Below are 144,179 nucleotides of genomic sequence, written 5' to 3'. Positions count from 1 at the left end.
TATACACTTGCATTTGTCACAAAATGTTAAATGGTAAGATATTGCCAAACATGATTATTGTTTTTCAAAATTTGCTTTTATATTTTATTGGAGATTGTAGATAATGTTACTTACAATGTTAGTATTTTTATACCCTGGCATCTCACTTATTGTTAAACTTTTATGATTTATACTATTCTTGTTACTATAAACAGTGCTTCAATAACTAGGAATTTCTTTATATTAAAGAAAAATAGGGCTTCCCTGGTGGCACAGTGGTTGAGAGTCCGCCTGCCAATGCAAGGGACATGGTTTTGTACCCTGGTCTGGGAAGATCCCACATGCCACGGAGCGGCTGGTCCCGTGAGCCATGGCTGATGAGCCTGTGCATCCGGAGCCTGTGCTCCACAACAGGAGAGGCCACAACAGTGAGAGGACCGCGTACCGCAAAAAAAATAAAATAAAAAGATAAAAAAAATATATCTATCTCAGAAAACTAAGGGATGCTTTATCATCACACATATTCTAAGTGTGAAATTGTATAATTTAATAATATTTATATAAATAGTACATTTTATCTTTTCCTGTAAAAAATTGTTCTCTTATCTTACTTCATATAATTAAAAAAATAAAGCAAAAAAATTAAGTGAAAATGTTTTCAGAGGACAACCCAGATTTGAGTATCTCCCATGAAAATGTATAAATCCTTAAAATTAGCATGCTTTGGTATTACATACTTGTAGGAAAAATTATTTCAAAGCAAGTAAGCACTTCTTAAGAAAGAGATTACAATATATATCTGTAACAATATATGATCATTTTTTTTGTCCAGTTACAAAGCTTTAGGAGAAATTGTTCAATACAAAAATAATTCAGTTCAGTGCCATTTCTCTGGTTGATTCCAAAATTATACATAGAACTAGATATTGCCATATTCATATTCTTTCCCCCTTTTTGTCATAGATTTTTGCTCTGACTTACTATGAAAAAAGCCTTGTCAAGACATTCAGTTTGGCATCTCAATGAAGTCCTTGACTCATTAGGGTGACTCCTTAGGTCCTCCACCAGAAAATATAATCAAACACATCATTCCTCCACCGAGAATTCCAGAGCATCAGTGGACTGTAAAATAGGCAGTCTCTTTTGTCTTCACTCTGCACAGACTTCAGTAAGGCATCCAGGTGGCTGTTTCTGAGTCAGAGAAGCACTCAGAAGTCTTTCCTGCTGGGTTACTATAACACATGATAGAAATTTACTACTTCGGATGTTACTTTTACTGATTTAAAATTGTTTAACTGATGAGAAAACATAAATTCCACAGCCCAGGCATTTTAATTGAAGTGATCTATGTTATATGCTAGGTTAATAACATTGATCACTTCTAATTTCCAGTCTACATTTTTTGATCAAATTCATTGTAAAAGTGCTATATTTTAATGAGATAATCAATGTCAAACATAATTCCTGTAACTCACTTTATAGAAAATATATACATATATTCTAACAAATGTTTACTCATTTAGTATTCATCATTATGGTGGCTATTTAAAAATAAATGTGGTATATTTCAGTTGGTTTTCTGTATTTATCAGTTTTATTACATTTTAAGATAAATTTTGAATCAACCACATTTTTTAATGTACTTCTGACCATAAAGCTCTTGGCTCCACATAGTTCAATCTCATAAGTTCAAATATTTATTTGTATAAAAACAAATCCATTATCTCTTAAAGTATACATAGTTCTACCCCCCTTACTTTTTATTATATGATTATATTAAGGCAACAAAAGCATTTACCATAATGTACATAAATAGGGAATTGAGCTTGAGAAATATGACCAATACATCAAATTTGGAGTCTTCCAGTGACCACCAATTATTTTTGTTAAATGGGATTTAATGGTTTGGGGATACTTGACATTTGTATATTAGAAACTAAAGTTTAAGAGATAAACATTTTAACAATTGAGATGTACTACATTAACCCATAAGTGGTTTACCAAATTCTTCACTAGAGTTGATAATATTTACTTTGGATCTCTGTCTGGCCTATGTTCTTTTATGACCCAACCCTTTGGGCAAATATATAAGTTAATTATTTTGGATGATTTTATAAAAATCTATGTGGATCATGTGTATGTGTATATGCATATGTATCAGTATGCAAATATACACACACAAGATGTGGAGTGTGAAAGAGATGTATTTTAATGAGGGAAAATTCCAAGGGAACATAACAAAGTAACAACCTATGACTAGAAAAGCTTTTAGTTTATAAATGACAAAGGAACTTTATAAATTCACTTTAAGAAGCTCCTTACTCTTAGACATTAGATGAATCTTTACTAAAACAGATGACTTGTGGTAAAAGAACAACGTTCAGTCTTTCATATCACTATTACCAATTAAACAGTGCAAATGTTAAGATAAATTTCTAAAATTAACATTTCTCAATTGGACAATCTAGTGTTCAGTGCAGCATACTTAACTTGATGTACTTTCCTAAAAGTTCAAGGTCGTGACCTAAAGTTTTAGCTTTTTTTTTCCCTTTTAACAAGTTACTCTTTGATTAAAGTTTAGGCAGATTTAGTTCAAATTCAATAAAAAAACAAATAATTTGTATTCTTTTTCAATAAAAATACTGAGTCCTACCTCTAAAAAATGAGTCAAAGATAACAATATATAAGCTCCTTGGCAAAACAGTTATTCTAAAACAAGTATTTTAGAAACAAATATTTCATGTTTCCAGGCATTTTTATTTGACTTGTCATAACTTGCTTATGGAGGAAGTGAACTTTGTAAGAAGCAGGGACGTTTTGTACATGGTTCTGGACAGAAATATTTTGTACAGATAAATTATTTGGAAGATTATTTCCATAGGAAGAGTGTTAAATTTCTGTCAAGTGTTTCTGGTTTCTCAGTGAAAAACTAAAGTTGTCAATGAGAGTAAAGGAAAGAAAAATTTGGAAGATTTTAGAGAGAAATATATGTCATGAAATAAAATAAAAAGCAACTTACTGGGCCATAGTAACAGGGTTCCTAGGTAGTTTTGTGTGTGCAGTTGAGTTTTGTGGATTTTAAATGACAAATTTCGGGACTTCCCTGATGGTCCAGTGGTTAAGACTCTGAGATCCCAATGCAGGGGCACAGGTTCTTTCCCTGCTTGGGGAACTAAGGCCCACATGCAGCATGGTGCAGCAAAAAAAAAAAAAAAAAAGCAAATGTCAGTTTAGTTTTCTTCAGTTCTCCAGCAATTTCATAATGTGTAATTCAGATGGGGCAAACATGGGTAGCTGACTTCAACTAGAAAATGAGTGTTTATTCAGACCCATATGACAATGGAGAGAGAGAAAAAACAGGTGGCTGAGGATATTTTGGATTGAAGTTCCTTAATTCCAGGTTTAGCTCAAATGCTTGACACACAGTGAGCCAACTAATGATTTTCTTAAAGGTGAGATTCAACAATGAAGCCCCCATCCCCTCCCCAAGCCACCATACAAAGTCAGTCTGGGAACCTTGTTGACCAAAGAAAGCTGACTAGATTGAGCAAGGGAGAGTATCAACTTGACTGATTCTTACTCATGTCTCTAAAGGGAATGGTTAGGTAAGATTCTTAGAGAACTTTGGAGGCTGCTTTTGGTAATAGTTTCACATAGATATTCATAAATTTGACGTGTACAGGTGTTGGTCTGAAATTGTAAACAAGTGAGATGCTGGAATAGGCGATGTTCTTATCTTTGAAAGGCATGAGCCTATGTACAGCTTGGGACACCTGAATTTGAAAAAAAAAAAAAAAAACTAGTAGTAAAATAGCTTGAGCTTAGACATTTTTTGTTAGGTACACATCATTATATGGCAAAAAAACAAACAAACAAGAAAACAATCATTCTTATATGTTATCACATACACTTTTTTTTTTTTCCGTGCTGCAGGGCTTGTGGGATCTTAGTTCCCTGACCAAGGATTGAGCACAGACCCTTGGTAGTGTGAATGCAGAGTCCTAACCACTGGAACGACAGGAATTCCTCAGTAATCACACACCTTTTAAAGTGTGCTTGTTCTCCTTTTTCCCATTATGCATAATCATACTTGCTTTCTATACTGGTGTCAAAATAGTTAAAGGCGATATTGTTTTATTGGGAAGGTTGTGTAAGTGCTTAGGATCAATTTACAGAAATCAGAAATGATTAAATGAAGACTAGGAAAAGCCATTCTCTAGAAGGCATCATAATTGTGTGGTGACCTAGGTAGTTGCCCAAACTTTATCTTAAGGACCATTTAATACTTAAGATCAGTTATGGCAATTCTATGAGAGTGAAAATACATTGCCTGAAAACTTCTTTTCATGTTTTAAATGGTTTATATTAATTTTAACCAACAGAGCCATACAATTTAATATGACATCATTTTAGAAGATTTGTGTAAAAATGATTCAGTGTTTCAATACCATAGCTAAGAGAAAGTATAGTCAAACATGAAAATAACATCCTAAATCTAAGTATATAATTGAGGTGATATGGCAAGTGATGTTTCAAACCCAATTTTACTAACAATAAGTTAATGGGCCTAATCAACCTAGATATTTAGACTTTAAAAATATTCTAATTCTGACAATATAGAATTTAATTCATACTGTTTTTTTAAACATAGGCCAATAATTTAACAGCTGACATGGGGTAAAAACTGCTAACCATATATTTATAGTAAATGTGTTGCTACCCTGAGATTACAAAAGTCACCTACTTTGTCATATGACCTTACATGAAGTTATTTTTTAATAAAAAATAATATTTTCTTTTTATTTTGAATCCTATCAATAAACAGGAGTGCTTTTATTAGTTACATTGAATATCTATGTAGTTAGTAGTTTCAACTATGTGGTTTTTCAACTTCTCTTATGTATAATTTTGAAAGTTAAGCTACATGAATAGTGAACATAGGCTCTGAGTTTTTCTTCCTCATATCTGTATTCTCAATCCTTAGGCAAATACCTAGAATATAATACAGACTCAATAAATAACCATTGAAGGAATGAATAATAAAATGAAGTAATCAATCAATGAAAAGGCTTGCTAAGTTATGGGATGGACACAATAGTAATATACTCCCTCTGCCTACTTTAACAATCTCATTTCCTACTAATCTGAGATATTCATCCCTTATACCAGACACATAATTATACTTACATTACTTACATCAAACTCCTGAATGAGTTATGCCTTAGTGACTACCTAGTATATATACAACCTGAGCCAATCATTTTTAACACCTCTGTCGTCTATATGAAAAATTTAATTTTAATACAAATCATGTAATAATTATGAACAATCACTATTCTCTTGCTATATCCTTTGTTTCAAACAATTAGAATTTTAAAAATAAATGTTAATGAATAGATTTTGCTCAATTCAGCAAAATCTTTATCACACTTTGTGTTCTTTTTCAGGATTCTAGTTTGTAAACATAATTAAAATCTTTAAATGCTCAAGTAGAATTAAAGTAACTTGAGTTCAGTTTCTTTATTTTCACATAATTAGCTATCATTATTTATTTTGAATCAACGGTTTAAACCAGGGTATATGTAACACACAGGGTTTGAAAACACTAACTGCACCAAAAACTGGCTTAAACAATCCTGATGCTTAATGAGCCAATACTTGAAATTCATGTGTTGAAAGCCAACTGTTTACTGAGAATTATTCAAATTAACTTCCACATTCAGGCAGACCTCCTTGTATTGTGCTCCTCTTTTTTCACATATTGAAGATATTGCATTTTTTATAAATGGAAGGTTTGTGGCAACCCTGCCTTGATCAAGCCTATTGGCAGCATTTTTTCAACAGCATTTGCTCACTTTGAGTCTCTGTGTCACATTTTGGTAATTCTTACCATATTTTAAACTTTTTCATTACTATTATATTGGTTATGGTGATCTGTGATCAGTGATATTTAATGTTACTATTGTCATTATTTGGGGGCACCACAGACCATACCTCTATAACATGGTGATCTTAATAGATGAATGTGTGTATTCTAACTATTCCACCTCCTGGCCATTCCCTAGTCTCGCTCCCTCTCCTAGGGCTTCCCTATTCCCCGAGACACAACAACCCTGAAATTAGGCCAATTAATAACAGTACAAAGACCTCTAATTGTTCAAGGAAGGAATGTCAAAAGCTGAGAGGTTGAAAGCTAAGCCTCTGAGAACAAACAGTTAGCCACATTGTAAATGCAAAGGAAACATTCTTGAAGGAAGTTAAGAGTGTCACTCCAGTGAATGCACAAATGATAAGAAAATGAATAGCCTTATTGCTGAAATGGAGAAAGTTTTAGGGTTCTGGATAGAGCATCAAACCAGCCACAACATTCTCTTAAGCTAAAGCCTAACCCAGAGGAAGGCTCTAACTCTTTTCAATTCTATGAAGGCTGAGAGAAGTGAAGAAGCTGCAGAAGAAGTTAGCAGATGTTGTTTCATGAGGTTTAAGGAAAGAAGTAATCTCTGCAACATCACAGTGCAAGATGAAGCAGCAAGTGCTGATGTAGAAGCTGCAGCAAGTTATCCAGAAGATCTAGCTAAGATAAATAATGAAGGTAGTAACACAAACAACTGATTTTCAATGTAGATGAAACAATCTTAAATTAGAAGATGTCATCTAGGACATTCATAGCTAGAAAGGAGAAATCAATGCCTGGTTTTAAAGCTTCAAAGGACAGGATGGTTCTTTTGTTAGGGGCTAATGAAGCAGTGACTTTAAGTTGAAGCCAGTGCCCATTTATCTTCTGAAAATCCCAGGACCTTAAGAATTATGAAAACCTACTTTGCCTGTGCTCTATAAATGAAAAAACAAAGCTTGGGTGACAGCACACCTGTTGACAGCATGGTTTACTGATTATTCAAAGCCTACTATGGAGAGCTACTGTTTAGAAAAAAAAAAAAGATTTCTTTTAAAATGCTACTGCTTAGAAAAATATACATATATTTTAAAATGTTAACTGCTCATTTGGCAATATACTGGTCACCCAAGAGCTCTGATGGAGATGCATAACAAGATTCAGGTTGTTTTCATGCCTGCTAACATAAAATCCACTCTGCAGGGGTTTCCCTGGTGGCACAGTGGTTGAGAGTCCGCCTGCCGATGCAGGGGACACGGGTTCGTGTCCCAGCCTGGGAAGATCCCACGTGCTGTGAAGCGGCTAAGCCTGTGAGCCATGGCCGCTGAGCCTGCGTGTCTGGAGCCTGTGCTCTGCAACGGGAGAGTCCACAACAGTGAAAGGTTCGCATACTGCAAAAATAAATAAATAAATAAACAAATAAATAAATAAAATCCACTCTGCAGCCTATGAATCAAAAAGTAATTTCAACTTTCAAGTCTTATTATTTAAGGAATATATTTTGTAAGGCTATAGCTGTCATAGAGAGTGATCCTTCTGATGGATCTGGGCAAAGTCACTTGAAAACTTTCCAGAAAGGATTCATCATTCTAGATCCCATTAAGAACATTCTTGATTCTTGAGAAGAGGTCAACATATCAACATTAACAGGAGTTTGGAAGTTGATTACAATCCTCCTGGAAGACTTTGAGGGGTTCAAGACTTCAGTGGAGAAAGTAACAGCAGATGAGGTGGAAATAGCAAAATAACTGGAATTAGAAGTCAAGCCTAAAGATTTGACTAAATTGCTGCAATCTCATGACAAAACTTGAATGGATGAGGAGTCACTTCTTACAGATGAGCAAATAAAGTAGTTTCTTGAGATGGAATCTATTCCTGGTGAAGATGCTGTGAAGATTGTTGCAATGACAACAAAGGATTGAGAATATTACATATACTTAGTTGATAAAGAAGCTGCAGGTTTTTAAGGGACTGACTCTAATTGCAAAAGAAATTCTACTGTGGATAAAATGCTAGGAAGCAGCATTACATTCAACAGAGAAAATGTTCATGAAAGAAAGAGTCAATCAATGTGACAAACTTCATTGCTGTCTATTTTAAGAAATTGCCGAAACCACCTCAACCTTCAGAAACCACCACCCTGATCAGTCAGCAGCCATCAACGTTAAAGGCAAGACTCTCCACTAGCAGAAAGATTACAGCTTGCTGAAGGCTCAGATAATGGTTAGCTATAAAGTATTATTTAATTACAGTGTGTAATTTTTTTGACATAATGCTAATGCACACTTACTAGACTACAGTATAGTATGAACATAACTTTTATATGCACTGGGAAAAAAAAAACTGTGTGACTCATTTTATTGTGATATTTGCTTTAGGTCTGTGGTCTGGATGTAAAATGAAATATCTCTGAGGTATGCCTGTAAAATAAAAATATCAATGTAAGTGTAAGGAATAAAATATGGTAATTTGAAGTTAATATGCATATTAAGAAAATTCAAAAGTAACTGCATCAACAGTTTGGAAATTGACTTAATAAGTTTATAACTGTTGTAAGATATAAAATTCCCTGACTCACATGGTCTGAATTTTTTTCAGTTATTTGTTATTTCTCCTACAGATTGCTACAGGATGACATAAATGTGAAAGAAAGAAGAAAGATTTGAAAAATATCCTTTCATTCTTTAACTCTAGGTTCTTCAGAAAGTATAAAACAAGTAGAAATTTACAAGCAAAAATAAAGTGTACTAAGCTTTGCTGACCTCATAGGAAGCAGTCGTGCTTTTCCAAGCCTCTACTTTCAAGATTCTAAGAAATCATGTCCAGTTTAATTGTGGGAAAGAGACAAAAGGCATTAAGGTTGAAAGTTGCATTAAAGGCAAGGGTCATTTAAAAATATCCAGATTAATGAGAAAATAATTCACCAATTCAATTACCTGAGAAAATGAAGTTGGGAGTTTCCAGAGTTATTAATGACAATAATGGAAAGGATAAAGGGAACAAAGGGTTTAATTGAGTGTATGTGAGAAGACAAAGCTAGCTTAAATGAAAGCAGAGGTCAGGAAGGGACTTCTCCAGAAACATAGAGAGTTTTGAAAGGAAGTATTGCAAGATAAATTCAACCCAGAATGGTAAAGTAACATCTCTTAAGAAAAAACAGTTCAAGGTTAATTCAAGGTTATGCATAATATATCATAAAATCCATTACAATAGTCCATAAAGCAGTACATTTTGTTTGTGATTTGTGAGTTAATAAACGGTAACAAGCTTCTCTTCACTAAATTTTATTGTCATTTATAAGTAACTATTTTACCCAGAGGACTAACTGTCTATAGGTGAGACCTATCCTTGTGAAGTAGATTTATTCCTGAAGTTAGAATTAACTGCCACAACAAGTTCAAACAAGCAAACAAACAAAAAAAAATTCATGAGCATTTTTGTTTAATGGGAAACAAACACTTATGTTTATATTTTCAAAGCCAATTCCATGAGAATATATTAACCAGACTTTAAAATTATAACCCATTTATTTCAGAATTAGTGCATGTTTAATGGGAAAAAATATTTAATTGTGCAATTAAAAATAATGTTAAAAAGAAAATCACATTTAATTCAACCACAGAGGCATGACATTCTAAATATTTTAATGCTTATCTTTCTGGTCTCTCCTCTAAGGAGATGATAGATAGATAGATGATAGATAGATAGATGACACTTAAAAGTACTATCATGTACTACACAGTATTTTATAACATATACTCTAATATGCATGTATAGTGTCATGCATGTACTGTTGATGTAAAACAAAGAGACTGCCAGATACTTCTCCAGGAAAGATGGGTTTATTTGGGGTCATCAGAGCCTTATCATTCAGGATCTGCAACCATAGTGAGCCACATGCAATTTTCTACATGGCAGGGGCAGGATAACACTTTTATAGGAGAAAGTGGAAGTTAGGAGGGCTGTAGTAAACAAGGAGCACATGGCTTTTCATTGGCTGATCCTTGCAAAGAAGAGACTTCCTTCTTCCTGCGGGGCTCTACTATCATTACAGGGCATGAGAGCTCCTCCTTCTAGTCTCCAGATGAAGGTTAATTGAGGCTTTTGTTTATTAAATATTTAACATTTTCCCCTTTTGATGGAGATCTTTCTCTGAAAGCATCACTGCTTAAGAGTCAACTTTTCTGGCTTCAGGGGCTTTTTGTCCTGGATGTAGTGTCTCATTAGGAGGTATAGTGCAAAAACTGGAAACCTATTGAAGTCATATGGGAGTAACAAGAGGTGTAGAGGGAGAGCTCTCAGGCACTTTTCATCTAACATCCATATGTTACCAAGATCACAGATACTGAAGATCATTGAAGCATTACATCACCATCTAAGTTTGGTGACAAACTGTGAACAGGTCTGGTCCAGATATCTTGGGAAAGCTGTCATCAGATGTCATCTGCTTCAGTTCCAGGAAATCTTTACTTTTAGGTCACCAGATGATGTGCAGGTCCAGTCAGGGTTTTGTACTTTCTTTATGTGTGTCATGAGAATACAAGAGTATATTCCCTGCAGTTTGGTGGCACAGTGGTTAATTAGTAGTACTTGATAGGAGCCTTTCCAGCAAGATTGAATAAACTTTTTCTGGAGGTGTATTTTCCAATAGATGAAATCTCCAGGTTGCAAAGTGTATGCTTAAGGTCTTCATTTCTTGAGGGCACGCTCTAAAAAGATAGCTGTACCAAGACACATTTGTTTTTAATAGAATCAATTAGGCCTCTGCAGTATTGGAGTATCACTCCTTGTATCAGTTGTGGGTAAAGAGAAGCAGAAGTCAAAAACATTGTGTATCCTGTGACTAGATCAAAGAAGGAGAGATTATAAATTCCAAAAGGGACAGATCTAAGATTTAGAAGGACCAAGGGCAATGTTTTTGGCTAAAGTATTTGGAGGACCTCTACAATTTTTGCCAATTGAGTCTTAATAATGTTATTAATATGTTCAAATAAGCCAGAGGCATGAGGGTGGGAAGCTCAGCGAAGGTGTGTAAAATTGGCCAAACAGCACAGACTTTTTGAAGTATGAGGCCAATAAAATGACTTTCTCCATCACTATGAAGTTCAACAGGAGTTCCCCAGGGAGGGATACTATTTTCCAAAAGGACTTTAGCCACAGAAGAGGCAGCAGCCTGTCTGCAAGGGAAGGCTTCAGTCCACAGTGAAAACATACAGATGATCACTAAACATATTTATATCCATTAGAGGAGGAAGTTGCATGATATCCATTTGCCAGACCTCAAATTGCCCATTAGGCTGTTTACAATATCCAAGAGCAGTATGAACAGGCTACCCTGGTTTGTAATTTAGACAAGTGGAAGAAGTAGGTAGCCACTTTTTGCACCTTTGATAATGTTTCCCCACCTATATTGATTCACGAAGGCTATCATTTTGTTAGTAGACCAATAGTTTAATGCATGTACCATGGTGAGGAGTGGGAATTTTAGAGCCTGTGGTAGAATTGGTTTGTTATTTGGTCCACACCAGAGCTTTCTCTTCTTATCAAATGAACAATTGTCGAATTTTCCATCTTGTCTTTCCCTTTCTGAGGCCAATCATTGGGCTTCTCTAGCTAGTTATACTAAATTATCATTTGGGAAAATATTCCTTTGGACCATAACAGAGGTTCGGCTTATGTTGGTCCCTTTAAAGGCAGAATTACTTGTAGAAATGTCAGCAAGATGATTACCCTTAGCTTCCAGAGAGTCAAGTCTAGAATGTACCAGAATGTTAATCACAGCTACTGTGGCAGATAAAAGTATTGCATTCAATAATTCCTGAATATAGGGGACATTTTAAATATTATTTCCGCTGGAAATCAGAAAGCTATGTTGCTTCCACAACATTGAAAAATCATGGGCTACTCTAAAATCATATCTACTATCAGTATAAACATTGGCAGTTTTGTCCTTAGCTAAAGTACTAATCCCAAGTAAGTGTGTAAAGTTCAGTCTGTTGGGCTGAAATATCCATAGGTAAAAGTGTTACCTCAATAATATCAAAAGGAGTTGCAAGGGCATACCCAGTGCAATATTTGCCATTATCACCTTTTAAATAAGAACCATCAGTGAACCATGAGAACTCAATGTTACCCAGAGGAATTTCCTGTAGATCATCATGAGGAGTCAGGAGGTGGTCCATCAGTATTAAGCAGTCATGACAGACTTTGTTGGTGACAGAAGGGAGAGGAGTAGTAGGGTTAAAGTTATTACAACATAAAAGGGTTACTCAAAGAGCAGTTAACAAAAGGACTTCATAGAAGGTAATGCAGTTGGCTGAGGAAAGTTCAGTGTGATTAAAATTCAGGAGAACTTCTAATACGTGAGATACAAAGATGTTTAAAGGGGTTCCCACAATGATTTTCTTGGTAGCCTAACAAAAAGTTCAGTGTTCATAATGGCTCTAAAGTAAGGGGGAATCCCCATGCCACAGGGTTCATTTGCTGCTTATAACACCCTATGGGTTGATGGTGGTTCCTGTATATTTTTGGGTGAGTACCCCAAGGACATTCCATTCATTTTTATATACAAAAGCAAAAAGTGAACCTGATCTTTGGGTTGTTTGAGGGCTGGTGGTTTCACCAAACTGCTTTAAGGCTTTAAAACTTCATCATCCAAATTTTCTCATAAAATTGGGTCAGAGTTATTGCTTTTTAGTAAAACATAAAAAAGATTTGGCCATAAAAGAAAAATCTGGAATCCAACTTTGTCAATAGCCAATTAGCCCAAGAAAACCTTGCAGTTGGCTCTTAGTTTTCAGTTTGGGGAAACATAGGACACCATGTTATCTATCTGGATCTAGGTAGCCCTTGTTCTGATGTCAGATGCCCTAGATATCAAACCTGGGTTGGGGCAAAGTGAATTTTTTTGTTGTTGTTGTTAAACTTATGTCTCTTTAATACTAAAAGCTTTAACAAATGGATAGTCTTCCTGTGAGGAGGCTTGATCCTGTGTGAAAGAGAGCAAAGAAGCAATTTATCTACATAATGCAACAAATTATAACACCAAGGGAACTTTATATCCCAGAGATCAACCTTTGGGATTTGGGAGAAATTATAAGGTCCACAAAAATTGTTTTTCTTCCCAAGGGAAGGCAATTGGTATTGGCCAACTTCATCAACTGGAATACCAAGAAACAAAATGCATAAATTAATTACAGTAAAGACTTTGTTTCAGAAAGGAATGGATGTTAGGAAACCATGAGGGTTAGGAGCAATAGAGTTTTGAAGGAAAACAGTGTTGTTTATTGCTCAGAGGTCCTGGGTAAACCTTTACCTTTGCCCCTTAGATTTTTCTCACTGGTAAAATAGAAGTGTTACAGGGACTAGTACAAGGGATAATGAGGCCTTGAGTCTTGTGATCTTCTATTATGGGCTTTATGCCTTGAAGGGCTTCTTTAGTTTTAAGGTACTGATTAATTCTGAGAGGAGGTTTTGAGTGATCTAGTTGAATCTTCATGGGAGGTGTGCTGTGAATTTTGTCAATATCAGTTGGAGATTTTGCCTGTAAGGAGGGTGGTAGCTGATTCAATAGGGACCAAAGATTAGTGTTTCCAGAATCTGCTCTAGTACAGTCAGAGATGGAACAAATAAACGATGTCAAAAGTTCATTTAATTCACCTGGTTCCTTACTTTGATGACTACTGTTTACATTCTAAAATTATTTCCACCTTTTGGTAGAAAGAAATTCAGACATAATACTTAAGAAATATCAGCCTGGTAAATGGGTAGGGATGGAGGAACTAAGAAAAAAGTATGTGTATCTCTAAGGGCCTAATCAAAATGGAATAGTTTCAGAGACAGGATCCTCTTAGGTTCGTTAGAGACCCATAGTATTTGAGTTCTGAAGGGGCTGTTTTATAGCAGTGGGATTGAGCATCAAGAGTGTGGCTCTGGTGTCAATTAGGACAGGAAAAGATTCATCACAAATCTGGAGAAATGTTTCTCCAAGCTGATTAAGAGGGAAGACTGGGAAGATCTCCTGTATCTCCTTGAAACCCATCATTGATAATTGGGAGGACATTGGAAAGGCTGGTTAGAGGGCTGAATTTGCCTATAGTACTTGAATTTGTAACAATCTATTTTCAATATCCTAGCTCTTTACAATAATAGCAGAAACTAGGTGGGTTTTGATTTTATTTAAGAGCCTTTGTTTGCTGGAGTTGAAGATCAAGGATTTTGGTGGTCTTCTTTGGAGGTAGAGAAATCTGGTTTGCCAGATTACCTAAATCTGGAGAAAACATAGTTTCCCATTCTATCTAAGTCCTTTTTACTAGAAGGGAAAGGTCTTGATTCTGTCCATTAATAAGCATAGAGGTCAAAGCCACCCAAGTGGCATGAACTTCTGAAGAAAGACTAGAATTTTCCTTAAAAACAACCTGAAGTTGATTGTAATATTTATGAACAGGGTCCTCAGATCTTTGTGTGCAAACTTGCATTTTGGTATAATCAACAGGGCTTGAAAAGTCTTAGGAATTGCCCTATGAAATTATCTACTGAGTGCCCAAGTCTGATAATATAAGGTAGTTAGCAGGCTGACATCCCAGTTGTAATTTCAGAGACCTTTCAGCATTTTCCCAATATTAAATTTCCATATTCTATGGAACTAATTAGATATTACAAAATTAGATACTTTGTAATTGAAATTAAAAGTTGTTTCTGTGAAATCAATTGATTACTAAGTATGATCCTTATTTGATCATGTTCTCATTTTTTTTGTTATGTACTTCCTATTTTCTTCATTATTTTAAAATTTGATAAATATATGTAAAAAATAAACTGTAGATTGACTATTTAGCTTTCTGGATCTATTTAATAGGCTCACATTGAGTCTGAAGTCTCAGGTTTTCTTGGTAACATACTACAAATTAGGATTTGAACATATTTAGTGATACATAAGAACAATTATTGATTAAAGAGTACCATGTTGCAGATAAAATCAAAATGTCAGCATTTATTCATCAGTCATTTAATTGTGGAATAATTTTCAGTGATGTAAGAGAAAAACAAGTAGATTTGTTTAAGTTTTATTAAAATAAGACAACTGGCAATAGTAAATTAATTCTTAAAAGCTATATATCCTATATTTATACTCCCACAAACTTGAGAGCATATTATTTATGTCTACTTTATTGTATATATTTTCTATACATTGCTGTAAGTGAGCAATGGATTAAGTCAGATTATGAATGAAAGATCAAGCAGATAAACCTCTTCAGTCCTCAGGTTTTATTCATTTCAGTTCTATAATAACTCCATCTGGTTGTCCAATAATCATAACAATTTATCCACAGAATGTGAATATTTTAATAGATTATTTGTAATAGTTATTTACTCTCAGTTCAGTATAATTTTAGAGACAGTTATCAAAGAACAACTGTCTGTGATGCAGAAAACTATGGGAATATAAAAATAAACCATACAAGTTGAACCAGTGTGATTCATTTTTTTGTTTTATGTAAATTTTGCTATGGAGGGTATTTAAATTTAAATAAACAAATCAGCTCTTTTCCTCTTTGAATTGTATTTATTATTTCCCAATTTCCTGAAAATGTCAAAAAAAAAGACAAATTCTCAGAGAAGCAGGTGTGTAAATAGAATATAACAAAAAGCTTTCATTGATTTGTTTTCTCTGAGAGAAATTCTAATTTCATTCACAAGATGCTGATTGAAAATGTAATTTTTTCCTTTAACATAAGATGTGTGCTTTTACTGTTTTCATATTTTTATAAGGGCAACAGATGATCATATTCTTTTAAACTTCCCCACAACCATCTGGCCAAGGATATTTAAAGAAGAAACAATTTTCATTTTTGTCAATTGCTAATGTCAATCATTTTTGAATAAATTAAGCATTCTGTTCTTAATAAGGAGGGTATGTTGATATTTTAAGCTATGGTATATGTGAATTTTTATAAGGATATCAAGAAATCATTTCTCATCGAGATGGGTATCATTTTACTGAAGGAAATGACCTTAATATAAAAAAAAGTCAAGATATGTTGCTGGCAGCTATTTTTATGCCATTTTAAAGTGTAATATTTTTGGTGGTAACAAATATATTGTAGAAATATTTAAATAGTTAATATTTTTATTTTTAATACTTAATATTTAGTATCGATATAATTGTTCTTTCAACATTATTGTGTCTTCATAGTATACAAAGATAATAGATTGTCCTTTCTGCCTTCAAAGGAGCTCATGTAGACAAGGAAAAGCTGTTTATTTGAGATTGGACTGAATAACTCAATGGCATAATAAAACTAGCTCCTACTCTGGTACTTCACACACTTGTTCTGGTGAAATCTTCCCCTATGGTTATGTCCTTTCTTCTTTGCAATCTAACATTTTGTCTAGTCTGTATCCCCAAGCCCCAATAGAAACTCTTTAATATTATTTAGAGTGTAGTTTTAAGCATTAAGTTATTTTTCACAATAATTTTATCACACATTTAAGGATATGATCTATTAGTTTTACCTTCTTCAGTATGACAACCAGTATTTTGTACAATATGATAACAACTTCTTAAAATCCTCATTTCATTGATATTCATATTCAGCCATGAAATAAATATTAGTCCATTAAAAATACCAATGTCCCTTAGTTGTTGACAAGAAAATTTTAAGATATATTTTCCATGTAAATATGCTTAAAAGAGATATTAGTTATTTTGCAGTTAATGACCTAGCTATAATCTAATTAAAATGTAAAAATATAGCCTGCCACTAAGAAATTTACTAATATTCAAATAGTAGTCACTAAAAGTATCTCATTTTCTTCACAGTATCTGTACATCGCCTTCTTATTGATCTTTTAGTGTATACTACATATACTTTTAAAAAAATATATTAGTCTGCTTATTGTAAGATATGGAAATTAAGGAAAAGAGTGAAACATTAAAAAAAGAAAAGTGATGAAACAATCTGACCACGTACAATTAAATTTATTCAGTAGGACACTGGGTTAAACTTTAAGTGAATAAGATTCTCAGATTTGGTTAAAAAAAACTCCAAAAACTATACATTGTCTACAAAATGCTCAAAGCACAATTAATAAGCAACCATACATGCAAAAATAAATGGAAATGATGAACTATTATACATCAACAAAAAAGCCAAAAAAGAAAGGTTTGTGACATTATTATCAGGGAAAGGAGAGATAAAGATAGGAAAAACAAAGCAAGAAAAGAAAACAGGAAAAGAACTGTACTTTTCTGCTGCTAAACACAACCCAAATGACAATAAAAGAGTAGCAAAACTTTAGTCTAGCATTAAATACCTTTTTAAAAAAAAAAGAACCAGTGAGATGTTTATTGTACAAAAAAAAAAAAAGCAAACCAAAAATTGTAGGCAGCTATCAGAAGTAAGCATATTGTACTGTATCACATGGTACAAAATAAAAAAAAAATTAAAGGTTTTCTATAAGCCCCCAACATTTAGTTACAAACTATGAAATCAGCCATAAGTGCAAACATATATCTATGAATAAATTGAACAGAAGGGGATAGAACTTACTAAAAATACTCTGAATATTTACTAGGTAATTATTCTTTAACTTACCCACACATATAATTTTAAAACCATCTAAAGAAAAATGATCCAAGAGAAAATCAATTGTGAAAAAAGTATAAAGTTCAATCCCTTCTTCATACCAAACAAAATATGTATTCCAATAGATTAAAAAGTTAAATATAAAAAAGAAGCTATCATCACACTTGAAGATACAAATATTAATCATCTCCTGGAGTGAGGAACAAGGAATAATAGCCATACAGCAAAACAATAGGTAAAAGTTCTGCATGAAAACATTTAAAATATATGTCTTTAACAGAATATGCAAACATAATCCCATCTACAATAAATTATAGAAAAAATAATCTCATAGAAAAATGCCATTTTTATAAATTGTATAAATTCTGTGAAGATAAATTTTTCTGTTTAAATTCAGTATCAACTTTTTAGAAAGGTAAATGTCTTTGCTATCTCTTGGAGGAATGAATTCATTTCTAGTTCACAATTTTTTTTTTTTTCAGTACACAGGCCTCTCACTGTTGTGGCCTCTCCCACGTTGTGGAGCACAGGCTCTAGACGTGCAGGCTCAGTGGCCATGGCTCACGGAGCTAGCCACTCTGTGGCATGTGGGATCTTCCTGGACCGGGACCCGAACCCATGTCCCCTGTATTGGCAGGCGGACTATCAAAAACTGCACCACCAGGGAAGCCCTCTAGTTTACTCTTAAGAACTACAATTCTTTGTGATTTAGCATTAATTGAGGGTATTCTTTGGAACTTCCACTAGGACAAGTCTTGAGCTTTGTCTCTTAATTGTTTTCCATAGGTTTTGGACACGAAGCAAAAATCACCAGAGATAGAGATGTCTGCAGGCCTTTTTTTTTCCATCCAGATACTCACTTTCTCTCTTTTGGTCTTCTAATAAATTCTGCAAACTCATCACTACATAACAAATTTTAAGCAAGGTCGTTGAACAGAATATTACTATTGCCATACTTCAAGAGAAAGATTCCATATTTGTTCCCTAAAATAAATAAAGAAAGAAAGAAAGAAAGAAAACTAGTAAAAAGCATCATCAATAAATATAAAAAGCTAAATAAAATTAGAAAAAAACAATTTGCAGCTTATGTGTAAAGCCAAAGTTAAAATATTTTAATAGTTATTTATGAGATATAAATTTTTAAGTAATAACTAGAATTATGACATAACATTATACCAGAGCATATAAGATTTTTAGAAATTTTATGTAATGTCTGAAAAATTTATATTAACATATTTCCATACAAATAACCCAAAGAAAGTTTAGTATTAGTTGTTTTGCTTGTTTGTTTGTTTCTTTTTTAATACTGCAGGTTCTTATTAGTCATCAATTTTATACACATCAGTGTATACATGTCAATCCTAATCACCCAATTCAGCACACCACCATCCCCACCAAACCGTGGTTTTCCCCCCTTGGTGTCCATACGTTTGTTCTCCACATCTGTGTCTCAACTTCTGTCCTGTAAACTGATTCATCTGTACCATTTTTCTAGGTTCCACATATATGCATTAATATACGATATTTGTTTTTCTCTTTCTGACTTATTTCACTCTGTATGACAGTCTATAGATCCATCCACATTTCAACAAATGGTTCAATTTCATTCGTTTTTATGGCTGAGTAATATTCCATTGTATATATATGCCACATCTTTTTTATCCATTCATCTGTCATTGAGCATTTAGGTTGCTTCCATAAACTGGCTATTGTAAATAGTGCTGCAATGAACATTGGGGTGTATGTGTCTTTTTGAATTATGGTTTTCTCTGGGTATATGCCCAGCAGTGGGATTGCTGGATCTTATGGTAATTCTATTTTTGTTTTTTTTAAGGAACCTCCATACTGTTCTCCATAGTGGCTGTATCAATTTACATTTCCACCAACAGTTCAAGAGGGTTCTTTTTCTCCACACCCTCTCCATCATTTGTTGTTTGTAGATTTTCTGATGATGCTCATTCTAACTGGTGTGAGATGATACCTCATAGTAGTTTTGACTTGCATTTCTCTAATAATTAATGATGTTGAGCAGCTTTCCATGTGCTTCTTGGCCATCTGTGTGTCTCCTTTGGGGAATGTCTATTTAGGTCTTCTGCCCATTTTTGGATTAAGTTGTTTGTTTCTTTAATATTTAGCTGCATGAGCTGTTTATATATTTTGGAGATTAATCATTTGTCTGTTGATTCATTTGCAAATATTTTCTCCAATTCTGAAGGTTGTCTTTTCATCTTGTTTATGGTTTCCTTTGCTGTGCAAAAGCTTTGAAGTTTCATTAGGTCCCATTTGTTTATTTTTGTTTTTATTTCCATTATTCTAGGAGGTGGATCTAAAAAGATCTTGCTGTGATTTATGTCAAAGAGTGTTCTTCCTATGTTTTCCTCTAAGAGTTTTATAGTGTCTTTTGTCATTTACAGACAGTTCTGGGTGTACTCTGATGCTTTTGCAAAAATGTTCCTATAAAAGGGTTTCATCTTCAAGGAATTCATGGAAAAGACTCTGAAAAGTACAGGTTTCTGGTAACTGACTATACAGATGTACTGAATAAGTAAGCATTTTCAGGACTCTAATGGAAAACTGATGAATTCAAAGAAGTGCTAACAAAATATCAAGATGAAAAAAAATTAATTACATGGGACTGAGTAAACTGATGAGGATGATTATAATTTTTGTGACTTTCTGTTTGAATTAAAAACAAAAAAAATCCCACAAGGACTCAGAAGCAAAAAATATACAAATCAATTTTCACTACAAAATAAAGGAGCTGTTACAGTGGAGGATTACTGGACTGAATGTCAATATTGTGACATAGAAAAAAATATCTATATCTATATCTCTATCTATCTATCTATCTATCATCTATCTATCTATCTATCTATCTATCTATATATATATATATACGTCATCTTGGGCAGGTTACTTGACTTCTTGTCTCATATGTAAAATGGGATAGAAGCAGTATTGTTGGGAAATTATGTAAGATAATATATGTAATGTAGAACACTTAGAATGGTATACATTTCAACCAAAGAATATATATGTGTTTGCTTTCTTCATGGTATTTTATTGTGTGTATGAAATATGATTAATTTAGCTAGTTTCCCATTGATAAATGTATAGCATTTTCAATTCCTCTGCCATTCCAATGTTGTTGTCAATATCCTTACATATTTAGTTTCTATTAGAAATCTATGACTATTCCCACTGCTACCCTTAAGTAAAATAAATCACCCTTAAATAAAATAAATCTCAAAAGTAAGTTAGCCATGTTGTTAGGACAGTGACCATCTTTAAGTAAGAAAGAAAGGTATAATTATATTTACTGACCAGAGTGGTAGGTGTGTTCACTTTGCTGATATACAATGAGCTATAAACTAATGATTTGTACATTTTTTTTGTATACATGTTGTAGTGGTGTGCTAAAGCTGGTTCACCCTAGTTCATGAGGGCCAATTGTTAAACAGGAATTTGTGAGTCAAGTATCAAACTGCTGGTGGATTAAAATTAACCATTAAGAGAGTATTTACATCATTAATTTAACAAAAATTACCAATGAGCAATTTTTCTTTTCCCAAAAAAAACCAACAAAAAACCCCAAAATTTTTAATATTTAAGAGATCTTACAAATTTCTAATTTTTAAAAAAATTATTGAGTATGAAGACTGGCCTACAAAAATATTTCTTTTCATAAATCATGGTAATGTGCTAATACCATATTAGAATTTTAAAATTGGTATAAAGCATATTTAGGGCTTACAAAATTATATTACTCTTTCTTTTTCTAGCCAGAGACTGAGGTGAAAAATATGAACTCATTTCTTGCAAGCTATTATAATTATATAATATTGCTGATCATTATGTAATAAACAATCTTAAATAATATTAATAAGCACATATTATCTGTTTTGCATTATGAATACTTTTGCACTATATTCCTAATTTTAGTTAAATTTTTATATAACAATTATTTTCAATGTTTCTACAATATTCCTCTTCTACACCATGATTCGCTTTTCTATAATATGTAAACATTTTTTTAACATCTTTATTGAGTAAAATGGTTTTACAATGGTGTGTTAGTTTCTGCTTTATAACAAAGTGAATCAGCTATACATATACATATATCCCCATATCTCCTCCCTCTTGCGTCTCCCTCCCTTTCCCACCCCTCTAGGTGGTCACAAAGCACAGAGCTGATTTCCCTGTGCTATTCAGGTTCTTCCCACTAGCTATCTATTTTACATTTGGTAGTACGTATATAAGTCCATGCCACTCTCTCACTACGTCCCAGCTTACCCTGCCACCTCTCTGTGTCCTCAAGTCCATTGTCTACGTCTGCATCTTCATTCCTGTCCTGTCACTAGGTTCTTCAGGACCAGTATTTTTTTCTTTTTGTTTTAGATTGCATATATATGTGTTAGCATACAGTATTTGTTTTTCTCTTTCTGACTTACTTGACTCTGTATGACAGACACTAGGTCCATCCACCTCACTGCAAATGACTCAGTTTCTTTTTATGGCTGAGTAATATTCCATTGTATATATGTGCCACATCTTCTTTATCCATTCATCTGTCAGTGGACACTTAGGTTGCTTCCATGTCCTGGCTATTTTAAATAGAGCAAAAATGAACATTGTGGTACATGAATCTTTTTGAATTATGGTTTTCTCAAGGTATATGCAAAGTAGTGGGATTGCTGGGTCGTATGTTAGTTCTATTTTTAGTTTTTAAGGAACCTCCATACTGTTCTTCACAGTGGCTGTACCAATTTACATTCCCACCAACACTGCAAGAGGATTCCCTCTTCTCCACAGCCTCTCCAGCATTTATTGTTTGTATATATTTCGATGATGGCCATTCTGACTGCTGTGAGGTTATACCTCATTGTAGTTTTGATTTACATCTCTCAAATGATTAGTGATGTTGAGCATTGTTTCACGTGTTTGTTGGCAACCTGTATATCTTCTTTTGAGAAATGTCTAGTTAGGTCTTCTGCACATTTTTGGATTGAGTTTTTTGTTTTTTATTGATATTGAGCTGTATGAGCTACTTGTGAATTTTGGAGATTAATCATTTGTCAGTTGCTTCATTTGCAAATATTTTCTCCCATTCTGAGCATTGTCCTTTTGTCTTATTTATAGTTTCGTTTGCTGTGCAAAATCTGTTACGTTTCATTAGGTCCCATTTGTTGATTTTTGTTTTATTTCCATTTCTCTAGGAGGTGGGTCAAAAAGGATATTGCTATGATTTGTGTCATAGAGTATTCTGCCTATGTTTTCCTCTAAGTGTTTTATAGTGTCTGGCCTTACATTTAGGTCTTTAAGCCATCTGAGTTTATTTTTGTGTATGGTGCTAGTGAGTGTTCTTGTTGTATTTTTTCACGTGTACCTGTTCAGGTTTCCCAGCAGCACTTACTGAAGAGGCTTTCTTTTCTCCATTATATATTGTTGTCTCCTTTATCAAAAATAAGGTGACCTTATGTGCGTGGGTTTATCTCTGGGATTTTTAATCTGTTCCATTGATCAATATTTCTGTTTTTGTGCCAGTACCATAGTGTCTTGATTACTGTAGCTTTGTAGTATAATCTGAAGGCATGAAGCCTGATTCCTCCAGTTCCGTTTTTCTTTATCAAGATTGCTTTGGCTATTCAGGGTCTTTTGTGTTTCCATACAAATTGTGAATTTTTTTTTGTTCTAGTTCTGTGAAAAATGCCATTGATATTTTGATAGAGATTGCATTGAATCTGTAGATTGCTTTGGGTAATATAGTCATTTTCACAATGTTGACTCTTCCAATCCAAGAGCATGCTATATATCTCTCCATCTGTTTGTGTCATCTTTAATTTCTTTCAGCAGTGTGTTATAGCTTTCTGCATACAGGTCTTTTGTCTCCTTAGGTAGGTTTATTCCTAGGTATTTTATTCTTTTTGTTTCAATGGTAAATGTGAGTGTTTCCTTAATATCTATTTCAGAATTTTCATCATTAGTGTATAGGAATGCCAGAGATTTCTGTGCATTAATTATGTATCCTGCTACTTTACCAAATTCATTGATTAGCTCTAGTAGTTTTCTGGGAGCATCTTTAGGATTCTCTATGTATAGTATCATGTCATCTGCAAACAGTGACAGCTTTACTTCTTCTTTTCCTATTTGTATTGCTTTTATTTCTTTTTTCTTCTCTGATTGCTGTGGCTAAAACTTCCAAAACTATGTTGAATAATAGTGGTGAGAGTGGACAAACTTGTCTTATTCCTGATCTTAGTGGAAATGGTTTCAGGTTTTCACCATTGAGAACCAGGTTGGCAGTGTGTTTGTCATATACGGACTTTATTATATTGAGGTAAGTTCCCTCTATGCCTACTCTCTGGAGGTTTTTTTTTTATCACAAATTGGTGTTGAATTTTGTCAAAAGCTTTTTCTGCATCTATTGAGAAGATCATATGGTTTTTATCTTTCAGTTTGTTAATATGATGTATCACATTGATTGGCTTGCATATATTGAAGAATCCTTGCATCCCTCAGATAAATCCCACTTGATCATGGTGTATGATCCTTTTAATGTGCTTTTGGATTCTGTTTGCTAGTATTTTGCTGAGGATTTTGCATCTGTGTTCATCAATGATAATGGCCTGTAGTTTTCTTTTCGTTGTGACATCTCTGTCTGGTTTTGGTTTCAGGGTGATGGTGGCCTCATAGAATTATTTTGGTTGTGTTCCTCTCTGCTATACTTTGGAAGAGTTTGAGAAGGATTGGTGTTAGCTCTTCTCTAAATGTTTGATAGAATTCACCTGTGAAGCCATCTGATCTAGGGCTTTTGTTTTTTGGAAGATTTTTAATCACAGTCTAAATTTCAGTGCTTGTGATTGGTCTGTTTATATTTTCTATTGCTTCCTGATTCAGTCTCAGAAGATTGTGCTTTTCTAAGAATTTGTCCATTTCTTCTAATTTGTCCATTTTATTGGCATATAGTTGCTTGTAGTAATCTCTCATGATTCTTTGTATTTCTGCATTGTCAGTTGTTATTTCTCCTTTTTCATTTCTAATTCTATTGATTTGAGTCTTCTCCGTTTTTTTTCTTGTTGAGTCTGACTAATGGTTTAGCATTTTTTTTTTATTTTCTCAAAGAACCAGATTTTAGTTTTATTAATCTTTGCTATTGTTTTCTTCATTTCTTTTTCATTTATTTCTGATTTGACCTTTATGATTTCTTTCCTTCTGCTAATTTTTTTTTGTTGTTGTTGTTCTCTCTCTAATTGCTTTAGGTGTAAGTTTAGGTTGTTTATTTGTTTCTTGAGGTAGGAGTGTATTGCTATAAACTTCCCTCTTAGAACTGCTTTTATTGCATCCCATGGGTTTTTGGGTTGCTGTGTTTTCATTGTCATTAATTTCTAGGTGTTTTTTGATTTCCTCTTTGATTTCTTCTGTGTTCTTTTGGTTATTAAGTAGTGTATTGTTTAGCCTCCATGTGTTTGTGTTTTTTACATATATTTCCCTGTAATTGATATATAGTCTCATAGCATTGTGGTCAGAATATATATAATTTCAATTTTCTTAAATTTACCCGGGTTTGATTTGTGACCAAAGATAGATCTATCCTGGAGAATGTTTCATGAGCACTTGAGAGTAAAGTGTATTCTGTTGTTTTTGTATGGAATGTCCTATAAATATAAATTAGTTCCATCTTGTTTAATATGTCATTTAAAGCTTGTGTTTCTTTATTTAGTTTCATTTTGGATGATCTGTCCACTGGTGAAAGTGCAGTTTTAAAGTCCCCTACTATGATTGTGTTACTGTCGATTTCCCCTTTTATGGCTGTTAATATTTCCCTTATGTATTGAGGTACTCTTATGTTGGGTGCATAAATATTTACAATTGTTATATCTTCTTCTTGGATTGATCCCTTGATCATTATGTGGTGTCCTTCTTTGTCTCTTGTAATAGACTTTATTTTAAAGTCTATTTTTTCTGATATGAGAATTGCTTTTCTAGCTTTCTTTTGATTTCCCTTTGCATGGAATAACTTTTTCCATCCCCTCACTTTCATTCTGTATGTGTCCCTAGGTCTGAAGTGGGTCTCTTTTAGACAGCTTATATATGGGTCTTGTTTTTGTATCCATTCAGCCAGTCTATGTCTTTGGTTGGAGCATTTGATCCATTTATTTTTTTGGTAATTATCGATATGTATGCTTCTGTTACCATTTACTAATTATTTTGGGTTTGTTTCTGTAGGTCTTTTCCTTCTCTTGTGTTTCCTGCCCAGAGAATTTCCTTTAGCATTTGTTGTAAATCTGATTTGATGGTGCTGAATTCTCTTAGCTTTTGCTTGTCTGTAAAGTTTTAATTTCTCCATTGAATCTGAATGAGATCCTTGCTGGATAGAGAAATCTTGGTTGTAGATTTTTTCCTTTCATCACTTTAAATATGTCCTGCCACTCCTTTCTGGCTTGCAGTTTCTGCTGAAATATCAGCTGTTAACCTTATGGGGTTCACTTGTATGTTATTTGTTGTTTTTAATAATTTTGCTTTATATTTATTATTTGATAGTTTGATTAATATGTGTCTTGATGTGTTTGTCCTTGTATTTAACCTGTATGAGACTCTCTGTGCTTCCTGGACTTGTTTAACTATTTCCTTTCCCATATTAGGGATGTTTTCAACTACAATCTCTTCGAATGTTTTCTCAGTCCCTTTCTTTTTCTCTTATGCTTCTGGGACCCCTATAATTCGAAAGTTGGTGCATTTAATATTTTGCCAGAAGTCTCTGAGACTGTCCTCAATTCTTCTCTTTCTTTTTTTCTTTATTCTGCTCTGAAGTAGTTATTTCCACTATTTTATCTTTTAGGTCATGTATCTGTTCTTCTGCCTCAATTATTCTGCTATTGATTCCTTCTAGAAAAGTTTTAATTTCATTTGTTGTGTTGTTCATCATTGTTTGCTCTTTAGTTCTTCTAGCTCCTTGTTAAACGTTTCTTGTATTTTCTCCATTCTATTTCCAGGATTTTGGATCATCTTTACTATCACAACTCTGAATTATTTTTCAGGTAGACTGCCTCTGTCTTCTTCATTTGTTTAGTCTGATGGGTTTTTACCTTCCTCCTTCATCTGCTGTGTTTTTGTCTGTCTTCTCATTTTGCTTAACTTACTGTGTTCGGCATCTCTTTTTCGCAGCCTTCATGTTCATATTTCCCATTGTTTTCATAGTGCCTGCACCCAGTGGCTAAGTTTGGTTCAGTGGGTTGTGTAGGCTTCCTGGTGGAAGGGATTAGTGCCAGTGTTCTGGTGGTTGAGGCTGGATCTTGTCTTTCTGGTGAGCAGTACCACATCTGGTGATGTGTTTTGCGGTGTCTGTAACCTTATTATGATTTTAGACAGCCTCTCTGCTAATGGATGGGGTTGTGTTTCTGTCTTGCTAGTTTTTTGGCACAGGATATCCAGCATTGTAGCTTGCTGTTAGTTTAGTGGGGTTGCATCTTAGGGTTCAGATGTAGATCTCTAGGAGAGCTTTTGCTGTTTGATATTATGTGGACCCAGGAAGTCTCTGGTGGACCAATGTCCTGAACTTAGCTCTCCCACCTCAGAGGCACAGTCCTGACACCCAGCTAGACCACCTAGACCCTATCAGCCACATGGCTCAGAAGAAAAGGGGGAAAAAAAGAAAGAAGGAAACAAAGAAACAAATTAATTAATTAATTAAATTCAAAAGTTATTAAAATAAAAACTAAAATAATTATTAAAAATAAAAAAGTATAAATTAAAAATAAAAAAGTAAAAATAATTTTTAAAAGTAAAAAAAGAAAGAAAGAAGGCAACCAAAGCAGATAACTAGGACAAATGGTAAAAAGCATAGCTATACAGACAATATCACACAAAGAAGCATTCACATACACACTCACAAAGAGAAAAAGAAAAAAAAATACATATATATATATATATATATATATATATATATATATATATATATATATATATATAAAGGAGGAAGAGAGCAACCAAATCAATAAACAAATCTACCAATGATAATAAACTCTAAGTACTAAACTAATGTAAACATAAAACCAGAAACCAATTAGATGTAGAAAGCAAACCCCAAGTCTACAGTTGTTCCCAAAGTCCACCACCTCAATTTTTGGATGATTCATTGACTATTCAGTTACTTCAGAGATGCAGGGTACATCAATGGATTGTGTAGAATTAATCTGCTGCTCTTCTGGCTGCTGGGAGAAATTTCCCTTTCTCTTCTATGTTCACACATCTCTTGGGGTTCAGCTTCGTATTTGGCCCCACCTCTGTATGTAGGTCTCCTGAGGGTGATTCTTCTTTGCTCAGAGAGGACGGGGTTAAAGTAGCAGTTGATTAGGGGGCTCTGGCTCACTGAGACTAGGGGGAGGGAGGGGTATGGATGTGGGGCAAGACTGCAGTAGGAGAGGCCGGCATGACTTTGTAACAGTCTGAGGTGCACCGTGTGTTCTCCCAGGGAAGTTGTCCCTGGATCATGGGAACCTGACAGTGTCAGGCTGTACAGGCTCTGGGAGGGGAAGTATGGGTAGTGAACTGTGCTTGCACACAGGCTTCTTGGTGGCTGCAGCAGCATCCTTAGCATCTCATGCCCGTCTCTGGTGTCCATGCTGATAGCTGCAGCACACACCCTTCTCTGGAGCTCATTTAAGTGGTGCTCTGAATCCCCTCTCCTTGTGCACCCAGAAACAATGCTCTCTTGTCTCTTAGGCAGGTCCAGATATTTTCCTGGATTCCCTCCCGACTAGTTGTGACACACTAGCCCCTTTCAGGCTGTCTTCATGCAGCCAACCCCAGTCTTCTCCCTGGGATCTGACCTCCGAAGCCCAAGCCTCAGTTCCCAACCCCCACCCACCCCAGTGGGTGAGCAGACAAGCCTCTCGGGCTAGTGAGTGCTGGTCGGCCCTGATCCTCTATGTGGGAATCTTTCCACTTTGCCCTCTGGCACTCCTGTTGTTGTGCTCTCCTCCATGGCCCCAAAGCGTCCTCCTGCCAACCCCCATTTCCACCAGTGAAGGGGCTTTGTAGTGTGTGGAAACTTTTCCTCCTTCACAGCTCCCTCCCACTGGTGCAGGTCCCATCCCTATTATTTTGTCTCTGTTTTTTCTTTCTTTTTCTTTTGCCCTACTCAGGTATGTGGGGAGTTTCTTGCCTTTTGGGAAGTCTGAGGTGTTCTGCCAGTGTTCAGAAGGTGTTCTGTAGGAGTTGTTCCACATATAGATGTATTTCTGATGTACTTGTGTGGAGGAAGGTGATCTCCACGTCTTATTACTCTGCCATCTTAAAGGTCTCCCTAAACTTATTTTTTAATGTTGCATCACATTGTTAGTTCACATTCATTCCACGCTGGAAATGTAATCCTTGAATCTTCTTGTTACGTTTTAATACAATCTTCATCAACAGATTTAGAATTCAAGCATGGGTATGAGATTGAATCTTATCTTGAATGACAGTGAGTGAAAGATTGCATACTCCCATTTGCTTTAAGAATGTTGGTTAGCTGACACACCTGTTATGGTAATGGTAATTTGGTGTTGAATCAGAAGGGAGTTATCCAGGGGAAGAATTTCCATAACTATTGCATCTAATATCTGATGTAAGAAGTAATATTCTCCCAGAAACTGCATCCAAAATATTCTGTGAGTTCAGGAGTAAGAATAATATGGCAATCTATTTTTTAATCTATATACTCACCGTTTAGCTTCTACAAGTGTTTTGTCCACCCAGTACATTTTCTTGACATATTTTAGTGATATAAAATTGGAGAAATTCATAGAAATGCAGACCCTTCTAATCTCATCTGGTATAAATTATCTACATCCAAACACATACACACACACACTCACATTATTATAGATAGTCCATATGTCCATTTATGTATAGAAATAATTCTCCATAGACCTACTTAATATATTGAAGAATGTTTTAAGACTCTGCAAAGAATAAATGGTTATCTCATTGACAGTTTTCTTTGAAAGGGTATAACTGTACTACAGAGACATAATTATCTAGGGTCATCATTTTTTAAAACAACAATTAAGAAGAGTATAAACCAGGTTATTGAATTTACTTTTGTAGAAAGTGTTTGTAAGCTCCTTGGAATCTGGGAGTACGTGGACATATTCTCTCTTTTTAATTAGTTATGCAACAAAAATTTATATAAGATTAACATAAATATGGAAATAAGACTACATATTAAAAATATGTGTTTTGTAGTGATAAAACATGGGGAAATATAGCTATTTTTGTTGTTGGTTTTATTGGAAAAAGCAACTTTCATTTATTCAATATGTAAGAATGTATTGAGAGATTTTTTTCCCCTGTGGCTAGTACTCCATAGGTAGCAGCCTGTATACAGAACTCCATCACTGGTTTCAGATTGATCTCCCTGCAAAGAACACATATAAATCTTGAAAAAAAAAAAACATAAAACAAGTATTTGAAAACTTCAAATACACTTCAAAGGCAGTCAGGACTTAAGGGGTAAGGATCTTGGCAATAAGAGTAGTACATTCATCGAAGCCAAACTTCTCTGCATCTCTTTTTCCTTAGAGTATTTGCTGATTCACACTTAAGGGCAAAAAAATCTAACAGGAAAAACAACCCAGGATAATATTTTCTGCACTTTCACTGGACTTGAGAGGAACAAAACTGGAGTTTGAGTTTTCAAAGGTGTCAAAGATCCCAGAAACAATAATCCCAGGGGGGAAAAAGGGCACTGAAAAATGAACCCAACGTTCTTCAGTAAATTTTTCCTGAGGCATATGGCAAATAATATGTTTCACATAAATGGACTAATGTTTAAGAAAACAAACAAAATGCATTTGCTCATCAGATATAGCATCAAGTATAATTTCAGCCGTCAGACAATACTGAGTTCAAGTTCTGCAAGTAGGAAGGACCCAAGTAAACACTTCAGGCTTTAAATTGAGAGGTCTGATGTAATTAAAGATGCCCTATAAGTAAAGGAAAAGTTAGTAATAGCCTCAAGGTAATCTTCCCATACTTTTGTAGCTCCCTGCCAAAGAAATAAAATTATCTCTAAAGGAAAATGTCTTTATCCAAATCCCTTTACAACTTATCATACACAAAGTCTTACATTTAATAAAAAATAAATTACTAAATTTACCAGAATATTGAACCAAATGTTTAGAATCATAAAGAAATGACAATAGAAACAAATCTATTGTAAGTAATCCAGATTTTTGACAAAAACTAAAACAATGGCTAATATTTTAAGAAAATATATTTTTTAAAAATAATGAATTTTGCTAGAGAATCAGAATTTATAAGAACTAAATGGAAATGCTAGAAATAAAAATATACAGAAACAAAAGTTATAAACAGAATGAACACAATAAAGCAAATATTAATGAACTGGAAAACCAACAAACTAAAAACATAGAAGCCTATTCCTAATAAAATATTCTTCAATAATGAATGACATAGATAACACATAAATTAGAGTGAGTGAATTTGTCACCAGCAGATTCACATTACCAAAAAAATGCTTTACATCTTTTCTTTAAGCTAAAGAAATATGTAAACCTTAGGAAGAATGAAGAGCATCACAAATGATAAATATATGAGTAAGAATAAGACACAATTTTTACAGTTTATTTAAGGAACCATTGGTATGTATAGCACAAAATAACAAAATCCTATGAAACATAACACATAGAGTGAAATGAACAATATGGCATAAATAATAAGAAGGGTAAACGAGAGTGTACTTCTAATACTACTGCAAAGTTCTCATGTTATGCATGAACTTGTGTTAATTCATAAGCGTCTGTGATAATTTGAGAAATATGTTATAATCCTATCAGAACAATTAAAAATCTAAACATACATATACAGTTAAAAAATAAGAACATTAATGAGGGTAAAATAATTTTAAATAAACAAAAAATAAAACAGATTAATACAAAAATAGCAGGATAAAAAGAGACAAAAATAACACATGGGACAGTTTGAAAACAAATATTGAGGAGATGGAATTAAATCCACTATTACCAATAATTTTATTAAGTATGAATTGATTAATGTTTTTAAAAAGGCAGAATCTGTCACACTGGATTAAAAAAGCAAGGCCCAAACATCTGCTGTTTAAAACAGATATACTTTAATACACTTTAAAGTTATAGATCAGTTAAAAAATGAAGATGGTAAAAGATATTAAAAAAAAAAACCACTAATACAAAGAAACATGAACTGGTATATTCATATCAAAAAAGGAGACTTTTAAGAGACATTTCCTGAATGCCAGAACGCTAAGAACTTTTTATAGTAAAGAGTTTCAATTCATCAAGAAGATGTCAAAACTCTAAATGTATCTTCATTGTATAAAAGAGCTTCAAATTTGACAGAACTAAGGAAAGACATATTTGGAAAATATATTTAGAAATTTTAACACTCTTCTCTCTGTAACTGATAGAGGAATTAGACAGAAACTTGGTAAGTATTTAGAATATTTAGACAACATCTTCAACGTGTTTAATTTAATTGGAATTTATAAAATATTTCAATTAATGACAGTAGAATAAAAATTATTGTAACTGAACATGGAACAAAAGACGTGGATACTTCACAGAAGAAGATTTTGAGATGACTATGATCATATTAAAAGATTAAAAAAACCTTTAATCTTCAGGAAAATGAAAATAAAAATGACTACACACCCACTAGAATTATTAAAGTTAAAAATGTTCCAAGCAAGTATTTATGAACTTGTGGAACTTTTGAAAATCTCACGCCTTCTGTCAGGAATATAAAATGGTACAATTGTTTTGGAAAATTGTTAGTTTCTTATAAAATTAAACATACCTACACTATGGCCCAAGATGACAAACAGAACAAAACAAAATGACACATGGCCACAAATACTAGCTCAAAAACATTCATAGAAACTTTATTCACAGCAGCACTAAAATGAAAAAAAAACGTGTCTATCAAGACTAGGTATTCTTTCCCTATGTTATGTGTTTGTGTATGCAGTTGTCTCAATGCACCCCAAGTGATTACTCAAAATTAACAGAAAACGGACATCCATGTTTCCACTTGCTGTTTTATTTTTTTTCTGCTCATTTTCATTTTTTTTAAACATCTTTTTGGAGTATAATTGCTTTACAATGGTGTGTTATTTTCTGCTTTATAACAAAGTGAATAATGATACTAGATTTATAATATCCTCCTTTTTCAAGTACGGTGATGGAACCTGTAATCATTAGCCTTTGTTGACTTAAATTTGGAGTGTTAAATGATATATTGACAAAAAAAGGACATGAGTGAAGTTTTTGAGTAATGAAAATATTGTGTACCTTGATTTATATGGTGATATTTTGCAATGATTAAAACATTTGTCATATTAAAGCCATTGCAAATATATGTCTCTATTGCTTGTCTATAATAAATATTCCATATAGTTTTAAATTTTTAATAAAATATTAATATTTTTGTTTGATACTTTTTCCTTTCCAGAAAAGCACTCATTTTTCAGTACAGATTTATCCCTCCTAATTTATTTTAATATTTGCTTTTGTTCTCTATGATAAATTTTTATTTCACAAAAATTAATTTATTTGAGAGTTTATACTTACAGAGGAACTGTTTAAGAGAAATTACCTCCAATAAAATATTAAAATGTGATTGCAATTTTTATTTGACTGTATATCATTATGAATTATTTTGTTTGAAAATATTGTAAGAACTCAACTGAACTGACATAAACATTAAAAATTCTAAATAATTTTTTTATGAAAAGAAAGCAACTCCAGAGTTTATCAGAGTTGATAAGTCCAACAGCACAATGGTGTTGTTGATACCCTGATTCTTTAATCTTCTCCATCTTCCCTTCACTCTTTCCCCAGAAAGTTACCCACTTCTGAGAGTCACTCAGAGATATAATATCCACAAAAGGAAAGAGGCATTTTCCTATATGTTAATCTTTGTATAAGCAAAAAACTAATCAAAACAACCAGCAAGCAAAAACATTTCTCCAAAGCCTCTAAATAAACTTGGAAATTTCTATAACTACCTTAATGAGCAGAATCACGTGGAGAGGCTATGCACATGTCAGTCACTGACAAGAGAAATGTAATTAAGATGGTTGTACTGAATAGATTATATTTATGGGGATTTTACCTTCAGACTAAGGATAGTGTCTATGTTTGCTGAATCCTGTGCTTAGGGTAAAACCCTATCTGAATTCAGGGATTAGCCAAGAAGGCAAAAGGTGTAGATTGACAGAGGAATTGGAATGCAAATGTACCAGCTGAGAAGGTTATTAAAAAATACATCACAGTTTTTTTTTTCTTTTTTTTTGCCATAGAACTTCTTTTATTTATTTTTAATTTTTAAGCATGTCCATATGCATGTGTGTATTTATTTGTTTATGGAATGTAGGCTTCTTTATGAGAAAAGGAGTCAAGTGTCTTTTAGTCATTATTTCCCTCAAATTTCTAACACAGTGCTGGCATACAGAAGGTATTCATAAATAGTTGGTGAAAGCATAAATAACATGATGATTCACATGTTGGCAAACAAGAGCTACAAGATAAGGTTAAAGATCCTGATTAAGATAAGCCTTCAAGGAAGCAAAGATTCTTGCATTCAGGTGAAGGACAAACTCCTCTTAATCTCTACTAATAATGAACACCTTTCTAAATGATGTAATAAACAGTTTATCTTCAGTAATCTTTAAGCTCTTTGAAGATTTGGACCGCATTTATGTATTTTTTTTCTATGACTCCCAAACTCACATAGGACCTTGTTGATAGATGTACTTACTAAGAATTCTTTATGTATTCTGTATAAAATACCTTTGTCAGTTTTTGTTGCAGATATCTTCTTGCACACTGTGGCTTTACTTTTAACCTTTTTAATAGTGTTTTTGTTGAAGAGGAGTATCTAAGTTTATATAGTACAATTTCTTAACAAATTCCTTTATGCTCTAATTTTTGATCTTGTTGTAGATATCTTTTTTACCACAAATTCAAGGAGACATTCCCCTATATTTTTGATATATTTTTCTACATTTAAACCTTCATTTCCCTGGAACTGATTCCTGTGTTTAATGTGAACTATGAGTCAAGTTTCATTATTTTTCACATGGATAATTAATTGATACAGCATCATTTTTTGCAAAGTAGTACTTTGAGGATTTTTTGCATCTATATTCCAAAGAGATAGTGATAGATAGATAGATAGATGATAGATAAATTTTTTGTGTGTAATGTCTGGTTTTGGTGTCAGGGTAAACTTGTCTTAATAGAATGAGTTAAGAAATATCTCCTCCTCTTTTATTTACTGTAAGAGTTTGTGAAGAACTGCTGTACTTTTTCTTTAAATATCCACCAAATATTGGACTTTTTATTTGAGAAATTAAAAAAAATATTAATTCAATCTCTTCACTTGTTATGGATTTATTCAGACTTTATATGTTTTCTTGAATTAGAAATATGCCAATTCCTTCATTACCTAATGTATGGACATATAATTGTTCATAGTGTACCTTTATATTCCTTCTTTTTGTCTGCACTTTCAGAAGGGATTCCACCCATTTCATTCCTTATTTTTGACACATGGGTGTTATGTTGGTCTCTACCTATTGACGATGATGCTGTCAGCTAGAAATGACCGGGGCAGTCACCTGGGCCCATCCTACTTGTGGCAGCTCACCACAGATATTTCCCAAACCAGAGCCTTTTCTGTGTCCAGATCAGCCCTTTTAGTTATTATTATTATTGCATGATGTACCTCAGCAGCAACCATTAGGGAACCTTGAAAAAACAAGGTTTATTACTCACAGGTCCTGGAGGGTGAACAGCAAGCCCGAGGGACACATAGAGAAGTCCTCAGGTAGAGAGAGGGAGGGAGAGTAGACATGGTACTACCTCCATTGGGGTCAAGGGTCAGGCGCCTAGGGTTTTAAGACATAAGAACAGGAATTAGGGCATATGAAAGGAAAAGTGGGAGCAGTCAAGTGTTCACTTACTAAAGTTACCCAGGACATTCTAAAAAGAAAACTTCATGGTTGGGGTGGCCTGGTTTCTCATCTGTTGTCTTACTAGTAATTGTGTCATGCAACTGGTGATATGTTTGTTCTTTGAAATGGATGCCTTGGCAATCAGAAGCTTAATGTCAGGCACTTACACTAAAATGAATCATCTCTGTTTTTTTCTTGAGCAGTCTACATAAGGGTTTGTCAATTTTGTTGATCTTTCAAAGAACTAAGTTTTGGTTTTCTATTAACTATTTCACTTCTCAATTTTTTTTCATTCTGCTTTCTCTGGCTTTAGTTTGCTCTCTTTTTCTCTATTTTCTTAAGGTGGAAGGTGGAATTATTGATTTGAGATTTTTTTTTTTAATGTAGACATTTAGAGCTATACATTTTCCTCAGAGCACCACTTTTGCTATATCCTTTACGTTCTGGTGTGTTAGGTTTTGTTTTCATTCATCTCAAAGCATTTTTTAATTTCTCTTGTGATTTCCTCATTCACATATCTGTTATTTACCAGTGTGGTGTTTAGTTGCCACATGTGTTTTCGTGCTCTTCTTCCTTCATTCCTGTCTCTAATATGTTACTATTAAAGATTTGATATGGTACTACAGCAATAGAGGCTCTGTTTATTTTTCTTTATCATTTTTCTCTCACTTCCTCAGATTAAATACATTTTATTTATCTAATTTCAATATCTATCTAACTTTTAATCTAAGTTCACTGACTCTTCTCTGTCATTTCCATTCTGCTATTCAGTATTTTTTAATAGAAATATTGAATTTTTCAATTTTCTAATTTTCATATAACTCTATTTCATAGTTTCTATTTCTCTGTCAAAAACTTCTGTCTTCCCATAGTGTTTTTACTTTACCTGATGGATCATAGTTGCAACAGGTGCTCTGAAATATTTTCTGATAATTCCTTCATCAGCGTGATTTAGAGGTTTATATATATTAATTACCTTCTCTCTTGGCAATCACTTATATTTCCTTCAATTTATGTATGGTGATTTTTAATTACATGCTGGACATTTTAATATTGTGTTATTTAAGTCCTGAGTTTTGTTAAAATCACTATAGAGTGATGATATTTTTGCTTTAGCAATCAATCAACCCAACTATGTTCAGTCCAGAAGTCCTATCTCACTGTTTTTTTCCTAACATCAATTCTGTTTTCAATGCCTTTCTTATGCTGCTTTGGCTGTGTCCTGTCCCTGTGCCACTCAAATATGAGTCTGAAACTGTACAGTGATTTGTGCCTTCATCACTTCTGAAACCTTCGCTGGGCTGCTTTGGATTCTACATCTCTCCTACAGCAACCCCAGGGTGGGTTCTCTATATTTTGTTTTCCCTCCAAATCCGCCAGTTTTTGTTACTTTTTATAGCCTACATGCTTTTGTTACTTTTTATAGCCTACATGTAGCTTCTTTTTGTGTTTTGTTCAGACTTGTAGTTCTAATCAGCTGGGAAGATAGGGTGTACTGAACTTACTGCATCTTGCCTGACATCAGAAGAATTCTGTGTTTCCTTTTAATTGAATCTGAAATGGATATTATTACCAATTCTCCCTAGGAAAGAATTTCCATTCAGGTTTTTTTTCCCCTACAGTTCAAGGATATATGACTTTAAATGACAAAGTTTATGTCTAGCAGATTTTTTAAAGACTCTGTTTGAATATAGTAGGATATCATGTTTTCTAGTAGTACACAATATCAGAATGCTATATTAACCTTAGATTTAGACTTACTGATAGTTCTTAGGAGGGATCTTACAACCTATCATTCTTCTAAGATTTTAAAAACTGCAATTTTACATTGATGATATAAGTAACATAATTATGGGGTCAATTTAAAACTTAGATTTGAGAAAAAATTAGGGATTAAAAAAAGTTCTATAGTGGGTATTTTGAATTGGCAAATATTGCTCACCATTTAAAGAAATCAAAACTTCCAAGAGAATGGATAATACAAAATATCATATCGTATATAATGTACTGATGTTGCAACTCCCTCAGCTTGTAATGGGGGAGCAAACTTCTGGTCCCCATGGTTCCTCTAATCTGGTGAATTTCAGAATATTTTTTCCCACTTGAGTCAACATTTTATGAAGATTAAAGATGGCAGAAGCTGAGAAACTATAGACTAAAATGAAAACATTTATAATCAATCCAAAGAACCATCCTAGCCAATGATGAGACATATAAAGAATGTTGTGATCTGGCCATTATCAACAGTTAGTGTAACTGAGCAGTAGATTTCTATTTCATACAATACCCAAATACAAAGTTTTATACTTTATATCACCATACAAAAAGGAAGGTAAAAGAATAAGCCATAGACTGGGAAAAATTATTCACAACATATATATATATATATATATATATGTATATATATATATATATATATATATATATATATATATATATATATAACAATACTATTATGTCCAAATACATTTTTAAAAATTCTTACAAATCAATAACAAAATGTCAAATTCCACCCCTCCCCAAATGAAGAAATGGCATGAACCAGAAAACTCAAAATGGAAATATCCAAATGGCTAATAAGCACACGGAAAGATCATCAACATCATTAGTTATTTGGAAAATGCAGCCCAAAGTGAAAATCAGACACTAATACACATACAGCAAAGTGACTAAAATTAAAAAAAAAAAATTGATGAGGATGTGAAACAACTGGAACTATCAAATATTGCTGGTGGGAAGAAAAACTGCACATCAAATTTAGGTGTCTCCCTGGCAGTTTCAAATACACTTAAACCTACATCCATGACCTAGGAATTTCTATCCTAGATATTTGCCCAAGAGAAATGAAAACATATGTTTACACAAAAACACATAAAATAATGTTTATAGCAGCTTTATTTTTAACATCCCCAAACTAGCATGTCTTTATGTATACCCATTGAATATTGGGGAAATAATAAATTCAGGTGACATAATACTAAATAGCAACGAAATGAAACAAACTATGGATAATCACAACAAAGAAAAAATTCTTACCATATATTAAGGAAATTAAAGAAGAAATAAAACAGTATATGCTATATGATTCCATTTTTATAATGTTCAATTACTAGTAAATTTAATCTAAATTGATAGAAATAAGAAAAAAATCTACCAATATAATTTACTAAATCAATAGATTAAAAGGAAAAGAAATGATATTGTTACTGGAAAGCAGATTCTTGTCTCCTCACAGAAAGAATTCAGAAATGAGACACGGAAGTCAAGAAAGCAGAGCAAGGATTTATTAAGCAATAGTACACTCTCAGGAGAGACCTGGCAGGCTAAGGTGAGAAGCTACTCTGAGTTCCTTTATACAGTGAGTGAAAATGATTGGGCAGAATATTCATTGAGGAGAGAAGGGTTTGGGTTTCCTGCTTTTCATCACAGCTCCACATTCCTGAGGGGAGGAAAGATTTTTGTCCTTATTTTGGCCTTGATAGGAAGTGTCATGGCATTGGTGCATGATGGGTACTTCTTATTTGCAAGGCTTATTTTATTGTAATGAGGGCACATTTGGATGTTGAAGATTTCCACCTTTTCCTGCCTTTCTTTGTCTGCCTCTAGGACCCCACTGACCACAAGATGTATGGTATGTACGGCTTTATGTAAGCCTGGAGGTTCCTGCTTTTCTTTGTCTGCCCAAGGATCCCTGCATTCACAAGATGTATGGTTTCCTGTCACACAGCCTGTGTCCCACCCCCTTTCTCTGCTTATATTTAGCTATCTGCCTGCTCTAATATTCCCCCTTCAAGGAGTCTGGACCCTTAAAATCTTTTAAGGGTCAAAGGGTTGACAGTCCATCTTCTATAGCTGCTTCAACCTGAGCTGGAGAATTGTCCCTACCTGGGGGAGTCCAGATCCCCTTGCTATCTGAATGAGATAGGATTTCTGGGTTTGTTTACAGTGGGAGGGATGGGTAGCAGAAGTAGAAGGAGGTTGCTACCTTTCCCAGTGGATGTAGACAGTCCTCATCTTCAGGTGGGATAGGTTGAAATCCTTGTGGTACCATCATTTGAAGTTGGAGTTGTTGCATTCTAGAGGATACACATTTAACTAGGTAGTTAAAAATACAAGAACCAAAGAGAAAATTGAGAAATATATGGGCTATAGGACCTATAAATGGGAGAAGCCAAGTCTATCCTGGAAAACATCCACTAAGGGTCTTGGTCTGTTCCTGCTTCCCTTGGTTATACCTGTGGAGCCAGGCAGTCTGTTTGTAGGTAGATTTCCTTAACATTTATGTCTATTCTTCCTGAGATGTTAATGTACATGCAACATGTTTTATTTATGACAGTGCAGACCCCTTCTTGGTTTGCTAAGAGATAATCTAAGGCCCGACTCTTGTCAAAGGTTACACCTGCCAGGGGATCTAGGGATTTAGGGATTTTTGTGGAAGTGAGTGTTTCTCCAGGTTTTTTGTTTTGTTTTGTTTTGTTTGTTTTAATGTTCCATCTAGGGAAGAAATTAGATCCTTCAAGGTTGTCTCATGTTAGGCCAATCATCCCAAAGGGACAGCCACAACTAGGGTCCCCATAATTCCTGGCAGCACAAGATTGAAGGCCCTTTTCTGTCCCACATGGGTCACACTGAGGGCGATTATTTTGGCCAGAGCTGCAGTTCCCAAGGTGCAGTCCCCATAGTGACGTTTGTTGTCTGGATGTGAGAGAACAATGGCGTTGGTCATTGTGTGGTAGTTGTCAGAGGTCCCACATAGACATAATAATCCAGGCGGCACTCATAAAACAGTGTGATTAGTTTTGTCACACAGCTGGAGAAAAAAATCTCAGGAAGTGAGAGACAGTTGCAGAGGGGTCCCATATGTATACTGAATCTGGTCTCTGGTTAGGAGTATCCAGGAGGGCGTTTATATTCAGAGAGGGTCATGGTAAGGGAATATATGATATTATATTATAAGCAGCACAAGAAGTTCTGTTGGCATAAATTTTGTGAACTGTTATAACACACGTGTGTGTTGTTAGGGTACAGGATAAAGTGTAAATAGGCTGGTCCTCTACATCACACCAATTTATAGGCTTAAGGACATCTAGGGATAGGTTTAGGTTTCTGTTTGAAAAATTCTTGTGGGCTGAAAAGGGATCTATGTTTTCACTGTGGGTACCATTGTGACAAGGGGTGCATCCTAGGATTTGATTGCAGATTAGGGAGGTTTTGTGATATTTATAGCCCTTGAATAGTGAGGTGTGGTGTGGTAACAGAGTGGAGATGGCCTTTCCCATGTAAAAATTAAGTAAATTTTTTCCTAGAGTAATTAAAAGCAGATTGGTTAAAAGCTGAGAATACAGTGCGATTGTTGACCAGGTTAGCCTTGTGATTGTTGACCAAGTAATTGTTGTTACTTCTCCTGGGGTGGTGGGTTGCAAATGGTAAACCCAACAGAGAAAGAGAGATTTTCCCCTATAGCAAAATTCTTGGAGTTATGGACTATTATGTCATCTTTCCATGTTAAGTCTTGGGACCAAAGAGATTGGATAGATAAGACAAGAACAAGTAAGAGCAGGGGTAAGGTCCCTAGCATTATTTGGAAGGGAAAACAGAGGAAGAATAGAGGCCGTGGGACTTAGCTTTGTGTTTGTGAAGTTCCTTTGTCCTTCTTGAGCAAGAACTTCAGGTCTTGAAGTGGTTCACTCATCCACCTGGACTCTTCTGGCTACTCAAGGTCTTCTGTGTCCTATGAAGACTCAGGGGGAGGGGGAGGTTTACTTCTAGAAAGGTGCATCCAAGTATTGATTCCCTGTAGTTTTATTGCAGTAGGAGTGCTGAGAAGGACCTGGTAAGGTCCCTTCCACTTGGGCAAAAGTTGGTCAGAAGGGGAAAATTTTCTCTATGTTTTTGGGAGAACAAAGACTCCTGGTTGAACCTGAATAGGCCTGTTTCCTGGCTATGGGTCGGCAAAACCTGATTTCCATATTCTGAAATCACCTTTTGGACCTGTCCCAGATTAACTAGTACCTATTATACACTGATTTCACTATCCACCAAAATGTCAGAGAATATAAATGGCCGAACATAAGTCATTTCAGAAGGGCTGAACCTTAGCCCTATTTTAGGTGTTAACCTGATTCTCAGGAGGGCTATGGGTCAAAGCCCTCTTAACAAAGTTTAGCCAGAATTTTTTCTTTTAAAGTTTGATTTTGCCCTTTCCACCTTTCCGGATGGATTAAGGCCTCCAGGCAGCATAAAAGTGGAAGCAAATGCCTAGGACAGTAGATATCTTTTTGTGTAACCTAAGCCACAGAAGAGGGGCCATTATCTCTTTGTAAAGACCATGGATATGGAGGAATTATTTCCTTTAATAATGGTTTTGCTACCTCCTGAGCTCTCCTGGTCCTTGTTGGAAAGCCTTCCACCCATTTGGTGAAAGTGTCAATAAAAACCAGAAGGTATTTATATCCCTGAGAGGATAGCATATGGGTAAAGTCTACTTGCCAGTCTTCCCTGGGTAACTTCCTCTTCGCTGGATGGGCTGGAGGCGGGATGAGGGCCTCAGTTTTTCTGCTGTGTTATTATGGTAGCTTATATTACAGGTCTTTATGATCTCTGGATCGTCTGAGAAAAACCCATCCCAGAAAAAACTTTTTCCACCAGGCTATGAGAGATTACTACAAGCAACTCAATGCCAATAAAATGGACAACCTGGAAGAAATGGACAAATTTTACAAATGCACAACCTTCCGAGAATGAACCAGGAAGAAATAGAAAATATGAACAGACCAATCACAAGCACTGAAATTGAAACTATGATTAAAAATCTTCCATCAAACAAAAGCCCAGGACCAGATGGCTTCACAGGTGAATTCTATGAAACATTTAGAGAACAGCTAACACCTATCGTTCTCAAACTCTTCCAAAATATAAGAGAGGGAGGAACACTCCCAAACTCATTCTACAAGGTCACCATCACTCTGATACCAAAACCAGAGAAAGATGTCACAAAGAAAGAAAATTACAGGCCAATATCACTAATGAAAATTCTCAACACAATACTAGCAAACAGAATCCAACAGGAAATTAAAACGATCATATACTATGATCCAGTGGGGTTTATTCCAGGAATGCAAGGATTCTTTAATATACACAAATCAATCAACATGATACACCATATTAACAAACTGAAGGAGAAAAACCATGTGATCATCTCAATAGATGCAGAGAAAGCTTTTGACAAAATTCAACACCCATTTTTGATGAAAACACTCCAGAAAGTAGACATAGAGTGAACTTACCTCAACATAATAAAGGCCATATATGACTAACACAATGCCAACATCATCCTCAATGGTAAAAAACTGAAAACATTTCCACTAAGATCAGGAAGAAGACAGCCTTGCCCACTCTCACCACTATTATTCAACATAGATTTGGAAGTTTTAGCCACAGCAATCAGAGAACAAATATAAATACAATTAATACAAATTGGAAAAGAAGAAGTAAATCTGTCACTGTTTGCAGATGACATGGTACTCTACATAGAGAATCCTAAATAGGCTACCAGAAAATGACTAGATCTAATAAATGATTTTGGTAAAGTAGCAGGATACAAAATTAAGGCACAGAAATCTGTTGCATTCCTAACACTAATGATAAAAAATCTGAAAGTGAAATTTAGAAAACACTCCCATTTACCATTGCAACAACAAAAATAAAATAAAATATGTAGGAATGAACCTACCTAAGGAGACAAAAGACCTGTATGCAGAAAATTATAAGACACTGATGAAAGAAATTAAAATTGATACAAATAGCTGGAGAGATAGAACATGTTCTTGGATTGGAAGAATCAACATTGTGAAAATGACTACTACACAAAGCAATCTACAGATTCAATGCAATCCCTATCAAACTACCAATGGCATTTTTCACAGAAGCAGAAAAAATTTTCACAATTCGTATTGAAAACACAAAAGACCCCGAATAGTGAAAGCAATCAGGAGAAAGAATATCGGATCTGGAGGAATCAGGCTCCCTGACTTCAGACTATACTACAAAGCTACAGTAATCAAGACACTATGGTGTTGGCACAAAAACAGAAATATAGATCAATGGAACAGGATAGAAAACCCAGAGATAACCCACACACATATGGTCACCTTATCTTTAATAAAGGAGGCAAGAATATACAGTGGAGAAAAGACAGTCTGTTCAATAAGTGGTGCTGGGAAAACTGTACAGCTACGTGTAATAGAATGAAATTAGAACACTCCCTAACACCATACACAAAAATAAACTCAAAATGGATTAAAGAATTAAATGTATGGCCATACACCATCAAATACCTAGAGGAAAACATGGGCAGAACACTCTATGACATAAGTCACAGCAAGGTCCTTTTTTATCCACCTCCTAGAGAAATGGAAATAAAAACAAAAGTAAACCAATGGGACCGAATGAAACTTAAAAGCTTTTGCACAGCAAAGGAAACCATAAACAAGACGAAGAAACAACCCTCAGAATGGGAGAAATATTTGCAAATGAAGCAACTGACAAGAGATTAATCTCCAAAACATACATTAACCCATGCAGCTCAATATTAAATAAAACAACTCAACCCAAAAATGGGCAGAAGACCTTAATAGACATTTTTCCAAGGAAGATATACAGATTACCAACAAACACATGAAAGAATGCTGAACATCATTAATCATTAGAGAAATGCAAATCAAATCTACAATTAGATATTATCTCATACCAGTCAGAATGGCCATCATAAAAAATCTACAAAGAAGAAATGCTGGAGAGGGTTTGGAAAAAAGGAAACCCTCTGGCACTGTTGGTGGGAACGTACATTGATAGAGCCACTTTGGAGAACAGTATGGAGCTTCCTAAAAAACTAAAAATAGAACTACCATACAACCCAGAAATCCCACTACTGGGCATATACCCTGAAAAAAACATAATTCCTAAAGAGTCATGTACCAAAATGTTCATTGCAGCTCTATTTACAGTAACCAGGACATGGAAGCAACCTAAGTGTCCCATCAACAGATGAATGGATAAAGAAGATGTGGCAGATATATACAATGGACTATTAGTCAGTCATATAAAGGCATGAAACTTAGTTATTTGTAGTGAGGTGGATGGACCTAGAGTCTGTCATACAGAGTGAAGTAAGTCAGGAAGATAAAAACAAATACCACATGTTAACACATATATATGGAATCTAAAAATTAAGAAAAAAGAAAATGGTCAGAACCTAGGGGTAAGATGGGAAAAAAGCTGCAGACTTAGTAGAGAATGGACTTGAGGATTCGTTGAGGGGGAAGTGTAAGCTGGGACAGAGTGAGATAGTGGCATGGACATATATACACTACCAAACCTACAGTAGGTAGCTAGTGGGAAGCAGCTGCATAGCACAGGGAGATCAGCTCGATGCTTTATGACCACCTAGAGGTGTTGGATAGGGAGGGTGGGAGGGAGGGAGATGCAAGAAGGAAGAGATATGGGAACATATGTATATGTATAACTGATTCACTTTGTTATAAAGCAGAAACAGACACACCATTGTAAAGCAATTATGCTCTAATAAAGATGTTAAAAAATATAAGAAGAAGAAGAAAGAGAAAATACCTTTTTAGTGCTGTACTCTATCAACACCGTAAGCTCACATCACCTTACATAATGAGTCATCTGTCAGCATCTACATCAATATTGTCTTATATATACAAAACACGGTATCTGCTTCATGTATTCCTAAAACTAGACATCATAAATGAAAAGATAATATGAAAAGGAAACATAATTATTTACAGGTACTGCTATTCAGGCACTGATATTGAAGAAGCAGCAATACGACTGCTTTATGGTAGCCTAGTGTAATCGATATGATTGCTTCACAATAGCTTAGCCTATACACTAATGAATGAGTCATTATAAAATTTTATGGCATACAGTATTACTGTAATATTCATAATACAGTATTGGAAACTTAAAAATAACAAAACACCTACCTGTTGCGATGGGCTGATATGCAGTTTCTCTAGTTATGAGGGGGCGGGCATACTGTAATGTTATGGGATTCTTTGAAAGCAGAGTTATAAAACAGTAAGAAAAGTTACACATTATTAATTTTATGTTAAATATCACTCACTTTATGCCTATGTAAGGATAGAGTATCCACTTTAATACAACTCTTGCCTAAGATGTGCTACACAATCCAGTGATGATGATGATGATGATGCCAAAACATTTCATTCAGTTCTTGCTGTACATTTATTTGATTTTCACATGAAGACAGACACACATACACAACAGATAACATTATTAAGTGTGCAGCCTGATGGTGATTTACTGCTCATTAGGTGGAAGTGGATGATCCTAAAGGTCTTTATTCCGTTGTCTTCTGAGGAGGAAGGAGAGGAGGGGCTGGTGCTGCTGTCTCAGGGGTGGCAGAAGTGGAGGAAGAGAAGGTAGGAGAGGCAGGCACACTCAGTGTAATTTTACTGAAATGCAATCATAGTATCTGGCTTTTTTACCTTTATATTTCTGTGAACATGTTTCTATACAGTACCACCAATACTTGTTCCACTGTTTGCTTTGGTTTCAGTGCCCATATCATTGAAAGCCCCACGTCATAAAATAAATCAAAAGCAGTGTTGAATAACTGGAACCCTTCTGCCATATTGTCTGATGTCAGATTGTTTTCTGGCACTGCTTCTTCTGTGTCTTCCTCCTCAACATCTGGCGTTGACTTGCAAGCACTTTCCTCTGTCAAGTTATCTTCTGTTAATTCCTCTGGTGTGATAGCTAATAACTCTTGAATTTCTCCAAGATTCATGTCTTGAAACACTTCACCCTCTACCTTTTCTTTTTTCCATATCCGCAGTCTCTCTCATAATTTCCTTGATTGACTCTGTTCTAAATCCTGTGAAGTCATACACAACATCTGGACACAGTTTTCTCCAGCAGGAATTTATTTTGAGGGCTTGATGCCTTTCACAGCTTTTTCTATAACATTGATGACATCCTCAGTGGTGTAACCCTCCAAGACTTTCATGATGTTCTCTCTACCAGGGTTCTCTTCCATACCATTGGCAATCCTTTCTAAAGAGCACCTTGTGCAATGAGCTTTAAAGGTCTTTATGGCCCTCCTGATCCAGAGGCTGAATTAGAGACATCGTGTTTGGAGGCACGTAGACCACTTTGACAACTTTAGTGTTGAACTCCTGGGGTTCTGGGTGGCCAGGGGGCACTGTTCAATACCAAAAGGACTTTAAAAAGCAGTCCCTTATTGACAAGGTCCTTTCTGACTTCAAGGAGAAAGCATCAATGGAACCAATCCAGGAAAAGTTCTCATTGTTCCGGCCTTCTTGTTGTACAAACAGAAGACTGGTAGCTGCTGTTTATCTTTTCCTTTCAAGGCTCTGGGGTTAGCAGCTTTACAGATAAGATCAGTTCTGACGGTAAACCTGACTTCATTTGCACAAAACAGTAGAGTTGGCCTATATCTTCCTGCCTTAACTCCTCACTTCTCTTTCTTACTAATAAATATCCTTTGTGACATATTTTTTTTTCCAGAATAGGGCTCTTTTCTCTGCATTAAAAATCTGTTCAAGTAGACGTCCTTTCTCCTCGATGATATTCTTAGTGACATCTGGGAAATTTTCTTCTGTCCATTAGTCTTCAGAAGTTGCTTACCCTTAGGTCTTCTTGTCTATCAACAAGTAAGTCAATTAAATGTGTGGGCAATATTATTACAAAGTACATTGTGGTATGAAATAGGGAAAATCAAAAGATGAAGAGAATGCCAATGACATTGACAGAGATAAAAATTACATGAACAAACATGCTGAATTTGATTTTCAACATGTTACATGCTTTTAGAATTCTAAGTAGTAATAGAGATCAGTATCATTGTTTACTTTCAGCATGATGTACTAGAAAGTAATCTGGTATTGGATTAAGAACAGTTTAAATCCACGGTCTTCCATGAATTATCAAATTACCCATTTTTTTATGAGTACTATTTTCCTCTTCTCTACCTTGGGAATAATAATACCAGTTGCATGTGGTTGGGAAGATTTCATGACTCACTGTACACAAAGTGTCTGGCTTAGTGATGGTTTCACAGAAAGAGCACAATAAAACATTTGATGATGAGAGTGACGATGAAGATGGTGATGATAAAAAATGATGATTAAAACAATGGTGATAACAAAGATCAATACAAAATAGATAACAGGATTCTAAAGAGAATAGACTATTCCTCTAAGCTCAGGTGATTAGTTGATTTTTAGAATTAAAATTTAACCTCTATTACATATTTTACACATTATTACAATTTTTATGTTATTACAGTGACCCTTCGCTTCTGGTTCAGTCTTATTATGTTTGGAAAAGAAATCCTGTAGTTGGATTAAGGGCAATGATTTATAAGCCTGATCCTAATAGGCATCTTAAAAATCAAATTATATCATCTCTAAAGGAGTAATATATATGTAGGTTGGTGTGTGGCACAGTGAATTAGGTTTTGCTCTGGGAAAAATTGAATCCTTGGATGTGGTAGGGAGATGGAGTTATGACAGTTTCCTTTTCCATTAGATGGTGAAATCATCTGAGAAAAGTTAGATTTTGGAAACAGAATCCGCAGTTACACACAAGATTATTAAATAATTAAACCTGTTTATTCAAGTATTCTACTTTTGTCATTTGCCTGTTGATAGAGCCTTATCATTAAATACCTTATATATTTATAGTGTATAATCTACTTTTAAGTTTATATTGTTATCTTTCTTCTTTTTTAAAGGTCATAAGATAGCAGCATATATCCTGGATAAAACTACCAAATAGATATCTAAGTATGGGGTGTATGCCTTCATCCACATAGCTAACAAATGGGGGTGGCTTGATATCCTTGAAGACACAATTAACAGGCACAGATACTATTTTGTGGATTCTGCTTTACTAGTAGTCCTCTAAAAATCCATATGGCTTTATATCACTATCCATAACAATCAGGGCAGCTAACAGCAAGAGCTGTTAACTCTCTTGAAGACCAATTAGTAAAGCCTGCCCAAATGCTCCATATGATACCATGTTTGCCTCAAAATCTCGTATGAATAAGCTCTCATTTTGAATATAAAATCACCAAAAACAGACAGAAAGCCATTCTAGTTAAGAACAAATTGGCCCTATCTATTTTTCTCTGCATGCAACCAATTTGGCATCAAGAAATATACATCAAAATACAAAATTTTCATTATTATTTTTTTTTAATTTTCATGACCAAATGGAATGAAGAGTTGAGGATACTGTCCAGATAATTCATGGTAAAAGTCTGGTTATTGATCAAAGCTATGGTTTTAGAGATTAAATGATTCTAAACAAGCTAGGCATCACTTCACAAGGCAATTATTTTAAACTTTCTTCACTTTGGTTTTTAAGTCATACTGGGAATCTAAACGTGTTCCCCTATATGGTATATTTCAGTTAATTTTTTTGTAGTTTTGTTTTCATTTAGTTTAAGTATCTCTAGTATTTTGCTTTAAAGTTTTTTTTTTTTTTTTTTTTTTTTTTTTTTTTTTTTTTTTTTTTTACCTATATGCTCTGATGTCTGCTATTTTACCTTGGAGTTTATTAATTATAGAAGAAAGTTAATTTTAAACAAGTTATACATATTGCTTTTAATTCCTATAGAGAACTAAATAACTACATAACTACATTCGTGGTTACTGATTTTTACTCAAAATGGATTTCTATAAAACAGTATTGTGTTTGACCACTATAGGAAATTGATCTGTATTTCAATATGGATTTCTATAAAACAGTATTGTATTTGACCACTATAGGAAATTGATCTATATTTTTATGAAAATTAATAAAGGAAAGTTTTATTTAAATTATATTTTTACTGCTACTTTAATAATATTTCTAAGAAGGTATTAATAACTTTTCTCCTACTGCAAGTTAAATTAAAACAGTAATTATAGGTCACAGATTTCTTCTTTAAATTGAGTTTAAAAGGCAAAAACTGAAGCTATGTAATTTGTAATCTTTCCTTGTGTTTTGTGTGCTGATTATGCTAAGTGAGACTCCATTAAAGGTCAGACCTTGCTTTACATGCCTTTCCATTGTTCCCTCTGTTAATACTTTCAGTTTGTTTGTTTCTTAGAGTGTATGAACTGTTCTTTTTCTGGTTGTTAGATGCCAGCTGGTACTGTCAGGTACCATTGTTTCCCAGCTGTCTGACCCAGTATCCCATGGCTTCAAGCTGGCTGACAGTGTCCTTGAAGCATTTTATTTGGCCTCCTTAGACCATTTCCTCAATTAGTTTATCATAGGAATGTAGAATATTTTCTTGTCAAAAGCATTCCACTTTTTCATCATATAAGTTAATATACAATTTACATGGGTTTGTCTCCTAAAAATATTTGGGATGCATATTAGTCCTGTAGTTTCCAAAGTTTGTTTCTTTACTCTATTCAAAAAGTTAATTTTAATATATACCTAAAATTTAAATATAGAGAAAGAATAAATAATAAATGTGTTTTCAAAATACATTTATAATTCAAGATTCCCGTCTTTGCTCATACAAGCAAATATTTGTAGCTGGAATAATAATTATATTGAGCACAATAATTTTTATTCAGTTGAATTAAATACATAGTTTTAACGGATGCTATAGTTCAAAAAGTTATATAGGTCATATAAAATAAACACTCTGTTAGCTGTAAATGTCATAATAAAATTTTTCAATCATATGTAGTAAAATGGAAATTTTATGTTATAATTTAGTTGGCAAATTTCCATCCATTTAAACATCAATATTATTTCTGAAAATAAAGGTATAGTATATTCATATTTTTAACAAATGGTTCAAATACATTAAAAATCATCAATCAGTATATTTTTTTAAAAAGAGGTAGAAATTTCTGTCTCCAATATGAGGAAATATATGCTTCTCTATAAAATCATGTAACAATAGTGAGGTGCCCCAAGCACCACTTTTTAAAAGTTTTCCCTTTTGCCAGAGTTTCCTTTGAGCAATTATTACTTTTACATTCATTATTAAAATGTTCACTTTACCTTGAAGAGAAACATTGAGGGTGATTTTTTTTTAAATGTATAAATGAGAACTCAACAAGTATTAGTGAAATAAATGAAATCAATGCAATGGTCTTTCTATTATGTCAAAATATGTTTTTTTAATTCATTTATCTATTGACTCATTAAACACATTTTCCACTTTTTACTTGATTAAATGTCTTTTTTCATGTCTTTTAATACAAAGTATAAATGTAGAATACTCAGAGAGTAATAACTGTTGTTAAGGAATCATATTTTACATTTACCAGAATCATATTTGAGTTAATTTTAAGTATGCTTTTTTTCCAAAATGAAATGTAAATATAAAATATTTTTATTTAAGTGTTAATTTGAAAATATTAAATTATCCCTATGGATATGGGGCATATAAACATGTATGTATATAAAACTGTAAATATTGTAAGTTTCATTCAGCTATTACTTCCAGATTTTACTAGATAATTACAGATTCTTTTGCCTAAGGACTTTGTAAGAGGAAACATAGTGATTCTCAAATTAGTCGTCCTTCACTATGTTTTTCTTTTTACACTCCATATTCTTCCATCTTTCATACAGCCTGCAATAGAATATATTCCTTGGACTGCTTTTTGAATCTGATTTCATACTTATGGAATAAAATTTTTTGTCTGTGCAACTCTGTTCCCACTGTACTAATATATAGAGATCTATCCAACTCTGGAACATAAGTAATTTCATTCCTTTGTTATTTTTGTATGTTTGCCTGATATAAGTTCCATTCTATCCAGAATGATTTTTTCTTCTGTGCTTTGCCCAGATTACTCAGAATTCCATCTTTCTTCATTGACCTGTGTTCTATGGAGAAAGGGTGTACATGCCCCTCTGCTATTTTGTTAGAGAGAGAAGCTTCCATCTGTTCAGACCACTGAAATTAAGTTCCTTTCTGTGTTATGTTAGCAAATGTCATTTCTTGCCCCACTGACTATAACACCAGAGCTTTTTACACATTCTTAATTCGGAGTGACTAGACTTAGGACACATAGAACCATATATTAAATGGCAGCACTGAAGATTACAAGGGAAGTTGAATGTTCTCTAAATCTGACTTCAAATAACTTATTTATTGAAGTTAGATAATTAATAAAAATAAAAAAACATAAAACATAGTAAATAGTATGTGCATTAAACATGGCCCTAATATAATACATAAGCATATATTTCCCTCCATTCCCACTTAGAAATGGGTCTGAGACATTCCTTTGTCAGAAATATCTTGGAGTTCTGTGCAGCTAATGCTAGAATTTTATTGTGTATATGCTTACCAAACATTGATCTCCTTTCATTTTAAGTAATAATGCTGTTTTCTGGCTTCTTTTTTTAGGTGCATGACAATGCTGTTTATGTGATCATTTAAAATGTTAGTCAATTCAAGGAAGTTTTTCTTTCTATCACGTGCTTTCAGTCAAACTGTATAGAACTGAATAGACATTTTTCCAGAGAGGAAATGCAGATGGCCAAAAGACACATGAAAAGGTGTTCAACATGGCTAATCATCAGGGAAATGTAAATCAAACCCACATCTCACACCTGTCACAATGGCTATTATCAAAAAGAACACAAATAACGAATGTTGGCAAAGATGTGGAGAAAAGGGAACCTTTGTACACCGCTGGTGGGTATGTAAATTTGTGCAGCCACTGTGGAAAACAGTAGGGAGATTTCTAAAAAAACTCAAAATAGATCTATCATATGACTCAGCAATTCCAATCATTTGTATATATTCAAAAGAAACAAAAACTCTAATTCAAAAAGACACATACATCCCAATGTTCATAGCAGCATTATTTACAATTGCCAAGTTATGGAAACAATCTAAGTGTCCATCAACAGACGAATTGATAAAGAAGATGGTATATATATATATATATATATATATATATATATATATATATATATGCAATGGAAAAGTACTCAGCCATACAAAAGAATGACATTTTGTCATTTGCAGCAACATAGATGAACTTGGAGGGCATTATGCTAAGTGAATTAAGCTAGACAGAGAAAGACACATACTGTATGACATCACTTATGTGTGGAGTCTAAAACAAACAACAAACTAGTGAATATAACAAAAAGAAGAAAATTCACAGACATAGAGAACAAAGTAATGGTTACCAGTGTGAGAGAGGGACAATATTGGGGTGGGGGAGTGAGAGGTACAAACTATTGGGTGTAAGGTGGACTCAAGGATGTACTGTACAACACGGGGAATATGGCTAATATTTTGTAAAAACTGTAAATGGAAAGTAACCTTTAAAAATTGTATAAAAATAAAACTAAGTTAATTAATATATGGTTGGCAAAAAAAAGTGCTTTATGGATTTCCATATTCAAATATAGTCAGAAGAATGCCATGTGGTAGGTAAAGCCAGAATAACACTGCCCTTTCTCCCAGAGCTCAAAGGGCATTAGAGCCAAAACATGTCTCTTACAAAGATAGAATATGTGGCTGTTGTTAATTTCCCCCCAACATCCTAAGGGGTGAAGAAAAAAAAAGACTGAAATTTATTATTAGATGTAAAAAAGGAGAGAAATAAACATTGTCTCCCTTTTGATTAAATTAAGAAAATAAAATATAAAAGTGTTTTCATCTTCTAAAAGGTCTTTTAAAAAAACAAATCAGTTTGTCTTGATAACAGGATAATTTCAAGTCTCTGAGAACATCAAATACTGAGCCTCAGAAAGGAGAAAAATAAATGTGTACGTGCCCACACAAAGGAAAAACAGGACAGCTACCATGTACAATTCCCTTTGAACTAACATACAGATGTAAATGCTCCTTTCTTTGTCATCTTCCTTCAAAATATTTGTGTGCGTATGTTGTACAACACATTTAAATCTGCCTGTGTTTAAATATCGTTTCAGTGTCTCTTTCCATCCATCTTTTTGAAAAGGAATGTTTCCTTCTCATGACTGAAGTCCAAGAAGTTTCTTTCACAGTAGCAAAACTGTGTTCACCTCATGTCTCTTTCTAGTCCTCGGATCCTCAAAGTTGAGTTAAAGATACTCCTCAACATATCCCATCATTCTCATTCTGGTTTGCTTTGTTTCATTTTATTTTAAAATATGTATTGCTTTATTTTTTTTCACCTTAGCACTAATCCACATTTTCTTCCTTTCTTTCTCTATTTACCTCAATTTCCCCATTTGTAAAATAAATTAATGAGGCTTAGCAACTGACTGATACAGCTGATGTGAGGTACACTAGAGTATAGTGGACAGGATGTTGAGTTTTCTCTAATTTGATACATACATTTTCTGAGTGGTTATCTTGAAACATGATGTTACTAAAAGAAAAACAAGGTATTTTAAGTACAAATTCATTTGCAGGATAGTGGTTCAGAATTTATTAATTAATGTAGAATAGCTACAGGTGATTCTTATTGTTCCATGTGACAATCATTCCTATTGTACAAATTGCTATTTCTGATTAACATGGAGAAGTTTTATTAGAAGAAATGTGTTACCTTGCTATACTATAAATGTCCCAGTAGAACTTAAGGTCATAGCTGTTCCTTAGTCTTCATATGTGTAACTTCTGACACATGGTAGGAACCCAATAAATGTTTTTGAAATTAATAAATTAATGAATGCATAAAGATTAGGCATACTGTTAACTTCATTTATTTTATTTTCTAATTTAATATAGAAATTTATAAATTTCTAATTGAGTAACGAAATTTTCCTTAGATGTTTTATCAAATAACTTTTCAAATCATATAATAAGAGCTACAGGTATTACATTTTACTATGTGGACTAAAAAACTGTGTTTTTTTTATCACATTTTTTTATTTTTTTTTTTGCGGTACGCGGGCCACTCACTGCTGTGGCCTCTCCCATTGCGGAGCACAGGCTCCGGATGTGCAGGCTCAGCGGCCACGGCTCACAGGCCCAGCCACTCCGCGGCACGTGGGATCCTCCCGGACCGGGGCACGAACCCGTGTGCCCTGCATCGGCAGGCGGACTCTCAACCACTGCGCCACCAGGGAAGCCCTATCACATTCTTAATAAAAGTAAATAATAATATATTTTGAACTTGAAATGTGCCAATCTAGACAGTAAAGGTTTTAATACATTATTTAAATTAAACACAGTGAAATCAGTTGCATTATTGAGTACAACTGTAATAAGTGTTGCTCTAATTTATAGAGCTTAATTTGTCCAAGATCATACACTTTGAAGGAGTCTGGATCTGAACCTATACTTTAAAAAAAAATGATCTATAAGGACTGTACTTTTTATTATACACTTGGAAAATACTGAAACACAAACTCAAGTGTAGAATTACTGGCATTTTTTTATTATTTGAAGTTAGAAAAATTAGATAAATCTATGATCAATAATTTTAATAGATTTGTTGGTGTCATTTTACTCAGCAACATTATTTAAAACGATAGAAAGTAACACTATGATGTATAGTCTGTAATGTATAGAGATCACTTATGTGCACTCCACAAAATAGCGTTGGACAGAAGGATGAGAAGGAGATGGATGGATTGAGCAGAATAATTACTAAACTGAAGTGTAGGTGTAACTGGTGGCAATAGTGTTGCAGGATGGAAGCTTCAATCAATATAGTATAAATAATAATGACTGTAAAATTGTGACAAAAATAACAAGTATGCTGAGAAGCAAGCACAGCTGCAAGCTGATTCATGAATTTTTTTGATTATTACAATATTTATTTCTGAAAGTGTGAATCATTAATAAAATGGAGATTGAAATTTGACTCAGTTTAAATGTAAACCACTTGTAAAAAAATGTGGTACACTTGTATTATTCTCAGTGATTTTCCTATTTCTTAAAAATTTAATTTAAATACCATCAACAAAACATAGTATTGTTAAAATCTTACATTACAGTCTGATTTAGCAAACCTGTTATTTTTGAAAATTTGGAGTAAAAAGCAAGTAAGCCAATTGATTTTTTAATAATCTTAATAAAACTTTGTATTATATGTATATTTGTATATGCATATGTGTATAAATATATTTGTGTGTGTATATATATATATATATATGGTTAAATTGTTTCTAAAGCATTATTCTGACTTACAAAAATGGGAATTGCATATTATTTTAATTCCAAAATATTGCAAATTAATTTAGTTTTCATAGGAAAATAAAAGCTAAAGGACTAGATTAAAAAGATTATCAATATATTTTTGTCACAGTGAGATATATTTATAAAGCAATTAAGGATAATTCATATGTCTGATACTTGATAATCAGTATTTGGAATAACAATTTTGGTGGTAATTTAAAATTTTGTTCAGGTATTTATCAGCAGCTAAAAAATAAACTGAATGAGCTGTAAGAGAAAAAGTGGTAAAAACAGAGTTTAAAAGTAAGCAATATATAAGTGGGTCATAATAAACTATATCACTTCACAAGGGATGTATATTCATTGATAGAGATTGCTAAATCCCATAGGCTCTAAACAAGTTATTTACAAAGGGAATCATGTGAAATAAGTGAATACGTTTACCTCTTAGAAGTTTGCTCAACTATAAAATGAGCAGCAGATTCCAATTTCCTCCCCTGTCATCCTATGAAAAATGAGTTTTATTAGGGAAAGTGTTGTAAACCTTAACTTGCCATTTTAAAATTCATGTTTACTCAGCATCCTCAAAAGATAAAGTTTCTATGCTTCAAAATACTCATTTTAAAAATGATAATACATGAGTATAACTAGATCCATTCCTGACTTTGACAAACATTGACCGAATCTACAATTTCCCAAATAAAATAGAACCTTCATATTCTCTGAAAAGATTCAACAAAATATGCTTTCCTTTTTAAAATAAGTGATATGTAATAGTTTTATGGGATTTTTTTTTCTATCAAGAATTAAACACCCAAAACTATTATTGAAAGAGCTGTAATTTTAGCGGCCGAACTTCCCCAGCATATGATCAATTTGATATATGTAGATTTGAGGTAAAATTAGACCAATGCACACATATTTCTACAACATTGCCAAAGAGGTTTGGAAGTTGGAAATCAGAAGATTTTGTTAATAAAACATTTATTACTTTCCAAACTGACTTAGGGTGGCAATGCCTTGAAGGGCAGTCTGGAGCCATGGTTCTCAAACTTTTTGGTCTCGGGAACCCAAAATTTTGGTCTTAGGATTTTGTGGGTTACAACCAATGATGTGGTAAATATTTATTCAAAAGCGTGAGGATGGGTGGCAGGGACTGTGTGAACAAAACTTGATTTATAGCATTTGCTGACTTCTGTGGGGTTAATACTTCCACTATACTCAATTTCAAGCTACCTATAAAATGTCACTGATCATACAATTGAAAAGAGGTGTACACAGTTATCTCACAAAAGCCTGTGCAAGCCCATTCAAACACATCGCTAGTTATATCTATGGAAGTTTACCACAATAGAAATTAAAACAGATATTTACTTTGTTATAAATTAAATCATTTTAAAAGAACAGTAATAAGTCCTTTATCTGTGCACACAAATAATATAGTCTTTATGAAAAACTAACTCTACTTCTAAGCAAATAAAATATTAGAGAGATAGTGAAATTGTTAGATTTTCTCACTGTTTTACATTTTCACAGATTTATTTAATGTGTGACTTAGAAAAAAAGTTGAATTCTCATATCTGATAATGTATACAATCTGCTGTAAAGTTGCACATTGTATAGCCAGTGAAAGACTGAGGCAAAAAAAAATGTCATCTTACTTTCTTTTATGAAAATAATTTGCTCTTGCAGATCTACAGAAAGGGTTTTGAGGATTCACTGGGATCTTGGATCACACTTTGAAGAACACTGCTACAGAGAAATAGGTAGGGCCCAGAAATAGTCTATGAAGAAATCATCTAAATAAAAGGACATCATGAGTGTAAGTTTTCTTCTCTGGAAAATAAAGAGAAGGAGCCATGGGATATGACAGTAAAGAAGTAGTGAAAATGTCATAAAACTGACTCTGCAGTCTGTGGTCTTCTGAACAAGGGCCAGGGATCATGGGAAGCCAAAACAAAACAAGCTTCTGAAATGAAGGAATTTAAAATATATATAGAAATTTAAATGCAGAAACAACATCCCACTTTTCTGTGCCTCCCTTGTTTATAGGATGTTCACTAATTTTGCAGCAAGAAGTCACAACATTTTTAGTGCAGCCAGCTTTAATAAAGTGATGATGACAAAAGCTGTCATTAAAACATATTTTGAGTAAATCTAAAATTTTCCAAGTAAAGAAATAATAGCCACAATCAAGGGAGTTAGAGAGCTCATCTGCTTGACAATGCAGAGTAGAAAATAAATGGAGATGAAACCTGGGAAAACTGATTATTTCTTTTAAAAATGTTAAACCAGTGTACATAAGGCATCTCAACACAGAACCAGTATCTGGGTTGTTAATAGGTCTTTATGGTATTTAAGTACATTTTGACTGAGATTCTTGGATGATATCCATAAAAAGAGTCGTGGAAATGATTAAAATATTGATCTAGTCAATCAGATCAGTTATAACTGTAGTGATAGTTATGAGTACATGGCAAATAAAAAAGATGCTAACATAAAATGTCAGTATTTTTGATTAATTTTGGAGATACAAATCAAAGTTTCATTCTGGAAATTGCTATTTTCTTTATTATCTTATTATCTGTCCCCAAATTTTATTGTAAGGACACTCTGTCCCGATTTCAGAAAATATTGAAACATTTACTATATATAATGTTTCCTACTAATAATTTACAAAATAATAAAGCTTTATGGATTAATTATAAATTAATAGCAATATATAGCATAAAATAACATAATTACTAATGTGTTCTTAAAGAAAATTGACTATATAATTTTTCTGAAGGGGAAAAAGTCCTCAGAAGTCATTGCTAAGGTAAAGTATCTTATTTTTTTATTAATTTATTTTTATTTTTGGCTGTGTTGGGTCTTCGTTTCTGTGTGAGGGCTTTCTTTAGTTGCAGCAAGCAGGGGTCACTCTTCATTGCGGTGCTCAGGCCTCTCACTATTGCGGCCTCTCTCGTTGCGGAGCACAGGCTCCAGACATACAGGCTCAGTAGTTGTGCCTCACAGGCCTAGCTGCTCCACGGAATGTGGGATCTTCCCAGAACAGGGCTTGAACCTGTGTCCCCTGCATTGGCAGGCAGATTCTCAACCACTGTGCCATGAGGGAAGCCCATACATTATCTTTTGATACCATTCTATCTATGTTTGATTTGGGGAATTAAAATTATATTAAATACTCATATAAGCTTTTCTTATTATTAAGCAAAATAATACAAACTTTAGTGATTAGTAAAAAAAATCAAAACTAACCCAGAAATGGGAATCAGTACATGAGAATATTTTTATATTAAGGCTATATTCCATATACTTTAAAAGCCCAAAGACTGAAACTAAATAGATTACAGTATATTGTAAATTTAGTAAAAGAGCAAAATTAACTTCTAAAGATTAAATTATAATATATGACATTAAAAAATACATTGGATTTGATTAACAGCAGATTAAGTAGTGCAGCAGGAAAGAGTGTTTTGGAAAGTATCCAAAATGAAACATAGGGGAAAAAAAAGATTGGGAAAAGAAAAGAACAAAGTATCAGTGATTTAAGGAAACATCAAAATGTTATATATATATATATATATATATATATATATATATATATATATATATATATGAGTGAAGTCAGCAAAACAAAAGAGAGAAGTAGAAGAAATATTTGAAGAAACAACTGCAGTTTTGAAATTTTGATGAAAGAAATAAACCCACAAATCCAAGATTCTTATTGTATTGCAAACAGAACAAACTTGAAGAAAACTACATCATGACACATAATTGCAAATTTTTAAAAAACAGTGATAAAAGAAAATTTTCACATTAGCCAGAATTAGTAAAATATATTAGATACAGAAAAACAAAAATAAGAATAATGGTAGATTTCTCATTAGAACTAATTTAAGTCAGAACATAATGAAACATTTTAAAGTGTCAAAGTAGGGAGAAGGCAAGAAATGATGAAGATGAGAGTGGAGCTTAAGTAGAAAATTAAAGAAACCCACAGATAGTTCTTAGAGAAGAAAAGTAAAACTGACAAACCTCTAGCTAGAGTGATCAAGAATGATTAACATATACACACTACTATATATATAATAGATAACCAAAAAGGACTTACTGTATAACACAGAAAACTATACTCAATGTTTTGTAATAACCTATAAGGGAAAAGAATCAGAAAAAAATATATATATATATATATTATATATATATACATAACTGAATAAGTTTGCTCTACACCTGAAACAATTAATACAACATTGAAAATCAACTATATTTCAATTAAAAAAGAGTTTAAAAAAAGAAAGAGTGATACATAGATTACCAGCCATAGGAAAGAGAGATGGCTTTAAAACAGTCTGTGGATACTAAATAGATAATGAAAGTATTATGTTCAATTTTATGTCAATAAATTCAACAACTTAGATAAAATAAACAAATCCTCTGAAAGACTAAAACTACCAAAGCAAACTTAATAAGAAACAGATGATCTAAATAGAAATACACCTATTAAAGAAACATATTTTTTTGTTAAATTATTTGCACACAAAAAAATGTCAGAGCCAGATGGCTTCATGAGTAAACACAATCAAGTCCATAAAGATAGAATAATGCTAATTCTGCACAAACACTTCCAGAAATTTAAAGAGGAAAAAATGCTTCCACACTCATTTTACAAAACCAAAATTACCCTAATACCAAAATAAGACAATGGCATGACAAGAAAAGGATAAAAAGAAAAACATCATGAACATAAATATTTTTACAAAATTCTAGCCAGTTGAATCTAACAATATAAAAAAAGGATAATAGGGCTTCCTTGGTGGCACAGTGGTCAAGAGCCTGCCTGCTGATGCAGGGCACACAGGTTTGTGCCCCAGTCTGGGAAGATCCCACATGCCATGGAGCGGCTGGGCCCGTGAGCCATGTGCTGAGCCTGCACTTCCGGAGCTTGTGCTCTGCAACGGGAGAGGCCACAGCAGTGAGAGGCCTGCATACCACCAAAAAAAAAAAAAAGAAAAAGAAAAAAGGATAATAAGTTTTAACCAAGTGGAGTTCATCCCTATAATGCAAAATCAGTTTAACATTTGAAATCCAATTAATATAATTCATTACATAAACAGCCTGAAAACAAAAAACATGCTAATGACAAATGCAAAAATAGTTGACAAAATACTAAAAATGAAAGCAAATTAGTAATAGAACAGAATTCCTTTGCTTTCATGTGCATTTATATAAAATGAATAACTAACGAGATATTTAATGGTGAAAGACTCAATGCCTCTGTCTAATATTAGGTGCAAGGCAAGAATATCCCCTTTCACTGCTTCTATTTAACATTATCCCAGAGGGTCTAGCTAGTGCAATAGATCAAGGAAAATAAGCAAAAGTATCTAGATTAAAAAGGGAAAGTTAAAACTGTCTCTGTGGAGATAATTCATGTTGAGAATCCTACAAAATCCTCAAAGCAGTTATTAAAGCTAATACATTTGCATTTAACAAAGTTGCAATAAATTAGGACAATATAAAATGTAACTGTATTTTTATATGCTAGCAGTACAAAATCAGAAATTAAAATATTTAGGAAGTATTAAAATATGAAATACTTAGAGATAAAGCTGACCAAATACGTGCACTATCTATTCACTGAAACATGTAGACTATTGCTGACTATTGCTGAGACAAATTTTAAGAAGATCTAAATAAATGGAGATAGTGCATTCATTGATTAGACTTGATATTCTTCTCTGAAAAGTGGTCTATGTCTTTGACACAATCTCAGTCAAAATTGCAAAGGCTCTTTTATAGAAATTGACGTTGATTTAAATATCCATACAGAAATGCCAACACAATTGTGAAAACAACAAAATTAGATGATTTGCACTTTCTGATTTTAAGAAAAAGCAGTTTCAATAAGACTTTAAACAAGACAATGTGATATTTGTGTAAAGATTTGATTAATGGTCACTGAAGCACAATAAAGTTTTGAAATAGACCCACACATAGGTGGTCAATCCCTCCCAAGGTACAGCGTGGGATTGCAAATGAGAACTTCCAGTCAATTCTCCGTAAATCCCTATCCCACAAAATTCAGAACTAAATTAAATGGTTGTTTTAAAGTTCTAAGCTTTAGGGTAATTTGCTATGTAGTAAAAGATAACTGATCGGCTTTCCTGGTGGCACAGTGGTTGAGAGTCCGCCTGCCTATGCAGGGGACACAGGTTCATGCCCCGGTCCAGGAAGATCCCACATGCTGCAGAGTGGCTGGGCCCGTGAGCCACGGCCGCTGAACCTGCGCATCCAGAGCCTGTGCTCCACAACGGGAGAGGCCACAACAGTGAGAGGCCCATGTACAGCAAAAAAAAAAAAAAAAAGAAAAAAAAAGAAAAACCAAACAACAAAAACCAAAAACTGAAATACACTTTGTATTTAATAAATTCTTCTAGAATTATCCTAAGATTTAATCACCATCTTTTTTCCATTTTACTTTCCTCCCTCAAAAAGTGAGAATCTTTATAGCTCTATGATCTAACTTTCTGTCATCTATCTTGTCTATCATTTATCTTTTTTCTTTTTTTTCCTCTAAATAACTCATAGTACATGTATATACATATATATATATATATATATAATATGTATATATTTATCCGTGCACCACATTGCTATGGGACAACCCTTAAATTATCGGAAGCTCTTTCCTCTAAGCTCCTGCTTAGAAGGTCTACAACACAGTCCTCTAAATCTTCCAAAGGTATTTTTAAAAGGACCTGGAACTTATCTCCTTATTTGATCTTTATCTCATGATTGTTTACTTTAAGAATATTTTGCTTTCAAAACAATGAACACAGGAAAGAGTTTTACTCTGCAAGTAGGCAAACACTGGCTCCTCTATATCTCCTCTAAAGTCAGCTTAACCGTGTTCTTTACTCCATCTCTCACTTCCCATATGTTATATGCATCACACAGAGGATAACTGAAAATTTCAACATGATGCCTAGAAATAGCTTTAGCCAGATCCCTAAGTCCATTAGAAATGCTTTTCAACCTTCCATGTTACCAACAGTGAGAATTTTTAAATTGTTTCATCATTATGCAAAGGGAGCCATCATATTTTTAGCCTGCTATAGCAGTTTCCTCACTAATTTTCCAGCAAATACTAACAGGTTTTACACCATTTTCTAGACTTTTCTAAGAGTTTACTCATTGCTTTTCAAGATTCTACCAACTACCGTTTCCAAATGTTTTAGAATTTTTGTTATGCAGAACCACACTTATAATTTTTCTATCAGTCAACTTACACTATGTAAAAAGGACCCTAACACTAAGCAAGTTAAAACACAAATATTTATTATTTTCTCATGATTCATAGATTTTAGTAGTTCTTCGTGCCTGACCCAAGTCAACTGAGGCCAGATTGTCTAAGGTATCTCACTCATATGTCTGCGGGGGTTGGGAGCTGGCATATCTGAGAAGATCTCTCACATCCTCCTATCCCAGACTTGTTCACACTGGAGAATAAGGTTTCCATCTTCAAGAGAAGGCACGTCCCAGTGCAAAAGAGCACTTCGAGTACCAGTGTGTATCATATCTACTAGTTGCAAATTGCAAAATCAAATCAAAGTCTGATTTCACATTCAAGTATTGGAGAATCAGACTTCACCTTTAAAAGGCAAGAATGTCAAACTCATAGCACACAGGGACGTGGATACAGGGAGGCAGAAAAAATTGTTAATCATTACCAAATTAATCTAACAGGTAAATAGCTGGATCATGTTAAGTGAGGTCCTCTTTAGACCCTTATACACATAAAATGAGATCTTTTTGCTGAGGGGCTAATAAGTCAAATGTATTGGGCTTCTGTTAGAGTGTTTGCAAGACTATGTACTTCTTTGTAGAAGAACCTCCTTTGCTATGACGCTAGAAGCCATTTATGAACATGCCCACTGAACTACGTATGAAAAGATAAGTGTAAAATAAGTAGAACCAATTATGTTCTCTTGTTCAACAATTTGTGAGGAGTAAGACCTAGTTTAGATCAATGTCAGGTGGATGAATGAAGGTTTACAAATTCTTTCTATCTGTTCTTTTTTCCTTCACTTCTTGATTCTTTATTGATCAATACTTTCTAGTTCTTTGAAATACTCCAGTGTCCTTTCCATAAATTTACCCTCATGTTTATTTGCATGTTTTCATGATTGGAATAGTTTTCAATATCATTCTGAAGCTTATGGTTAAGACTTTTCATTTAAGGATGTGACTTAAAATTCAGGGGCAGATGTAACTGATTCCAAATCTTGTGATCTTAGCACTGAATCATGCTGCCTCATCACACTGTAATGAGACAACGGGAATTAAACTTACTCTTTTCTCCTTTGTGTTTCTCCTAGACTCTGCTCCTGAGGAGAGGAGATGAAGGCAGAATTACAGGAGACTGCTGTGGCACAGAAATTGACCACAATCTGTGATAAAGACATGATGGATCAGAATCAAGTTTGCTTTTACATAATCTTTGTTTTTAATCTTTACTTTCTAACAATATCCACTGTCATACACTCTCCTTTGACCCTCTCTTCTTCATCACGTTTATTAAACTTTGTTTTATTAGTATTCTCATGCTATAAAGTTACACAGCTTTTTTTTAAAAAAAGTTGGTACATTTTGTTAAAGTCAAAGTGGAAAATATAGTGAGGAAGGTTTTATAAATGAATAGACAGTTAAATTCAACAATCATAGTATCTGGAAATTTTACTGGGTATATTTTTAAGTATATATGACCCGTTTCCAAAGGTACAAAATATCTTGATATCTTTAGAAAATATTGAGGTAGCTAACCTGGGATGGGGCATAGTGTTGACTTGGCTTTACTAGACCATGAGTGTTTCACATAAAATAAAATATCTTTCTCAACCTGTTGATAGAATATTCAAAAGTCCTTATATGATTCCTCATTAAAAATAGGTATTTAATTAATATTTTCTTTCATTAAGAAGAAAGTAAAGTCCTGAACATAGTAAGACAGTAATTAGTTCCAGTAATAAAAGACTCCAGTTCAGAACACTCTCCTGCTTTGATCATATTTATGGTCTTTGTCATATAGATAATTCTTTCCAGCATGAAGATATTATTGAATACATTTCCCTGTCATGAGATGTTGAAAGCCAGTACTAGATTCATATCTGCAGTCTTAACAACAGATTCTAGCATTGAGATTTATATCTTTCATCAAGAATCATGTTTTAGGGGTATGGGATTAACATATACACACTACTATGTATAAGATAGATAGCCAACTAGGACACACTGTATAGTACAGGGAACTATACTCTATATTTTGTAATAACCTATAAGGGAAAGAATATATATATATATATATATATATAACTGAATCACTTTGCTGTACATGTGAAAATAACACAACATTGTAAATCAATCAACTGTACTTCAATAAAAAAAGAACCACCAAAAAGAACAAAATGAATCATCTTTTAACAACCTCTTCTAGGATTTTATCCATTTAGCATAATCAGTAATTCCATAAAGCCAATATTAATTTGAAAAGCCAAAAATGTTATTTTCTGCCCAATAGTCACTACATCAGTGGTTCAACAGCAAATATTTATTGAATACACATTCTGTGCTAGATAATTATGACAGCATTATCTAGGGTGAAAATTGTCCAAAATAGGGTGTTGTGCAAAATACACATTATTATCATCTTTCTCAAGACCATCATCATTATCATCAATATCATCTTATACTGTATTTCATAAATACTGAAAAATTATTCTCACTTTAAATTATCTTCTCTATATTTCCTACAAATTAAAATGAAGCTTTTTTTCATACACTAGACTCTTTACATTACTTGGAAGCCTATTTCTACTATAAATAAACAAGATATATACCATAAAGAATTAATATGAATAATGTAACCATATATAAGTGAACTCTAGTTCCCAAACATTGAAATATCTGGTAGAAAAGATGAGGAAATTGTTGGTACTTAAAAACGTATAAAGCAAATCTCCAGAGAGTGTGGTGAAGTTTATTATTTAATATTTATAAAACTACTTCAATATTTTCGTATAATCACATACAGTTTTATGACTACTACTGGAACCTATGGGCATTTCTATATCTACTTCCTGAGATTCCCTTTGAGGCAAGAATGAGTCCTCTGTTAAGCAATTTCATTCACTCAAACTTACGCAACTCCATTTCTCAGGATGATTGGTATACTGCCATGTGGCCTATTTAAAAATAATCACAATAGTACTTAGTAGGTTTAGAAATAATTTAAATGATTGCATTATTGGTATGTTACAATATAATGAGTTAGAAGTGCCTAGAAAATTCAGGATTTATATTAAAAGATTTTGATTAGTTTTCCTGGAATTGGGAGGGAAAAGTATATGCAAAGAAGTTTATTATACTGTTGAAACAAGACTGAATAAGTTTAAGATGCAAAGTTTGTAACATAATTCTTCAATAATATTACTAGAGTTTGGGAAATATTAAAAGTCCTACTTTACCAAATTACAAAGAAAAACTTTCTCAAATTGTTTTCTGTGTATTAATAAAATACTGTATGGGGAATTATTTTGAGCCAGTTTAGTAATCTAATGGATTCATTTTTATTTTGATATAAGTCTTTCATTTATCTGAAGCAAATAGATGGATTTGGGTATTGAGTATACCATAAAATGTTATAAGTCTAATATGTACTTTCCCTAAATACTTAAAAATGGATTTCTGATACTCCTAGATATAAATTCATTGTATAAATATTGTGTGCTTTTGTGAATCAGTAACTGTGCAAGACACTATATACCACCATGAAGGAGACATATAACAGACAATCATTATAAGTACTATGATGGAGGAAACAAGACAGGACAGAGAAACATAGAGAAGGGGTGTCTTTCCCAGGTGTAACATAAGAAGAGGGTGTCAGTGAAACCATTTAAAATTCACATTTAAAAAACAATAATTTTGAATATTCTTTATTTTGAAATAACGTTAACCTTACAGAAGGTAGCACAAAGTTACCACAGTTTCAAATATCTTTCACTCAATTTCCTCTAATGTTAAACTCTTGCATAACCATGGTTAATAAACAAAATGAGGAAATTAATATTGGAACAATACTATCAACTAAACTACATACTTTATTCAGATTTCCCCAGATTTTTTTTTTTTTTTTTTTTTTTTTTTTTTTTTTTGTGGTACGCAGACCTCTCACTGTTGTGGCCTCTCCCGTTGCAGAGCATAGGCTCTGGACGTGCAGGCTCAGTGGCCATGGCTCATGGGCCCAGCTGCACATGGCATGTGGGATCTTCCCAGACCGGAGCACAAACCCGTGTCCCCTGCATCGGCAGGCAGACTCTCAACCACTGTGCCACAAGGGAAGCCCTGCCCATTTTTTGATTGGGTTGTTTGTTTGTTTGTTTTTGATATTGCGCTGCATGAGCAGTTTGCATATTTTGGAGATTAATCCCTTATCTGTCACATCATTTGCAAATACTTTCTCCCATTCTGTGGGTTGTCTTTTCATTTGGTTTATGGTTTCCTTTGTTGTGTAAAACTTCTAAGTTTAATTAGGTCCCATTTGTTTAACAATTTAAATCTCAAGGAAGTAGAAAAAAATGAACAACTAATCCTAAAGTTAGCAGAAGGAAGGAGGTAAAAAAATGATAGCAGAAATAAGTAAAAGAGAAAATACAAAAGCAATAGAATATATCAATGAAACTGAGTTAATTTGTAAGAAAGATAAACAAAATTGACAAACTTTTAGCTAGACTTTGAAGAAAAAGAGTACTCAAATAAATAAAATTATAAACGACCAAGGACATTACAATTGTTTCTGCTTTCTTATGCTCTTGTTTTACATCTGCCCTTGTAGTGACCTCTGTTTATTCTTCAGCATCTCCCTAGCCTCAGCCTTTTTCCTGCTCCATCTTACTACCCCTGCCTCTGATCTTTAATAACTGACCTAGAACTGGATTAGAGTAGAAAGGTTGTTAGGAAAGTGAGTTGCCTGGAAAAATAGAGAATATATAAGATGGCATAAAACTTTATCCAAGATTCTTTCATTTTCTTTCCTCATAGAATCAGAGGCTGCATGAGTCTGACACTTAACTCCCCAAATCTAGGCACTAATTGCCATTAGAAAGAAGTGACCCCCTACATCTTGTGCAGAGAGGTCCACTTTGGTACTCCTTAGAAGCAGTTAGGATATTAAGTCTTTTGAACAATTAAGAAAATATTCTGGGGCATTTCCTTAATAAAAGAATATAATAAAATATACAATAAATCCTGAGTCCTTGCATGATTTTATTGCCTTCCAGGTAGCTTTCTAAATCACCCGGCTTCTTTCTTTCTGCAGCAATTTCTTGCTTAGCAAAGAAAACATCCTCAGCTGTTCTTGTGTAGAAAAAATTTAAAAAATCATGTATGCCAACATAGGGGTCATTGAAAATTTACTATTAAATAGAAATTTAAATACAGTAAGCATTCTTAAACACACTTTACTTCATCATCAACAAAACTCAATTATAAAGATTACTATACATAATGTAAGCTTAGGATAAAATGAATAAATATTGGTAGAGTGTTCACCAGACAGCTCTTCTATCAGAATCCAAATAAGCAATTATAAGTCTTAACTAAATATGTTTCTTTGATCTATGATAGAATAGTACCAACATCAAGAACCCAATATGAACAAGATATCAAATTTTTAATTAAAGACAGTACTCATCCCTGTTCTTGCTGACCCTGTCTCACTCATCTCACCCTAATTCCAGCCCTAACTCAAATATTTAAACCCTTTACAGATAAAACATAAATTATCATAATGCATTCCTCATTAAATTGTTCCTTTCAGATGTCATCATCTATTTAAATCCACCTGAACCCCAAAGGGTCAAAAATATTATGTATTATTATTTTGTTGTTGTTGTTCTTTTTATCACTTTCTCAATCTTGCCTATCCTTGCCTATCCTCCATCTGGCTTATTTGGAATTCTCAAAGTTTCTTCTATGGAAGTCAACTATGAAAGTAATATATACTTTGAGCAGTTAAACCTGTATTAAGCACCAAACCCCATCCTTATTCTATAAAGGTATCTCAATAAATAATTGTTTAATGAGAAAATGAGAATGCGAAATATTTTTTGGTGGGAACCCACAGTCCACCAATCTTTAGAAAAGTTCAACTCCCTAAGTATCTGTTTTCTTAATTGCTGGGAGATAATTTTCTATGGATATCTTGTGTTTATGTATGTTTTCCATGCAGTGACATTTTAATAATTCTTGTTCCAGGCTATATTTTCAAGGATACTTGCATAACATGCATCCTTGGAAAATAGATACAGCATCTCCCTCCAAAGCAGAAGAGAGTGCTGTTTGCTGACCAGGACAACATTCAAGCAGATTTGCTCATAGTCACTTTAAAGGATTAGGTTGTTATTCACTGCTAGCTCAGGGCTCCTCTACTGTGATGCAAATTCACATCCACTGAGTAACTCTGAATCACTCTGTAGGATTTGGCAGGTAAATAGACCAAAGCAAACATGACACATGTGCTGTTTGATTTCATTAGTGAAGTTCTTTTTCTCTGACCCATAAGTCTCATGTCTTCTGTCAACACCTATGAAACTGTAGCTGCTTAAGTCATTAGCTTGTTGACAGGGTAATATCACAGATCCTCAAGGTTTTTGACATCAATAAACACCTTGTGTAGTAAATCATAAAGAATATGAATTAAAAAGTTACTTCCTTTGATAATAGGAACACTGTAACATGAATATCTATTTTTAAAATTACTGGCATTTGGAGTTTCAGCTTGCATTTCATATTTCTTACACATTGTAAGTGAATCTCTCAGGACACTAAATTACTCAGAATAGGTAAAAATGAGCTCTGGTGAACAAACTGACCCTCAAATATCTCAATACATGCCCTCCATGGTGGTCCTACCAGGAAAGGTGAAGAGTATTTTCTGATTCAACACAAAACTAAAGACTATTACTGAGATATTGAGACATCTTTGCCCAGAAATAGTCATATGGATGAATTTTACAACATAAGAACGATATTTTTGTGTGTCAAGGAAGGTAAATATAGACTATGCTTTGTTGCACCCTCAGCTTAGTGCCATATTTTGAATGGGAAGAAGATATGTTTCTTGCCTTCAAAATTGTAATAGTATTAATGGGAATGAAAGAGTAAAAAAAAAGGCAATTATAATACAGAATAATAAGTTGTATAACAGCTGTACTCACTTTAATTGTGTTATCCAACTCTGTTTGCTTAGGGACATTTTCTTAAAAGAAGAGGTAGCTAAGATGAGATACACAGGATCAGCAGCTATTAGCTCAGAGAAGCAAAAGTGAGAGATGAACCTAAATTAATAACACATTTCATTGTTCTAGTATCTCTTGCAATTGGTCTGGAATACCTGGCCTTGACATTCACTATCTCCACCCTCTCATGGAAAAAGAAACACACATATCACACCGTACGCATCGCATTAAAAGTAGCTTTTATTTGTAAAATATGTGTAGGTGGAGACACATGGAAATCACAGAACGATTTGAGTATTTCAATTTAGTGTGCATAGTTTTGGTCCAGAACAACTCATTTGTCATTATTCTTAAGCTATTCATTCCCCAAGTCTGAAGAACAATTGACTTTCAGAATTCATGGCAGTATTTATTCATAACAAGCTTAACTGCTGCTAAACGCAGCATTTATAAAATCAGGTAGTACCTCTACTGATAGTGGTTGGGTCCTCTCTGGCACTGCCTGCTAATGTATAAAAGGGGCTGTCTCTGAGCATGGAACTTCCAACTTAGCCCTGGGACGGTTTATTTCTTGAGGTCTGAGACATACAAACACTGTCATTAAAGCCTTGCCATGTAGTTCGGGACTCGGTGACACTGGAACTTCTCTCTTTTTCTTCTTTGAGTGGTTTTTGAAACAGAGGAACTAAGGATAAACCGCAAGAAAAGGTATGAGAATAAATTAAAGTTAATAGCATTTAAAAAACCAAACAAGAGTCAAACATTGACCTGAACAAGAACCAATTTAAATATTAATGTGAAATCATTACCTCAAATTCCTTAAGTGACCTTATTTAAGTGTTAAATGCATTTGAAATGCAAAATCTATTTTCACAGGATAATTTAGAAGGCAGTCAGCAACTTTGTGTCAGTTTAAAGGAGAAAACTATATATCAATACAATTTTATAAAACAGAATTATGTTTAGAGGTAATTTTAAAATAATCTTTCAGCTGGACTCTCCTGGTTTCCATGGTGTCTACTGGGGCAAAGTGACATGCCAATTCAAAATTGACTAAATAAAGAAACGTTCCAAATGAACAAAGAGAATGGCTTAGTAAATGATCATTGCTAATTACACTGAACAAACAGGTTAATTGGCGCTGGGAATTTGAGACATTTTGTATGTCATTTTCTGATAAGGGTGATAATATTCCTTATTTTTTTTTCCTTAACAGTATTCACTACCCTGCCATATGAGAGGCAATTTTCCTAGTCTGAATCTCTCCTTCTGTGCACTAAGCTCATTTTCATATCAGATAGCTCTAAATGAAGAGAGAGGTCTGTGCCAAACAGTAATGAAACGAATACCTACTGTTCCTGTAGGAGGGGAAGAGAACAGGAACATTCTTTGCTATTGGATTTCTTCCTAGTGTTAAACATAGGCTGCTTTCCTGATACCAAAACACCCAAATTGATGACAACACTCTCCCTTTCCCCTAAGCTGCTCCTCTTCAAGTCTTCCCTGTTTCTAATAATAGCCCACTGTCCAAGCCACCAGAGTCACTGTGTTCACCATCCAACTCTATTATTTTGACACCCTGTCAGTTAATCACTAGATCCTATGGATTTTACCTCCCAGTGTACCTCAAATCTAGTTCTCTCCCTTCTCTGCACTCTAATATGGCTCTCAGATGATTGCCTTAATACATCTAAAACAGAGCTGACTTCTCTTCTTATCACTGGGTCCGGGGAAGGGGGGAGATTACTTTTAATGCACATCAGGCAGTATCAGTTGACTTCCAAAACCCCTGTAGGGATTTCTTCTGCATTTAAGAAAACATAGATAATCTATAACCTGATTTACAAGGCACTGCATCATTAGCTTTCAACCTGCACTTCCAAGCTTGCCTCTTTCACTGGTTATAGGACACTCTTTTCCCCTTTCTTTGTCTAATCCTTATGAAACCAGATATAATTTATGCAATGAGATCTTTGCTAGCCCTTCCTCTTTTATTATAACTTTCTCTTAGAATCCAATTTTTAATGTAAGTACTAATATCTAATAATTATGAATTTAATTTTTTTGTTTTTAGGATTAAACATCTTTACTCCCAAATAGGTTATAAGGCATATGTGGACAAGAAAAATATTTAATTAATTGAACACTTTATATCTACAATATATTCTAGAAACAAGAAAAAACTATTTATTGGATAAAGGAGCAAAAATTTTCAAGTGTTTTGCTTTGTTTTTTGTTGTACAACTACAATCAAGATAAAGCTCCCAGTCCAATGTATGACTTTATACCTAAGTTTTCTATTTTAGTTCAATATTCCTAGTACCTTAAGGAACAGACTTTTATGACTGCTTCGCTCAATCAAATAATTCTCTATACTTGTTTTACAAGAAAAATATTTATTTTAATGTTTTTTGAATAAGTAACACACTTATATTGTTGCAAATATTTTATTTGGCACAATAAATAGCTCATGTCAGGTACCAGGCACTCAGCTCTCCTCTCAGAAGACAACTCATCTTAACTGGTTTCTGATAGTTGTATCACAGATATTCTACATATTTACATGCAATATATTTTATAATACCACCTTCCTCTTCTTCCATTTTCAAATGTTAGCATATATCTTTATTCTATACCTTGACAATATATATAGGTGGTTCTAGAATATAAATATATATATATAATATATATAATATATATATATATGTATATATAATCTTAACCTTTTATTTTGGAAAATTGCAAACATACACATAGTAGAGAGAAAGTATAAGGGACCTCCAAGTAATCATCTCCCAGCCCAACACTTATTCAGATTGTGCCATTTTTTTGTTTGTTTGTTTTATCTAACCCCCTCATTTGTTGCTGTTGTGGTGGTGTTATTTTTCTGGGGTATTTTAAAGCAAATCCAGGCATAATAACATTTTCCTTATCTTTATGCTTATACATTTTTTGTGTCTATAAAAATAAGGACATTTTGGGTAAACTTTTATTTTGATGTAATATCCATCTTACATAGAAGTTTCAAGAGCAGTACAAAGTCTCTTTCACTTTTTAAAATAAGGACAACTAATAATAGTGGCTAACAGTAAACGAACACTTGCCATTTTCTAGGTACAGGTACTAAATGATTTTCATTTATTATATTACTCAGCAATTGAACTATCCGAATATGAAAACTGGAGTTGTATTACTGACTCTCATTAGCTGTGAAATTGAATTTATCTACATCATAATTCCCTTATGTGTAAAATGGGAACAAAACACTTCTCCACAGACTGGTCAAACTTGTGTTATCCATTGTCAAGTGGGCAGCTTTGGGTGGGAAACTCACTGAGATTAGTAAAAAATTCCTATAAAGCAATATGATGTCTGAGGCAAATCGTGTTGTCCTTGTATTGAAGTTTACATTACACTATCTACCCTGGCCACCCCGCTGGAGTGTTCTGAAGCCCAAATCAGGCAATACATGGGAATGTATTTTGTAATTTCAAAATGGTAAACAAATTAACCTTTTTAAATTATTTCAGTTATGTCTATACCTGTGCATACTGATCACAAATTCATTTTTTAGTCTAAAAAAAGAATTTTTATAGAAGTAAGTTATGTTCCTTTCTATAATTTTCCAAAGTTTATGAGTATACTATTCTTAAAATTAAAAGAACTTAAAAATTATAATATTTGAAAAACAAAGAAAGAAAATAATAAGAATACATGGCAAAATATTCAAGAAGAAGAATGAGAAAATATAAAGCTTTCATTTACCCCTAGTTCTGTGACAAGGATGCTATGAAATCACACAGTGTTGCCACTTAACCAGTTTGGATATTCTAAGCAGAAGGAAGAAGTTTCTAAACTGAGAACAGAAAACTATTTAGAAATAAGTCAGGGAATGGAGGGAGAAGAAAGAATGTTCACTGCAACTGGGAGGGAATAGCACGTGCAGAGGACTGAAGTCAAATGCGAGAATGAGAATGAGCTGCTCCAGAAGTGAAGGCCTGGGGAAAGCCTTTGTACACTGCATACTCGGAGGTGCAAAAGATAATTTCCTAATAGCTACAGTAAATACCCTGTTCTGCAATTTAAGAACATGACTTCCTATTGTATTATCGGTCCTTTGGGAAGTAATTATAGTAGGCTTTCTGGGAAAATGTTTAGAAAGATCAAACAAGGAAAGGGAAATGAGCTCCTGTCTTTAGATAAGAGTTCAGACAGCCAAAGGTATCGCAGTTGCAGGTGAGAAAAGAAAATGAAAATGAAGAAAGTTGGATGTGAAAAAAGATTTAATGTAAGATGAACAGGACAAAGAAGATCAACAGTTTTAAACATGAGCTGAACTTGAGGCTTCCACATGTTTGCTTCTGTGTGTACACAGGCTAAGAAAATAGAATACACTGTATCTAACGATATAAAGTGTGTAGGTTAAAATTCAGCTAATACAATGAAGAAAGTATTATTTCTTTTCATTAAAAGTGAATATTAAAGCATGTTTTTAGTAGAACCCAAACATTTTATTCCATGTCACTTCCTAAATTAGTTAAATGATTTTGTACAAATATTATAAAAATATAAGTGACCAGTTTGGGGCAAAAATGTGGAAGTTCAGACACTAATTTAACCTTGGAATAAGAATAGCCAGATAAAACTAGAGTGTTTTCTGGTGCAGTGACTGAGCTGGCGCAGTGATTTAACTTGATTGAACAAATTCATCCCTTACAGATGGCAGAACTGAAACTGCTTGAAGTCATTTGAGCTGCCAGTACTGAGATAGAAAAGATCCTTGAATTTCTATTGTGGAAAATGTGTGATACACAGAAGTAGCTTTCAAAGCAGTTCAAGGAAAAGAAGTTGCTCAATCAAATTCAGAAAATGTCCATCGTTTTCAAAGTGACTACATAAAATTAGGGTCATGATCTACAGAATCGGTCTATGTCCAAACTGATTTGAGCTGGCTACATCTGCTCCAGAGAAGTGTCCTGATTTGCTGATTTGAAAGACAGGAATGGAAGATGGCAGTTCAGGGATCTTTGTTTCCATGGGTGACTTTCATCCTCAGTAGAGACTTCTTTCAGAGAAATTCATAGTTCAAAGTGGCATAACATGAACCCTAAGCCATCTTCAAAAAGAATGTGAATTTCCTTAGGTAGTTCTAGCTTACCTCCAAGCTGAAACAGCACTCCTAAACCAGAGCATCAAACTGCCATAAGTGTAACACTTAAAGCTTCAGTCTTCAAAGTCATAACCATGGGGTGTCACAGGTATATCTGAAGTTACCATTTTGTTATCAGTTGCTATGATTTTTTAATTTGTATATTTCCTCATGAACTAATATAGCCTTTGCTTTCTCAGCAATATTAAAAATGATCATTGCTTTAAACTAAACCAGAAGTAGCAGGGTTATAGAGATAATTCAGGCTTAGCATAGGAAGTCCCTGTAGTCTAATAGGGTTACCGGTTGACATCTTAACACACAATCTAAAATGAGTTCTAATTCCATTTATACATGTTATATTCACTGATTTACAACCAAAATTGATGTGTGAAAGTATTGTGTATAAGTTACTATACAACATGAATTGTTATTACTACACTGAGATTTCTCATACAAAATCAGTACCCAATCACTATTTAAATTCTGTTTTTTTGTTTTGTTTTGTTTTGTTTTGAATGTTGAGCCATCTTTTAATTTATTTATTTTTATTTTTGGCTGTGTTGGGTCTTCCTTTCTGTGCAAGGGCTTTCTCTAGTAGTGGCAAGTGGGGGCCACTCTTCATCACAGTATGCGGACATCTCACTGTTTTGGCCTCTCTTGTTTTGGAGCACAGGCTCCAGACGTGCAGGCTCAGTAGTTGTGGCTCACGGGCCCAGTTGCTCCGGGGCATGTGGGATCTTCCCAGACCAGGGCTCGAACCCGTGTCCCCTGCATTAGCAGGCAGATTCTCAACCACTGTGCCACCAGGGAAGCCCTAAATTCTGGTAATTTTTAATTTATTATTTCCAGCCCATTAAGATCACACTCTATAACCCCAATCCCAAATATTACATATTTTCATCTATCTACTGGGGATCACACAGGTAGTTCAACTGAACATATTCAATTCCGAAAAAATTCAACTGTTTATGAAATTACTCCCTAAATCTGACCTTTCTACTGTATTTCCTACCCATCCATCCAGTTGCCTAAGGCAGAAGGATTCCCTTGACTTTTCACTTTCACTTACCACCAACATCCAAAACAAACATTAATTCCTTTTGATTCTACCTCTGACTTAGCTTTCCTAATTACCTACTTGCCTCCTTGCACTACCTCATTATTTTAATCCAGTGCACTTTCCTTTCTCATGTGGATTTATTAAAACAGCTTTCTACTTGGTCTCAACCTCCAAGAATCTCTTTCAAACTTTTTTCCCAAATTGGAGAGTTATTTTTATAAAATATTAAATTGTGATTCTGTCCTAATGTTTCAATAATTCTCTGTCTTACCTTGAATTCCCCCAAAAGCAGAACCTAAAACAAGAATTTACATGCAAGTAGCTTATTTGGGAGATTATCCCAAAAAGAAGATGCAAGGGGCTGAGGAATAAAGACAAGGAAGGGAGGTAAACATAATAAAGATTACGTCAACAGATCTGCTCCGATTTCATGCAGCTGGAGCTCAATCCTCCTGGGAAGCTGAGGGATAGTGTAGAAAAGGTCTTGGAGTTTCCCCAAAAAAGCATTTCTTTTCAGATGTCTATTACTGTGTAATAAACCTGTTTTTTTTTCAGATGTCTATTATTGTGTAATAAACCACCAAAAATTTAAAGGCTAAAACACTTTTATTTTCTCTCACAATCTTCCAGCTGACTAGGTTCAATTGGGTGATTCCTCTGCATCATGTCATTTCCAGTGCATCCAACTTATTAAAGACAACTACAAATCCAGGCTAGATGTGAAGACCAGACGCCTAAGTATTATTATACTGAGGGATATGGTTCATTGAAAGATTGGGGGAATGGGAGTTACCAATAAGAGACCAGCATACTGGGTCATTAATTCTCTATCCATCACTATTTGATGGTTGCTTCTGAGGGCACTAAGCTCAAGCAATGCGATTAGTCTGAAAAATGGAATAACTTTACTCTGAGATGAAATAAGAAAAATAAATGTCCCCAGGTAAAAAGTCACAAGTTCCTACAGTATATGCCCTTCAGTGTGTAGAGGACAATTCTGAGTGAATATGGGAAGGCAAATGATGGGGTCTACAACAAAATTTTAAAAAAAAATGTATATATATAATAAAAACACAAAAACATCTTAACGTGTCTTACAAAACCATTTAAGATACGTTCACCTTTCCATTTTTATCTCAATGTGCAGATGCTAAACCATTGACTGCTCTCTTTTACATGACCTGCTTCTCTTTATTATCATTTTTATTTTATTTTATTTTTTGAAAACCAACTTATTTCCTTCAGCTCTTATTCTTTCTTTAACATCTTTATTGAAGTATATTTGTTTTACAATGGTGTGTTAAGTTCTGCTGTATAACAAAGTGAATCAGCTATATGTATACATATAATCCGCATATCTCCTCCTTCTTGTGTCTCCCTCCTACCCACCTTATCTCACCCCTCTACGTGGACACAAAGTACCGAGCAATCTCCCTGTATTATGCAGCTGCTTCCCACTAGCTATCTATTTTATATTTGATAGTGTATATATGTCTATGGCACTCTCTCACTTCGTCCCAGCTTACCCTTCCACCTCCACATTGTCAAGGCCATTGTCTACGTCTGCATCTTTATTCCTGTACTGCCCCTAGGTTCTTCAGAACCATTTTTTTTTACATTCCATATATATCTGTCAGCATATGGTATTTGTTTTTCTCTTTCTGACATACTTCACTCTGTATGACATTCTGTAGGTCCTTCTATCTCACTAAAAATAACTCAATTCCGTTTCTTTTTATGACTGGGTAATATTCCAGTATATACATGTGTCACATCTTCTTTATCCATTCATCTGTTGATGGACATGTAGGTCGCTTCCTTGTCCTGGCTATTGTAAATAGAGCTGCAATGAACACTGTGGTACATGACTCATTGAATTACAATCTCTTCACGGTATATGCCCAATAGTGGGATTGCTGGATCATATGGTAGTTATATTTTAGGTTTTTAAAGAGCATCTATATTATTCTCCATAGTAGCTGTATCAATATACATTCTCAACAACAGTGCAAGAGCATTCCTTTTTGCCAACACCCTCTCCAGCATTTATTGTTTTTACAAATTTTGATGATGACCATTCTGACAGGTGTGAGGTGATACTTCATTGTAGATTTGACGTGCATTTCTTTAATGATTAGTGATGTTGAGCAGCTTTTCATGTGTTTGTTGGCATTCTATATACCTTCTTTGGAGAAATGTCTATTTAGGTCCTCTGCCCATTTTTGGATTAGGTTGTTTTTTGGTTTTTTGGGTATTTTTTGATATTGAACTGTGTGAGCTGCTTGTATATTTTGGTGATTAATCCTTTGTCAGTTGCTTCCTTTGCAAATATTTTCTCCCATTCTGAGGGATATCTTTTCATCTTGTTTATGGTTTCCTTTGCTGTGCAAAATATTTTAAATTTCTTTAGGTCCCATTTGTTTATTTTTGTTTTTATTTCCATTTATCTAGGAAGTGGGTCAGAAAGGATCTTGCTGTGATTTACGTCATAGAATGTTCTGCCTATGTTTACCTCTAAGAGTTTTATACTGCCTGGCCTTACATTTAGGTGTTTAATTCATTTTGAGTTTATTTCTGTGTATGGCATTAGAGAGTGTTCTCATTTCATTCTTTTACAGGTAGCTGTCCAGTTCTCCCAGCAACACTTATTGAAGAGGCTGTCTTTTCTCCATTGTATATGCTTGCCTCCTTTACCAAAGATAAGGTGACCATATGTGCACGGGTTTATCTCTGTGCTTTCTATCCTGTTCCATTGATATACATTTCTGTTTTTGTGCCAGTACCATACTGTCTTGATTACTGTAGCATGGTAGTATAGTCTGAAGTCAGGGAGCATGATTCCTCCAGCTCCATTTTTCTTTCTCAAGATTTCTTTGGCTATTTGGGGTCTTTTGTGTTTCCATAAAAATTGTGAAAATATCAGTTCCAGTTCTGTGAAAAATGTCATTGGTAGTTTGATAGGGATTGCATTGATCTGCAGATTGCTGGTTTAGGTAGTATAGTCATTTTCACAATGTTGATTCTTCAGTCCAAGAACATGGTCTATCTCTCCATCTGTTTGTTATCATCTTTAATTTCTTTCATCAGTGTCTTATAGTTTTCTGGATACAGGTCTTTTGTCTCCTTAGGTAGGTTTATTTCTAGGTATTTCATTCCTTATGTTGTAATGGTAAATGTTTGTGTTTCCCTAATTTCTCTTTCATAGTTTTCATCATAAGTGTACAGGAATGTGTGAGATTTCTGTGCATTAATTTTGTGTCTTGCTACTTTACCAAATTCATTGATTAACTCTATTAGTTTTATGGTAGCAGCTTTGGGATTCTTTATGAATAGTATCATGTCATCTGCAAGCAGTGACCGTTTTAACTCCTCTTTTCTGATTAGGATTCCTTTTATTTATTTTTTGTCTCTGATTGCTGTGACTAAAACTTCCAAAACTAAGTTGAATAATAGTGATGAGAATGGGCAACCGTGTATTGTTCCTGATCTTAGTGGAAATGGTTTCAGGTTTTCACCATTGAGAATGATGTTTGCTGCCAGTGTCATATATTGCCTTTATTATGTGGAGGTAGGTTCCCAGTATGCCTACTTTCTGGCGGGTTTTTATTAGAAATGGTTGTTGAATTTTGTTGAATGCTTTTTCTGCATCTGTTGATATGATCATATGATTTTTATACTTCAGTTTGTTAATATAGTGTATCACGTTGATTGATTTGCTTATATTGATGAATCCTTGCATTCCTGGGATAAACCTCACTTGATCATAGTGTATAATCCTTTTAATGTGCTGTTGTATTCTGTTTGCTAGTATTTTGTTGAGGATTATAGGATCTATGTTCATTAGTGATATTGGCCTGTAATTTTCTTCCTTTGTGACAGCTTTACCTGGTTTTGGTATCAGGGTGATGGTGCCCTCGTAGAATGAGTTTGACAGTGTACCACCCTCTGCTATATTTTAGAAGAGTTTGAGAAGGATAGGTGTTAGCTCTTCTCTAAATGTTTGATAGAATTCACTGCTGAAGCCATCTGGTCCTTGGTTTTTGATTGTTGGGAGATTTTTAATCACAGTTTCAGTTTCAGTGCTTGTGTTTGGTCTGTTTATATTTTCTATATATTCCTGGTTCAGTTTCAGAAGGCTGTGCTTTTCTAAGAATGTGTCTATTTCTTCCAGGTTGTCCATTTTATTGGCATATAGTTGCTTGTAGTAATCTCTCATGGTCCTTGGTATTTCTGCAGTGTCAGTTGCTACTTTTCCTTTTTCATTTCTAATTCTATGGATTTGAGTCTTCTCCTATGTTTCCTTGATGAGTCTGGCCAATGGTTTATCAATTTTGTTTATTTTCTCAAATAACCAGCTTTAATTTCATTGATCTTTGCTATTGTTTCCTTCATTTATTTTTTTCTGATTTGTTCTTTATGATTTATTTCCTTTTATTATCTTTGGTTTTTCTGTTGATTTTATTTCTCTAATTGCTTTAGCTGTGAAGTTGGGTTGTTTATTTGAGGTGATTCTTGTTTACTGAGGTAGGATTGTATTGCTATAAAGTTCTCTCTTAGAACTGCTTTTGCTGCATCCATAGGTTTTGGGTTGTCGTGTTTTCATTGTCATTTGTTTCTAGTTTTTTTTTTTGATTTCCTCTTTGATTTCTTAAGTGATCTCTTGGTTATTAAGTAGTGTGTTGTTTAGCCTCTATGTGTTTGTATTTTTTACAGATTTTTTCCTGTAATTGAAATCTAGTGTCATAATGTTGTGGTCAGAAAACATACTTGATATGATTTCAACTTTCTTAAATTTACCAAGGCTTGATTTGTGACCCAAGATATGATATATCCTAGATAATGTTCCATGAGCACTTGAGAAAAAAGTGTAATCTGTTGTTTTTGGATTGAAGGTCCTATAAATATCAGTTAAGTCCATCTTATTTATTGTGTCATTTAAAGCTTGTGTTTCTTTTTTTCTTTTCATTTTGGATGATCTGTCCATTGGAGAAAGCAGGGTGTTAAAGTCCACTTCCATTATTGTGTTACTGTTGATTTCCCCTTTTACGGCTGTTGGCATTTGCCTTATGTATTGAAGTGCTCCTATTTTGGGTTCATAAATATTTACAATTGTTATATCTTCTTCTTGGATTGATTCTTTGATGATTATGCACTATCCTTCTTTGTCTCTTGTAATAGTCTTTATTTTAAAGTCTATTTTGTCTGATATGAGAATTGCTACTCCAGCTTCCTTTTGATTTCCATTTGCATGGGATATCTTTTTCCATCCCCCGACTTTCAGTAGGTATGTGTGCCTAGGCATTTAGTGTGTTTCTTGTAGACAACATAAATATGGTTGCTGTGTTTGTATCCATTCAGCCAGTCTAAGTCTTTTGGGTGGGGCATTTAATCCATTTACATTTAAGGTAATAATTGATATGTATATTCCTATTACCATTTTCTTAATTGTTTTGGGTTTGTTGTTGTAGGTCTTTTCCTTCTCTTGTGTTTCCTGCCTAGAGAAGTTCCTTTAATATTTATTGTAAAGCTGGTTTGGTAGTGCTGAATTCTTTCAGCTTTTGCTCCTCTGTAAAGGTGTTAATTTCTCTGTCAAATCTGTATGAGATCCTTGCTAGGTACAGTAATCTTGGCTGTAGGTCTTTCCCATTCATCACTTTAACTGTGTTCTGTCACTCCCTTCTGGCTTGCAAAGTTTCTGCTGAAAGATCAGCTGTTAAACTTATGGGGATTCCCTGTATATTATTTCTTGCTTTTCCCTTGCTGCTTTTAATACTTTTTCTTTGTATTTAATTTTTGATAGTTTGACTAATATGTGTCTTGGCTTGTTTCTCCTTGGATTTATCCTGTATGGGAAACCCTGTGCTTTCTGCACGTGATTGACTATTTCCTTTCCCATATTAGGGAAGTTTTCAACTATAATCTCTTCACATAATTTCTCAGTAGCTTTTTTTTTTATATCTTCTTCTTTGAGACCCATATAATTCAAATGTTGGTACATTTAATGTTGTCCCAGAAATCTCTGAGACTGTCTTCAGTTCTTTTCATTCTTTTTTCTTTAATTTGCTCTGCCATATTTATTTCCACTATTTTATCTTCCAGGTCACTTATCTGTTCTTCTGCCTCTGTTATTCTGCTATTGATTCCTCTAGATAATTTTTAATTTCATTTATCATGTTGTTCATCATTGTTTGTTTACTCTTTAGTTCTTCTAGGTCCCTTTTAAATGTTTCTTGTGTTTTTTTTCCATTCTATTTTCAAGGTTCTGGATCATCTTTTCTATCATTACTCTGAATTATTTTTCAGGTAAACTGCCTATTTCCTCTTCATTTGTTTGGTCTGTTGGTTTTTTAACCTTGCTCCTTCATCTGTTCTGTTTTTCTTTGTCTTCTCATTTTGCTTAGTTTACTGTGTTTTTGTTCTCCTTTTTGCAGGTTGCAGGTTCATAGTTCCCATTGTTCTTGGTTTCTGCCCTCATTGTATAAGCTTTGTTCAGTGGGTTGTGTAGGCTTTCTGGTAGAGGGGACTAGTTCCTGTCCTCTGATGTATAAGGCTTGATCTTGTCTTTCTGGTGGGCAGGTGCACGTCCAGTGGTGTGTTTTGGGGTGTCTGTGAAATTCTTATGGTTATAGGCTGTCTCTCTGCTAATGGATGGGGTTGTGTTCCTGTCTTGGGAGTTGTTGGGCATGGGGTTTCCAGCACTGTAGCTTACTCATCTTTGAGTGGAGTTGGGTGTACTGTTGAGATGGAGATATCTTGGAGATTTCTCACCAATTGATATTACTAGTGGCCAGGAGGTCTCTGGTAGACCAATGTCCTGAACTCAGCTCTCCTACCTCATAGGCTAATGCCTGACACCCGGCTGGAGCACTAAGACCCTGTCAGCCACACAGCTCAGAAGAAAAGGGAGCAAAAAATACAGAAAACTAAAATAAAATTGAGTTATTAAAATAAAATTTTTTAAAAATATTATTAAAATATAAAAAATGAAAAAGTAATAAAAAAGAAGAGAGCAATCAAACCTTTAAACAAATCCACCAGTGATAACAAGCACTAAAATTTATACTTACAAAAAAAGAAAATAAATGGACAGACAGAACCCTAGAACAAATGGTAAAAGCAAATCTATACAGACAAAATCACACAAAGAAGCGTACACATACACACTCAGAAAAGTGAAAAAGGAAATATATATATATAAAGGAAGAGAGCAACCAAATCATTAAACAAATCTACCAGTTATAATAAGCTCTAAATACTAAACTAGATAACCATAAAACCAGAAACAAGTTAGATTCAGAAAGCAAACCTCAAGTCTACAGTTGCTTCCAAATTCTACCACCTCAGTTGTGGGATGATTTGTTGTCTCTTCATGTATTCCACAAGTTCAGGGTACATCAGGTTGATTGTGGAGTTTTAATCTGCTGCTCCTGATGCTGCACAGAGAATTTTCCCTTTCTTTTCTTTGTTCGCACAGCTCCTGGGGTTCATGTTTGGATTTGGCCCCGCCTCTGCAGGTAGCTCACCCTCTGGAGTCTGTTCTTCCCCCAGACAGGAGGGGATTAAAGGAGCAGCTGATTATGTATCTCTGGCTCACTCAGGCCAGGGAGGAGGGAGGGGTACAGAATGCATGTCAGAGGCCAGTGTGACATTGATACAGCCTGAGGTGTGCCATGTGTTCTCCCAGGGAAGTTGTTCCTTGTTAGCGGGACCCTGGCAGTGGTGGGCTGCACAGGCTTCCAGGAAGGGAGGTGTGGATAGTGACCTGTACTTGCACACAGGCTTCCTGGTGGCTGCAGAAGCAGTCTTAGAGTTTCATGTCCTTCTCAGTTGTCCGTGCTAATAGCTATGTCTCGCACCCATCTGTGGGACTTATTTAGGCAGTACTCTGAATCCCATCTCCTTGCAGACCCCGAAACAGTGGTCTCTTGCCTCTTAGGTAGTTTCAGAGATTTTCCCAGACTCCCTCCCTGCTGGCTGTGGCATACTAACCCCCTTTAGCCTGTGTTCATGAAGCCAATCCCAGTCCTCTCCCTGGGATATTATCTCTGAAGCATCAGACTCAGCTCCCAGCCCCCACCCACCCCAGCAGGTGAGCAAACAAGCATCTCAGGCTAGTGAGTGCTGGTCGGCACCAATCCTCTGTGCAGGAATCTCTCTGCTTTGCCCTCGACAGCCTTGTTCCTGTGTTCTCTTCTGTGGCTCAGAAGATTTGCCTCTGCCCATCCCCCCATCTCCGCCAGTGAAGGTGCTTCCTAGTGTTTGGAAACTTGTCCTCCTTCACAGCTCCCTGCCAGAGGTGCAGGTCCCATCTCTATTCTTTTTTCTCTGTTTTTTTTTTCTTTTTTCTCTTGCCCTACCCAGGTACATGGGGAGTTTCTTGCCTTTTGGGAAGTCTGAGATCTTCTGCCAGCATTCAGTAGGTTTTCTGTAGGAGTTGTTCCACATGTAGATGTATTTTTGATGTATTTATGGGGAAGAAGGTGATCCCTACGTCTTACTCCTCCACCATCTTGAAAGACCCCTTCTTCAGCTTTATTTAGGTTAAATTGACAAATAAAATTGTAAGATATTTAACTGTACATTGTGATGATTTTATATACTTATACATGGCAAAAGAAATCTTCCCATCTAGTTAATTAACACACCCATCACCCCATCACCTCATATATTTATCTTTTTTTTATAAGAACTTTTAAATTCTACTCTTTCCAAATTCCATTTTACTATCCAGTATTATTATTTTTTATGTTCATTAAAGTTACAAAGCCATAGTCTCTTGTTTCACTCCCCACTCAGATTTCTATTCATCACAATAATTTTCAGATTGGCTCTTTTAAAAAATATTTTCATTACATTTTTTAAAAAATGTAATTATACCATCTTTGTTAATTTGTAAGTTTCAGATATTATTCATTAACTTCTCATTAAAATTATGAGGTACTCTCCATCCACTCCCCTCCTTTCCCCCTTCCCCCTCCATCAAATTTTTGGATTGAAAAACTTTTCAGTACTTACAATTATTATGGTTATGTAAATAACACAGCCATATCATATATTGTGGTTATATATTTTCTTTTTTATAAAATCTTGATTTTTCACAGGAATGGACGATTGTTTCATTTGTTCCTTAACATATTTTCCATTGTCCCTATGAACCAATTCTCACCTAGAAGCATGAATCACCTTGAAATACACTTAAACCTATTGGATAATCGCTCAATTTTGTCTTGTTCTTCAAAACGTCCCTTCTGAAGTTTTTGTCCTTCTCCTTTTGGCTATGTTTTCTAACAGCCTGCTGCCACAGATCTTATCCTCAGACTTTTATTTATCCTTATCATCCTGAGGATTTTCTTTGTCTGTTTTCTGAGTTGTAGACATTATTTCATGCATGATGGGTCTTCTTTGTTAGACATCTCTCTCCCTCACTTTGTTGGAACACATCCCAAATGTTCAGTCATGTGAATTTCTTACAACACACATGCCTGATGATGTTCTTCTAGTCTCACACATGAGTAAGTAATAGTTTATATTTTTATGCGGAAAGGGTTCTTAATTTGAATTTTTAGGACATTTTCATGATAGTCATCTTGTTGGTCAGAAAACCTTTCTGAGTCATTGGTTTTACTGTTGGTCATTTCATATCTATAAGTTTTTTTCTTTTATCATAGAGAATTTTCCCAAATCCCTGCATAGGATGTAGAGGCCAAGCTGCTAGTGTTCTCAGTCAAACTGAGGGAAAGTTTAGTAGTATCATACTTACTGAATAGAATTTCATTGAATCCGTTTCTTAGTACAGTGCCTCTACTTCTTCTGCTGAGCCAGTTTTCCTGAGTCCCAAATGTATCTTGTTCTTTTGATTTGGTGAGTGGAAGTTTTCTATCTTTTCAGGCTGGAATGAGAATAAGGCAGTCTAGGTGAGGTTGTATATTAGCTTTTACTCTTGTTTTCCACCTTAACTGTGCTGCTACTTTGAAAGATACTTGTTCTTTCTAATGTCTGACTCTTTCTGGGGTTCTGACATTCAAGTTAGCCTGTTTGAGAATTTCTCTCAACTTCCACCTTCATGTTTAGGCTTCTCTCATCTGTTTAGTCTATTTCCTCTTGTCTAGTGGCATAGTTTTCCAACATTCAGTTGGCTGTGTTCTCCCAGCACATTTATTTATTCTAAACTTCATATATATATATATATATATATATATATATATATATATATATATATATATATGGCCATGCTATCCACTCTGAAATTGTGTGGTAATGTGTATAATGTCCTTCAGGAATATCCTCAACTCCCCATGACTAAGTCAGGTGTCCTGTTACTTGATAACTTACCAGACTGTTGACTGATTACATCATTGTATCCCCAGTTGACTGCAAGCCCTTGAAGAACAGAAATAGTGTCTTTCTCCCCATTATATCCTCAGGTCCTGACACAGTGTCTTGTGTAATATGGGCCCACAATAAGTATTTGTTAATTATCAAATGATTATATTGTGAAGCAAACACTACCCTTAACAATCTTAATCATTGTGTTCTTCAGTCAATTTATTAGAACCAGAACTATTCTCATCTGAAACAACTTGAAATGCAATCAAACCACTTCTTCTTTCATGCTGTTCCTCAATAAATTGTCACCATTTTCTGTTAACTATTCAAATGTCAACAAAATATATATTAGGCACTACTTGTTCAGTGATTATCTAGCTGGACTAACTACAAAAGGAATTACCCTCCCAGAGTTAAATTTTAGTAAGGGAAATGGGCAAGTATATAAAAAGTGACAATACCATTTATTTATGCTTCCAGTCTTTCATTCATGAAACAAATAAATATTGAAGACAGGCCCTGTGCCCAGCATTGTTCTAAGTCCTGGGGAGATGGTGGTAAACATAATATACAAAATCCCTATGATCCTGTGGCTTATGTTGTAGCCGAGGAAAACAGAAAATAGATAAACACATAATCACCCAAATGGTGATAAGCCCTATGGAGAAATGTGTAATGAGTAAAGTGATAGAACAGGCAGAGGAGAAGGTTTCCTACTTTATGTGGGCTGGACTACAAAGGTCTCACTGTGGGAGGATGTTGAGAAGGAGCCAAAAGAAGAAAATAAATGAGTTGTGTGGATTTGGCAAGGAAAAACATTCTGGGTACAGAGAAGCATGTGTAAAGGTGAGCCAGGCTTGTCATCAGAACAATGAGAAAGACTCTAACCTGAGAGCATTGACAACGGGGTGACCAAAGGCTGAGCTCAGAACTGTAATGGGGCCTGACTACACAGGTCCTCAGAAAACTGAAAACTTTGACCTTCTCACTGACTTAGATGAGAAGACTGGATGATTTTGAGTAGAGTCATGAGGAGACCTAGTTTATCTTTTGAAAGTATAACTTTTTCCTCAATGGTGCCATCTTGGAAGAAGGGACTGGTACAGCTGTGGGAAAGGCACAAAGCCCTGCTCATACAAAAGGGAAATAACCTCAAGCCACTCAGGGAAAACACCCAGCACACAGAAAAAAATAGACATAAATTATGGGCCAATTAAGTTAATGCAGGATCACCCTCTTTAAAGTCCTGGGATTATAGCTCAATGGCACTCACTTGCAGACAACTCCTAGCTTCCTTGAGACCAGGGTCTTACTCTCACAGACTCCATGACACAAGATTTGCTGAGTCACAAGATAAAGGAAACATCTGAAACTTTAAGAATTGCTGCACAATATCTATTATTAGATTGCCTACCTTGCACATATGTGATATCTGAAGATTTCTACATACTGGTTCAAAGTTTAAAAAATGAAGATAATTACTAAAAATGGTACTTAGCCAAATATCTTAAAAATGTTGTAGCCCATTAAGTATAAGAAAGATGTGTGGAAAATAATAGTTTCCATAGTTGAAATCTGTTAATAAATCCTCCTTTTATTCTCCTGGCTAGGAAGCCAAAATTCTTCATACTTATCTCCCTATATATTCCTTCTCAGACATTGAAACTTTTGATTAGTTCTTCAATACTTCTCTTTAACTCATGCTATCAATAGTTTGTAGAGTTCAGTACTTACTTCTAGAGGCATTTTGTTGGCATTTATAAATGTGGGAGAATGATCCACTCAGCATTAAGTTCTGGGGCTTTATAGACTTGAAAAAGAGCAAGTGTGTGTGTGTGTGTGTGTGTGTGAGAGAGAGAGAGAGAGAGAGACACTATTATATTTACTAATTTCTAGCTTGTTATCTTTTATAGGCATCGACTTTTTTCTCATTTTTACAGTGAATTAGGAGACGAGGTATATCTAACAATAATAGGGACCAAAAAAATATTGTTCTGGCTCTTGTGATGTTTTCGAGAGAATGGGGGTTTCCTTATATTCTTCAGGCAACCTATTGTTACAAATAGACACATACAAAAATGAGTGGTTAATTCTCGTTCACTTAATATGTGAAATTTGTGTAATTAACTGTGGTTTAAAACACAAAATAATTATCTCATCATTTTCTTCATGCTATTGTCTCTGTGTGCACCCACTGATCTTAACAAGCCACCAGAACAACAGCCCTGTGCCCTCAGTACAGATCTACATTGTTCTTCTCATTATAGGTCTATTATCTTTGCAACATAAATAAATATTTTTCCACACAGAAAAGGCCTCCCTGGAATACTAATAATTCCACATAGAAACACCTGAGTAGAACAGTGACACAGAGCTGTATTCATGGTTTACTTTGAGTTCAGTAGTAAATGATACTGCAGTTTCCAAATGAATTCCCTTATTTTATGACCTATCCAATGCAGCCAACTCTGTATCCAAGCCAATTTGCTCATTTGGTTATAGGCTCGTTCAAATAAAGTGAGTAGTGTGTTTGATTTCCATATGGGCTACTTAGCTGTGTCCAGAGAAATCCTTCAACACCCATGAGCTGTATTATAACTGCAGCTGACCATCTTATAGATATACACATGTGGTCACAAGGAAATTAGATTAAATATGAGAAGTATAATTACAAATGATTGCATTATTTCCATGTACCAACTTCTGCTCTAATTGACTTACAGAAAAACAAACAAACAAAAAACACTCTTGTATTCCTTAGAGCAGCCAGCCACCAGAGGAAGATAATATCATATATGAGGAAACAGAGGAACATTAAACAAACTGTCTCAATCCATAAAGTTGGTAAATTGTACAGTTGGGATTTTAACCCAGGTAGTTTGGTTACAATAGTACAATATATGTCTTTAGCAAACCCCCTACTAATGATGTCCATGAACATTCTATATGAAAATCAGGATACAACTGGCCTTGAAGAACCTATGTCTTCATTCCCCTCCATTTGACATTTTAAGTGTCCCCTTAGTATCTTAACTAAAGTGTGTTAAAAATTAAAAGAAAATATTTATCAATGTTACTATTTGCAAAATATATATAAGATACTATTTATTAAGTTCAGGTGTCTAAAATGAGTTGACTACAAGCTGAAGTTGCTTCTTCTATAGGATTTGGGGTCACCTAAAATGTGATAAAAGCAGTAAGACTTACATTGAACAGTTATGTATATATTTATTTTTTTTAATTTTAAAGTATTGAAAAGTTAAATAAGTATAATTAATAAGTATATGTAGAAATACTTATTTTAATTTTTTTATCTGCATGTTTCCACAAAAAAACAAACAAACAAAAAAAAAAACATGTGCTCTGTGAGAATGGGATTTTTTATCTTTTAGTCACGGTTTTGTCCATAGTGTAGCCTAAACACTATCATATAGTTAAAACTCAAAAATTTTTATTAAATAACTGAGTAAATTCTCTATATAAAATCCCAGAGAGTGATTGGAAACATGCTATTCTTAACCTAATCATTGTGCTCAGAGAATTAGACAATGTAAAAGTATGGTTATCTCAGGCTAAGTTATTTATCTTCCCTTGTGATCAGGAAGAAGCAGGTGCCGCTACTGAAAGAAAAGGTGGAACTGAGGCTAGAGATAAAGCCCACAAAAACAAACAAGCATGTAAGAAACAAACAAAAAGCAGTAGCTCTCTAATTGTCTGTTTGGAATTGAATTTCATAAATAGAATTTTTATATGTTTACAAAACATATACCAATATTTCATCCCATATAAAACTGCAAATATTTTCCTATCCTCCCCATAGGATATACCCATGCCTAGCTATGGTGTATAGATAGCTCTTAGGAGAGACCCGCTGGATGAACAGCCTGCCATTCAGTCAGATTTAGATGTGTCACCTTGTGATTTATATCCAGTGAATCTTGACAAGGCTGTCTAATCTGCTGAATACAGTGTAAACCTGACTTCTGCTAAAATAAGTAGAGTTCCGTAAACCTGGGTTGTTTACTTTGTATAAGCAGTAAAGCCAAATTCCTGGAAAAATCACAATCAAGTAAAAACATATCCTATTCTTAGCATTTGGTCCAAACATTGCCAGCCAATCAGCATCACTTAGAGACTTTGCTCTCTACATATGGGACAGAGATTGCCATTTTCTGCTTAAAAAAAAAAAAGGAAGAAAGAAAGATACTGCCTTTTCCAACACTCTTCCTTACCTTACATAGCATAACCTGTATTTTCTGCCTGGCAGTAAAACTTTTCCTCAGCATTCTATGATTGGACCCACAGTCTTTATTTTCCTTTGAAATAGCAAACTATTCAATGAATGGCAAAATTGTGTACCTCACTGCCAAATGCAATCACAATAAATTTTTATATAAAAAATGGAGAAATAGGAAGCAATCCACAGTGGTCACCAGCAAGAAACATATTCTCAGCAGCAACAGTACATTTTTTTTTTTGGAATCATGTTTGTGGTGGTGGAGAGAACCCATATGCCAATGATTCTGGTTTACCCTGCTCTTACTAGCTATGTTGTTCTTTTATGCACTGTCCGAATCACAGTAAGTAGAGTGGCAGATTCTTATTTTGAAAGTGACAATATTTAGAAACCTATTTCCTGTTGGATTATTTATAAGCAATTACAGGAGGATTTACGTATTAAGAAATATTGTGCTCCTTTTTGCCAGAACTGGGTTTCTCAATACCAGTCCCTTAACAGCCTATGTGGTCATCTATCATTTTCCATCTGAAGGACTCCATTGCTTCATAGTCAGTATTAGACTTCATGTAAATAAGGTGATATTTGAGTGTGCACACCAAACCACCAGCCCTCAGGTCAATGGCTTCCACCTTAGTCTCTACCATAGACTGACATGAAATAACACACTCCCATGAGAAGCAGTGATACTTGGCTTTCTGACACCCAGGACACTTCTACATGGATTTTCTTTATTGGGAGAGAAATTCACAAGAAGAAGGTCTAAAAATAAGTCTGGAATTCTCTCCAACTCTCCAGCTTTCTCAAATATCACCATTTCTAGACTTCTACTTGTCAGCTCTCTGGAAGCACTGATCAGAGGCATAAAAAATCTTTACAGGAAACTATATAATTCTCTTATTTTTGCTTTGAGGTAGCCACTTTATGTCAGAGTCTGTTGTATTCCTGTATACCTGTAATACATTACTGCATTTCACAAAAAGTAACAAACAAAATACAATAACCAGACACTTTTCTACTATGCCCTGTAAACATATATCTTGTAAAAAAAAAAAAAAAACCTGTGTAATAATGATTTAAATAAATCTACAAAACTCTACCAAAGGAAATAAAAGAGGAACTGAAGAAATAGAAAAGCCATATTCCTGGATGAGAAGATTTAATGTTATCTGTTTACCCTGAAGTAATTTATAAATTCAACACAGAACAAATCTTAAAGAAATTGTCAAGCTGACTCTAAAATTCAGCTGGGATATAAAATCTTAAGAATATCCAAAACACCATGAAAAAGAAGAATGGTGGATAAATAGTCATATCAGGTATAAATATTTATATAAAATGTATAAACATATATATCAAATTAAAATATAAAACAGTAATAAAAACAATTGTCATCATTTGAAGGCAAGGCAAAGAGATAAACAGAAGCTTGAAAAACAAAACAGACATGGAGAGATCTTCAAGATGGCAGAGAAGTAAGATATTGAGATCACCTTCCTCCCCACAAATACATCAGAAATACATCTACATATGGAACAACTCCTACAGTACACATACTGAAACCTGGCAGAAGACCTCACACTTCCCAAAAGGCAAGAAACTCCCCCATGTACCCGGGTCGGGCAAAAGAAACAAGAAAAAAAAAAAAGAGAGAAAAAAGAATAGGGACCGGACCTGCACCAGTGGGAGGGAACTGTGAAGGAAGAAAAGTTTCCACACACTAGGAAGCCCCTTCATTGTTGGAGATGGAGAGTAGTGGGGGGAAGCTTTGTAGCCACAGAGGAGACTGCAGCAACAGGGGTACAGAGGGTAAAGTGGAGAGATTACTGCACAGAGGATTGGTGCCTACCAGCACTCACCAGCCCAAGAGGCTTCTCTTCTCACCCCGCTGGGGCAGGTGGGGGCTTGGAGCTGAGGCTTGAGCCTCAGAGGTCAGATCTAGTGAGAGGACTGGAGTTGGCTGAGGGAACACAGCCTAAAGGGGTGTAGTGCACCACAGCTGGCCTGGAGGGAGTGTGGGGAAATCTCTGGAACTGCCTAAGAGGCAAGAGGACATTGTTTTGGGGTGTGCGAGGAGAGGGGATTCAGAGCACTGCCTAAAGTAGCTCCAGAGATGGGCGTGAGCTGCAGCTATCAGCATGCACACAGGAGATGGGCATGAGACTCTAAGACTGCTGCTGCAGCCAACAAGAAGCCTGTGTGCAAGCACAGGTCACTATCCACAACTCCTCTCCTGGGAGTGTGTGCAGCCCGTCACTGCCAGGGTCCCATGATCCAGGGGCAACTTCCCCAGGAGAACACAAAGCATGCCTCAGGCTGTTGCAATGTTTTGCTGGCCTCTGAAGCCACAGGCTCGCCCTACATTCTGTACCCCTCCCTCCTCCCTGCATGAGTGAGCCAGAGACCCCTAATCAGCTACTCCTTTAACTCCTTCCTGTCTGGGTGGGGAAGAGATGCTGTCAGGTGACCTACATGCAGAGGTGGGACCAACCCAAAGCTGAGCCCCGGGAGCTGTTCAAACAAAGAAAGAAAAAAGAAAGGGAAATTTCTCCCAGCAGCCTCAGGAGCAATGGATTAAATCTCCACAATCAACTTGATGTACCCTACCTCTGTGTAATACCTGAATAGACAACTAATCATCCCAAAATTGAGGTGGTGGACTTTGGGGGAGAATGTAGACTTGGGGTTTGCTTTCTGCATCTAATTTATTCCTGGCTTTATGTTTATCTTAGTTTAGTATTTACAGTTTATTATCATTGGTAGATTTGGTTATTGATTTGGTTGCTCTCTTCCTCCTCTCTTTTTTTTTATATAGAGGTATATATATATTTTTTCCTTTTTCTCTATTTGTGTATATTTGTATGCTTCTTTGTGTTATTTTGTCTGTATAGCTTTGATTTTATCATTTGTCCTAAAATTCTCTCTGTCCGTTTTTGGGGTTTATTTTTTAGTATAGATTTTAGCGCTTGTTATCATTGGTGGATATCTTTTTTGGTTTGGTGCCTCTCTTTCTTTTATTTTTTTATTACTTTTTAATATTTTTTTTAATTTTAAATAATTATTTTTTTATTTTAATTATTTTACTTTATTGTATTTATTATTTTTCTTCTTTCTTTTTTTTTTTTTTTTTTTTTTTCCGGTATGCGGGCCTCTCACTGTTGTGGCCTCCCCCGTCGCGGAGCACAGGCTCCGGACGCGCAGGCTCCGGATGCGCAGGCTCAGCGGCCATGGCTCACGGGCCCAGCCGCTCCGCGGCATATGGGATCCTCCCAGACCGGGGCACGAACCCGTATCCCCTGCATCGGCAGGCGGACTCTCAACCACTTGCGCCACCAGGGAGGCCCTTCTTTCTTTTTTTTATACCTTTTCTTCTGAGCCGTGTGGCTGACAGGGCCTTGCTGCTCCAGCTGGGTGTCAGGCCTGTGCCTCTGAGGTGGGAATGCTGAGTTCAGGACATTGGTCCATGAGTGACCTCTCAGCTCCACATAATATTAAATGGTGAAAGCTCTTCCAGAGATCTCCATTTGAATGCTAAGAGGCAGCTCCACTCAACGGCCAGCAAGCTACAGTTCTGGACATCCTATGCCAAACAACTAATCAGACAGGAAAACAATGCCACCCATTAGAATAGAGACTGTGTAAAATCATAATAAGGTCACAGACAACCTAAAACACACCACCAGACGTGGTCCTGCCCACCAGTAAGAAAAGGTCCCACCTCATCTACCAGAACACATGCACTAGTCCCCTCCACCAGGAAGCTTACACAACCCACTGAACTAACCTTAGCCACTGGGGGAAGACACGAAAAACTACAGAAACTACAAAAGTGCAGCCTGAAAAAAGGAGACCACAAATACAGTAAGTGAAGCAAAATGAGAAGACAGAGAATCACACAGCAGATGAAGGAGCAAGGTAAAATCCCACCACAGCAAACAAATGAAGAATAAAAAGGCAGTCTACCTGGAAAATAATGCAGAATAAGGATAGTAAAGATTTTCCAAAATATTGGAAATATAATGGAGGAAATACAAGAAAAGATTAACAAGGACCTAGAAGAACTAAAGAACAAACAAGCAATGATGAACAACACAATAAATGAAATTAAAAATTCTCTAGAAGGAATCAATAGGAGAATAACTAAGGTAGAAGAACGGATAAGTGACCTGTAAAATAAAATAGTGGAAATAACTACTTCAGAGCAGAATAAAAAAAAGAAAGAAAGAAAATAATTCAGGACAGTCTTAGAGACATCTGGGACAACATTAAATTCACCAACATTCGGTTATAGAGGTCCCTGTAGAAGAGGAAAAGGAAAGAACTGAGAAATTATTTGAAGAGATTATAGTTGAAAACCTCCCTATATGGGAAAGGAAATAATCAAGTCCAGGAAGTGCAGAGAGTCCCATACAGGAAAAATCCAAGGAGAAACATGCAAAGACACATATTAATCAAACTATCAAAAATTAAATAAAAAGAAAAAGTATTTAAAACAACAAGGGAAAAACAACAAAAAAATATACAAGGTATTCCCCATAAAGTTAACAGCTGATCTTTAGCAGAAACCCTGCAAACCAGAAGGGAGTGGCAGGACATAATTAAAGTGATGAAAGGGAAAAACCTACCACCAAAATTACTCTATGCATAAGGATCACATTCAGATTCGACAGAGAAATTAAAACCCTTACAGAGAAGCAAAAGTTATGAGAATTTAACAATACCAAAACCAGCTTTACAACAAATACTAAAGAAACTTCTCTAGGCAGGAAGCACAAGAGAAGGAAAAGACCTACAATTACAAACCCAAAACAATTAGGAAAATGGTAATATGAACAAACATATCAAAAATTACCTTAAATGTAAATAGATAAAATGCTCGAAACAAAAGACATAGACTGGCTGAAAGGATACAAAACAAGACCCACTTGTTTTTGTCTTGTATATATGCTGTCTACAAGAGACACATTTCAGAACTAGGGACACATACAGACTGATAGTGAAGGGATAGATAAAGATATTCCATGCAAATGGAAATCAAAAGAAAGCTGGTGTAGCAATTCTCATATCAGACAAAATAGACTTTAAAATAAAGACTATTACAAGAGACAAAGAACAACACTACATAATGATCAAGGGATCAAACCAAGAAGATATAACAGTTTTAAATATTTATGCACCCAACAAAGGAGCCCCTCAATACATAAGGCGAATGTTAACAGCCATAAAAGGAGAAATCGACAGTAACACAATCATAGTAGGTGACTTTAAAACCCCATTTCACCAATGGACAGATCATCCAAAATGAAAATAAATAAGGAAACACAAGCTTTAAATGACACATTAAACAAGATGGACTTAATTGATATTTATAGGACATTCCATACAAAAACAAGAGTATACACTTTCTTCTCAAGTGTTCATGGAACACTCTCCAGGATAGATCATAGCTTGCTTCACAAATCAAGCCTTGGTAAACTTAAGAAAATTTAAATCATATCAAGTATCTTTTCTGAACACGAACCCTGGTGACTAGATATCAATTAGAGGAAAATATGTGTAAAAAATCCAAACACTTGGAGGTTAAACAATACACTACTCATAAGCAAGAAATCACTGAAGAAATCAAAGAGGAAATAAAAAAAAAAAAACCTAGAAACAAATGACAATGAAAACATAACAACTCAAAACCTATGGGATGCAGCAAAAGCAGTTCTAAGAGGGAAATTTATAGCAATACAATCTTACCTCAAGAAACAAGAAACAACTCAAATAAACAACCTAACCTTACACCTAAAGCAACTGGAGAAAGAAGGACAAAAAAAATCCCGAAAGTTAGCAGAAGGATAGAAACCATAAAGATCAGATCAGAAATAAATGAAAAAGAAATGAAGGAAACGACAACAAAGATCAATAAAACTAAAAGCTGGTTCTTTGAGAAGATAAACAAAATCAATAAACCATTAGCCAGACTCATCAGGAAAAAAAGGGAGAGGACTCAAATCCATAGAATTAGAAATGAAAAAGGAGAAGTAACAACTGACACTGCAGAAATACAAAGGATCATGAGAGATTACTACAAGCAACTATATGCCAATAAAATGGACAACCTGGAAGAAATGGACAAATTCTTAGAAAAGCACAACCTTTGGAGACTGAACCAGGAAGAGATAGAAAATAGAAACAGACCAATCACAAGCTCTGAAATTGAGATTGTGATTAAAAATCTTCCAACAAATAAAAGTCCAGGACCAGATGGCTTCACAGATGAATTATATCAAACATTTAGAGAAGAACAAACACTATCCTTCTCAAACTCTTCCAAAATATAGCCGAGGAAGGTACACTGCTAAAATCATTCTACAATGCCACCATCACCTTGATACCAAAACGAGACAAAGATGTCACAAAGAAAGAAAATTACTGGTCAATATCACTGCTGAACAGATATCCAAAAATTCTCAACAAAATACTGGAAAACAGAATCCAACAGCACATTAAAAGGTTCATACACCATGACCAAGTGGGGTTTATCCCAGGATTGCAAGGATTTTTCAATATACACAAATCAATCAATGTGATAAACCATATTAACAAATTGAAGGAGAAAAACATTTTGATCATCTCAATAGATGGATAAAAAGCATTTGACAAAAGTCAACACTGATTTATGATTAAAAAAAAGAAAAAGAAAACAACTCTAGAAAGTAGACATGGATGGAACTTATCTCAACACAATTAAGGCCATATATGACAAACTCACAGCCAACATCGTTCTCAATGCTGAAAAACTGAAAAATTTCCTCTAAGATCAGCAACAAGCAAGGACTTTCACTCTTACCAAGATTATTCAACATAGTTTTGGAATTTTTAGCCACAGTAATTAGGGAAGAAAAAGAAACAAAAGGACCCAAATCTGAAAAGAAGAAGTAAAACTGTCACTGTTTGCAGATGACAGGATACTATACCTAGAGAATCCTAAATATGTTATCAGAAAACTACTAGAGCTAATCAATAAATTTGGTAAAGTTGTAAGATACAAAATTAGTGCACAGAACTCTCTCACATTCTTATACACTAATGATAAAAAATCTGAAAGAGATATTAAGGAAACACTCCAATTTACCATTGCAACACAAAGAATAAAATACCGAGGAATAAACCTACCTAAGGAGAGAAAAGACCTGTATGCAGAAAATTATAAAACACTGATGAAAGAAATTAAAGATGATAAGACAGTTGGAGAGATGTACCATGTTCTTGGATTGGAAGAATCAACATTGTGAGAATGACTATATTATCCAAACTATCTACAGATTCAGTGCAATCCATATCAAACTACCAATGGCATTTTTCACAGAAGTAGAACAAAAAATTTCACAATTTTTATGGAAACACAAATGATCCCAAATAGCCAAAGCAACTTGAGAAAGAAAAATTGAGCTGGAGGTATCAGGCTCCTGGACTTCAGATTCTACTACAAAGCTACAGTAATGAAGACAGTATGATACTGGCACAAAAACAGAAATATAGATAAATGGAAGAGGATAGAAAGCCCAGAGATAAACCCATGCACATATGGTCACCTTATTTTTGTTAAGGATGAAAGAATATACAATGGAGAAAAGACAGCCTCTTCAATAAGTGGTGCTGGGAAAACTGGACAGTTACATTAAAATAATGAAATTAGAACACTCTCTAAAACCATACACAAAAATAAACTCAAAATGGATTAAAGACCTAAATTCAAGGGCAGACACTATAAAACTCTTATGGGAAAACATAGGCAGAACACTCTTTGACATAAATTACAGCAAGATCATTTTTGTCATACCTCCTAGAGAAATGGAATTTAAAACAAAAATATACAGAGGAACCTAATGAAACTTAAAAGCATTCAGCAAAGGAAACCACAAGCAAGATGAAAAGACAACCCTCAAAATGGGAATAAATATTTGTAAGTGAAGCAACTGACAAAGGATTAACCTTCAACATTTACAGGCAGCTCATGGAACTCAATGTCAAAAAAATAAAGAACCCAAGCCAAAAATGGACAGAAGACCTAAATATACATTTCTCCAAAGAACATATGCAGATTGACAACAAACACATGGAAGAATGCTTAACATCACTAATCATTAGAGAAATGCAAATCAAAACTACAATGAGGTATCACCTCACACCAGTCAGGTTGGCCATTATCAAAAAATCTACAAACAATAAATGCTGGAGAGGGTGTGGAGAAAAGGGAACTTTATTTCACTATTGGTGGGAATGTAAACTGATAGAGCTACTATGGAGAACAGTGTGGAGGTTCCTTTAAAAACTAAAAATAAAACTACCATACGACCCTACAATCTCACTACTGGGCATGTACCCTGCGAAAACCATAATACTAAAAGAGTCATGTAGCAAAATGTTAATTGCAGCTCTATTTACAATAGGCAGGACATGGAAACAACTTAAGTGTCTATCGACAGATGAATGGATAAAGAAGATGTGGCACATATATACAGTGCAATATTACACAGACATAAAAAGAAATGAATTGAGTTATTTGTAGTGAGGTGGATGAACGCAGAGTCTGTCATACAGAGTGAAGTAAGTCAAAAAGAGAAAAGCAAATACCGTATGCTAACACATATATATGGAATCTAAAAAAAAAAAAAAAAAAAAAAGTTGGTTCTGAAGAACCTAAGGGCTGGACAGGAATAAAGTTGGATACATAGAGAATGGACTTGCAGACACGCGGAGGTGGAAGGGTAAGCTGGGATGAAGTGAGAGAGTGGCATGGACTTATATATACTACCAAATGTAAAATAGATAGCTAGGGGGAAGCAGCTGCATAGCAGAGGGAGATCAGCTCAGTGCTTTGTGACCACCTAGAGGTGTGGGATAGGGAGGGTGGGCGGGAGACACAAGAGGGAAGAGATATGGGGATATATGTGTATGTATAGCTGATTCACTTTCTTATAAAGCAGAAACTAATACACCATTGTAAAGCAATTATACTCCAATAAAGATGTGAAAAAAACAGACCTAAGCATTCATGTTTAAAATATAATCAAATTGACCTTTCAAAGACATAGGACATATTTTTTAATAGATAGTGTTAGGACAATGGTATATCTACTTGGAAAAAAATAAATATGAATTGTACCTTATATATAAATATATATATATATAATTCTAGTTCCTCTAAAGAGCTAGAAATAAAAATATCGTACTTAATATCGTATAAAGGAAGGGGGGAAATATTAAGCCTGTGTTGTCACTGGTTTGAACCCCTTAGAAAAAAACAAAACACTTGGTAACACATAGCAAGGAATATATCTTTCTAACTCAGGGCCTTGCCCCTCTCAGCACCTCAAGCCAGTTTCACATTTCAGAATCTGTCTCTTGCAGTATTGCTCAGAGTTTTGCACCACTGGGAAAAAGGGTGTAGAGGATATTAATAACAAACTCCAGGTACTGTAGCACTGTTAGAGCTCTCCTTTTCTCTGTCTCTAATGCTGCTTAACCCTTTGTGTCAGCATCATTGTCTCCTGAGGTGGGTGCCCTTCTTTCCATTCCAGCAAATAAGCAGTTCTGGATTTTATTCATATATTGTAGTGATCCCAGATGATAAAAGATTATTTTTCAATGTCTTGAGTATATAAAATGCCTGGAAAGAACTCATATTTCCCTAGTTCAGATCCATTGTTTTACCTTAATTTATCATTGAGATCTGGTACAGGGTAGCTAGATCTACACCTATATATCTATATCTATATATCTACCTGTCTATATCTATCTATATATCTATATCTCTCTATATAGATATCTATCTATATCAATATACCTATATCTATGTATATCTCTATCTATGTCTGTATATCTACATCTACATCTATATTTATATCTTTTATTTATATATATATCGAAATTAACTGTAGCCCAAATAATCCTGCATAAATAAAAACATAAAATCTCAGTAAACCAGAACTGTTCATTTAGCCTTCAGGTTTGAGGGCTGCTCATCTTGTCTGGTTTGGTCATCCTGCTGCATGTATCTCTCACCTTCCTTCCAGCCTTGGCAGGCTCTTTCCATGGTCCTGGCAGAAGCACAAGGTGGCAGGAGGAAAGATGTAAGGCTTCTCTGGGACTGGGATTAGATTTAGCACTCTCTCCCTCCAGTCTCACTTTATTGATATAAGCCCTTCACATGGTCAAGCCCAAAGTTAAGGTACAGGGAGGTAAAAAAGCACACTTCTTCAAGATCCCTCTCGCAGACGGACATACACAGATCGCATGGCAAAGAGTAAGAATCAGGGAGGAGTGTAAAACTGGAGCCAGTTATGCCATCGACCACAGAAAACAATCACTCTCTTCACTGAGATTCAAGCTCACCCATGTGGGCTTGGCAGTAGAGTCTGTTATCAGAAGACAGGAGGAAGGGGAGCTTATAGAGATAATACTCAGAGGACCACATTCCAGATCATATGTTTAAACGTAAATTTAAAAAAATGATTGTTACTTTTGCAGACAGGTTTGAGAACATTCATATGAAATATTTAAACAAGATATGCACTTCATTGCTAACATGTACAGAGGTCCACAGCTGCCTTGTTCTCAAGTTTCCTCTTCTTCCTCCTAGAGCTTAGAGTGTACTCTGTGGTATCAGAAATGAGTAAACATCAACCACACAACTTGCTTCAGGCAGAATGAATATTGAATGTATTACCCAGAAAGTGCCCAAGGGTTCATATATCTATCCAGCTAACCCAAACTGGAAGTCACTTTTCTCACTGAAAGGAGAGTAGTATAAACTCTTCTGCTACAGGGCTTGCAGAGAATACAGATGAACAAAAGAGAACAGGCGGAAAACTGTACTATCCCCAAAATGGAAAAAAAGTGACATTCCTCAGTCATTATACTTTCAACCTTTTTCACTGGGTAGAAGTTCAATCTAACAATACAGTAGAATGAATTTTAATCAACTGTGACCTCATTATTTCTATACGGGAAAAAATGTACCCACTAAATATTTTCTCAGCAAAATGCTGAAAGCAATGTAGAGAGAATATTCTTAAAATAGTAATAGTAAAGGCTTAACACAGGGAAATGAACCCAAAACAGAAATGTAAAGGGACAGAATAGTGTGGGAAGAACATACAAGTATCAATAAAAGGAAAAATACAGAGAAATATGTACTACAGTTCATCAGCATAAAGGAGCCAGAGTTAACCTAGGCTTCTATTGTATAATACTGCCTTTCAAATGTGTGTGTGTGTGTGTGTGTGTGTGTGTATATATATATAATATACATATATATTCTTAAGGAATATCATCTTAAAATGTATATAGTTCTTTTTTTTTTTTTTTTTTTTTTTTTTTTTTTTTTTTTTTGCAGTACGCGGGCCTCTCGTTGTTGTGGCCTCTCCCGTTGTGGAGCACAGGCTCCAGACGTGCAGGCTCAGCGGTCATGGCTCGCGGGCCCAGCCACTCTGCAGCATGTGGGATCCACCTGGACCGGGGCACGAACCCATATCCCCTGCAGTGGCAGGCAGACTCTCAACAACTGCACCACCAGGGAAGCCCCCCTCATTAATTTTAAATACAAAATTATTTTGTTACATTTTGTGATATCCTATAGTAACCCCTCCATTTGTTATCAATAGATTATTAGATTACAGGTTATTAATAAATGTGTTGTTATTAATAGCCCAGTTGGAAACATAATACTAGTTAACAGTATAGACTGCACAGCCAGACTGCCTGGTTTTACGTCACCATTCACCTCTGAGTAGAAGCAGATAAGTTATGTAACTTCTCTGTGGTTTAGTGTCTCCTTTGTAAAATGTGTAGATAATGAGGATATCTTCCCGTAGTATTTCTATGAGGGCAAAACACTTAAGTCGGAGCTTGGAAAGTATCTGATGAATTATAAGAATTAAATAAATTATAGAAAAAATAATATCATTATTATTAATAACATGAATATTTTAATATTGAGAGTGAAACAAGAAAGTCCACCCACCTCTTGCAGGAAAATATGTCTTACATAGCTTATTCTCAGAGAGCTTTGCAATAAATTGTAAAAGGCTCTTAGTGATAATTTCCCACCGTGTGTCTATGAACCTATCTATACATGAAGCAAATAGTCAAACTGACATACTCAGGACTCTTCCTCTCTTTCTAGGATCTCATACCATTTTACTTATGCAAATAGCTCAAAGTTTTTTAATGATTCAAAATTAAAAATGGCAAAAATGACCTAAATTCTTTACATAATGCTTTTTTATTTGAAATGAAAATACAATAGCCTCTCACAGAATGTTTGATGCTTTGTCCCTCTTGCCTGAGTTTTATATGAGATCTAGAATACTCAGCACACTGTGTGTATATCCACGATTTCCATATGTAGTTATCCTACAGGGCTATGCTTGATCTGGCCCCACCTACTTTCACAATGTATTTGGATCTCTGGTCCCCTCATTTGATAAACTCTACGCACCTTGGTATTTCTGTTGCACTCTAACATTTTGGGTTCATTTTCTTCATAGATTTTTGCCCTGCTCCCACTACCTGGAATGTTTCCTTGGCTGATACTTTCATGGTGGTCACCTTCCTGAACTTAGTGTTCAAGTTAAGTGTATCTTTCTCAGAAGGGATACACCTCTATTAATCAGTATGTTAGTATGTGTTAGTTGGTATTAGTCAGTTTGTGTGGATGCAGGTAACATTCACTTCAAATCAGATTGCCTTAAATAATTTTAAAAATGTATTTTATATAAAAGCCAACCTGCAGATACAAATAAGTTTCAAAATTGATTGATTGAGTGGCTTAATGATATCAGGGGAAATCTACATTCAATCTTTCTCTCCACTACACCATCCATAAACTAGCTTCTTCCTGGCTTGTTTTATTTCTGGCTATAGAATGGCTTCAAGTAAAATGTTTTCCTGTTCACGTCACTATGTGTGAGACAAAGAATTTTTCAACCTTTTACTCACCCATGAAATAAAGTCATTTATTTCTATCTAATTGGACAAACTTAGGTCATGTTACCAGCGACCTGCACAGTCAACAAGGAGTGTGTGTTGATTGACTATGGCTCTGAATGGAATCATCTTCCCTCTGACAAGTTTTTGCATGGTGTCAGGAGGTTGGACACATAACGACTGTGGTTATGTTGAGATGGAGTGAGAGAAGAGTGAATGTTGGATGGGCAACCAAAAAATATCATCCAATTTATGTTAAACACTCCTAACCATTCACTTTCTATCAGATTCTTATATTTTAGTTTCTTCATACCACTTAGTAATATTTTTATTCACTGACATTTTATTTATCCTTTATACCCCTACTAAATGTAAGCCTCCTGACAGAGAGGAAAATATATATAGTATTTTCCCTACTATACTCTTAGATATTCCTAGAATAGTTGTGGCTCAAATACACAATCAGTGAATATAGGTAAAATTAATTTATTATTCAATCAGCTAATGAGCAAAAGAACTTCTTGGGAAAAAATAATGGTAAAAATAAGAAGGTCATTATCTTAAATTCTGATTCTGTCTGTGTTAATGTGAATTTATACATGTTTATGTGTCTGCATAAATTAAAGATCCATAATTCTTTCCTTTTCAACCTTCCTTTTGTGGCTGTTATGTGAACTTGGCCTGTGTCAGTAACTAATCATGACCTACAAACATTAGTGTTGACTCAAAAATAATTCAGTTCTCACAGGAAGTAATTTACACATCAAGAGAACTGATTACATTAGGAGATCATTTTCAGGATGAATGTGAAACTGTCCCTCATCACAGAGATGAATGAAGCCAATTTGCTCACATTGCACGGGGATACCCAGTACACTCTTGTCTTCGATCCATTGAATGAAGAGGAAAGAGTCACTGTAGCTCCAAAAATGTACTATACATTCTAACCAAACATATTAAGAATATTTTAGGTTTTACTAGGGAAAAATAATAAAACATAAATAGAAATAAATTATGATATTATTTAATTAATGGGGAAGTTCAATTTGCTCTAGAGAAAATGTACTACAATAAATAAAGCAGCTTATTCTTGCAGTTCATTGTAGTGAAAATAAATCAAGGGATTTTTTTGTTTTCCTCAAAGAAAAACAATCACTAATTCCTTATAAACTGTACCTACCAGTCTCATTAGACTAATACTTGACTTGGATGCTTCATTATCTTGGCAGGTGCTATGTTATTGGTCTTCTCTGCCCCGCACTCCTTCTCTCTGAGACCCTCCTCCTTCGGCTTGCATGACATCCTTGACCTCCTGCTTCTCCTCACAGCATCTAACCTTGCCTCTTATGTCTCCCTCATTATGTCTTCTTCTAACAATCACATCCTAACTGTTGAGGGTTCCCAGAACTTTCTCAACATAATTATCTCCAAGCATGACATTCAGAAAGTATTTACTTATTTCTCCTAAAAGTACTCGTCTTTACATAGTTGACCTCTCATTCAGTGACACAGTCATCCAGTCTGCTACTCAAACTGGGATACTTGAGTTCACTCTTCACTCATCCTTCTTCCTTTCTTGTCACACCTATTTAAACCCAAATACTGCCCTCTGTGTCTCCAGAGTATATTCAGTTCTGTGCTCTCCATCACAATCCTACCTCAGATCTAATGAACACTGACATTTATCTTTACTTTGAGTTGCCTTCAGTTCTCTAGCCAATGTTAATGTTTCCCACACAGCCAATGTACTGAGACTCTCATCTCAAAATCATTTTTTTACACTTCTTTCAAAAAATATGTCGAACAAGATAGAGTAAAAATTTGAAGTTAATTAATCATGTGCTAGGTTTTCCCAAAAGTTACATATTCTTAGGATATGAAATGTACCAACTCTGTATTGTAGATGGTGTTCAAAAATAAATGTTCTGCCACATCTCTAGAGAGTAATGATCAATATGATAGAATTCACTTTACAGAAAAAAATAATACATGATGATTTCAATGCTAAATTCTTCCTATGCAACTGATTCTTTTGTAATCCTCCTAAAGCAATATATTTTTATCATGCCACTCACCTGCTCAAAAATTTCAATTTCTTTTTTTTTTTGCTTCTAATGTCATGTCTAAATGATTTAATTATTCAAAACACTGCAATTTTGTCCCACCTTATCTTTTAAACCATATCCTCTTCAACTCCCCTATAAAACATCTGGTTTAATAAATGTCTTTTTTGGAACCCCCAAAATACCTTGCACACTCTTGACTTTGCAGTTCTGCTCTTTTAATCACTTTTGCATGTCATGTTGTCACCATTCAATTTCATCCTTCAAACCCTGTTGATATTTCCAGGCCTAATTCAAGTCCCACCATTTTCCATGAAGTCATCCCAGAACCATTTAGTGCCTTGAGCATATATCTCCACTGAACTCTGAGAATTATCACTTGAGGTTGTTATTTGTTAACTAATTACACAGTGGTTCATGCAGTCTTCCAACTTTTTGTTATTATATTTCAATTTAAATATCATTTTTTGACTATGTCACCATACTTTGTTCCTGAGGGTAGATTGTATATATTAATTACTTATAACCTTGAATTTTATTTTGAAGATAAAGATTTAACTCAGTTATCACATTACCGAATCCCTCATATTCCCATTTTTTATTTATACTCCAGTAACATAAAAGACCAGTTTTGAAATATTTTAGATTGTTTTCAAAAAGATACATTTAAATAGAGATTATGGGAAAAAAAGTTGTGCAACATCTTCATATATAACTTATTTATTTTAAAAAAAGTAACTTTGTGTAGTTGCATGCTAAAATTCAAATGATTTTGTACAATAATGCTGAATTTTCATTTTATTTAATCTTAGTAAATAATTTCAAAATGTTAATGAAATCCTATTAAAGTTATCTACCACCACTTTTGAAATAGTGTAGGGTTCTTTTTGAGACACTGAAACAAAATGCACTAATTTGTTGCATAAAAACTACTTTAAAACTTTATTTTGGAGGCAAACAAGATTAACTGATCTGTATGTGACAATAGGGTCAGTAAGTGAAATAGACAAAACGAAGTATCAGAAATCCATCTTCTAACTATGTCAAAATATTAGCTGAAATGGCCTCCTCATAACTTAATGAAGCACTAAGGTAAGATGCTCAATAGAATGTAAAACCTTAGATATAATTTTAATTTTCAGAGGTTAGGAATCCACAGAAACTTCTTTCTTCATTTATAATAGTCTTGGATGGTTGGAAAATCACGGGATGAAAATAGTAGGCAAACAGCAGTAAATATTCTTTTCCATTTTTATGGCTGTAATGAGTTGTAATGGAGGTTTGTTCAGCTTATTAAATATCTCTGTACTTTCCTGTCGACTTTCATCTGGAATACAATAGAATACTCACACTTGAGTTATATATCTTTTGAAATTAGCAGGATACAAAGCAGTATAATTGATATTCAGACTATCCTGTCAGTAAATTCTGTATAGACTATTGTCTAAGTAAATATAGGAACCTTGCTGAACAGGAGATATTTAATGAAACTTTTTGACACACAATTCTTTTTTATTAAATGAATACAAAGAGACCCAGACATACACTATTATAGTGTAATTAATATTTTTTTCAATTCTTAAAATGATTTTTCTAGATTATTTTCAGGACAATCAGACATTGTCCTTTTAAAAGTATGTATAAATATTATAAGTCAAACAGCACCATATTTCTTAGATTTGTGGATCACTAAAATTTTTTAACCTATTTTTTGACCATTCGTAGAGACTTAAAATCAGGAAAAATTTTGAAACAACTATTTTAAGAAAAAATATTTGAATATATTCTCAGGGTCACTCAGGCATTCTGATGGAACCATAAGAAAAGAACATCAAAACTGATGTAGGCAAGGAAAAATCTTCCTCCTACCTCCTGGGTTCTGTGGCTGAACTAACATGGTAGATGGACTACTGGTTACAATATGATGGATTAATAGGAGAACATTGTACACATTTTAGTTAATAAATCTGTCACATACATAGGAGTCACCACAGGAAAATGAAGACTGAAAAGAGACTAAGTCAAGTGCCCATGTGCCAGGTTGAACAAAGAAGCAATTGTGGAAAAGTAACTAAAAGATGCAGGGCAGAGCTTCCCTGGTGGAACAGTGGTTGAGAGTCTGCCTGCCAATGCAGGGGACGTGGGTTCGTGTCCCGGTCTGGAAGGATCCCGCATGCCGCAGAGCAGCTGGGCCCGTGAGCCATGGCCACTGAGCCTGTGTGTCCAGAGCCTGTGCTCCGCAACGGGAGAGGCCACGGCAGTGAGAGGCCCACATAGCGCAAAAAAAAAAAAAAAAAAAAAAAAGATGTAGGGCAATCTAAGGAAGATAAGAGTCACTTTCACAGCATCCATTTGTACAGGTTTCTCTTGGTCTGCACCCCCCTTCTCTGGTGATAAAAAATATGTATTTCCTCCTGGTATAGAAATGGCATCTTTCACATGGGAGTCTCATCTCCTGCATTCAGGGAGACAAGGGGAGGGCACAGTGCCATTCTTACACCTGTTGTTTTTCAAGTGCCTGTAGCTCAAGATAATCAATTCACCAAAGTGGTATATTTGGGGTTGGTCAGTCCTGAATACCTTCACTGAACAGAGACTAAACCCAAAGGTAAGATTTCTTTACAAAGAAACTCTGAAGTTGAAAATTAGTCATCTAAGCCTGCTCTCTCTCATATAAGTTGACAATAGAATTTTTAAAGTATTTCCATATTTCGGAAGAAATAGTCTTTTGAACTGAAAAAAATACCATCTTCACAAAAAGTTACATATTTTCAGGATGCATTGGCAGTTTGGATGTTCACAATTTCTTTCTCAGCATTGTCCAAAACTGCTAAATAGTTGTGTAAACAATTTCACTATGTGAAGCTGCTTATTTGTTCTTTTCCTTCTTTCCCATTTTTGTTTTTAAGAGCACAACCCATAATCAGGTCATAGGTAGACCTATAAGGAAGGCATTTCTCTAGAAAAGTTACTTGTATATATTTTTTGAAACAAAAACACAGCTGAACATCAATTTTATCCTTCACAAAGATTGAGAATGCATCTGCCTTTAACATAAAATCAGTACATACTAGTGATCTCAGAGATAAACAACAAAATAGGGCTGCTACAAAAAGAGGTAAACAAAGAATTAACCAACACACATTTGTAGCAGTGAAACAGTGATACTTCACACAGAGTATCTGCTCTCATGTTCCTGGACTTTTATTCATTTGCTACATTTTTTTTTTCAAAAAACAGAAAAAGATTCATATATTTGAAATTTTCATTAACCCACTATAAAACTACTCAGATTTAAAGTGGACTGTTGTCTAAAGAAAATAATTGTATCTAATCTGTGAGAATCTGTAGAAAATTTTTTTAAGTTACTTTCTTTTTACAACTGTAATTTTTCAAACTGCTTCTCTCGCATGGTTCCTTGTGTGCCTTTAATAAAGAAAAAATTCCAACTACAGATCTACTACTCAAAAAAATAAATAAATAACAACAACAAAAAAAAGCAGACTCAAAACCGAAAGTGACAAGGACATAGAGAGGAAAACTATAGTGTTGCTTTTGAAAGTCAAACTTTCACCAAAGATAAAAATGTACGATTCATGAGCACATAATTAAATGATTTGTAAAAGACGGATCACCATTCTCAGGAGATAAAATAAGCTCACATTTAGGATCCAAACAAGAGGTGAGTGATCTTTTCTCTGAAAAGGAAAATAGGAAATATTCTCGGCTATAGGGACCCTATTGTCTCAGTTCCCTTATCAAATTCTGCGGTTGTGACAGGGAAGACACCACAGAACAGACGATAACAATGGCAGCCTGCAAGTCATAGCTTTACAATTCTGGATTTAGACAAACAGAAATCAGAACTCAGACTAAACATGGGGCATAACTCACTCTCTTGTCAGACAGATCCATGGACAGGATACTTAAAGCCCGGCACAGAGGCCCAGTTTCAGAGTAGAGAGTCTTAAACCATGCAAGCAAGAAAATATTAGGAGGCCCTGGAAGTGACCTTCAGACTCAACACTTATAATCTCCCCCCACAAACCAGCAGAAAAATCTATTGACTAAGTCAACCTAGACGTATGACGTTCTCCAGAAGAACAGAGAACACTACCTTGCCACATTTGTTGTAGTGTCTCAAACAGACCAAGTTAAAGATGGTTATTTATAGGATTAAAAGACTCAGTTCAAGTGCTTTAAATTGGGTCTCCTGAGCTGGGGAACTTTTCAAAATTGAACTTTTTTTTTTTTCCCCAATAATATAGGATCAGTAGACAAAGTGGGGTGTGAACTTTGAGATAAGTTTTGATACAGCTCTTGTCGTGATAAGTGAGCTGTTTCTCCAGGTGTGAAAAATTTGTGACAGCTGTTTGCTCAGATGAGAAAACTGTTTACTCTGACACTTTTGTTGCAACAATTTTCTGAAGCAAACTGTGAAGTTATTTATTGGTTTTCAGTCTCAACTTCCAGGGTGAGGATTTCTTGGAGCAAATATTTAAGTTATATTGACACCAGGTCTCCTATTTCTGAGGTAAGAAGAGGTAGAAGCACTTTCCAGAAGAGAAAGACACTAAATATGTGATGTAGATTTTCACCCTACAGTCATTTTATTTCCTGCTTACATTTCTTTCCCTCAATTAGTCAGTGGCCTCTGTGGGACCAGAAATATGAATATTTTCAGATCCCTAAAAATTATGGCTGTTTATTTTAAGATACTTTTATTTGATAGAAAAAAAGGATAAGTAAGAGGTGAATATAATGAATTCTGTGATAGGCAACACACACCTCTGTTCTGGAATGGAGATGTTATTCTACCACCTATTGAGTGTGGCCAACCGACAACTCATGACTACAAGCCTCAGCTGAAGGAAACTGCTTTTCTCAATGTTGTTTTCTTTCTGTGTCTGCTTCTTTCTGAAGCTCCCTGCAATGATCCACCACACAGAAGTATAAAGGCCCTCCTCCTAACTCAATACAACTCTCACATGCCATCTTCATTCCAAAAAACCCTATGGGGTCATTAGAAACCTTTATTGGGAATGCACTGGCTCAACTTTTCCATGCATCCAAACTTCCTTTCTTCTCTTCTCTTCCAATATGTCAATTCCAAGAGCACTGCCCCGTAAATGTCCTTCACAGGTAATACCCCATATCCTTCTTCCTGTGGAATGCTACTTGAATGTATGGGGGACAGGAATGGTCAAAAAGCAATTTTAAGAAGGAATTTTGGACTCAAAACACTTGCTGTTCTGACAACAGTGAGACACTTGTCATTGGAGGTAGCTGAAGCATAAATAGTACCTGACAAAAGGTGGCTATGTAACTTATAAAACCTTCAGTGGTGGTAAATCAATATAGTATATTGTGGAGGGAACACTGACACAAAGTGTGAAATCTTAGATGAGAAGTATAATAGAAGGGAAATCATGGCTGCAAAGACAATGGAATTGAGTGGCCATTACTATGTTTGTATTGTATTGTTAATACAATCTGTAAAAATAATTTTTAAAAGCTGAAAATAATTGCTGATTAAAAAAGACTCCAATTAACTTCAAATTTAGGACATTTTATTTTCAAACTCATTTCGTATCTGAAGTCACAGGACACATGAAACAAACTAGCTAAAAGGACATATGATTTCTCTTAGGATAGAGAAGATGTGAGTACTTTCTCAGCTGGGGTAGAAGCAAGTGGACATCAGTAATAAGAGTTTCAATAGAATAGTTGAAAAATCAATAAAGGCTGAATGTGGCTTTTAAATATTTATACATGGACAGTATAATTTTGTGACCTGCGACTACAGAAATTGACAAAGTCTATTTGAAGGCTGTTTTTCCAAAAATTCTACTCAGCACTGTCAGAAAATATCAGAAAGAGCCCTAAGAGTGTTCACTAAGGTGCAAACCTAGAGTGTGGGAATATTAGCTGTACAGAAAATGCAAGGAATTTCACCCAGACCTTTTCCCCCCACCTACACTGTGAAACAAAGCTTTAATCTGTGGGTTTAAGGACACAAAACATTGCTGCCATTTGGGCACTGGTAAAAACTCATTGCATCTGGTAGAAGGAGAAATGTAGAAAGAAAATTTCTCCTAAGGGAAGGTGCTGGAATACAAATCAGCCCACAACTACAGTCACTGGAGGGTGAGGGAAAATTAGAGTACATTCTTGAGACCCAAAAACACAGTGCATACCTAAGGATAAGGTTTAATTAGAAAAACAGAGAATTAACTCCTCCAACTGTCCTCCTCACTGTCAAGCTAGCAAACTTGGAATAACAAACCATAGCAGATGACTCCTGGAAGGACAGGAAAGGAATGAGAGAATGCCAGCAACTTTCTGTGATGCACAGCACAAAGGGAAAAGTGAAATTTCACATTTCAACTAGATCGCTCTAAAAAATCAATCTGCACTAGATATATCTGCAGGAATCTGAAGCCAGTAGTTAATTGAGTGTAGCCATAGCAACCAAAAAAAAAAAAAAGAGAGAGAGAGAGAGCAAAAATTCAAATTCAACCATACTCTGATTATGTTAACTTAATATCCTGCATTAAAGGCTCAGTAGAAGAAAAGGAGTTCTCGTTTCCAGGTATAACCTCTACCTCGGTCTCTACTGACCTACACAAGATGCCTGGTTTTTAGCAACAACAACAAAGACACATAATGAATGGCAAGAAAAAGGTCATTCAATGATACAAAGCAATCCTCAGAACCACACACAGGCATGACACTGTCTGACAGGATTTAAAATACCTATAATTAATATGTTAATGATGCTAATGAAAAAAGTGTCAGATCTGATGGGAATTTTTTTAAAAGATGAAAACTAAAAGAAAAATCAAATGAAGATAGCATAATTTTTTTAAAATATGAAACAAATGTGTTTTTTTGTTGTTGTTGTTTTTTACAGGAACTTTGGTAAACTCATCATATCCAAGGAAAGGATCAGTGAACTTGAAGATGACTCATTAAAAATTATCCTGAAACAAATTTTATCATGAAACACAGTGGGGGAAAAGGAGGAAGAGGAAAAACTGAAAAAAAATCAAGAGGAGCTATGAATCAGCATCAAATATTGTAACATACATGTATTTGAATCCCAGAAAGAGAATAAAATGTATTTCGAGATATACTGGTAGATGATTTTCCAAAATTAATGACAAAGAGTAAGTCATGGACTCAAAAATCTCAGAGAAAACTAAACAGGAAAAATATCTCTCTGGAGGGGAAAAAATCACCTACATATATCATATTCAAATCCTACAAGCTAAAGATAAAGAAAATTCTTGAAGGAAGCCAGAGAAAAGATACCTTATACATAGAGGAAAAAATAAGAAATAAGAAGACTTCTAGAGTGAAACTACCTAAGTTAGAGGACAATGATATCAATAAATTGGTGAAAGGGGATAAAACAAACTATCAAGCTACAACCCAGAATTCTATCACCATCAACACACAAATAAGCTAAAAATAAAGGATGAAAGAAAACATATTCTGCAAGAATAAAACATAAAATAGCTGAAATGATTAAGTTAATTCCATTAAAATGGGTCTTAAAACGTGTTGCTAGGGCCTCCCTGGTGACGCAAGTGGTTGAGAGTCCACCTGCCGATGCATGGGATACGGGTTCGTGCCCCGGTCTGGGAGGATCCCATATGCCGCGGAGCGGCTGGGCCCGTGAGCCATGGCCGCTGAGCCTGCGCGTCCGGAGCCTGCGCGTCCGGAGCCTGTGCTCTGCAACGGGGGAGGCCACAACAGTGAGAGGCCCGCATACCGCAAGAGAAGAAAAAAAAAAAAAAAAAAAAAAAACGTGTTGCTAGAGACAAAGAAAAATATTTCATAATGATAAAAGTGTTCATTATTACGAAGATATGCAATTGTAAATATACATACAAGTAAAAGCAAAGCTCAAAAATATAGGAAGCAAATACCAGGAAAAATAGGCAAATCAATAGTAATGGTTGGGGACTTCAGTGATGGATAAGTTTACTAGACCGAAAATCAGCAAACGTATAGGACCCCTGAACAATAAGAATCAATGAAAGTGTGAAGCAACCCGAGCCTGGGAAGGACATGGTAACCAATGCCTTAGGACCCTCAGGGATAAGATGTTGGTCATGAGATAAAATAAAACCCCAGAAGGTAAGGGGGATTAAAAATGGACAGCAGAGGAGATGACTGTCTTGTTGTGGTCCTGAAATTAGCTGCAGAAACAAGGGCTCACATTTATTCCATTAACCTTCATTTTCTAAGTATCTCAGCAAGAAAGGTCCATCGGAAGACATTTAAGCCCTATTTACAAATTGTTATGCTGGAGAAACATGCTTTGACCCACATTATTAATCCTTCCAGCGGCAGCCTCACTCAGTGACTGATCAACTTGAAGGGCAATTCTGAGGGGCCATCACACTGCAGAGCACGCAAGGTGCCCTTTTTTTTTATTGAGAATACAAATCATCTCCCTTTACCCAGTTTTTATTTCCCTCCTTTCCACGGGTGTCAATCTCCAGATAACTCACCAATAAACATCCTTCAGGTTAATCTCTGTCTCAGAATCTGTTTTCTAGCACCTGGGAACCCAACTTGCTAGTCAGGTGGGGAATTATTTTTTCTCATTTTCAATATAGAGCCTTACTCTATCTTCTCCCATCAGTGGGCACAATTTGTTTTCCTTTTCATATTTTGGCTCTTACAAATAATTACATGCATTTTTCTGGCCTTCATCATTTTTTAAATTTCAGATCGGCTTCAATCAGGATTACTTGATTGAAAATGTTTGACAATTTTATGTATATAAGCTTTTAACATAACAATACCTTGAGCAACTACTCAGATACCTTAAGTATTTCATCATTTTCTTCCTCACTGATACTGCCTCATATTGTTTTGTTTTGTTTTGTTTTTAACATCTTTATTGGAGTATAATTGTTTTAAAATGGTGTGTTATTTTCTGTTATATAACAAAGTGAATCAGCTATACATATACTTATATCCCCATATCTCATAAATTATTTAACACACTTTTCCATTCATTTTAAGCTATGATCACACCTAAAGGCTGTTTAAATTGTATGTTATATTTTTCATCACCTTTTTGAGATCTACTTTCCTAATATCTTTTGTTCATTTCCGACAGTTCTTCACATTACTTTCATTGTCTATTACAAATACTAAAATGAAGCAGACTGTTCCTTTTAGGTTCCTTCCATATCATACACTTGTTTTTCATATCTGGTCACATTTAAAACAAAATAGCAATATCTATTGTCGCTTCGACTTTCAAAGAGATGACAGTACTTCTGTTTTACTTTCTACTAGGTGGATTTTACCTAACCAATATAAAAATTTGAAACATAACATATTTACATTACTAAAAAAGCCATGTTATAAATCATTTGGCAATTTATTTTTTTTTATTTTTGCTATAGTCAGTTTGCCACAATATATAAAGCTTGCCGTAAATAATTTTATATATGGTTTTATTTTCATCTCTTAAGTTTATATATGACTGCTATTTTTTTCTGAAATGCAAAACTGTCTTTTAAAAAGCATTAAAGGTTTAACCAGTGAAGAGAGGAAACATGGAAAAAGCGATTAACATTTCATTAGTTTTTTGTTTATTCACCCATTATACATCAATATTTATAAAGTTCCTACTATGTTCCACATGTTATTATAAGACTTGAGGCTATAGAAATAATAAAGAGGAAAAATAAATCTAGAGAAAAATCTGGGCTCCCGTGGAATTTATAATCTAGTGAGATGAGATACACAACAAACATAATAGACAAGTAAATTATTTAGGGCATAGACTGGCAATCACTTTTTTTGTAAAGGGCCAAATAGTATACACTTTGTTGGTTATATCATATCTCTTTTATCTACACAAAGCTGTCACTGTAGAGGCAAAGCAACCACAGACGATACATAAATAAATAGGCATGGCTGTGTTCCAATAATATCTTACTTACAAATAAGTGATATGGAGAAAAATTAAGTAGGACAATGGTACTAGGGAGTGTGTGTGCAATTTTAAATAAGGGGCCAAATAATGTTCACTTTGAATGTGATATTTGAGCAGATTATAAAAAGGTAAGGATGTAAATCATTTAGATATCCAAAAGAAGAATGGCCCAGAGAGCAAAGGACACATGTAAAGAAATCTGTTAATTATTAAATTGTAATGTGACATACCAGGGATGATATTTTGTAAGTTTGTACAATACATTTGTCCTTTTTTTTCTGTAAACTGGTGTCTGTTCTATGTCATATGACCTTTTACAAGTGCAATAGACTCTCAGTGTCTTAGTTTTATCATCTTTAAATGAGGTAGTAATGGTATCTGTCTTATAAGTTTGTTAAGTGGATTAAATTACTTAATACTGATAAACAAATTTTGGCACAAAGTATATGCTATATAAGTGTTTGTTAAATATATACATTTATTTTTTTGGGAAAACAGATACTATACCAAGCATACTTCAATCATATCAGTATAAAGGAGTTGAGAGTCATGGAGAATGGTTATAAATAACTGTGATTATTCCACAGTCATACATAAAAGTATAAATAAATAAATATAAATATAGACATAAATATAAATCTTCATAATTTTCCTATAACTAACCTGAAACTGATGGATCTAATGATTTGATTCTTTGAGCCTCAAGAAATATATTCATGAATAGATGAATATATAGATATTTAAAATGTTTTATATTTCAAATAAATATCACTGTCCCAGTGCTTCATGTAAAATGATTACTATACACACATTATTCTATATGATTCTAATAGCATTACCATGTGATAATAATTGAAGATATCATGAACCACACTTCACTGATGAATAAAAACTCAAGAGATTTGCACCAAGTTAGACTAAAATTCCCTGTTTTTTTCCATTATAGATCCCTAACTACTTCATTAATATGTACTTCTCAAGATTTATGCTAATTATGATATTCAAGCATATTTCATGGAAATCAAGAGAGGACGGATGAACAGAATTTCATTATTAGAGAAAAATGAAGGTTATCTGACTTCAGTATTTTAAATCAACAGAGATAAACAGAGATTTAAATATGGAACAGATTAAATAGGTAGAAGAATAAATGAAATATGTTCTCAAGGCAGATTTTTCTCAGATTCCATCTGATTCCAGTGTTTGTTTAACAGTTAAGTGAGGGTGGAAGAGGTGAGAGAAGGAGGAACAGCAGATCAATATCTCCTCAGGGTGAATTATTTAACCTTTGCAATGAATGGGGGTATAATACTGTTTTAGTGGGTGGAATCCAGAAATGCTAAACTTTCTGAAATGCATAGATAACTCCTAACTACAAATTATTGTCCCACCCAAAGTCCCAATAATACTTCCAAGCCAGTGAGTTTTTTTTCCTCTAACACATTTGAAGCAATGTGAATATTTCATGGATTAGAGCATTTATAGAATGTGTTTTACTGTACATGCTTATTTACTGGGTTCTCCAAATTTTTATAACTCTGTTATACACTAATATTTTTTACAAACAAGTAGGAAACATTTGGTTTAGGATTTAATTTACTCTAAGGTTTTGGCAACTGAAATAACTGGCAACCACTTCTTTCCTAATAACCCGTCTGTAGTTCAAATAAATAAATAAATAAGTTTAAATTTCAGAAAGGGTTCCTTTGGAAAATTACAGGTTCTTATGAAACCATTATCAAAAACATTTTTCTTTTTATCTGAGTCACTTTGCTCAGAGTGATGCATCAATATGCTCGACTTGGAGTAACAGAAACCAAAAATGATTCTTAAAATAAGGTAGGGGCTCATATATCTCTCAAATAATGAAATGTACAGTTGTGCTTTTCAGGCCAACTCAACAGTGTTATTGATTCCCTGCTTGTTTCTGTATATGAGCTCTGCATCCTGAGGTTCTATCCTCAAAGCACCTAAACTTGCACTTACAAGATGACAACCAGGATTCTCATCATCCCATTTGCTTTTCAGGCAGTAAGAAAGAGGAAAGACAAAATGACATATGCCAGTTGAGTTAAATCCCCTCCTCTTTTGAGTTCCCAATGTACATGAGCAGAAACTATCATTAAATCTCACTGACCAGGACTTAGTTACAGGCCACAGGGCTTAGTTACAGGCCAGCTCTATTTGTATAGGAAATTAGAAACTGCAGTTTTCTTTGCCAGGAATATTCCACTCCCAACAAAATCAGCATTCCATTGTTGAGGAAGAAGATGAGAATTGGTAAAGGATAGGAAAATAGCAGTTTCTGCCACCAGGGTTAAGGACAATAATTAGATAATTCAGAATTGATGCTAGGAAAAAAAAATGAGACTGTGGAATGTGGTGAGGGAGATTGGGTCACTTGTCCTGGAGTCCAGGCTCAGAATGCCAGGGAGTGGGCAGGAAGCAATGGCAGTGACTGTGTATGTGTGTCAGCTTGTCAACATGATCCGAGCAAACAGGACATGTTGGCAGTGGGATTACTGGCTCTAGAAAAGATCTTGTCTGAAGTGCTAATTGTGAGTAGTTCATTTTGGAATGATAAGGATCTGGTCATAGAATCTGAATCTCTGTACAGCTAGTAACAGCAAACAGTCACAATTATATTTCTCATTTGTTTTACTTTTCAAATTTTTCCTCCAGCGAAAAATGACTTAAAATATAAAACACTTATTTTTTTTATTCAAGTCATACTAACATATTTTCTATTATTTTTTCAGCATTGTGAATAGAAAATGAATTAAACACATTTCCTCAAAAATTACTTACCATCCATGCATATATAACAGTCTTGTGAAATTGCAGACAGTAAGTAACAGAGCCAGAATCCAAACCTATTTCTTCCTCAGGACAACCTTCATGTGTTTAATCACTATTTATAGTGCAATCTCTCTAGGACTTTTCTGAACTCCTACATTAATGGATATAAAGTAGCTGAATGATGAAAGGAGATAAAACTGCACTATTCACCCCTCAGAGCACATGGAAAACTATATTTAAATCTGAGTGTCATTAACAAACCACTGGACAACTCAGCTGGGAAAGGGACTTAAACCACTCATACGGGGACATATTAAAGAGAGAAGGGTACTTGGAAAAGAGAATATAGGAGGATTCCTGTGGGAAAGTGATTAGAATTACTTGGATTTATCCCAAAAGACAGGACCAGGTCTAGTTGGTGGAATCTATAGATAAATTGACTTGACCCACTAAATCATCAAAATACTCTAGTACATCAAAGGTATTCCAACCTGGGGTTGTACAAGCAGTCTGAATAATTATCTGAATCACATATTTTCAGTGAACTACCTAGTTGATTAGTATTCTTGAGGCTCTAGGGAGAACAGAATGTAAAGAACATTGCTTCCACAGTATGGATATCATTGCATTATAATCAGACGCATATGGGTGCTTGAAAGAAATGTTGATTAAGGAAACCTATCCCAAACCTACTGAATAATAATCTCTAGTGGATATTGGCAATCTAAATTTTTATGAGCTCACATCCCAAAGATTGGAAATGTTGCTGTTGAGGACTGACATTCTTCTATCTCTTGCTTGTTATCCTTGTATAATGGCAAGCGTGGCATCCAAGTCTGCTTCTCACACTTCCGTGTCAATAGACTTAATCACTAGTTAACATGGCACCATGGCACCCAGAGTGTCTTAGAACCCTTCTCAACAGTATACCTACACTACTCAGTAAGACATCAGTTGGTATGAAACTTGTCAACTGAATGTTAACTTCCAATAAATACTGATAGAATTTGCTTTAATAAAATCACTGCTGTGTACTTATATTCCCTCAGTCCATGGTGCAAGTCTGAAGCTATAGTCTCTGAACTAAAGGAAATAGATAAAGATTTAATCTGTGCTTTCTCTCTTGGGAATAAAAGAACATTTACACCAAAACCTAAATGTTGAAGCTTAGCTAATTGAAATAGCCATAGTCAGCTGTCAACTATATTATCTTTACTCTTAATTGAAGGCTAGCCTCTGAGCCTGTGAAAAGTAAACAGTGTGGGGCACCGGAGGTCTAGAATTACAGAAAATTAGGAAGAGGTTAAGGATTTTGAGAAGCCAGGGTCATGTGCAAACCGAGTTATGAGCAGCAGGGACTGAGTATTGTAAGCAGAAACAATTCTCTACTGAGGTGTGCCCATAAGGTCATTGTTTAATTCATTGTTAAAAACATTTTTTTTTTCTGAAGCTAACTTGAGTAGGCTTTTTCCTTGTCACCAAACATACTATGAAAAAGACAAAATTTTATATTTATTGAAGTAAACTAAGTCCATAAAAAAGAAAATGTCCTTAGATTTCAATAGCAGTAGGTATTCTCACACTTTAGGGAAAAGTGACTGTAAAAGTGAATTGTGTGATTTTGAAATCTAGATATCAGTTATATTAATTCAAAGCACTTTAAGAGTTTTGAATAATAATATATTTCTTCTCAACAGGTTTTAAGCATGAAAGCTTCATTAGACTCCTTTAAGCCAAGTCAAGGTCAACCACTGATATGAATTATCTGTTACAATGTACACTCAGATCCAATCTATCTATCTATCTATCTATATCTATCTATCTATCTATCTATCTATCTATCTATATATATATATATATATATATAGGCCAGTTTCTTTCTACACTACCTGCATTTTGAAAAATTATCATTATTTAATAAGTAAAATTTAGTAAAATTCGAAGACTTATATGTACATTAATGATATAGAAAAATAATATCCTTTAGAAAGTGTGATTTTTTTGAATGACTCAAAATACCTTACTTCAAAAAATGACAAATCAAAATAACATTTCTGTCTACAATTATTGTGAGTACTATTATACATTTGCTTTCATATTTAATATGTTAATTCCCTTGCAAAGGAAAAAATATATATTTGATTCTGAAATCAATCAATATCCATCTATAACAACTGTTCAGTTATAGATTTTTTCTTTTCCATCAAGCCAGAATACTTTGGAACATCTTCTTTAGTTATACATTATAAATACTATTACTTTAATTTGTAAAGTAATAAGATTCACTTTATGAAATATTTTAAAATAGGAAGGAAAAAAATTTAAGTAAGAAAAAAATAGCTCAGCTACCCAGAAATAATATTTTCCTCTTCCCTACCTCTTATCCAAAAATACTGCTGCACTAACACAGCTACTTAAGGGGTATCAGCATTGTCGTAGTGAAACCTTGCTGCATTTTGGCAATTAGAGCAAGAACATTCAAGTTTCAAAAGACAATACATCTCATATGTTCTACATGATAAACACTGTTACCCTTGTGACACTAGCCCACCTTTCAAATAGCCTTCTTAAACATAAATTAATTTACAGAAATGTCTACCTTCTCCTGTCTCCTACTGAGTCTTGCTCACTCTTGAACTCAAACTTTCTATCTCACCAACCCCAAAACAATTCTTGGAGGGTGAGCATACACTTCCCAAAAGGGCAAATGGCAAATCTCTTTTTTGTTTATTCCTTCTTCTCACAATATTCCTCAATAGAAGAATCTCAGAGTCAGTCTCCACTTTTCCCTTCTTCTCACCCTCTATATCCAGGTCACCATAACTCCTGTTTATTCTCTCTCCTAAATTTAGATCAAGCTGCCTCTCGTTCTACACTTCCAATGCAAGCCCTCAGCCAGGGAACCATTATGTCTTACCTGAACTTGGGCAAGAAAGCCCTCCTGGAAGTCCATACACACGCCCCCCTCCAGTTAAAATGGTGTTTCCTGCTTACAGACATTCAGCACCTTCCCATTCAGCTCCAGAAATATATATATATATATATATATATATATATACATATATATACATATATATATATATATATATATATATATATATATATATATGTATATATATATACACACACACACACACACATTCATTGCCTTGGAGATAACGTCTCTATCTTGCTCACTCTTTTTGTTTTCTTTATAGTGTTTCCTTTAGTTACTAAGCACTGTATTATGTTATATTATTTTAGTTTGCCTCCCAAAATAGGGTGTGTGTTCCCTGAAGGCAAAGATTGTTTCTGTCTTGTTCACTCTGCAAACTCTCACTAGTTTTTGACTTATGGTTATTTTGCATTTTCAATTCACCTTTCCTTGTTTATATTTTAAATAGTTTTGTGATAATAAATGTCATAATATATATATTCACTTAAATTTTTGAGTTATAAGAATGCTAATAAATATTAATCACAGTGTAAAATAATGGTTATACTGTGTAACAGGTTTTAAGTAACATATTTTTAGTTTATTAACTTATAATGTGTTTCCTGGCCATAACTTGTGACAATTTGTATTTTAAAATAATTTTAAAATTACAGAATTTTTTTTTTGTGTGTGTGTGTGGTACGCAGGCCTCTCACTGTTGTGGCCTCTCCAGCTGTGGAGCACAGGCTCCGGACGCACAGGCTCAGCAGCCATGGCTCACAGGCTCAGCTGCTCCACGGCATGTGGGATCTTCCCAGACCAGGGCACGAACCCGTGTCCCCTGCATCGGCAGGCGGACTCTCAACCACTGTGCCACCAGGGAAGCCCTAAAATTACAGAATATTTACAAAAATAATACAGAGAGTTCCATGTACCCTTATCTAGACTCTCCTAATGCTAACATCTTATTTAGTACAATTAATATTCATATGATAATGTTAACCAAACTATAGCTTTTATTCTAATTTCACCAGTTTTTCCACTAATGTATTTTTTCCATTACTGAATCTAAGGATCTGACATTGCATTAAGTTGCTGTGTCTCTTGATCTCCTACAATTTTTGAACTCAGGCAATCTTGGGCTTTTAAGACCTTAATAATTTTGCAAACTTTTAGTCAGATATTTTATAGAAGGTGTCTCAATTTGTTTTTGTCTGATGTTATCTTAAAATTTGATTGAAGTTTTGCATTTTGGGCAAGAATAACACAGAGGTGATGCGAATTTAGTGGGTGCAAGATATCGAGTCTTATTACTGGTGATATTAATCTTAAACACTTGGATAAGGTCAGAATCCAGTAAAAACATTGTTATGATTGCTATTATCATTATTATTATTATTATTAGGACTGTACCACTACTACTACAACTACTGAGACAGTTATAGATGTGACCTTTAGAAGCACTTTGAGTTTGGTTCCTGTGTTCTGTATGACATGCCTCCATCCTTTTTAAAAGAACTTCCTCACTTTTTGGCACTACAGTTGTTGCAGACTCATATGTTAAAAGTCTGATATACATATATTGCATATATAGATATTGAAATACATATGTTTTTATTGATATCAAGAGGCACCAGTATCAAAAAATAACTTCATTCTATTTATAGCACAATCAACAATCAGAATAGTCCCTTCAAAAGTGACCCAAGAATAGCCAGATACAAAAACATCTTATGAAAGGGGCAGGCTTACTGCAGGCAAGAGATGAAGAGGAATTCTGTCCACTTAAAAAGAGAAAAAACACCATTCACTACCCTGATCCATTCCCACTTCTTATTTTCTGAGTTCTCTTAGAGACAGGGTGGAAAGGATCCTTAAGATAACACTTTGGCAAGTAAATGTATCACTCTAAGGGGAAGATAAACTCTTTTCTCACCACTGTCCAGGATTCCATCCTAACTGAAATGTAAACACCTAGGAAGATAATGCTTTCACCTAGATGCCTATCCCTGAATGCTAACATTTGGGTCTCTGAGAGATAAGAGAAATGTTATTGGATGGAATCATTTAACTCCATCATTAGCTGGGGCAGGAGGAAGGCTGCTTGTCTATTTTTCATTGTATGTGAAGTGTAAAATACTTTAAGGGAAGTGAAAGCAAACACTCTTTATATTTATGATGTAAGATTTCCCATGGCTCAGGAGACTAAGGCTTACACTATAACACTAAGAAATCCAGATTAAGATTTATTTTCTCACATTCCTCTTGTATTCTTCCTGCCCCAGGACTGGAATCAAAGAGGTCTCCAAAGAACTCTGGTAACTTTTATTGAATGATGGTAGTTAGAAACAATATTGGACATGAGGTATGCTCCCTGGTATTTGAATGCCCCATCTTCTAGGTCCTCTCTGTAGACAGAGATAAGAAACTATATATATATATATATATATATATATATATATATATATATATATATATATAATGTAAGCTAACCCATGTCTAAATACTCATCTATATTTCATTTCTGATGTATCTTTCTATTTATCTATCTATCTATCTATCGGGTTGGTCAAAAGGTGCCTTAGGTTTTTAAGTAAAAATAAAAGACACATTTTCTCATTTTCACCAAGAACTTTATTGAACAACGTATTCATCCTTTTGTTCCACTACCTTCTGCCATTTTTCAGGCAACTTCATAATTCCATCTTCCCAAAACTTTTTATCTTTTTGAGCAAAGAACTGTTCCATGTGCCTTTTACAGTCTTCCAGGGAATTATTTTTTTTTCCATTAAGATAATTTTGTAAAGGTCAAAATAAATGGAAATCTGAAGATGCAATGTCTGGTGAATATGGAGGATGAACTAGAATTTCCCAGCCAAACTGTAACAGTTTTTGCATGGTCATCAAAGAAACACATGGTCTTATGTTACCATGATGGAAGATTATGCAAGTTCTGTTGACTAATTCTGGATGCTTTTCATTGAGTGCTGTTTTCAGTTGGTCTAATTGGGAGCAGTACTTGTTGGAATTAATTGTTTGGTTTTCCAGAAAGAGCTCATAATAGAGGACTCCCTTCCAATCCCACCATATAAACAACATCACTTTCTTTGGGTGAAGACCGGGCTTTGGTGTGGTTGGTTGTGGTTCATTTCACTTGCCCCATGATCTCTTCCATTCCACATTATTGTACAGTATCCACTTTTCATCGTCCATCACATCTGTTTTAAAAATGGAACCTGTTTGTTATGTTTAAATAGAGAATCACATGCAGACATACAGTAAAGAAGGTTTATTTCACTTAACTTATGTGGAACCCAAACACCAAAGTGATGAACACTACTAAACTGGTACAAATAATTTTCAACGTTTGATTTGGATATTTTGAGTATGGTGGCTATCTCCCATGTGGTATAACATCAGTTGTTCTCAATTAATATCTCAATTTGATAGCTATAAGTTTCAATGTTTCTACCTGACTGAGGAGCAACACCCAGTGAGAAATATCCAGCATGAAACTTTGCAAACCACTTTTGATAAGTTTGACCAGTCACAGCACCTTTTCCATACACTGCACAAATCTTTATTGAGATTCAGTTGCATTTTTACCTTTCTTGAAATAATAAAAGCATAATATGCTGGAAGTGTTATATTTCTTTCATCTTCTATATTAAAATGGCTGAACAAAAATCCACCAATTTTGGTAAGACATTTTTTAAATGCACACTGATATGACAGCTGTCACATACAATATAACAAAATTATTTCAAATGAAGTTAAAGACAACTAAGTGCTACTAGAGCCATCTTATGAAAAAAAAATGGATATTTTGGCCAACCCAATATCTATGTTTTTTTAACACCAAATCTTCCTTCCAGCATTCCTCCTTTGCTTATTTTCAATTTCATTCTCTGACAGTGAGAAACCTGGGTAAAGATTTTTTTTTTAATATTAACCTTATTCTGGGCATAATAATCTTTTTTAGCATAGCTAGAAATATTCATAATTCCTACATTAAAGATGTACTTAGAAAAGAAAATAAGCTCCTAAACATATCAATATTTCCAATAAAGGACTAAGCTACTCAATATATTCATGAACTTCAACTTTAAAATTACTACTAATAAATTGTAGTTAGTAATTTTCTTGGCCAAAAAAAGGAATATAGGAGGACCTACCAGATGGCAGAGAAGTAAGACATGGAGGTCAACTTCTTCCCCACAAACACATCAAAGATACATCTACATGTGGAACAACTCCTACAGAAAACATACTGAATGCTGGCAGAAGACCTCAGACTTCCCAAAAGGCAAGAAACTCCCCACTTACTTGGCCATGTGACTGACAGGGTCTTGGTGCTTTAGTCGTGTGTCAGGTCTGAGCCTCTGAGGTGTGAGAGCCGAATTCAGGACACTGGTCCACCAGAGACCTCCCTGCCCCTCATAATATCAATCAGTGAGAGCTCTCCAAGAGATCTCCACCTCAATATTAAGACCCAGCTCCACTCAATGACCAGCAAGCTCTAGTGCTGGACCCCTTGCCAAACAACTAGCAAGACAGGAACACAACCCCATCAATTAGCAGAGAGAGTGCCTAAAATCAGAATAAGTTCAGAGACACCACAAACACACCACAGAACATGGTCCTGCCTACCAGAAATACAACATCCAGCTTCATCCACAAGAACACAGGCACCATTCAGTTCCACCAGAAAGTCTACACAACCCACTGAACAAACATTACCTATTGAAGGCAGACACCAAAAACAATGGGAACTACAAAACTGCAACCTGTGTAAAGGAGACCCTAAACACAGCAAATAAAGCAAAATGGGAAGACAGAGAAATACACAGCAGAAGAAGGAGCAAGGTAAAAACCCACCAGACCAAACAAATGAAGAGGAAATAAGCAGTGTACCTGAAAAAGAATTCATAGTAATGATAGTAAAGATGATACAAAATCTTGGAAATACAATAGAGAAAAATACAAGAAACATTTAAAAAGGAACTAGAAGAACTAAAGAGCAAACAAACAATGATGAACAAAAAAATAAATGACATTAAAAATTCTCTGGAAGGAATCAATAGCAGAATAACTGAGGTAGAAGAACTTATAAGTGACCTGGAAGATAAAATAGTGGCAATAACTACTGCAGAACAGAATAAAGAAAAAAGAATAAAAAGAATTGAGGACAGTCTCAGAGACCTCTGGGACAACATTAAACACACCAACATTCAAATTATAGGGGTCCCAGATGAAGAAGAGAAAAGAAAAGGTACTAAGAAAATATTTGAAGAGATTATAGTTGAAAACTTCCCTAATATGGGAAAGGAAAGAGTCAATGAAGTCCAGAAAGTGCAGAGAGTCCAATACAGGATAAATCCAAGGAGAAACATGCCAAGAAACATATTAATCACACAATCAAAAATTAAATACAAAGAAAAAATATTAAAAATCATCAAGGGAAAAGCAACAAATCACATACAAGGGAACTTCCATAAGGTTAACAACTGATCTTTCAGCAGAAACTCTGCAAGCCAGAAGGGAGTGGCAGGACATCTTTAAAGTGATGAAAGGGAAAAATCTTCAGCCAGGATTACTCTATCCAGCAAGGATCTCATTCAGATTTGATGGAGAAATTAAAACATTTACAGACAAGCAAAAGCTAAGATAATTCAACACTGTCAAACCAGCTTTAAAACAAATGCCAATGGAACTTCTCTAAGCAGGAAACACAGGAGAAGGAAAAGGAAAAGACCTACAATAACAAATCCAAAACAGTTAAGAAAATGGTAATAGGAATATACACATTGATAATTCCTTTAAATATAAATGGATTACATGTTCCAACCAAAAGACATATATTGGCTGAATGGATACAAAAACAAGACACATATATATGCTCTCTACAAGAGATCCACTTCAGACCTAGGGACATATAACAGGCTGAAAGTGAGGGGATGGAAAAAGTTATTCCATGCAAAAGGAAATCAAAAGAAATCTGGAGTAGCAATTCTCATATGAGACAAAATAGACTTTAAAATAAAGACTATTACAAGAGACAAACAACAACACTACATAATGATCAAGGGATAAATCCAAGAAGATATAACAATTGTAAATATTTATGCACCCAACATAGGATCACTTCAATACACAAGGCAAATGCTAACAACCATAAAAGGGGAAATCGACAGTAACACAATAATAGTAGGGGAATTTAACACGCCATTTTCGCCAATGGACAGATCCTCTGAAATGAAAATAAATAAGGAAACACAAGCTTTAAATTACACATTAAACAAGATGGACTTAACTGATATTTATAGGACATTCCAACCCAAAACAACAGAATACACTTTATTCTCTAGTGCTCCTGGAACATTCTCTAGGATAGATCACATCTTGGGTCACAAATCAAGCCTTGGTTAATTTAAGAAAATTGAAATCCTTTCAAGTATCATTTCCAAACATAACACTATGAGACTAGATATCAGTTACAGGAAAAAATCTGTAAAAAATACAAACACATGGAGGCTAAACAATACACTACTAAATAACCAAGAGATCCCTGAAGAAATCAAAGAGGAAATCACAAAATACCTAGAAAATATGATAATGCAAACATGACAATCCAAAACCTATGGAATGCAGCAAAAGCAGTTCTAAGAGGGAAGTTTATAGCAACACAATCCTACCTCAAGAAACAAGAAACATCTCAAAATACCAACCTAACCTTATACCTAAAACAATTAGAGAAAGAAAAATAAAAAAAAGAAAAAATATTAGCAGAAGGAAGGAAATCATGAAGATCAGATCAGAAATAAATGAAAAAGAAATGAAGGAAATGACAGCAAAGATCAGTAATGCTAAAAGTTGATTCTTTGAGAAAATAAACAAAATTGGTAAACCATTAGCCAGACTCATCAAGAAAACAAGGAAGAAGACTCAAAGCAATACAGTTAGAAATGAAAAAGGAGAAGTAACAACTGATGCTGCAGAAATACAAAGGATCATGAGAAATTACTACAAGCAACTATTGCCAATAAAATGGACTATCTGGAAGAAATAGACAAATTCTTAGAAAAGCACAACCTTCTGAGGCTAAACCATGAAGAAATAAAAAATAGACACAGACAAATCACAAGCACTGAAATTAAAATTGGAATTAAAAATCTTCCAACAAACAAAAACCCACCATCAGATGGCTTCACAGGTGAATTCCAGCAAACATTTAGAGAAGAGCTAACACCTATACTTCTCAAACTCTTCCAAAATATAGCAGAGGGAGGAACACTGCCAAACTCATTCTATGGGGCCACCATCACCCTGATACCAAAACCAGACAATGATGTCACAAAGAAAGAAAACTACAGGCCAATATCACTGATGAACACATATGCAAAAATCCTCAACAAAATACTGGAAAACAGAATGCAACAGCACATTAAAAGGATCACACAGCATGATCAAGTGGGGTTTATCCCAGGAATGCAAGGATTCTTCAATATACACAAATCAATCAATGTGATAAACCATATTAACAATTGAAGGACAGAAACCATTTGATCATCTCAATAGATGCAGAAAAAGCTTTTGACAAAATTCAACACCAATTTTTGATAAAAACAAAACAAAACAAAAATACTTCCAGAAAGTAGGCATAGAAGGAGCTTACCTGAACATAATAAAGGTTATATATGACAAACCCACAGCCAACATCATCCTCAATGGTGAAAAACTGAAAACTCCTCCACTAAGATCAGGAAAAAGACAAGGTTGCCCGCTCTCACTAATATTATTTAACATAGTTTTGGAAGCTTTAGCCACAGCAATCAGAGAAGAAAAAGAAAAAAAAAAGGAATCTAAATCGGAAAAGTAAAAGTGTCACTGTTTGAAGATATCATGATACTATACATAGAGAATCCTAAAGATGCTACCTGAAGACTACTAGAAATAATCAACGAATTTGGTAAAGTAGCAGGATACAAAATTAACGCACAGAAATTTCTCACATTCCTATAAACTAATGATGAAAATTCTGAAAGAGAAATTAAGGAAACACTCTCATTTACCACGGCAACACAATGACTAAAATACTCAGGAAGAAACCTACCTAAGGAGACAAAAGACCTGTATGCAGAAAATTATAGGACACTGATGAAAGAAAGTAAAGATGATACAAACAGATGGAGAGATATATCATGTTCTTGGATTGGAAGAATCAACATTGTGAAAATGACTCTACTACCCAAAGCCATCTACAGATTCAATGCCATCCTGATTAAATTACCAATGATATTTTTCACAGAAGTAGAACAAAAAATTTCACAATTTTTATGGAAACACAAAAGACCCTGAAAAGCCAAAGCAATCTTGAGAAAGAAAAATGGAGCTGGAGGAATCATGCTCCCTGACTTCAGACTCTAGTACAAAGCTACAGTAATCAAGACAGTAAAGTCCTGGCACAAAAACAGAAATACAGATCAATGGAACAGGATAGAAAGCCCAGAGATACACCCACGCACATATGGTCACCTTATTTTTGTTAAAGGATGCAAGAATATACAATGGAGAAAAGACAGCCTCTTTATAAGTGGAGCTGGGAATACTGGACAGCTACATGTAAAAGAAAGAAATTAGAATGCTCCCTAACACCATATACAAAAATAGACTCAAAATGGATTAAAGATCTAAATGTAAGGCCAGACACTATAAAACTCTTAGTGGAAAACATAGGCAGAACACTCTATGACATAAAATACAGCAAGATCCTTTTTGACCCACCTCCTAGAGAAATAGAAATAAAAACAAAAATAAATAAATGAGACCTAATGAAACTCAAAAGGTTTTAGACAGCAAAGGAAACCATAAACAAGACCAAAAGAATGGGAGAAAATATTTGCAAATGAAGCAACTGAGAAAGGATTAATCTCCAAAGTATACAAGAAGCTCACACAGCTCAATATGAAAAAACAAACAAACAAACAAAAAGAAATAAACAATCCAAAAATGGGCAGAAGACCTAAATAGATATTTCTCCAAAGAAGATATACAGATTGCCAACAAACACATGATAGGATGCTCAATGTCACTAATCATTAGAGAAATACAAATTAAAACTACACTGAGGTATCATCTCACACTGGTCAGAATGTCCATCATCAAAAAAAAAAAAATCAACAAGCAATAAATGCTGGAGCAGGTGTGGATAAAAGGGAACCCTCTTACACTGTTGGTGAGGATGTAAATTGATACAGCCACTATGGAGAACAGTATGGAGTTTCCTTTAAAAAAATAAAAACGGGACTACCATACGACCCAGCAGTCCCACTACTGGGCGTATACACTGAGAAAACCATAATTCAAAAAGAGTCATGTACCGCAATATCCATTGCAGCACTATTTACAATAGCCAGGACATGGGAGCAACCTACGTGTCCATCAACAGATGAATGGATAAAGAAGATGTGGCACATGTATACAATGGAATATTACTCAGCTATAAAAAGAAATGAAATTGAGTTATTTGTAGTGTGGTGGATGGAACTAGAGTCTGTCATATGAGTGAAGTAAGTCAGAAAGAGAAAAACAAATACTGTATGCTGACATATATATGGAATCTAAATAATAATAATAATAATAATAATAATAATAATAATAATTCTGAAGAACCTAGGGGCAGGACAAGAATAAAGACACAGATGTAGAGAATGGACTTGAGGACATGAGGAGGGGGAAGGGTAAGCTGAGACGAGGTGAGAGAGTGGCATGGACATATATACACTACCAAACGTAAAACAGATAGCTAGTGGGAAGCAGCCACACAGCACAGGGAGATCAGCTCGGTGGTTTGTGACCACCTAGAGGGGTGGGAGGGAGGGTGGGAGGGAGGGAGATGCAAGAGAGAGGTGATATGGGGATATATGTATATGCATAGCTGATTCACTTTATTTTACAGCAGAAACCAACAAACCATTGTAAAGCAATTATACTCCAATCAAAATGTTAAAAAAAGAAAATGTTTAAGTGAAGTTTATTAAATGTATAAAAATGACAATTTTCTCTCTGAATTTGTATTTTATTTTTCTTAAGAAGGAAAATGAAATTTTCAGAATAGTTGCTTTTTTATTACATAAGTAATTAATGTCAGTTGCAGAGTAACTAGAAATTGAAAGAAATGTAAAGAAGAGAACAAAAGTTGCCCATATTTTTACCTCCCAGAAAAAAAAAATGAAAGGAAAACATAATATGACCTTTTTTTTTTTTTTTTTTTGTATAGGCCACCACCTGGTTTATTTTACAACATGTCCACACTGCATTGAGCACCAATGCAGATGTTATAAAGAAACCCACAGTCCTGTCCCAGCAGGGAAGAGGTCCAGTGTACGACTTGGGGTGGTCTTGGCGTGGGTGAGGGAGAAAAGATAGGACAGGAAAGAAGAACAGACATTATTCCTCACTCCTGTTCCAGAATCTGAGTGATGAAATGCAAGGATTTTAAGCTGATCTTAGTCCTCTTCTTTCAGTCAGCTGATGTTCAAATATGGAATCTGGGCTGGTAGATCAGCTGGAACTGGGCAAAACAAGGGCACAGTGTTTAAAATAGCATCCACAGTATTACTGCCTAAAGTAGGTGAAATGAGCTATGCTTTTCAACCGATGCTTTTTACTTTTTCTTGTTTTATGAACTCTTACAAGTTTAGAGGATATCAGAATTATACAACCACAATCACAAGAGAGCATCTGCTCAGTGTGAAAAATTATTGTTTAGGAAAAATAATTCAATAAATATACAGAGGGAAATGAACTAAGTTGGATGATACCAATACAGAAAGATAGTTTGGGTTCCTTTATTTTGACTTTTTTTCATTTATGACCCCACAAAACTATGTAGTATATTATGAAGACTGAGAATATCTTTTATGTTAAAATCCAGTCTTTAAATCCAGCTGCTTATTTAAAATTAGCATTTTAAATAGTTATTTTTGCTCCCATATTTTTCCTCTGAAACAGAAGGTAAATGTTAGAAAACTGGCAGGTGCTATTTCCCATTCCAGAGGCACAGACAGGATTACTTTATGTTTGGAGACAACCATGGTTCTTGGTTTCTGGTACACTTGAGCCTCCGGCACCTTTGGGTCTCCAGCAGCTTCCTGGGAATACAAGGCTGAAATCCCCATATTCCAGAGCAAAGGAGCCAATCTGAAGGACTTGTGTCTTGGAAAGAGAGAACACCATCTCCTTAGCTCTGGGTCCCCATTATCTGGGGGAAGTAGAGGGAACAGGTAGGAGCAAAGCTTTGTGTCATCAAGTCACTGCTGGAGAAGGCAGTAAAGCAAGCCTAGAGCCTGCCCGGTGGCCTAGTTGTGAGAAACAAAATGCCTTCTCAAAAGTATAGGCTTCCTGTTTATGATCTAAAATAGATGCCTTTGAAATGATTTATCTGGACTTGTGGAAGGCAGTTGCTCATTACATATTATCTAACTTTAGATTTTCTACTTGATCATTCACACCAAATCAGGCTTCAAAAATAGACCAAACTAGACTGGAATATGTACATTTCAACAGATCAAAAACTGCAGAAGGCTTACATCACTTACCGACACAACACCAGACCCAAGGACTCCATTGGTATAAATATTTCCAAATTCCTTTGCATTTTAATAACACCAGAGAATGGTTGGTACAAAGACAATTACATTTTCTAACATTGATTGAATTACATTGTTTATCTTAGTTATAAACCAATTTACATAATTTTGCTCCACTTTCTATGCATTTTTCCCTTTAAATCACCATTTACAAAGTTTATATCTTTAAAAAAATTCAAAAGACAAGTGCTTAAAGGAGCAAGTCTTCTGAGCTATCTTTCCTTCGACTGCTGTTGGCAAGCGGACGGATCATCATGGATTTTGAGTGGGTGGCCAAGCATTTCCACGGGTCACCTTACCCCACATGTTTGGGGACAGGGAAAATTGGAAACTATATCTTTGAATGATGTTCGAAGAAGGGCACAGTTCTTCAGCTCTTGAGGGTGAGTACCTTCCAGACCTGTTCTGCATGACCACAGTGATGATCTCACCAACGAATCCAGTGGCTTGAAAGACCCCAACAATAGCTCTAACCCAGGTCACTCACCAAGGCATCATTCTCAACTATCTTCTGTGTCTCTCCACCCACTTTCTCCATGGAGTGGCTAGTTATGCATTAGAGGCTGTGCTCTGGCTTCTCTGGGGCATGGACTGTGCTTTCTGGAGTTGGCAGATACTCTGTGTGAATGTCTGTTATACTCTGCACTTGTTGGCAACAGAGCTGTCGAGCCAGCAGGCTCATAGGGCTCTTCGCTGGCACCTGGGACTGTCATGCCACCTTCCACACCTGGGATCATTATGTCTTCTGGCCAGACTCTGCTGGCTCCTTCTGCCAGACCCAGGGGGATACGATTCCCAAAAAGAAAGAGCTGGACTGGCATCTTCCACATCATCTGACTTGACTTGTTCTCTTTGGGGAGGGCAGCTAGCTTCAGTGCAGGGGAAAATTTTAAAGCTCTGCAGCCACGGGTCCTGGTGGAGTGAGAGTCAGGGCTGGAATGCAGGGAGCAAAACTCAGGGCCAGAGGGATCACCAAGCTCCCTTCAACCCCAGCAGGCAGAGGAGCAAACTTTGCATCTGGGAACTTTCCCAGCAAGTCAGTACTTGCCTCTCCCAAAGAGGGTGGGAAGAGGTGTGCTGTAAGCTCACCAGGCCTGCCTTCTGGATCTCTTTGGCCAGTTTGAAAAGGATGACCTTTTTAAAGTTACAGGGCCACAGCTGCAGGTCAGGAGAGCTGATAGGAAGGCCCTGAGCCCTGCCAAAAGTTGCTTTTATGCTGTTTCCCAGAAGAAGAAAGGGCATGCATTCAATAAGCGGATTATTTTTTGAGTTTAAAATTTTATTTGTTATTCTATATTTTAAGAGTAAGGCATACACTTAGTTTTTTCTTGTTATGAGAAGTAAACAGTTCGTTATGTGGCCAGTATTCTTAGAACCAAGTATGGAGTTGTTCTTGTAAATATTGAGCTTTATGGTTTAAAAAAGAAAAAAGTGGCCATCCTCATCTGGGTGGGCTAGATGTGGCTCCCACTAGTAAATTTCCCCTTTGTCCAGGGGACCTGAGCAGGGAGCTCTAGAGGCTGCCTGGAGAACTGGCAGGGAGCTGCCGTGACCCAGTGGCTTTGGCAGTTTGGGAAAAGAGGCTGCGCTTAAGAGCCTCTCTCTTGACTGGATGCAGTGCTGCGATGCTGGAGCCCAATAATGGACACGGCATGGATGCCCACATGCTGCTTCCAGCTTGAAGATTGAGGCCACACGAAAGAACAAGAATGGTCTCTGGGAACTGATAGTGACCCTCAGCCCACAGCAAGAAGACGGGACCTCAGTCCTGCAACCATACGGAATGAATTCTGCCAACAACCTGAATAAGCCTGGAAGTGGATTCTTCTCCAGAACCTCCATGTAATAGCCCAGGCTGGTCAACATTTCATTTTGACCTCATGCACAGTCAAGCCCACCCAGCTTCTGACCTACAGAACTGTGAACTAATAAATGGATGTTCTTTAAGCCACCAAGTTAGTAGTAATTTGTTAGGCAGCAATTGAAAACTAATACAGACAGCTTCTTAGCATCAGAGCTGTGGCTTCATCTAAAAACTTTAACAGCCTAGGATTTTGGTTTAACCAGATAAACTATGTGGTAGGGGAGGGAGTGAAGATTAGGTGTAAGATGACAAAAAAACAGACTAGTTACCCTGGTGTGAAATAATAAGAAATATATGTATTGGTCTTTTGAAATGGTTCCTGATGCAGAGCTCCTAAACTCATTGTAAAGAGGGGTGATAGGAGAATCTTTTGTTCTAACTTTTAGTCCTTGATCGCAGTGGGTGACACAGAGCTCCTGAGACCTTTGAAATTTTCTGAATGATAGAAATATCTGACACAAAACCCCAAAATCCTTTGAAATTTCCTGGAATGGTTTTTGTTCTAATGAGGTGACTCTAGGTTCCTGAATGGGGGATGGTCACCAGAAAGACCAAGCCATAATTAGAAGCTTGGGGTTTTAAGCCCCACCTCTCATTCTCCAGAGAGAGGAGAGGGGCTGTAATGGAGATAGTAATCAGTCATGCCTCTGTGATGAAGCCTCATTAAAATCCCAATAGTACAGTGTTCTGAGAACTTCGGGGTTGGCGAACACATCAACGTTCCAGGAGCACAGCAGCCCAACCCACCTGCTGACCATCAGCTGCTGCGCTCCTGAGAAGCTCAATGTATCCTTTATCCAACAAGTCCTTAGGCTTCCTCAAGGCATTCTGGGCACAGCAAAGAAGACACAGGCATTCCCTGATGGCCTACCATCTGGTGGGTAACAAAGAGGATGCCTTCTCCCCAGAGATGGGATGATGCTGTCCAAAGAAGGTCATTTCCTCAGCTGTGGCCGTGAAAGGGAGTCCCTGAAAGCAGGCAATGACTTTTTCCCTGCAAGAGAAATCGGGCTACCTCTTTAGATGCACCACCAGCAATTTAAAGAAAATCTTCACTTGTTTGCTTTGTAAGCCTCCGTGTACTGGGTCCCCATGTGATGTTTGTGAATGTGTAATGTTAGGTCTCTGTGTTACTCACAAACCTAACCAGAGTTTCTCTACTCCCTTGACCCTGCAGTTTCAGACAAAGTGCTTCACCTCTCTTGGCAATATTGAGTCCTTTCAAGAATCTTGAAATATCTTGAAATGAAGGCTGCCAAGATAAATCCCTAGCCCTGACTGTAGTCTTGTTATCAATAATCTTGCTGTAAGTGCCACTTTCGAATTTGTGATTTACTCTCTCTGGATCTGAAAACCTGTGATTATAAGGCTCTGAAATCATTGCTTAAATTATATTCTCCATATCGTCAACTTGTGAAGCTCCATACTGGGAGGCTGAACTATTCTTCTCAGCATTTCAACACTCTGTCATTACTGCAACTTCCAGTTGATCAATATCAGGTGAACCAAGGCAAAACTTCTTGAATTCTTTACAGAAATCAAAAAAGGAATAGAAACATTCAATCAATAATACTTTCTTCTTGGAAACCTCATGATGCAGGATTTGCCTGACATGAAGCTGTCCTTCAGTACAGAGGGAAGAAGGTTCCTACCCCAGGGTTCAGTTGATTGCCCACTGGTTAAAGTACTGGAGGGCTTGGCCCAGCTGGTACAGAGAACAGGCTTTTACATCCCATCTTAGTTTCTTTCACACAATTAATTCTTGGTCAGTTTCAATTGAACTGGTCTTTTACTTCGTACAACTGTCCCAAATTCTTGGTGGCCAGATCCACGACTTTCCATCACAGCAGGAACAGCTCCTTCTCATGTGAGCCCAGCCTGGTCCCGGTAGCCCCAGCAGTGATCCCAAAAGTGTCACTGAGTAATCCGGAGATGCTGTCATGACAATAGATGGGGAGAGAAGTGTCATCGAGAGGTGGTGAGATGGGGAGGAAGTGAGAACGGGATAACCTGTGCTAAAAACGTCTTTGGAGAGAAAAAGAGAGAGTGCCCACCCCTCTCCACCTTCCACGTAGTCCCTGGAATAAAAAGGGGTAACCAACCCCCCAAGGCCACACCTGACCGCTGTCCACACCCCGGGCAGGAGGCGTGCAGGCTGACTTCTGAGGGCCTCCCCAGTTGTCTCTGAGCAGGTGGCCACATCGCTGGGCCAGCGACACCTCCAGCTGCTGGAGCGCCGATCTCCGTGGGTGTGCTCAGGCTCCCAGGCCCTGAGGCTACATCTACGAAGTGGCCTTGGTGACGCTGCTTTCTTCGCAGTGCTGGTCAATGAGCTCCTGGAAGCCAGTGAGGCACCTGGACTGGGGGGTCATTTTGCTGGCGACCCCCACGGTGGGCTCTCACAGCCTCCCCATCCTCAATAGTTGGCTGCATGCAACGGGCAGTAGGCGGGGTCTTCAGGGAAGACAGGCCTTCTCATCCAACCTGGGTGTTGTGTTCCTCGTGGCTAGCACAGAGTCAAAACCCTGTGCCTCCTGGTCTGCCTGAGCGTCACGCCCCTAATCTTGGGCGGCTGCCGGCCTGGCCCGAGGAACTCTGCCGGCGGACTTGCCTGGGCTGCTGACACTGTGTGCGCACCCGCGCCTGGTCTGTCTGCAGCACTTGGGATTCTTGTCGGAGCTTGCGTTAACCCCCAGGACCTGGCAGGGCCCCGGGGAGCTGAGAGCCGAGAAAGCATGGGCTCCTGGGACAGTTCCAGGAGAGAGGCCAGGCGCTCCCCAGGCCTAGGCCCCTCGCAGGCTGATAAAGAAGCCCCGTCGGCCCGGGAGGCAAAGCCGGATGCCCCTGGGACGCAGCCACAGGAGGTGCCCCGGAGGACCTCCACGGTGGTCAGCAGCAAGAAGGCTGGTGTCCAGGTGGCCCCAGGGCCCGCAGTGGCTCCACATTTCCCGGCCGAGTCCGTGAGCCCCCAGCTTCCAGGATGGAGATGCTGGTCCACCCTGTGGGGGGACCGCAGCCCCTGGGCCCTGGATGGTGGCCACGTCCAGGCTGGAAAGCAGCGGGGCCCATGCCTGAGCCCTGCGGGGACCATGGTGCCGGCCCAGAGGAGGAAACACCGAGGCTGCTGTCAGCCGTCTGCACCCCGACCCGCGTGCCCCTGCCTGACCGCATCCCATGGGTACCTTTGCTGAGCCCGGGGTGAGGCAGAGAGCTGTGGTGGAGGCCTCTCCAGCGGTGGCCTTGCCCTCGCGGCCCTCTGGCTAGGTTCCTCGTGCTCCACCGCGTGGACGAGGCCCTGTCCCTCTCTGGGAGCGCAGAGGGGTTGAGCTTCCACTGTGCGGCCTCCCGCCCAATGGGGACCAGTGCCTGGTGTAGCCCCCACATGTCTGAGCATCCCGAGGCCATGGCAGCAGCACGGGCTTCCTGGAAGCTCCAAGGACGCAGCGCCAAGTCCCAGGGGGTGGTCCCAGGGCGGGCGGGAGGGAGCCCTGGTGGCTGAGGTGATTCTGTCCAGTCGGTTGGCGGCTCCTGTCACACTTTGTTGCACTCGGACCCTCTGCTCACAAGTCCCTGCAGCGCAGACTCAGATGAGAACTAGGAAGGCTTGGGGGTCCCTCACCACTACCTGCTGCCAGACCCCACGTTCCTCCTTCGCTGTTCACCCCGCCGCATCTGCATGGTGGAACCCGACACGCTGCACCCCGAGGAAGCCCGGCGGGACAGAGGTTCTCGGCAGGACCCGGAGTCCCTGGCTCTCTCCAACGCTGGCAATGCTGCCCTCAAAGCCACCACGGTGACGCTGCCCAAACTCGGCCAACTCTGCGCCCAGAGGGAGCCCAGTGCCAAGGGCGGCCTGGGGCTCCTGTCCTGAAGGTCCTTAGTCCCCAAGACGGCTGCTCTTGGCCTGTCCACTTCAGGCCGCCTACCTGCCCATAGGTCCAGCGCCACTGCTCAGCTAGTCAGCAATGACCTAGGCCAGCTCAAGAAAGAGGGCAGGCGGCTGGTCCTGGAGGCTCCGCTGGCCGACAAGCGGCAGTGGGACCATGACCACCAGGTGACTCTGATCTCGCCTTCGATTCTGTGCCAGTGCACTGTGGTCCAAGAGACACACGGCCCGCAGAACACCATGGTGCTGGGCAGTAACACATGGTGTCGGTACAGGGCGAGGCCTTGCACCCCCCGCAAGGTGGAGTTCCAACCCCGATGCAGACACCCACCCCCTCCACTCAGAATCTGCCGCTGTCTTGAGATTCACGTGTCAGAAATAAAGCAAATGTTCTAAAAAATAACAACATAAAACCCCACAAAAAACAAACCAAAACAACCCACGCAGAGTACCAGCCCCTCCCCAGTGTCCCCCAATGTCCATGTATTCTGTGAATGTTACCCTACATGGCAAGAGGGACTTGGAAGGTATAATTAATGTTATGCAGAAATTTTCCTAGATTGTTAGAATGAATTCAATCTAATAAAAATGGAGAAACTTTGAGACACAAAGGAAAATGTGACATCACAGGGAAAATGTCTAGAGCCTCCAAAAAGGAGTGCAACATGCTAACAACTTTATTTTAACTCAATGAGACCCATGTCACATTTCTGACAAATAGAACTGGAAATTTACCAGGTTTAGTTGCTTTAGACCATGAAGTTTGTGGTAATTTATTACAGCAACACTAGATATAATTTGGTCATGGTCATTAGCATCTGGAGCATGACTGAATTTGAAATCTAATGCAATGGATGTACTTGAGAAACAGTAAACTATACTGTATGTTGGCAAGTAAAGGTGTCTGACTAACATTGCACAGAAAAGGGGAAGGCACGCCATGAGCATTTGCTTTTGTTTCTGTTTTTGTTTTGTTGTTCTTTTGCTATGCAATATCTAAATATTTTGGATAAAACCAAGAAAAGTTGGATACGGGGCCTGGCTTTCAGGTTTAGAATACTAAATGAAGACAACAGGCCTCTTCTCAGAATCATTTTGGAATAAGTAGGAGCACAGGAAGTGGAAGTTAAGAGATGTGGTGGTGAATGTTCTGGAACATCTAGATCCTGTGGCATGTCAACACATTTCTAGTAGGTGGAGTCACCCTAACAGATTCTTTGGTTTATGTGGTTTTCTTTAATTTGTGTCCCATTCCATTTTGTAGTTGGTTAGCTAGATAATATATTTTCTGGGCCTCCTGATAGCCGTCCAGTATTTCTTTCAGCAGAAATGACATAAGTTGTATTATATTATTTGGTATTAAGAATACTAACTGGGCATTTACTCCCTGATCCTAACACAACCGCCAAATTTTTAGTGATTACCCTGGCCCCAAATCCAAGAGTGAGCCTTAACTGGCTTTTATCAGTTCCTACATCCAAGAGGTACTATGGTGGTTGGGGAGTGTAGTCCAAATGGGTCCATTAACAAATGAGGAAGCTTTTCCTAAGGCATTTGATTTGCTTTAGGGCTTTGCTACCAAATGCCATAATACGCTGAAATGGTGAATTTTTTAGAAAAAAAAAAAAAACATAAAATATCCATCATTCAAAGCAAGAAATGGAATGTCTATAACTTTATTTTGGAGTCAGAAAATCCTAGATTCTTATTGCTCAGTATTCTGGGTATTATAACAAACAACAAAAAAAGTGTCTCTGTGTGTGTGTATGTTTTGTCCTAAATAGTGACAGAGGTAATTGAAAAAATTAAGCTTGAAATAGGTATAGGGGGCAAAGGGGATATTTACCTTTAAACAGAATGGGAGCAGGATGGATTATGTCTTGAAAGGCCAAATTTCTTACTACAGTAAATAGAAAAGAAAATAATACATTGTAAAACAGAAAGAAAAAAGTATTTTTAAAGACATAGAAATGAAAGGAAGCAACAAGGACCAGATGCACTAAAATTCCAAAGATAGAAAAGCCCTTTGAAATGAAATGTTTGCCAGTATTTTATGTCCTCTGGGAATGTGCCATATCTTGGCACAAGCTGTGTTTCTACTGGCCCTGATGAATAGATTTTATAGGGGAGTAAAGAGACGGCAGACATTTTGACTATCTCATGGTGCTGAGATCACAGACCAGAAACTAGAAGTTCTGGTTATGCATTTCTTTGAAACAAATCACACCAAATTTAGGCTTAAACTTAGACTTAAAACAACAATCACATTATTTTCTCTTATAGTTTCTGTGGGACAAGAATTTTGGAAAGTTATCAGCGAGGTGCTTCTGGCCTGGAGTCTCTCAAGTGGTTGTAGTCAGATGTGACTGGAACTGGAACAGCGGAGGGATAGAATAGCTGAGTGCTAGATGCATCGCTCACTCTCTGTCCATGTGGTCCCACAGCTTCTCCACATAATCTCCATGGAACAGTTTGGGCTTCCTCACGAATTGGTGGGCTCAGGGCAGTTGAACTGTTAATATGGCAGCTGAAGGCTAAATGAGTGGGAGAATTCCAGTGACAAAGGCTGAAGCTGAATCACTTTTTAGAAGCTAGCCTAGGAAGTCATGCTGTGTTGCTTCCATCCTACTTTATTGGTTGAAACAAAATTCTGCCCAGTTTCAAGGGGAGAGGACATGCATCCCATGCTTCAATGGAAAAATTGTCAAAGTCCCATTGTATAAAGAACATGTAGCATGGGAGATATTGTGGCATCTTAGGGAAATACAACCTGTTCCCAACCAGACATAAGGTGACTTTTCAATGTGAGGCATTTTCTGTATTCTGAGTCGATGGTGAAGCGTCAGGAACTAGGCCAGAAATGTAAGGTGAATACTCCCATAGTTTTCCAATGTGTGGGAAACAAGTCTGGCTGGAAAGAAGGGTTCTGCAACAAAGCCAAAAGGGGTCTCCCCTCAGTCATTCTGCAGATCATTAATCTGCTTGGAGTGAAGTTAAGAATTTAGCCCCAAACTTTGGAGGGTAGAACTCTCAGGGCTAAGGAAAAAGCCTAGAAGGAGCCTATCTTAGTCCATTTGGGATGTTCTAACAAGATTGGGTGGCTTGGGCTTCCCTGGTGGCGCAGTGGTTGAGAGTCCGCCTGCCGATGCAGGGGACGTGGGTTCGTGCCCCGGTCTGGGAAGATCCCACATGCCGCAGAGCGGCTGGGCCCGTGAGTCATGGCCGCTGAGCCTGCGTGTCCGGAGACTGTGCTCCGCAAGGGGAGAGGCCACAACAGTGAGAGGCCCGCGTACCGCAAAAAAAAAAAAAAAAAAAAAAAAAAAAAAGATTGGGTGGCTTAAAAACAACAAAGAATACATTTCTCCCAGTTCTGGAGGCCAGAAGTCCAGGATCAGGTGTCAGTGTGGTTGATTTTGTGAAGGTGTTCTTCCAGGTTGCAGACTGCTCACTTATTGTTGTGTCCTCACACAGTGGCAGGGGTAAGGCATCTCCCTGGAGTCTCTCTTTTTTTTTTTTTTTTCCCGGTACGCAGGCCTCTCACTGTTGTGGCTTCTCCCGTTGTGGAGCACAGGCTCTGGACGCGCAGGCTCAGCAGCCATGGCTCACGGGCCCAGCCACTCAGCAGCATATGGGATCTTCCCGGAACAGGGAACGAACCCGTGTCACCTGCATTGACGGGTGGATTCTCACACACTGCGCCACCAGGGAAGCCCCCTGGAGTCTCTTTAATAACAATACTAACCCCACTCATGAAGGGGGTTAGTGACCTAATCACCTTCATGACCTAATCACCTTCTAAAGGCCCCACCTCCTAATACCATCACCTTGGACAGTAGGTTTTTCACTTATGAATGTGGGCGGGGGGATTCATAGCAGAACCCATGTGTGGATTTGGGGAAACAGTAGTGCTCTGAGTCTAACCTGTAGACACACCCCCTGACCCTGCTCAATGCCCTGTTAGATTGCTCTGATTGGCCCTCACCCCATCTGCCCAACCCAAGGAAGTGTATGCCCTTGCTCTGGAAGATCTTCTGGAGCCTCTACAGCCTATTCTGTACACTGTGGTGGTCGTTTCTACATTTGAATCAAGTGTTAAATGCTTTTACTTCCTCTTCCCATTAGTACCAAAAGGAATTCCCCAAGTGAGAAAAAGCCACATGTAGAGAAGGGCTGGGAAATTTGGGGTCTCACCCTCTAACAGTCCTCAGAGCTGTGAGTCTCTGTGCCTGACTATGTTGACAACTGGGATCTCTAACAATGGGAAGCCACACACCTTGAGGATTCGGGCTCATTCTCTCCCTGGCCTGTCAACCAGACACATTTCTTTTCAAAAGCAGGCATTAGCTTATTAGGAAATTCTTGTATAAACTGAGCACGTGACCCATGGTTTGGTGACTGCCGAGCCCAATATTCCTGTTTGGGGGTAGATCAACTCAGACTCAATGATTAACAAAGAACATAGGGCCTGGAAACCTAGCTAGTCAAATGGAAAAGTTATATTCAAGAACACAGCTGACTTGTCCCAGTGGTCTCTCAGTATTTTCATGAAAAAATGGCAACTCTCTAATTAGGGAAAATTTCATCCCAACTTCCTTGACTGAAGCAAGTCTGCTGCCTCAACAGGGCCCTTGGTTCACAGATGGCTCACGGATGGTTTGGCCAAGGTTGAACCTGATGGTGTCCACGAGGCTGCTGCACTGTTCAATCTCAGCATCAGCTACACAGATGAAAATGACACGGACTCTGTTTAGTGGACCAAACAAAAGGCTGTTCTTGTTTACCTGAACAACACTACCCTTGATTAGCCTTGTTATAATATTTTCAGTGATGCTTGAGCTATTTCCCAAGAAGTTGGGTTCCAGTTTAATTTCCTACTTTAGAAAACTAGAGACTGGTGGGTTAAAGACACCACTCTTGGAAGATGCACATGGTGGAAACAAATCATGGCTATTAGTCAGCCTCTCGATCATCACAAAGATGCCCACAGTGAGGGCTCTTTAACTGAAGATACCAAATGGAGTCAAGTTCCTCATCAAGAGACTTAAAATCCAGATTGTCCCCACTACTGCCTATATTCATAATTGTACCAGACATGGCAACAGAACTGCTCTCCTAGACTAGGCAAAGAGTAAACAGACATATGTGTCTGATGCAGAGGCCAGCACTGATTGCCATATTTGTGGCTCCTGCCAGAAGTTGGTCCATTTGTCTCATGACAACATGGTGTGGATTGTGGCCCTGCTCACTCCTGGCACACCGATTGCCTGTACTGGAATTTGACCATTTTCATGACTATTTGGTGGGGCCACACCAAAGTGGACACTTTTTCAAGTTATGGTGGTGCTGTTCTAGTG

The 144,179-nt window shown here is 35.7% G+C and overlaps 2 pseudogenes; both read right to left on the bottom strand.

The window, feature by feature from the left end:
- Window positions 1-46,584: 46,584 nt before the first annotated feature.
- On the bottom strand, window positions 46,585-133,757 carry LOC132499871 (podoplanin-like; annotated as a pseudogene).
- A 1,896-nt stretch (window positions 133,758-135,653) lies between these two features.
- On the bottom strand, window positions 135,654-136,881 carry LOC132499870 (epithelial splicing regulatory protein 1-like; annotated as a pseudogene).
- Between the last annotated feature and the right edge of the window lie 7,298 nt (window positions 136,882-144,179).

This window comes from Mesoplodon densirostris, chromosome 12, assembly GCF_025265405.1.
Source record: "Mesoplodon densirostris isolate mMesDen1 chromosome 12, mMesDen1 primary haplotype, whole genome shotgun sequence".
Lineage (NCBI taxonomy): Eukaryota > Metazoa > Chordata > Mammalia > Artiodactyla > Ziphiidae > Mesoplodon > Mesoplodon densirostris.
The sequence above is the reverse complement of the archived record's forward strand: the minus strand, read 5'-3'. Positions and strand labels throughout refer to the sequence as shown.